General features: G+C 64.3%; 2 protein-coding genes and 1 long non-coding RNA gene across 13 annotated transcripts in view; 2 read left to right on the plus strand and 1 right to left on the minus strand.

The window, feature by feature from the left end:
• Positions 1-26,852: 26,852 nt before the first annotated feature.
• RXRA (retinoid X receptor alpha) lies at positions 26,853-119,957 on the plus strand. 4 transcript variants are annotated; one of them, XM_061434152.1, is made up of 10 exons: positions 26,853-26,975; positions 92,096-92,361; positions 98,791-98,941; positions 99,364-99,543; positions 106,284-106,453; positions 109,714-109,843; positions 111,103-111,235; positions 113,222-113,313; positions 114,775-114,880; positions 116,520-119,957. In XM_061434152.1, exons 1-10 carry the CDS (start codon positions 26,948-26,950, stop codon positions 116,665-116,667), a joined length of 1,404 nt encoding a protein of 467 aa, XP_061290136.1. In that variant the 5' UTR covers positions 26,853-26,947; the 3' UTR covers positions 116,668-119,957. The 4 variants fall into 4 exon arrangements, with proteins under 4 accessions (XP_061290136.1, XP_061290138.1, XP_061290137.1 ...); XM_061434154.1 differs by lacking the exon at positions 26,853-26,975 and adding an exon at positions 66,426-66,537; XM_061434153.1 differs by lacking the exon at positions 26,853-26,975 and adding an exon at positions 67,162-67,283.
• LOC133257767 (uncharacterized) lies at positions 92,397-98,077 on the plus strand. Of its 5 annotated transcripts, none has more exons than XR_009739694.1 (3): positions 92,397-97,365; positions 97,422-97,483; positions 97,563-98,077. It is a non-coding gene; the product is annotated as an uncharacterized LOC133257767 (long non-coding RNA). The 5 variants fall into 5 exon arrangements; XR_009739695.1 differs by having other exon boundaries at positions 92,397-97,082; positions 97,120-97,483; XR_009739696.1 differs by having other exon boundaries at positions 92,397-97,080; positions 97,198-97,483.
• A 9,572-nt stretch (positions 119,958-129,529) lies between the features above and the next one.
• LOC133257768 (putative uncharacterized protein FLJ46204) overlaps positions 129,530-135,391 on the minus strand; it is a 12,784-nt gene continuing 6,922 nt past the window's right edge. For all 4 annotated transcript variants that reach the window (XM_061434159.1, XM_061434158.1, XM_061434157.1 and 1 more), the window contains one exon: positions 129,530-135,391. This exon is cut by the window's right edge and continues 2,029 nt beyond it. In XM_061434159.1, coding sequence (XP_061290143.1) covers positions 133,896-134,861 — 966 coding nt within the window. In that variant the 5' untranslated portion in view covers positions 134,862-135,391 and the 3' untranslated portion in view covers positions 129,530-133,895.

The raw sequence follows: 135,391 nt of genomic DNA on the forward strand, positions 1-135,391 counted from the left end.
TGCTATTCTTTGGAACTCTGCATTCAGTTGGGTATATCTTTCCTTTTCTCTCTTGCCTTTTATTTCTCTTGTTTTCTCATTTATTTGTAAAATCTAAAATTCTCCAAGCCAGGCTTCAACAGTACGTGAACCGTGAACTTCCAGATGTTCAAGCTGGTTTTAGAAAAGGCAGAGGAAGCAGAGATCAAATTGCCAACATCCGCTGGATCATCGAAAAACAAGAGACTTCCAGAAAAACATCTATTTCTGCTTTACTGACTATGTCAAAGCCTTTGACTATGTGGATCACCACAAACTATGGAAAATTCTGAAAGACAGGGGAATACCAGACCACCTGACCTGCCTCCTGAGAAATCTGTATGCAGGTCAAGATGCAACAGTTAGAACTGGACATGGAACAACAGACTGGTTCCAAATAGGGAAAGGAATACATCAAGGCTGTATATTGTCACCCTGCTTATTTAACTTCTATGCAGAGTACATCATGAGAAACGCTGGGCTGGAAGAAGCACAAGCTGGAATCAAGATTGCCGAGAGAAATATCAATAACCTCAGATATGCAGATGACACCATCCCTTACGGCAGAAAGCAAAGAAGAACTAAAGAGCCTCTTGAAGAAAGTGAAAGAGGAGAGTGAAAAAGCTGGCTTAAAGCTCAACATTCAGAAAACTAAGATCATGGCATCTGGTCCCATCACTTCATGGCAAATAGATGGGGAAACAGTGGAAACAGTGGCAGACTTTATTTTGGGGGGCTCCAAAATCACTGCAGATGGTGACTGCAACCGTGAAATTAAAAGACGCTTACTCCTTGGGAGAAAAGTTATGACCAACCTAGATAGCCTATTCAAAAGCAGAGACATTACTTTACATTACTAGACAACAAAGGTCTGTCTAGTCAAGGCTATGGTTTTTCCAGTGGTCCTGTATGGATGTGAGAGTTGGACTATAAAGAAAGTTGAACGCTGAAGAATTGATGGTTTTGAACTGTGGTGTTGGAGAAGACTCTTGAGAGTCCCTTGAACTGCAAGGAGATCCAACCAGTCCTTCCTAAAGGAAATAAGTCCTGAATATTCATTGGAAGGACTGATATTGAAGCTAAAACTCCAATACTTTGGCCACCTGATGTGATGAACTGACTCATTGGAAGAGACCTTGATGCTGGGAAAGATTGAAGGCGGGAGGAGAAGGGGACGACAGAGGATGAGATGGTTGGATGGCATCACAGATTCAGTGGGCCTGAGTTTGAGTGAACTCTGGGAGTTGGTGATGGACAGGGATGCCTGGTGTGCTGCAGTCCATGGGGTTGCAAAGAGTCGGACACGACTGAGCGACTGGACTGAACTGAACTGTAAAGCCTCCTCAGACAACCACTCTGCCTCCTTGCATTTGTTTGCTTTGGGATGGTTCTGGTCAGCGCCTCCTGTACAGTGCTACAAACCCCCATCCACAGTCCTTCAGGCGCTCTGTCTACCAGATCTAGTCCTTGAACCTATTCGTCACTTCTACTATATAATCATGAAGGATTTGGTTTAAGTAGCACCTGAATAGTCTAGTGGTTTTTACTTTCTTCAATTTAAGCCTGGATTTTGCAATAAGAAGTTCATGATCTGAGCCACAGTCAGCTCCCAGTCTTGTTTTTGCTGACTGTATAGAGCTTCTTTAGCTGCAAAGAATATAATCCATCTGATTTCAATATTGACCATCTGGTGATGTCCATGTGTAGAATCTTCTCTTGTGTTGTTGGAAGAGGGTGCTTGCTATGAGCAGTGCGTTCTCTTGACAAGACTCTGTTAGCCTTTGCCCTGCTTCATTCTGTACTCCAAAGCCAAATTTGCCTATTAATCCAGGTATCTCTTGATTTTCTAATTTTCCATTCCAGTCCTCTATGATGAAAAGGACATCTTTTTTGGGTGCTATTTCTAGAAGGTCTTGTAGGTCATCATAGAACCATTCAACTTCAGCTTATTCGGCCTTAGTGGTGGGGCATAGACTTGGATTACCGTGATATTGAATGGTTTCCCTCGGAAACAAGCTGAGATCATTCTGTCGATTTTGAGATTGTAGCCAAGTTCTGCATTTCAGACTCTGTTGTTGGCTATGAGGGCTACTCCGTACCTTCTAAGGGATTCTTGCCCACAGTAGTATATGTAATGGTCATCTGAGTTAAGTTCCCCCTTTCCAGACCATCTTAGTTGACTGGTTCCTAAAGTGTTGACGTTCACTCTTGCCATCTCCTGCTTGACCACCTTCAATTTGCCTTGATTCATGGACCTGACATTCCAGGTTCCCAGGCAGTATTGCTCTTTACAGTCTGGACTTCACCTTCATTGCCAGATGCACCCACAGCTGAGCCTCATTTCTGCATAGGCCCAGTCTCTTCATTCTTTCTGGGGCTATTTCTTCACTTTCCCCATCTCCTCGCTACTCTCTATGAATCCCCTTGGTCATGGTCACCTGCTCCCCAGCATGGCCTCTGACTTCTCCCGGGGCCCTTACAGGTGGATGGCGGGGTCCCTGCTTCACAGATGAGGAGGCTGGGCCTCTGGGCACGGTGGTCATGGCTGAGTGGCAAGGTCACGAGTAACTTTCTCCTGGCGAGGGCCTCCCTGCCCCATGAGTTCATGGGGAGACTGAGGCCCAGCCTCACCCTTTGAGCATCCGGGAAACAGGACTTGGAACTGGGGTCTCGGGTGTTGGGCAGGCCCGTCTCTGCTCAGGTAAAGAAGGCGTACAGTCTCCCTCCCAGAGATCGAGTCACAAACTGAGCTTACACAGTAAATGGAGGGATTGGCGTTTCCCTTAACAGGAGGATTGGTCAGCTTCTTTGACTGGTTTCTCCTTCCTAGGGGGTGGGGGCAGCTCTATCCATGGCAGCCAAGAGATGGAAACAGCCCACGTGTCCATCTCGTGTGGATGAACGGATAACCACACGTCCGTCCATAGAGTGGAATGCTACTCAGCCACGAAAAGGGAGTCCTGACGCATGCTACAGCGCGAATGAACGTCAGAAACATCACGCTCTCTACACGAAGGAGGCCGGATGCAAAGTGTCCTGTGCTGTATATCCTCACTTAGTCCAGAATAGGCCGATCCACAGAGACGGTAAGTAAGTGGTTGCCAGGGGCTGGGGGAGGGATAGCTGGGCAGAGCAGGGCTCCTCCTTAAGGTGATGGACTACGGAATTAGTGATGACGGATGTGCGATGCTATGAAAATATCAAGAATCACTGAGTTGTACACTTCAAAAGGATGACTTTTATGGTTTGTGACATATCTCAGCTTTAAAAATACACACACACACACAAAGCCATACAGGGGAGCTCTGCATGGCCACGGGCAACGCCCCCCTCTCTGGCTAAACAAGTAGCAGAGTGGGGCCTGTTTCTGGTGCTTTTGGAATTGGGGCACAGGTGTAGCCCAGGCTCTGCTCAAGGAAGGGAGACTGGGGTCAGGACTTGGGTGGGGTCTGTGCATGCTGACCGCAGAGTCTCAGGGGGTCTGGGCCTCTCTGCCCAGCTTCTGCATTAGACGGATGGGGAGACTGAGGCTCGGAGACAGACAATGGCTCCACGGGGAGCACTCAGTCTCGAGCTCTCTTCCCTGAGGTCTGCTCCAGCAGCCCTTGTGTCGTCGGGGGCTTCCCAGGGGTCACCTGCAGACCCGGAACTGGGACTCCTCCCTTTGGTCTCCGGCTGTCCCCTAGGTCTGCAGTGAACTCCTGGGCTTGTGTGCATCGCTGTCTCAGAAATGACGCTCCATGCAGCAGGTTCAGCGATGGTAAGCATTTATGGTCATGGGCGGTTTCTGTGCCTTTGGGAGCAGCTTTGCTGGGCAGGTCTGGTTTGGAGTCTCTTGAGAGGTTGCCGTCAAGGTGCCAGGGGGCTGAATCGACTTGCTTGGGCTGAAAGGTCCACTTCCAAGGGCCTGGCACACCCTGGCACACATCACTGGCAAGTCGGTGCCCGCGGTGGCCAGGAGGCCTCAGGTCCTGCCCACGTGGGTGCTCCGCGGGGCGTCCTCACAGCACGGTCAGGGGGCGTCCCCATAGCACGCTGGCAGCTTCCCCAGAGCTGGTGGTCTGAGAGCAAGCCGGGCAGAAGCCAGGGGTCTTAGGACTCAGAAGCCACTCTCCATCAGGACCACACGATGCCCACCTCTGCTCCCCACGGGAGAGCACCACCTGAGGGCTAGAGGTGGGGTCACTGGGGCCGACAAGGGGACTGATTGCCCGAACTTGTGAAGTTCACACTGAAAATCAAAACCTTTCTGGAGCTGGTGCTTGCAGCCTCGCCAACCCTTTGATCTTGCTGTTTTTAGTCCTTCCAAATAAATTGACGATAATTCACTGTGATTGCCCCTGCTGCACGGAGCCCCGGGACCATCTCTTGGCTGAGGTGATATTTTAAAAGCTGCCTGACACAGTCTCTTTAGCAGGCAGGAAGACCGGCAGACCTGAGCCCTGATGGTGAAAACACCCCCAGGCGTGTCCCGTCCTGTGCGTGGCGGCCAACACTGGGCAGGGAAGACAAAGTGGACTGTGCCACGGAAGCTCTGTGTTGGGGGAAGTGCCAACAGCACGATATCAGGAGGGTCCACAGATCAGTGAGAAATGCCGGGACTTCCCCGGCAGCCCAGTGGACTCTGCGCTTCCACTGCTGGGGCCCTGGGCTCCAGCCCTGGTCGGGGAACGAATCCTGCAGCCAAAAAATTAGTCAATAAAAGTGAAAAGGGCTTCCCTTTTCACGTGCAGTGGTATAGGATCCACCTGCAAACGCAGGAGACGCGGGAGACGTGGGTTCGATCCCTGGGTCCAGAAGATCCCTTGGAGTAGGAAATGGCAACCCATTCCAGTAGTCTTGCCTAGGAAATCCAATGGACAGTGGAGCCTGGTGGGCTACAGTCTATGGGGTCCCAGAGAGTCAGACACGACTAAAGCCACTAAACAACAGCAGCAATAATCAGAAGGAAGAGAGAAATGCTGCTCCCGGGGAGCCCTGTTCTTTTATTTCCAGGTGGCTCTGTGTTCTCAGAGGCTGACCCTACTGATGGAATCCAGGCCTCCCCCTCCTCCAGCTTTAGACGGTGGTGGCTGTCACTAAGCTGTGTCCAGCTCTTGTGACCCCACGGACTGAAGCCCTCCAGGCTCCTCTATCCATGGAATTCTCCAGGCAAGAATCCTGGAGTGGGTTGCCATTCCCTTCTCCAGGGGATCTTCCCAACCCAGGGATCGAACCCTGGTCTCCTGCACTGCAGGCAGATTCTTCACAACCTCGGCTACCAGGGTAAACCAGCTTCAGAGGGGTGTAGCAATTCTGATCAGGGTGTTGATTTCTCTCCAGGAGGCCAGTGCCTGCCAGGTGCCCCCATCCCAAACCCTCTCTGCCTCTGGGTTCAGGTCACCACCCCCACCCGTCCCCCTTGCTTCTCCAAGCCTAGGGAGGGGACAGTCCCTGCTTCCAGCCCTGGCTCTTGGGGCCAGCCTCTTGCAGTTTCTCTCGCCTTTGCAAACTCTCTGGTTTGTAAGCAGTCCTCAAATTCCTCTGCCTGAGAGCAGCAACAAGAGGCCCCCCAGCTGACGTGCCTCTGAAGGGGAGAATGGGCAAAGGACAGCCAGCAAGCTCCTCCCGCTCTTCCGGGAAAGTCCATCTCTTCGCAAGGGGAGGCAGAGTTCCCATCAGTACTGCTGGGGTTCAGTCACTCAGTCACATCTGACTTATTGCAACCCCATGGACTGCAGTGTGCCAGGCTTCCCTGTCCTTCACCGTCTCCCGGGCCTGCTCGCACTCATGTCCACTGAGTCGGTGCTCAGTACTGTAGACACTGAGGCCAGGAGGCAGTGTTCGCACGCCTTTCATTAAAACTCCAAGAAGACACAAACATTTTCTAAGAACATAGTGGGTGCTGGTCCCTCCCTGGCTCAGCAGGCTGCGTGGCCACAGCTGGACCAGGGGCCAGGGCTGGATTCATGGCCACTGGGCGGCAGGCGTCCAGCCTGGCAGTGAGTGCTCCTCCAGGGGGCGGGGAGTTGGGAACAACTGACGATGTCGAGAAGCTCCCCTGGAGGAGGGCACGGCCACCCACTCCAGTCTTCTTGCCTGGAGAATCCCATGCACAGGGGGGCCTGGCGGGCTGCGGTCCGTGGGGTTGCACAGAGCCTGACTGAAGTGACTTAACATGCACACAGGTACAGAGGACATTCACCAGATGCCCTCGATTCTAGAAAGAGTTGAATAAATTAATCTAAATTTGCCTGCCAGACCCCGATGTCACCATTATAAATGATAACTTGAGTATTGAATAAGACAAGAAAATGTCTATGATATAATTTTAATAGAAAAACAAGAGCACAAAATGGTAAATATAGTATGATCTCTAGGTTTAATGTATATATATTCACAGAAAGTGAAAGAGGAGAGTGAAAAAGTTGGCTTAAAGCTCAACATTCGGAAAACTAAGATCATGGCATCTGGTCCCATCACTTCATGGCAAATAGATGGGGAAACAATGGAAACAGTGACAGACTTTATTTCTTGGGCTCCAAAATCACTGCAGATGGTGACTGCAGCCATGAAATTAAAAGACGCTTACTCCTTGGAAGAAAAGTTATGACCAATGTAGATAGCATATTGAAAAGCAGAGACATTACTTTGCCAACAAGGTCCGTCTAGTCAAGGCTATGGTTTTTCCTGTGGTCATGTATGGATGTGAGAGTTGGACTGTGAAGAAGGCTGAGCACTGAAGAATCGATGCTTTTGGACTGTGGTGTTGGAGAAGACTCTTGAGAGTCCCTTGGACTGCAAGGAGATCCAACCAGTCCTAAAGGAAATCAGTCCTGAATATTCATTGGAAGGACTGATGTTGAGGCTGAAACTCCAATACTTTGGCCACCTGATGTGAAGAACTGACTCACTGGAAAAGACCCTGGTGCTGGGAAAGATTGAAGGCAGATGGAGAAGGGGACGACAGAGGATGAGATGGTTGGATGGCATCACTGACTCGATTGACATGAGTTTGAGTAAACTCTGGGAGTTGGTGATGGACAGGGAGGCCTGACATGCTGCAGTCCATGGGGTTGCAAAGAGTTGGACACAACTGAGCAACTGAACTGAACTGATTCACAGAGAAAAAAAGACTAGTGGGAAAAGCCAAAGTACTAATAATGATTATTTCTTCATGCTGGGATTATTGGTGTTTTAATTTTGTCTCTTATCCTTTAGCTTTCTACATTCTCCAGACTTTCCCAAAGGAATTACTTTTTCATTTGTTTGTTTAGAAAGAGTTACATTAGTCGCTCAGTCATGCCTGCCTCTTTTGCAACCCCATGGACTGTAGCCCACCAGGCTCCCCTGTCCATGGAATCCTCCAGGCAAGAATCCTGGAGTGGGTAGGCTGTTCCCTTCTCCAGGGGATCTTCCCAGCCCAGGGATCGAACCTGGGTCTCCTGCACTGCAGGCAGATTCTTTACCATCTGAGTCACCAAGGAAATGACTTAAAAACGCACACTGAGAAGGACCAGGCATCTCGCCCCTGATCACGTGTGCACTGCGCTCTGTAGTTCCCAGATTCCTCTCCCTGAATCATCGCTGGGGTGGCTTGGGGGGGGGGCTGTGGTCACAGCCGGCTCCAGTCCATCTCTCTGTCAGTTATCCGTCCCCCTCAGACTGGTTCAGAACGCACCACCCCCCGCCCCCCGCACCCACGCCAGCCTGATTCCTTCCAAACGCTCTTCTTGTGAGCTCTGTTGCTCTGCAAGACGACACCGAGGTCTGCTCAAGACAAGGAAGTCACACCTCAGGGTCCTGAGTCCTAAGCTGAGCTGCCATTGGCTGGGGAGCTGATGGGGACACCAGTGGAGCCGCAAGTCCCCAGGAAATGTAAACTCACTGCACACCTAAAGCTGTGGAAGACGGGCTTTCCTGGTGGCACAGCGGTTAGGACTGTGCACCTTCACTGCTGAGGGCGAGGGTTCCCTGGTTGGGAAGCTGAGATCCTGCAAGCCACATGACGCAGCCTAAAAGCCTCAAAAGACAAACCCCAAACCCACAAAACAACAGCAACGAAAGCTCCAAAAGTCACCAAGAACCGAATCAAAATGACGGCACCGGGAGGTGGATGGGCGGCAAAGGGTGGCCGGAGGGTCCTGATAAGGTCAGGGTCAGCTAAGCCTGGTGATTGCAGTCGAGAGGACTACAGGATGGTCGGAAAGGAAATGGGGAAACGTGGGGGAACTGAAGGCGTATCGATGCCAGGGGGGCCAGGGGCTGAGGGTGCATGACTGTCACAGCTGCAGGGTCTGCGCCCGAGCTCTGCACCTGGCTCTGTGTTTGCTTTCTTCAAGAGGCCAGCGATCTGTGCCCGCTCCCTGACGTGCAGAGTCTTGACATGGATGCCTGTCTGAGCCCCCGGAGGTTTCCCGGCTCAGAGAGGGCAGAGGCGGCCCCTGGGCATGACCCCTCCGGCCCAGGGCTCACCCCTCTTACCTGGAGCTGGACCCGGGGAGTCTGGTCCGTTCTTCGGCCTCCCTGGCCCCCTCTCCCGGCTCCTTCAGCCGGAAACATGCTTCCTCTGAGACTTATGTTGCACCCCTAACTTGGGAGCCCCCTGTAGCCCCCTGGGTGGATTAGGCCCGGGTGGTGCCCCACCCCCAGCCCATCACTCCCCTGCCCTTGTCTAACGCTCTCATCTCTCCCTGTATCACCAGACCAGAACCCCGCGGACAGGCTCTGACCTGGTCATCCCTGGATCTCCAGCACTGGGCTGGGTGCCCACTGCTCAGGAGATACTCAACACCTTCTCCCTAAATAAACACCAGAGTCAAGAAAGGACTGGAAGCAGGCCCTGGCCAAGCCGCGTGGCCCTGACAGGAGCCTGGCGCAGGTCTCTGCAGCGCACACGGGGGTCCTGAGCGGGCGGTGTCCTTCCTGCCGGAGGAACCCTCGTCCCAGTCCTCTGGGCCCTTCTGTGCCGAGCGGCGTGGCCCGAGCAGGGCGTGGACTCTGCAGGAAGCCCGCGACTTTCCCAGATCCACTCTCAGCAGAGAGGGCTCCTCCTGCTCACCCAGCGGGACCCCCTCTCGGCCTGTTCGGGGACCTCCAGATAAAAGCCCCTCAAAGGCCGCCGCCGCCCCAGGCCTGGCAGAGAGCTGTGAAACGTGTGCCCCTTTCCAGTGTGTCCTGCCGCCCCCGGCTCCTGGCCGCAGAGACCGCATCCCCAGCACAGCCGCGCCCACGGCCGGTGGCCTGCCAGTCTCCTCTGGCCCTGCCGTCGTCGGGGACACCCTATTAAAAGTTGAACGTGCATTTTCCTCCTGCCGATCTTTTTCCTTTTCACTTAGCAAACACTGATTCCCTCCTGCAGATGGAGCAGAATGAAATCGTACGCGCCTGTTTGGGGGATGTAGCTGTCAGAGCGGGAGGCGCTGGGCAGACGGGGCCTCTCTTGCCACCTCATCCACGGTTGGCTTCGTGACCTCAGACAGTCGTTTAGCCTTTCTTGTCTGCCAGTTCCTCCCCCCAGCCCCAGCGGCTGGAGAAGGAGCCCCCCGGCGCCCCTGGCCTGCAGAGCAGGAGGCTTTATTCACCAGCCAGTGGGGCCTCCCGGAGAGGCTCCGAAGAAACCTTCTGTAAAAAAGCCAAGTTCAAGGTTGTGTCAACACCAAACACCATGAAGTGGCAATTATCCAATTAACTTGATTAGTGTAGACAGAACCGCCAATGTCTGCTCGGCATACCCACTTCCGCCCATTTCCTGAGCTTAGGCAGCTGCGGCAGAGGAGAGAGAATGTTGGGAGCAGGAGACTGGGCCCCTCTGCACTCCGGCTGCCCTGACTCTAGTCTGGGGGTGACAGAGCTTCCCCCACAAGTCTGTGGTGAGGCCGTGTGGGCTGACCTCGGCGGGAGCTCTGGGTAGACGGGGGAGCTGGCTTTACAGGCAGCGCGTGTGGGCGGGGGTGATGCAGACCCACCTGCATCCTGGGGAGCTGCCTTCTTTTCACCCTCCGTGACTTTAGGCGCTTGAAACGTGTGTGTTTCGTGGGGACTCCCTTCCACCGGGTCAGCGTGAGCAAAGTGCTCTGTGCCTGGGTTTCTCCATCTGTTCCACAGGGATCCCAACGGCCTGAGCCTTAGAGAGGCACGAGCACAGGTCTGGAGAGTGATGACGCTGTGAAGACGGTGAAGGGGGGATGACGGCAGTGGTGATGATGGTGGTGGTGGTCGTGTTGATGGCGATGGTGGGGTGAAGAAGATGATGACGCTGACATCCATCGTGGGGATGAAGGTGGTGATGGTGGAGGTGGTCATGATGACGGTGGAATGGAGATGATAAAACACCATTCTCATGGGCTGACTACACAGCCAACCAAGGAAACATTCTTAACCGCAGAGTCCTTTCAAGGTAATCCTTCCCCCAGAGGGAAGTGGAGTCAAATCCTCTTCTCTTGAATCTGGACCCCACAGCTTGCTTAACCAAGAGAGCTCTGGGGAAACGATGCCATGTGACTCCCAAGTCTAGGTCAGACGATGTTTTGCAGCCCTCCGGCCCCGCAGACCTGCTAGGACATTCCGGGAGCCCTCGGCCATGCGTAAGTCTAGCTGCCCTGCGGGCACCCCACTGGAAAGGTGGACTGGGCGGCAGTCCCCCTGAGCCCAGCCCTCCAGCCACGCAGGGAGGGGCCAGACTGCGAATAAAGCCGTGCGGACCAGCCCGCCAGTGTTCCCTGGAGCAGGAGAGCTGCCTGGCTGACCCCCAAAGGGGTTCCTGACCCACACAATCTTCAAACGAAGAGAATGTCACGAGCTGCTCCATGTGGAGGTAGTGCGTAAGGCGGCAGCAGCCGCCTGGGACTGGCTGGTTCCGGTTCTCAGCCACTTCCTGGATGAACATGTGTCCGCGGGCGGCTGCTTGGCTTGGCGCCACACATCTGAGTCCCTGCCGGGGACCTCGCCCTGCTACAGGGTCCACTTCAGACAAAGAAAGTTCAGCTTCACGCTAATTTCTCGGCAAGGGGGAAGGCAGGTGTATTTTGAAGCTAGTGCTTACAGAGCTGTGAAAAGTCCCAGATGGAAGGCCCTGGGTGGGCCTGGACAGAGCCTGGCACAGTGTGAGCCGAGAGCTCCCTGGTGGGGCCCCACCTGCGGCCCCAAGCCTGTCCACCCAAGGGCAGGACAGCCCTGAAGGACAAGCCTGACTGGAGGGGGCCACCCAGGCAGCTCCCGGCGGTTCCCGTGCTGAGCACAGCCTGGCGTGTGCTCCTGCCAGGCCCTGCTTCTAGGGGGCTCGCTGGGGGTCCTGGCCTGTTGACAGGCTGCCCTGAGGGAGAAAGGGGCAGGGAGGGGGGAGGGAGGGGGAGGGGCTGCCAGCAGTGCCAAGCTGGAGGGCAAGGGGTGCCAGCGTCCTGATGCTCTGACTCTGGTTAGTGGTCAACTTCTATCAGAAACCAATGAAATTTTGACTGGGATTGTGTTGAACCATTGCAGGGAAATACATCTTATCCAGTATTCAGCCTTACAATCCATGAACATGGTACATCCTTCCATTTATTTAGATCTTTATTTTCTTCCTTCAGCACTGTTTTGTGATTTTTTAATGTAAAAATCTTGGACAAATGTTGCTAGATTTATTCCTGAGCACTTTCCTTTTTTGTGCTATCCTAAGCGGAATTTTTAAGACTTTATTTTTCCATTATTTGCTGTTAACATGTGAGTATGATGGATGTTTTTATATTAACTTTGTATCCTGTGACTTCACTAAATCCATTGATTGGTTCTCAGGGTTGTTTTGTACATTTCTGGGAGTCTTCTACGTAAATAATCACATCATCTGCAAACGAGCACAGTTTTGCTTCTTTTCTGAGCTTTGTCTTTCCTTTCTTCTATCTTGGCTCATACCAGTGTCAGGCTGCCAGTGCCAGGTTGAACAGGGGCAGGAAGAGAACAGCTTTGTTCCCAGTCCTGGGGAAGCGAGCCAGCTTCTCACTGCTGAGGGTGATGTTGGCTACAAGTGGTCGATTCCCTCCGTTAGTTTAGGGAGGCGTCTGACTATGCCTAGTTTACTGAGAGTTTTTGTAATGAATGAGTAGTGAATTTTGTCAAGTGCTTTTTTTGAATCCTTTGAAGTAATCATATTTTCTTTTGAAATAATATGATTTTCCTCCACTAGCCTGTTAATATCATGAATTCTATTGTTTTTCAAATGTTGAACCAACAATGTATTTCTGAGATAAGTCTCAGGGATTGAGCTATTACCTCAATGAGGTAGTATCCCTTTTTAAATGTGGCTGGATTTAATTTGTTAACATTTTGATATTTGATTAAATCTTTGAAAAATATTTTTATTAAACATTTGATGAAAGATTTGAATAATTGCTAGAATTCATCAACGAAACCCATCTGGGCCAGGAGTTTTGGGGTTATTTCCAAAATCACTGCAGATGGTGACTGCAGCCATGAAATTCAAAGACGCTTACTCCTTGGAAAGAAAGTTATGACCAAGCTAGATAGCATATTCAAAAGCAGAGACATTACTTTGCCAACAAAGGTCCGTCTAGGCAAGGCTATGGTTTTTCCAGTGGTCATGTATGGATGTGAGCATTGGACTGTGAAGAAAGCTGAGCACCGAAGAATTGATGCTTTTGAACTGTGGTGTTGGAGAAGACTCTTGAGAGTCCCTTGGACTGCAAGGAGATCCAACCAGTCCATCCTAAAGGAAATCAGTCCTGGGTGTTCATTGGAAGGAATGATGCTAAAGCTGAAACTCTAGTCCTTTGGCCACCTCATTCGAAGAGTTGACTCATTGGAAAAGCCTCTCATGCTGGGAGGGATTGGGGGCAGGAGGAGAAGGGGACGACAGAGGATAAGATGGCTAGATGGCATCACTGACTCGATGGACGTGAGTCTCAGTGAACTCCGGGAGTTGGTGATGGACAGGGAGGCCTGGTGTGCTGCGATTCATGGGGTCGCAAAGAGTCGGACACGACTGAGTGACTGAACTGAACTGAACTGATCAACTGAATTTCTTTACTAGCTGGAGGATTGATCAGATTTTCTATTCCTTCTGTCAACTTTGGTATGCTGTCTGTTCTAAGAAATATGCCCATTTCCCCTACACTGCCGTATTTTGGGGTATCAAATTGTATACACAAAGTTCTCTTTTATGTTATCAGTATCTGTAGGACCTGTAGTAGTAACTCCCTTTTCACGCGGGTACTGCTGACCTTTTAACACTGGTTATCTTCGTGCGCTCCCTGTTTTCTTGACAATCCTCGGTGGGGCTTGTCAGTCTCTGGATATGTTCAAAGACCCAGTTTTTGGCTTCGTCAGTTTTCTCTGTGCTTTATTTCTATGTTGTGATTTTCTGTTGTTATCTTTCTTTATCCCTCATTCTGTTTACTTTGGATTTAGTCTATCATCCTAAGGGGAAACCTTAGGTCATTGATTTCAGGCCTTCCTTCTTTTCTAATATAATTATTTAAAATCATGAATTCCTCTAAGAACTGCTTTAGTCGCATCCCATGAACTTTGATACATGGGGTCATTGTTAGACAGCAGCTTTGTTCCGGGTATCTGGAGAGAACAGGATGGGTCCAGGAGTCAGACCTATAATTTCATTTCTGGACAGGAGGACAGAAACCAGTCCATGAGGCAGCAGACTCCTTGGCCTGTTGTGGAAAGGGCGGTGGGCTGCCTGGACCCTCCCGAGGGCTCCACCGCCTGCCCATCTCAGACTCACCGCTCTGCCTCTCCCAGCCTTCCCGCCCGCCTCTCCCGGGCCGTCTGTCCATTCCCGCTCTTGCGGTGGCACCGCCTGCCTTGCGTTCCCCTTGTGCCCTTGCTCCAGGTCCAGGTCAAACTGGCATCCGTTCATCTCTCTGGACCTCCGTGTTCATGCTTGGCCCTCGCGGTTGCCAACGGTCCCTCCTTCCATGAACTTAGAAATCTGTCTCTCTCCTTGTCTAGGTGTCGGGTCACTGCTCGAAGCCTGATAATCATGGCAACAGCCCAGCTTGCCATGCTTCCGTCTCCTTGCTGCCATCCCGGCAGAGACTGTTGCCCCATTAAGGATGGAAAGGAGGTTTGGGCGTGCTGGGGTCTCGTCCAGGCTCCAGTCACGGAGCTGATCTTGGGAGGGGCAGGAGATCTGACCCAGGTCCCCTGCTGCCCAGAGAGATGACGGAGCCTGGCCGGCTGCACGCGCTCCGGGCCGGCAGTGGCGCTGTGCTCTCGCGTTCCAGCTGGCAGTGCTGTCAGGGGTGGGGCCAGACCCCCTGCTTCAGCGGGGCCGCCTCCTCCTGAAAACACCCCAGCGAGGATGGCAGGCCAGCCAGATGGTGGAGGTGCTGCTCAAAAGTGTGGGCACACTGCTCACAGGAGAGAACCAGCCATGAGGATAATTTGGGGAGCCTCTGGGAGCCTCTGTTTCTCCTTCCCACAGTCGAGTTTTATTTATTTACTTTTAAAGCAGATGTATTCATCGTGTGCTCTGCCCATTCTTTGACCCCAAGACCCCCCGAGGGGGTGGGGTTGGTGCTATAACTGGTTCCCATTTTACAGCTGAGGAAACTGAGGCTCAGAGAACACAGTCAGAGCCCAGGTCTGCCAGGCTGCACAGGACGTGCCAAAGGTCTTCCCACCCTGGCCGGGAGCGTCCCCGGAGAACGCAGGTTACTGAGACCCTAAGGTCGCTCCTTAGGGCTGAAGCCATCAGCACCCTAAAGGGTGTCCCCTGGGCCAGTCGAGGCCAGTGCAGCCTTGTTGGCCATCCAGATGCTGACCCAGGACTGCTTGGCAGCCCCAGACAGACATCCTAGACTCTTCTGGAGGCAGTTCTAGTGAGTACCTTTCCTCATGGGACCCAGAAAACCCAGTGTCCATCAGAGGACCCACTAGGAAGAGACTCAGCTAACTAGCATCCTGTGTAGGCGTCACGGGTCCAGGCACAGCGGGGACGCTCAGCAGGCATCGCCACCTACTATGGGCCTGACACTCTGCAGGCTGCATCTGACTCTTTCAAGGGCCCACTAGGAAGGTTCTGAGGCCCTTACCTTAGTGAGGATGAAACAGGGACAGAGCAGCCCAGGTGCCGGGCCCCAAGGATGTGTGAGCTGTTACAGCAGGGATCCAACCGCGGGCGGCTTAGAAGGCCCAGTTCTCTCTGCACGCCCACCCCACAGGCTCCCAATAGCTGGGCAGAGGGTGGCCTGGCTCACAAGAGAGCTGTCTGTCCAGGGAGCTGGGCCCACGGGGCCTGAAATCCAGCTTCGCTCTGAGCTTGACTGGGAGATGCAGACACACCAGGAGCAGCTCAGGGCTGGCCGTCCGGGCGGAGGGAGGGGAGTCAACACTAATTCGTCTTCAGATGGCCGAAGGGGGTGATCGCTGGAGTGACAGGGCTGAGAAATCCTGTTAGTCCTCCGCTCAGCTCTGGCTGTCACACGGCGTCCAGACAAAGCCACTCCTGGGGGCTGTGGGCGTGATGAAGAGCTCACATTCAGGGAGGGCAGGCAGCAGGGACCCCAGAGAGGGGCTGACCCCCGAGGCCTGCTGGAGGGTGGAGGGCCGAGCCCCCGCAGCTCCAGAGCCTGCTGGAAGCGTCTGAGGGTCCAAGTCCTGGCAGCCGGCCTTGGGCGAGCCCCTCCCTTCTTCTGGGCCCCAGGGTCCCGTGTGTAAAATTGCGGGAGGGGGAGAAGACCTCCCGGGGATCAGGTGGTCTGGGGGCTTCCTGAATCCTGCCTAGCACACTTGACTTGCCAGTCCTCTGGAGGTGGTCGGGGCAGGGTGAGGCCACAGGCTGTCTTGCCACCAGGGCAGCGGGGGCCCTGCAGCTGGGCTGACCCGGGGTAGACTGGGGGTGGGAGGGGACCCGGGGTGGGGTGGGGGCAGGGGGGACCCAGGGTGGGATGGGGATGGGGGGGACCCGGGGTAGACTGGGGCATGGGGAGGACTCAGAGTGGGATGGGGGGGCACCTGAGGTAGACTGGGGCGGGAGGGGACCTGGGGTGGGATGTGGGGGGACCTGGGGTAGGTGGAGGGGGAGGGGACCTGGGGTAGGTGGGTGTGGGAGCCTGCAACCTGCTCCACCAGCCAGGTTGATCAGCTTCTCCCTCTGGGAATCAGGCTCCAGCTACAGACCAGCCTGGACCACGGCTGGGGAGTTCCCCCTGGGGAGCTGTGATGGAAAGCAAGTCACAGCATCCCGACCTGGCTCCCGTGCAGGACAGGGCCCACCACGGCATTTGTCTCCATGTGAGAATGAGCGTGCTCCTGGAGGAGCTCACAGTCAGCAGGGCGGTCCCTCAGGCCCAGAGCCCCGTCCCTGGGCTCCCACCCACTCTGTCCACAGAGATGGAGGGCCTTTCAAACCCGACTTGCTGGGGCAGAATCACCGCTCCCCGCTTAGCACCGCCGAGCATGCTGAGCCCCACCCACCAGCCCCTGTGGTTGCCCCCGGCCATCCGACCTCCCCAGCAGGAGGCTCTGCCCTCTCCTGTCCCTGCAGAACTGCCCCACATCCAGGCCCCTGTAGACCCGGAGCCCTGACGCCTGGTCAGAGAGCCCAGGAGCCCTGCTGGCTCTCTGAGCCCTCATCTGCGTTTCTCCTGGGCTTCCTGTTGCGTCCGCTCTCTGGTCTGCGTGTCTGGCCCACCTGGGCCTGTGTCACCCATGGTGCCACATGCAGATGGAGGGAAAGGGGGCCCGGACGACCAGCCGTTCCCTTCCTTGCTGCCAGTCCCTTTGACCCTCGACCGCTGACTCCCGGGAGGCGCCACCGAGTGAGGGTGCCGTTTGTGGGGTGCCGGGGCCCAGGGCTCCGTCCTGCAGCTCGGGATGTCTTGGGTGAAGCCAGCCACTCAGCTGTGTTGGCAACAGACAGCCAGGAACAGAAGCCAAGTGGCTTCTGCGTCAGCCTTGAAAACCACTGAAATGATCTCACTTGTCACTCCGTGGTCCAAATATTTTGCCCACTTACACGCAGCCTTCTGTGCTTGTGAAATTAAGTGTGTTATTACTCCCACCTGGCCCAGTGACAAGGCGGGCAGATCAGATGAATAACCTCGCAGCCGATCTGGCGAGTGGGAGCCTATCCTTATCGGCACAACGTGGACGCGGCTGCTTCCGGCTGGATGTGGGTGGAGGAGGGGCCGCCTGGGGTGGGGGCGGGGCGGGGGGTGCGGGTGGCCCGGTGGGGGGCGCTGGGGGGGGTCCCCACAGTGAGGAGGGTAGGAGACAGGTGAGCTTAGAGAGGAGATGAGACCCCTGGCTTCAGGGGCTCAGGAGGCTGTCTCGGAAGTGGGGGGCGGCACAGGGCCGGGGGTGGGCTGGGGTGTTCTGAGCTGGAGACGGGAGCTGGACCAGTGTCACTTCAGCACCAGGAATCAAGTTTCAGATGCATTCAGACAGGCTTTTGTTAACTCTATTTCTTTTTCTTTCTGATTTTAAATGTGATAAAGACTCATAATAGAAAAACGAAGAAAATTACAAAGGAGGGTGGGTAAGCACCTGGCTCCCCACCAGCAGCAAACGGGGCAAGGGGCTTCTTTCCTGATTTTGTGGATGCGTTTATAATCGGAGTTTTTTCCCACCACCAGCATTTTTATTTCCAGCACGTGAGTGTGTTCTTTCGGGGCTGATGCTGTATTATTTAAGAGACGATCGCCGGTGTCTGTCAAGGCTGCCCACCTTCTGGGTGGCCACGGGGCCTCCCTTTCCTCACTCCATCTCCTGAGTTTTGTTTCCTTAGGATGGAGCGCAGCCAGCTCAGCTCCGGGCACCACAGAGGCGCTGGCGGCCGGGGCATGCCCAGGGCAGGGCTTGGGGAATCACTCACCAGCGGGTTGCGGGAGGCAGGCTTATGTTACAGCGGAGGAAGCCGAGGCTGGGGAGAGGATGGCCAGCCGGCACGGAGGATGAGCCGTCAGGGGCACCCCTGAGTCTGAACCCCAGTGAGTGACACCGGTCAGGCTATCAGGGTGACAGTGTCCCCGGGCGGCTAAAGTTTCTCAGAGCCGGGTGAGCCGAGAGGGCCAGCGGGCGGGCTGCTGCGTGCCAGGTACTCACGGGGCCAGCCGGGCCGGCCGGCTCTTGCAGACAGCCTGACACAGACCTGGGCGGTGCTGCGTGGGGACCGCGGCTTCCCCAGGCGCCGTGACTCTTCCTCTCTGCCCGGGGTGGCAGGTGTGCAGCTGGCAAGATGCGAGCTCACCTTTGCTGGTGTCTCTGTGGCCCCCCAGGCAGCTCTGAGCGGCCCTGAGGGCCCACTGGGAGGCCCCTCTGCCCTCCCGAGCGAGCGCTTAAGTCCTGAGACCCAGGGGCCGAGCCAGCAGGGCATAGCTCATGGGGACGGGCCCTCACCCAGCTCAGCTCCAGGGACCCAGCTGTGGCCGACTCCCCAGCTGTGGGCATGGTGTGGGCAGACTCGGCTGAAACGGGCTTGTCCCCACCGAGAGGCCCAGTCCCCTGTGACAACAGAAACCTGCATATAAACGTTGGGACGATCTGGAAACGTCTGGCCACGAGGCTTAAACCGGGCAATGCTGGGACCTCGTCTGGGCAGAGCCCTTGGAGGGACCTGGGGTGTGAGATGACCCTGGCGGTGACCCTGGAGGCTGGGCCGGGTGGGGCTTGATGACCGGGTCACCCCAGTGGTTTCCTCGTGGCTCACCCAGGGTGGGCGATCTGTGACTTGACTCCTTCAGACCATCCTGGGCGCCCAGGATCAGCCCTGTCTTTGCCCCCAGCTGGGGGTCCCCTCCTGACTCGCGGGTCTGTGGCTCTGCAGAGTCGGGCTGGCCTCTCAGGGAAAGGGGACTGAACCAGTGCGTGGGTCGCCCCTGCCTTGCCCCCCTGCCCTCCACAGCGAAGGCCTTGCAGGAAACGGCCTTGCCGCTAAGCCCACTTGCTGCTCCTGGACCTGGGCAGCTATCCAGGCCGTGCGGGGGGCCCGTGACCGCCAGGTTTCCACCCCCCATCCTGCGTCTCCTTCACCCCAGGGAAGGTGGGAACTCCACGCTCATGTCCCAGGGGGAGGTGAGGGCGGAGTGGCCAGGCGAGGTGAGGGCAGCCCATGCATGCAGGGTCTGGGCACTCTGGGGGCGAGGTGGGGCGGTCCAGGACAAAGCAGAGACCCCTGTCCTGGGAATGTGCTGGCAGAGGTGCCCGGCAGGTCCCACATGTGGCCAGCACCGCCTGGAAGCAGGAGGCGGGGAAAGTGGCCAACAGGGGCCCACCAGGAGCGGGTGTCCCCAGGGGCAGTGAGTGGAGGTCCACGCCCGTGGCGAGGAGGAACGCCGTCTCCTTTGGCTCGTCGACAGGGTGTGGGCTGGGGCTCACCTTCCCCTCCTGCCTGCGAGGGTGATGCTGCGCATCCCGGGGAGGCGGGATGCTGAGGCTGGCCCCCTGTAGGCAGATAAGTCTGACTCTCCTCCCGGGCGACCGTGTTTCCAGGGCAGCCCCTTTTCTCTGGGCAGTTTTTGTTTATTTTTTTAAGCTCAGACGTGGCTCCTCTGGGGGCCGTGGACTCTCGTCAGTGGGAGAAACAAACGCCAGCAGTCATCATCGACCTGAGGATGGGGGCGTCCTGAAGGGGCTCTGGGGCTGGTGACCAGCAAGGACGGGGCAGGCTAGGAGTGATGGAGGAGGGAGTTCAAATCCCCTGGAGACTTTCTCAGTGCTGTCTCTGGGTTTTCCCCAAAGCAAACCCTAAAAGGCTTTCTCAGAGAACATACCCGACTCAGGGACTGGAGACCCATTGTACTGATGGGCAAGCTGAGGCCCCGAAAGGGAAAGGGTGTTTTTGTAAGTACAAAAGTTCTGAGATGTAAATAGGGACCCTGAGAGCCCATCCCCAGGCTCAGAGAGGAAGCCAGCCCCGTGAAAACAACACCATACTTCCTTCCTTGCCCCCGCTCCATGAGTATCGTGAGCTCCCACAATGTCCCAGGTAGGGCAATGGAAAGTTGGTGATCCCACGCCCAGGTCCCCAGCCTTGACGGGCTCTCAGGCCGGTGGGGACATCCAGGGAGCAGGACTCCCGGAGGCACCGGGAGGGTGTGGGCTACTGGTGCGACAGAGGAGGCTCACCCGGCTTTGGGGCGTGCGTGTTGGGAGCGGTCAGCCAGCTGCCCACAGGGGCCACGGTGGGGCCGGGCCTTCGGTGGAATGTGGAGTGGCCGGTGTGGACAGCGGTCCAGAGCTGCCGTCTGCCCAGGATCGGGCAGTTTTGTGGGCAGGGCTGGGTGCCGGCAGGAGGGAGATGACTCAGGGCAGGAAGGGAGGGCCTGGCCGGTTTTCTTAGGAGTTTGGACTTTATCCCGAGGGCGATGGGGAGCAGGAAAGGGTTTTTAACCTGCTGGGCGTGGGGTGGCAGGGCTCTGCCCTCCGCTGGGTGGCTGCTTCCTCGGACCCCAAGCTGCAGCCAGGCCCTCCTGGGATGGTGCTGGCTGAGGGCAGCTGTGGCCCGGCTGGCGGGTGGTCTGGGGGTAAGCCAGGTGCGGGGCAATGTCTCCTGGGTCAGCTTCTCTGGACGCAGACACGAGGAGCCCCAGGTGAATTCCGTCGCCACGCTCCCATCCTGCAGCGCACGGCAACTCCCCTTCACGGCTGCCATCAATAATCGCTCCCTTCTCCCGGTTGCTGCAGTGGCCACATATATAATATTTAAACCACATTGGTGGATGACAGAGACGTACGGATATTTTTAATCCCAACAGGCTATTACGGTTCATATCATGTCTGTCAAATAAATATTATGAATCATTTCCCGTTATCTTTATGGGGGCAAGTTGACTACATCAGGGAGATTGCGCACGGCAGCTCTGCCCTGCGTATTTATCCGCCTCTTATGTATATGTATGTGTATAGAGGGAGATTTATGGAGCAATTGTCGATAATAAATGCTCCCGGTAAAACACATTATCTTCTTGCTTGGTGGGCGGCGTCTGGAGAGGGCATGAGGAAGAGGAGTCAGGGAGGGGCGTGCCATCTTCGGAGCCAGGCCTGGGACGGGGTCGGCACCCCAGGATGCGCCTCTCGGCCTGAGCCCTTCTCCTCTGCTCCTGGGATCCGTCAACACTGATTTCCCTGTTGATGGTCTCATTTCATGTTAAAAATAAAAAAAAGTCTCTATGATTAGCTGGCTCTTTTCTTCCATCTTAAAGAAGAAACTGAGGTTCAGAGAGGGCCACGGGAGAGCCGGTGGCTGAGCCAGGCACAGCCTCCCCACTCCTGGTACCCACCCTGGCACCCAGGTTTCCAACTCTGCTGCCTGGCCCTTCTCTGCACCTGGTCTCAGCATCTGCACACCTGTGAGAAGCAGGGAGATGGGGCAGTTCGCTGGAGGCCTGAGTGAGTGGTTGTCTTTAAGTGGGGGTGGGTGTCCGACCATTAACCCTTATTGTGAATCTGTGAATCTGTTGGCCTTGGTGCTGGGGCTGCTGCATGACCTGGAGCCAGTCTCCGCTCCCCTGGGTTTTTGTATCGCCTCTGGTGAACCAGGGGAGCAGGAATCTGTCTTTGGGGCCGGAGTTGGCAGATGGGGTGGCTGGGACTTCGTGACCCCAGGAAACAGCGGCATCTTCCTCTGCTGACTTGGAACTCTCTGGACCCCTGCGAGCTGCCCCTCACTCCTTCTGTCCCCTGCCTGGGCATCTGTGACTCCTTCCAAGTGCCCTTGGGGTTTGGAGGGGCCATCTCTTCGGAGACCTCTGGAAGGATTCCGGGGGTTCCCAGGTGGCGCTACCGGTAAAGAACCCGCCCGCCAATGCAGGAGACGTAGGAGACATGGATTTGATCCCTGGATCAGGAAGATCCCCTGGAGGAGGGCATGGCAACCCACTCCAGTCTTTTTGCCCGGAGAATCCCAGGGACAGAGGAGCCTGGCGGGCTATGGTCCCTGGGGTCGCAGAGTTGGACACGATGGAAGTGACCTAGCATGGAAGGATCCCGCCAGCCCTTGCAGGGAGCTGGCCTGAAACCCCAGTCTTTCTCTACAAAGTTAGCTCCATCCCCTTAGGCCTGTATCACATGGACTGGTTTGGCCAAACCGCCTTTCAGCTCCCAGAGGATTGGGATGAGGCTCCCACACGATGGAGGGGAGCAGCCTGCCTTCAGAGCATCTGATGGGGATGAAGCCTAACCTCTGGCCACGCTTGTCTGGCTGTGCAGGGCTGGCCACTGCTGTGGACGGGAGTGGTCAAGAGCCTGCAGGGAGACAGAGGCTTCTCAGAAGGCGTCTCCTCCTCCACCATGTCCCCCGACCCGGTCCGCTCGCTTCTCCCCACGAAGCAGGACAGGCTGAGTGCAGAGCAGCGGCTTTCCCGAGCTCCCCCACACGATGGAGAGACAGGGCAGGACTCGGAACAGCTCTGTCCGCCTTGTTGGGCGAGCTCGGGTGCCCCTCTGCCCCTCTGGGCTTCCTCCTCACCTGCCAGCTTGAGTCAGCTGTCACCAGCGACAGAGAGGGTCGCCCCCACAGGAGGTGAGAGAGTGCCCTCCAGGCTGGGGGATTTGAGAACAGGCTGGGGTGCCTGAGCCCCTGCCCTGTTTATGGGGGTCAGGGCCCCACCCCGTCTGTGAGATCCTGCTGGTCATCAGCCCAGGATCACATGGACCCTCCTTGGAGGGAAGGCCCCGGAAGCAGCCAAGGTGTGCCCTGGTGCCCCAGGAACTGTCGGGAGCCGTCCACCCAGACGCCAGTCTCTGGGGCCCTGCCTGGCAGACAGTGGCCTTTAAAAATATTATTCACCAAGCGATTCTGGAGACTGTTTATAAGCCTGAGCTGAGACAGGCACCGGGAGTAGGCCAAAGCACCTTAAAAAGCATCCTTCAGGGAGGAAAAAAAAAAAAAGGAAAAAAAAAAACCCAAACAAAAAACAAAACCCTCTCAGATCCCAGGTTGTAAATAGATGGATATTACTATAAAAATACTTTTGGCTGCAGAAACACACGGCGGGAAGGCTGGGGGCGGGTTTTTCCATGGTTAGCTGGGACCTGGAGACTCCAAATGGGGCAGCCACCGTCCCGGGCGGGGCCCTGTGGGATCGTTTGCACCAAAGAGCCCCCGCTAGAGGGGGGAGCGAGGGCCAGAAGTAACAAGGGCAAGCACATTTCCGTCAAGGAGGCTGGTGTTGGCCTCCCTCCGCGGCCGCTGCCCTCCCCTTCCACGCCTGCCAGCTCCTGCAGCACCCCGGCACCCCACCACTCCCGGCCCCCTGCCACGGGCAAGATGAGGCTGGGAGCTGTGTGGCACCTGTGGGGCTCCGGACACGTGCGCACTCCACTGCCCCCGCGGCCTCCCGGGGTCCTGGCTGAGGCTGGGGCTTGGAGACACCGTCGGAGGCCTCTCCTGGGAACAGAGGCCCCGAGGAACCCACGTGGAAGTTCGCCTGTGCCTGTCTCCCTGGCTCCAGGCGCCAATAGTTCCAAACGGAGTCTCTGAGTTTCCTGGGGCAAGGGGCGGGGGAGGACTGGGAAGCCCAGGGTGTCCACCGTCACAGGCAGGCGACTTCAGGTGCTCGAACTCAGGCTTCGAGGCCTCTAGGACCAGCTTGCCTATGAGCGCCCGGCGTGTTCCGACCTGCCTGCCAAGGCTTTTGAAGGCTGTTCCTTCAACAGGCTGGCTACCTCCCCGCCCCGGGCGAGAGCTCGTGCTGGTCCTTCTGCCTGGAGTGCCCTCAGCCCTGCCTCGATCCGATGAAAACCTCCCTTCTTCAAACCCAGCTCAAGAAACAGCCGTGCCCAGAAGCTGTGGGCCCCTGGCCTGACACATCCTGGCCCTTCGGTCACTGTCCTAACACTTCCGGCCTGTCCACCACTTCCCACACCCTTGTGGGTGCCTCTTAGGTTCCCCACCCTGGGCTGGGGCTCCCAGAGTGCCCACTTCATCATCTCATAATCATATTGATAACTGCAGTGGCAGGAACTCTCAGGACTGAGCTCCTTCTCCTGGGGCCAGACTCTCCCTCAGTTCAGTTCAGTCGCTCAGTCGTGCCCGACTCTTTGGGACTGCAGCACGCCAGGCCTCCCTGTCCATCACCAACTCCCGGAGCTTGCTCAAACTCATGTCCATTGAGTCCGTGATGCCATCCAACCAACTCATCCTCTGTTCGTGGGGTTCTTAAGGCAAGAATACTGAAGCGGTTTGCCATTCCCTTCTCCAGTGGACCACGTTTTGTCAGAATTCTCCACCACGACCCATCCATCTTGGGTGGCCCTACACGGCATGGCTCATAGTTTCATTGAGTTAGACAAGGCTGTGGTCCACGTGATTACATGACTCTCCCTGCCTCACCTCATTCAGTCTTCCCGTGACTCAGTGGCACAGGGTGACCGTGCCCACTCTACAGAAGAGGAGACTGAGGCACAGGGAAGGAGGGACCTGGCTAGGTCACACGGCTGGGAATAGGAAGAACTGGGAGCCAGCCCATGCCTGTTGACCTGGGACCACACCTCTGCCTGACTACCTAGACTGGAGCACACGGTCTCGCCCCTTGGCAAGGGCTGAAGAGATGTCTGTCGGATGAATGACCGACCCATGGCAATGGACGCAGGAACAGTTTGCGTTTCCTTGGCACCCCGCCCCCACTCGCAGAGCATGGCTGGCTGTCCGCACGGGATGTGGTGCGAAGGCAGTGCTTCACACAGGCCACTGGGGGCTGGGGGCCTGTGCGGGTCCACACCCTCGCTGACCCAGACGTTCCCAAAATGCTGGCTTCATCCTCGCTGCAGAGTGACGGTGCTCCACGCCGTCATCTCTCCCGGCCTTGGCTGCCCTCCTTAGTCAGGTGGGCTAGCAGTGCCCACTGCCCAGCCAAGAAGTGGGTGCCATGGTACTGGGTGGTCTCCTCTCCCGAGTGGCGAGGGTCTCTTCATCTCCGGTGGCAGTGGCGAGGTCTGACTCAGGTCAGGAGGACAGGCTGGGAGGATGGAGTTCAGACGGGCCACTGATGGTGCACAGAGGGAAGGCCGTGCCAGGGGCAATGGAGACAGGCCCGAAGACGGGGGCTGGCATGAGGCGCGCACCCCAGATGTGTCAGCACCTGCGTTTGCTCCTGCTCATCCTGCATGCTTGCCCGCCCCCAGCCCTGGCGGAAGGAAACAGGCTTTAGAAGTGGGTGGCCAGTGGGGTGAAGAGGGGAGTGGGTTTGCTGGGACGGCAGTGATGAGGACCAGTCTTACACCGGCCACGGCTGGAGGCAGGGGCAGATGGGCAGGGGGCTCAGGAGCCAGCAAAAACCAGACTTTCTCGAGTAGGGGAGAAAGGCAGGCAGGGATCAGACAGGAGCCAGGGGGACAGGGCAAGCCTGGGCCATGGCCTGTGGTTGTGCCAGGGGAGGGAGGGCTCCCCAACCAGAACTTACCTGACACCCCCCCCCCGCCGCCCCGCAGCCCAGGATGCTCCCAGTGGCCCGAGGGCCTCTCTCTGCAGCAGGACAGGTCTCAGTGGCCTTGTGGGATCCAGCCCCTGGCTGTCCATGGGGAGGCGGTCCTGTTGTGTGCCCATTCCACAGAGGGGAAAGTGAAGCCCAGAAGGGGGCTGGGGAGGCAGGCTGGAGATCACATAGGTGGCAATGGTGCCCGAGGCAGGAGGGCCCCCCTGTAGTCCAGGGCTGTGTCTGTCCCTGAGCCGCCGGCTGGGCCCTCCCATCAGTGCCCCTGGCCCAGGGGTCACATGTGCGGCCCGGGTGACGTGGGGAAGCGCCTCAGGAGTGGACCTAGCAGGGCAGCGAGCCTGGGGTGGGGCCGGGGTCAGGAGACCCAGGTCCACACAGGTAACTCACGCAGGAGCCCCAACTCCAGCTGCCCCGAGCTGTCAGGACGGGCATCCGTCCTTTCGCTTTTAAACAAACACGTCATGAATTTAGAAGTCAGGGCAGAGAACTGTCCAAGGCGTAAAAATAGCCACCTGGCCACAGAGTCAGCACCCAGCTTGCCGCGCCTGGTCCCGAGCCTGGTGCTCCCAGAAGCCGGGGCGCCCCCTCCCCAACCAGCCCCCCTTCCCGGGGTGGGGGGAGCCTAGCTAGCCGTCCGTGGGGGCGGGGCTGGGGGCGCCCGGAGTGTGGGAGTGGGGGCCAGATGGGGGCTCCAGAAAATGAAACCCCACACTAGACCCCGGAGCCGAGCCTGTGCCACCCGGGGCCTCAGTTTCCCCAGGCGCCGGGCAGGCTCTGCGCGCCGCGCGGCCGGCCGCTTTGTGTGGCCGCCCAGACAATGGCCCGGCCGCTGTCCGCCTGCTCCGCCCGGTGGTTTTTTTTTTTTGGGGGGGGGGGTGGCAGGCCGGGGAGGGAATTCTGCTCCCGCCCCGCCCGCGCCCCCCGCCCCCGCGCCGCCGCCCCCGAGCGACTCCCGGGAACCCCTGGCGGAGGAAAACTTGCAAGTTTGCACCGCGCTCCCTCGCCTGCAACTCGGCGGCGGGGCGGGCGGCGCGGGGGAAGGGGGCGCGCTCCGGACGGCGGGGCGGGGGGGGGCGGCGCGCAGGGGGCGGGGGGGGCGGAGGGAGGTGCGCTCCGGGCGGGCGGGGCTGGGCGCGCGCGCAGGGGGCGGGGGGCGCGCTCCGGACGGCGCGGGGGCGCAGGGGGTTGCGCTCCGGGAGGGCGGGTTGGGGCGGGGGGCCGGCGAGGGGCGCGCTCCGGGCGGGCGGGGCTGGGCGCGCGCGCAGGCCGGGCGGGCGGGTGGCGGCGCTGCGCCGAGTCCGCGCCCGTCGCGGGCCCCCCGCCGCCCCCCGCCGGCGCCGCCGCGGTCGGAGCGGGGCGCGGGCGCGCGCGGCGGGGGCGCGGGCGGGCGGGCGCGCGCGCGGCGGGGGCGCGCGGCACAAGTAGTTTACATTGTTGGGCGACTTTTGCAACAACTCGCCGCGCCGCGGCCTCCGCGCGCCGCCGCCGCCGCCGCCGCCGCCGGCTCCCGCCGCCCGGGCCCGGCCGGCCGCGCCGGGGGCCGCCGCGAGGTCGCCGCAGACATGGACACCAAACATTTCCTGCCGCTCGGTGAGTGATCGCGGGCGGCGGCGGGGCGCGTCCCCGGCGCGCGCGGGGCCCCCGGCCCGCCCCGCCCGGCCCCGCGCCCCCCGGCCGGCCCGCGCGGAGTTGGGGCGCGGGGCCGGGAGCGGGTGGGCCGGGCAACTTTTCCCCGGGCCGGCTGGGCGCGGAGCGGGCGAGGGCGGCGGGCAGCTCGCGGGCCGCGGCGGGCCGCCGACTTGGAGCGGGCAGCGGGCGGGCAGCGGGGCCGGAGGGGCGGCCGGTCGGCTGGACCGGGGCGGGGGGGACTCCCGGCCCCGCCCGGCGTTAGCTGGCGCCCCCCGCCCGGGCGCCCAGCTCCAGCGGGGCGGCGCAACTTGTGCGCTCCCAGCCTCCGGCCGCCCTGGCATCGGGACGGCCTCTGCGCCGCCGCCCGGGCTGCGGAGTCCAGCAGGCCGCCGGCCCTGGAACGCTCGGGACCCCTCCTCCTCCAGAGCCGCCCGGGCGCCAGTGGGTAGGGTCGCCGAAGGGCCTTAAGACCGGGACCATCAAACCCGGAGAGGCCCCCTTCCAGAAACGGGGACCCTCACTCTGGCGCACGCGAGTGTTCTCCTGGCGTTCCCTGGAGCTGGCCCTGCTCTTGGGGTGGACACCCTGGAGGGTCTGAGGGCCGGCTTCCCCGTCCTTCCGCTGCCATCGCGCCCAGTGGCTCCGTTGCCCTGGACCACTCTCCAGCTCCAGTTCTGGCCCCACAAAGGAGGAGGGGGCATGGCCAGGTGCCCCCAGCCCGCTGTCCTCCCGCGGGTTTGGGAACCAGTGAGAGGCAGGGGAGGGGGAGGGGGTGGGGAGACTTTATAAATGAGCCCGGGAAGGATATTAATTTGGCGGTGGGGCCGGCAGCCGGGCTGTCAGGCTGGGTGAAGGATTTGTGCTGAATGGAAATTAAAACAGCTGATTATGAATGAAACCCGCGGTCTGTTGCCGCTCCTGCCTGCCCACCCCCTGGCAGCCTGGGGTGCAGTTTGGCCACCCGGTTGGCCGCCAGAACGCGGCGCAGCTGCGGGGACGTTTGTTGAGATGGGGAGGTGGAGGGGAGCCGCGTGGAGCCGGCCGGGCTTCCCGGGATGGCTGGGTGAGGGTCTGAGCACTCCTGGCAGCTGCGCAGAGGGGCGTGTGACATGGTGACCGGGGTGGGCTTCTAAGTTCGCCGGGTCCAAGAAGACTCTTTCCGTGACCCTGCGCGGTCCAGGCCTCCGCAGGCGCCAGGCTGGGCGCTCTCCTTCCTTCTCAGAGCCTCCAGGGCGGGCACGCACGTCCATTTTGCGGATGAGACAACTGGTTGAGACCAGCGGCTACAAAGTGATGGTTTGGGGTTTGAAGCCCCAGCCCGTGGTGACGCCGTGTGTATGGATTGAAAGCTGAGTTGATTCTGACTTGCTGCTGCTGGGCCTGGCTGGGGGGCGTCCCTATGTAGGCCAACAACTTCTCCTGTCGCTATTAAAGTCTTACACATATGTGTACACGCACAGAGGCGCCCCCTGGGACAGGAGCGCTCAACTCTGTCTCTGCTCTTCTCCCAGGCCCCCCGATGAGGCAGGGCCCTGCCTGGGTGCCGTGGAGCCGGACGGGTCCCCGTCCCTGACATGCTGGCAGGGTCCTAGGAGTGGGCCCATGGAGGGCCCCTGCCGCAGGCTGGCTGTGCTGGAGTCCCCACAGGGAGGAAAAGTTGTGTCCCAGGAACCTGGACGGGTGTTATGTTCCCCCCAGCCCTCCCATCGCGGCAAGGAGGCTGGGGGTGGGGGCTTCTCTCTGACCCGGCCTGCGGCCTCCCAGGCAGCCCATGCCCCAGGCCTGAGCAGACAGCCCTGGACTCTGATTACACTTTATTTTTTTTCTAAGCTTGTGACCAGCTCTGAAGTCCAGTGGAGTTGAAGGTCCATTTAAGCGGCTACTTGCCTAAGCCCTTTTGTCAACACGGCCTAATCCCTCGTGGGGGGTGAGTGTCGGAAGGCCCTGCCTGTCCAGGCGTGGCTGGCTGCCCGGGGCAGATCTGGAGCAGTTGGGCAGGCGGCATTGCCCCTTAACGGTTGTCCATCCACTTTCGGGGCCTTGGGCAGAGGGCCTGGTCCTTCCAGCACCTACTGCCTGGGGTGTGGCGGGCCTGGGTCCTTGCTCTTACCTGCCCGGGAGTCTCCCAGCTGCCAAGCCTCCCCGTGAGGGCAGGGCAGGGCAGGGACGAGCCCAAGGTACGGATCTGGGCCCAAGAACTTGTCCACGGCAGCCCCTGCTGCCCACGGCTGACCAGCGCCTGTGCCGATTGAGAGAAGGCCTGTGCTGGCACCAGTCTGGCTGGTGGGGCTGCAAGGCTGAGTCTGCAGTCTCGAGGTCTCAGACCCCAGACCCCTGGCTGCTCGTGGCCCGTTTGCCTGGGGATGGGTGGAGGGCGCAGTAACAGCACAGTAGGTCCACTGATCGCCCTCTGGGCAGCTCTTGGGGACCTGGGAGAGCTCGGAGCCCGGATGAGGGGCATCTGGTAACATCAGAGCCCTCGGGACCCAAAATAGAGCACATTCTCGGGCCTCCCGAAATAACAGGGTCACGTGACTCTGCGGAGGCCGGGCTTGGAGGCCGGCCTGCCGAGGCAGTCCCGTCTTGGCCTGGGCCCTGGGACTGTTGGGGCGTTTGTTTTGGTAAACTCCAGAGGGGGCTCTGTGTGTTGATGGGGGAAGTGTCAGGGTGAGAAAAACAGCCCTCGGATGGGCTTGGCCGTGGCTGTGGCCATCGCCTTGCCGGCCTGGACTTGGACGCCTATCCGCTGCGCCTGGGCCCAGTGCGTAGCCCTGACCCACTCTGCCTGGACACGGTGGGACGCGCTGGGGACCCTCGGGAAGGGCCACGGGGGGCGGGCCGGGCGGTTCTGAGCTGGGGCTTGGCAGAGCTGAACGGGCAGCCGTGCGCACACCGGGGCGGCCGCTGGGGGCCGGCTCCAGCTCTACCAGCTCGTCCAGCTGCGCCTGTCCTTCAGGGCCTGCAGGGAGCTGCGCCTCCTCCAGGAGGCCCTCCGCCCGCCCTCCCTGGCCTCCCCCGCCCTGGCCCCCGCCTCCGTGTGGCTCTGGGGCGAGTTTCCGGTGGTGGTCCTCGTCTGTCATCCTGGGAGAGGAGGCCCCAGGGGCTGGTTGTGGAATTAATGTGCGTGCAGAATGGGGCTGGTGTGCGTGGCATCCGGCATCAGGACAGGGCCCTTGGTGAGGCAGGGTGGGGCAGACTTGGGGGGCGGTGTGTGTGTGGGGGGGTGAAGGCCCCGAAGGCCCGCCCAGAGCCTGTGGAAGCTGCCTGCAGAGTTCCACCTTCCCGGCTTGCCTGAGCTCTTTCCACAGTTGGCCTGTTTCCGCAGCGGGTGGTGGGCTCGAGCTTGGCGCGTCCCGTAGGAGCAGAGAGCTCCCGAGCTTGACTCAGCTGCCATGCACAGGCCAGGGCAGAGGCCCGTGAGCTGGCCCAGGACCAGACCTGACCCTCCTTCCCTCTTCCGCCTGCCCCTGGTTTTGTCAGAGTTCATGGCAGCTGGCCCTAGTGGCCAGGGGCTTGAGGTGCCCAACCTACTGGTCTGTTCCCACGGGAGCCGGCTGCTGGCAGGCTCAGGTACGGGCAGGGGCCTGGACCCTCGCGGGCCCCGGTGCCTGGTGGGGCTGGTGTCCGCCGGTGGGCGCCCCTCGAGTCTTTTGCCCTGGCGTACACTGAGCAGATCTGTGTCCTGGATGCTGTGGTCAGGGGGCAGGGCCAGTCCCCTCCCCTCTCCCCGCCTGCCCTGCTCGTGCTGGGACAGCTCCGGTTTCACTCTCCTGTCCGCAGGCCCCTCTGTCCCTTGCTCCCCCGACCTGCACCCTCTCGAGTGACCCGGTGTATCCCGGGGACCCTGGAGCTGCCCCTTCCTGGGGGGCTGTGTCTTCTTGTGGGCTGGTGGCCAGGCCTCTGGGGATCGGGTCCCCTGTCGTTGCAGCCTGTGTGTGTGTCCTGCCTGCCGGCCTATCGGAGCCTCAACTGTTCATCTGTAAAATGGACGCGCGCGCCGGCCTTTGCTGGGTGCAGGGGAAGGCAGTCGATTGTGTCTCCCTGACGGCCTCCTTCAGAGGTGCGGCCTGTGGTCAGAGCCTCCCTGTGTACCCTGTCTGGGTTGATGACGGGGGTCAGGGGGCCCGGATGTCCAGTGATGGAGCAAAACAGGACCATGAAGCAGAGGCGTAGCTGCTGCTGTGGCGGCCGTGCAGCAGACGCGGGAAAGGGGGTGGCCCCACCCTGTCCTCCACGCTCGGAGCACAGATGAGGCGCCTGGTCTGGGCTCCCGCAGCCCAGCTGGGGCCCTGCTCCGCGGCCCCTGGGAGGGGGCGGGCGAGGGCCTGGCTTGCACGCCCACCGAGAGCCTGGTGCGGGATGTTCGAGCAGTCGTGCCCCAGCGCCTCACAGACTGGGAAATTGCACCCTAGAGTTACAGAGCAATTGTCTAGCTCAGCAGCGGAATGAGCGTGAAATGGAGCAGAAAGCAGCTAAATAAAATCGGCCCGGGCCGACGCAGGGGAGAGTGGGGACGCACGTGCGCGCCGCGGCCCTGTGTGCCGCGCTCCGGCCGCCTGGCCCGCCCGCCGCCGGCTGTCCCGCGTCCCTCCATCTGTGTGTCCCCGCGTCCCTGCGTGAGCGGGGCAGGTGAGCCTGGTGCCTGCGCAGGGCCCCCTTTCATCCGTAGCCCCCGTCTATCCCGTGTCTCTGAATGCCTCTTACGACACATCCAGGGCCCTGTGCTGCCCACCCGAGGACACAGTGGTGCCATCCCCTGGGTGCCTGCTGTGTCCCTGGGCCTGGGTTTCTAGCCCCGTGACATCCTCGCAGGGACGGGCCCGTGGAGCTGTGGGGGCCTTCGGGCTGGGCTCGCCTCTGGGCAGTTCCGCCTGCCTTTTCTCAGCTCCGGTTGGGCCCCGTGTCCAGGGACGGGCCGCGACCGCCTGATCCTCAGGGGGCGTCTTCAGAAACCACCTGCCTGGTGGGCCCTGCGTCTGTGCCCTGTCCTGCCTCCCCGGGGCCTGTTAGGTGTCCCGGGCCCTCGGGTGAGCGTTCTGTTCTGGGAGACCTGACGGGGCTTGAAGCTTCACTGCCCTCCTTCTCTCCCGTTCTCCCTGGAAGGTCCTCATCCCGGGTCGTCCCTGGCTGGGGGTAGGGCCAGAGCCGAGGGTGGAGAACCACGGGCTGGGTCACAGCTCAAGGCGCAGCCTCAGGACCCCTGTGGCCTGGGGTCCCCTCCCTCACCCCCCAGGGCGGAGCTGTCCGCAGCAAATCCCTGAGGGCCCCGGTGGGTGCTGGGGGGCGGGCAGCCACACCTGGTCCCCAGAGCAGGGCGGGGCCTCGCTTTTCGCCGTGTTCCCCACCCCGAACACACACACACACGTGCTCGTGACTGCACGCCCCACGCGTCTGTGCACACAGGTGCAGAGGCGTACACACATCCGTGTATACGAACAGCTGCACACGCATGCGCACACGCGCACCCAGGCCCGGCCTTCCCAGCTGGTTCTAGCACAGTCCCCACGAGGTCTTCCTTAGAAGGCCTCAGGCCTGCTGGCTGGCTCTGGTCCACTCAGCACCCGGGGAGCACCTGCCCGGTGCTGGACGGGCCCCGCCGCCCCGCAGAGCTGGGCGTGAGCGGTGGGGGTGGCCAGGCTTCCTGCTGGAGCCGGTTCTGGCGCGGACTCTGGCGGAGAGGCGGGCTTGCAACAGGTGTGGGGGTGGGCCCTCCGGAGCAGGGTCAGCTGAGACCAGCGCCCAGAGGCCTGGCCCCCGGGCCTGCGTGGCCTAAGCTGGGAGAGGCGCTACTGTGTGAGAGGCAGCTGGTTGACACTGGGACAGGGAGGGGCCCCGGGCCGTCGGGGATCGGGGTTAGGCCGCCAGCTCTGCGCAGAGGGTGAGCCGGCAGCAGGCAGGGGCTGGAGTGGGGAGGGTCCTGGGTGGGCTTGAAGCCCGACGTGGCCGGTGCCCCTGTGAGTGGGCCCAAGCCTGGGCCGGGGTTGGGGACCCCACGTGGCTTCCTAGGGGCTCAGGCTGGGTCCCTGGGCTGGAGTTAGCTGTGCCTTCCTTGCGCATGGGCCCAGGAGAGGACCCAGCCCCTCGTGTGGGCTCATCCGAGCTGCATGGTTTCTGGCTGGGCGCGGGGCACGGGGCTGCTGTGACGGGTCCTCGTGGAGGCTGCGGCTGTCTTGAGTCTGGAGCCTCTGGCACGGAAGGGAGGGGATGGAGAGGGGAGCGAGCTGGGCCTGGGCCAGCCGCGAGTAAACCCTGCAGCAGCCACGGACCCGCCCCCGCGGAGTTCAAAGCTGGCCCCAGGCGTGGCTGCGGGGCTGTAATGAGGTTACTGATTCAACCAGCTTCCTGGTGCTGCCGTGCTGAGCAGAGGGAGGCCGGGAGCCCCGGGACGGGTCTAAGTGGCCCGTAATTGACCAATTTAGCTTAAGTGTCCGCGCTGGCCCCGGGCAGAGGTCAGGTGGTGACAGCCCAGGTGGCCGGAGTCGCTGTGCTCACGCGCCCTTGACGGACGGCTGCCTTCTGCTCCGGCCTCGGGAGCGGGCACCAGTTGGGCAGCTGGCCCCGAGCCCCCACCTGGGGGTCCCTGTCCCAGTCCCTTCGGTGCCCGTCTGTGGGCCCGTGTCCTCCAGAAGCTGCGTGCTGTCCCCGGCCAGCTCCAGCCAGGCCGTCCCCAGTCGCCCCCTCGTGTGTGTGTGTGCAGGACGCGGGGCGGTGGGCTCTGGGATGGGGTGCTGGGCTTGGGCGTCGGGTGACAGCGTTGCCTTGAAGAAGCAGCGGAGGGCTGGCCGGGAGCACGCACGGCCCCAGCCGTCCAGGAACGCGCTGGGGGTTGAGGAGTGGGTGGAGGTCACCAGTGGCTGCTGTCGTGGCAGCTCACCCCGCACCATGGAGGGCGCGCCCAGGGCCTTCTCCAGGGGCTGGTGGGCCAGCCTGGCCCCCGCTCTCCGGAGAATCCCGGCCTCTTGTCCAGAGCACCCACCTTGCCGGCCGTTGGGCCCTGAGAGGCCGGGCCGGGTGTTGGGGTTACTGGGCAGCAGTGGTCACATGGTGGTGACCTGGCTGAGCCGCCCCTCAAGTGGAGGGGCCCTGCGGTCCACGTTTGGGGGTGGGGCTTTTAGACTTGGGGAGCTTGAGGGATGTGCCCAAGGTGCCCTGGCGGATGAGGGCCCAGAAGAAGGTCAACGCTGGGGTCCGAGTGGTGGTGGGCCTCCTTCTTGGAGACACACCTGCTGTGCGTCCCCGTGACCCAGCTTTGTCTGGAGCAGCTTTGGGGTGCCCTCAGCAGAGGTTGTCACTTCCTGGAGATGCCTGATTGAGCTCTCGGGGATCCCCTAAGCCCCTCTGTGGTTGCCACACCTGGGCGGGCAGGTGGTCGCCCCCACCCCACCTGCATGGGTCAGGAGAGCCTGTGTCTCGCAGGGCTGCAGCCCAGGCCGGGTGGACAGTCCAGTTTGCTCCCTGGCCAGCTCGCTGCGTGTCTGGGCAGATCCCGTCTCCCCTGCCGTGGTTTCCCTGGGGCCCTCTGGCTGCTGGAAGTGTCGGCCTCTCGCCCTTGGCCTCCTTCCCCTGAGCTGGGGACCGCTCCTCAGGAAATGGCTCCTTGTCCTCTCCCTGCTGAGGGGGCAGGCCCGGGGCTGTGGGAGCTGGGAAGTCGGCTGAGGGTTGGCCGGACGGTCAGTCCCGGCGGGCCCACCTGCCCAGCTCTGGTTCTCACCTGGGGTGTGATGGTGAGGCAGTTTGGGGGTGAGCAGCGTGAGGGGGAGTCTGGAGCGTTGCAGATGGAGGTTGGGCGGGGCTTGCGGGTGCTCCGAGGCCAGTTCGTACCCTGTGCCCTGGGATTCTCCGTAGGGCCGGTGCATCCATGGGATGCGCATTCTCCGTGGGATGCCCCAGCGTGGCCCTCGGGCCACTGCTCAGGATCCTGTGACCCTCACCCCCTTCCCATGCATTCAGCGCCGCTCATTCTGCTTTCTGGCTTTTTTGTGTTCAGAGCTGATCGGTGAGAATGAGTGTCAGCTCTGAGCGGGGAGGCCGGGTGTCTCTGGGCTGGCCAGTCACTTTTCCAGGTCTCAGTTGCCTCACCTCTCACTGCCTGGGGAAGTCAGGGAGGCTGCAAAGAGGAGGTGATGTTGTTAGGCTTTAAGGGATAAGCTAGAGTTTGCTGGGTGGGCGGTGGGTCAGGACCCACCCTGACAGGTTTCAGAAGGATCTGGCGGCACAGCCAGGCTCCTCCGCTGGCCTCTGGCTGGGTGGCCCGTCTGCTGGTGAGGCGCCAGGTGAGCACGGGGGGTGTGGTCAGCTGCTCTAGGAATAATTAACCTTGGAAGGAGGGGAGGCCGGGAATGGGCCTGGCCGGCACCTGGCGGCAGGCAGCTCCTCTGGGCCCGTTCCTGCTGACCTGACGTCTCCTCTGCTGCCTGGGCCTGGGACGTGCTGGTCTGGAACGTGACCACGCTGGCCCTCCTCGTGAGCTTACACCAGCTCCGCTCCTGGGGAAGGGGGTGGCCAGAGCTGGGCCCCTCTCCACGTGGAGCAGCTGGGGTCCTTCCTCCGTCGCCCGTCTGTCCCCATCCCTGGTCCACCGCCAAGGTGCCCCCGCCCCCCACACGGAGCCTCCTGCGGGAGCGCTGGTCTGCCTGATGGCTCCTCACTTACCCCCTCCTCGCCTGGATTGAGGAAAAAGAGCTCTGATTGGGGCCAGAGTCCACGGGAGGTGGCAGAGCCGCCCCTGCCCCACCCCTGCTCCCGGACTTTCTGCCCAGGATCAAGGTCGGGGGGTGGGCAGGAGGTGGGGGCCTTGGGTGCCGAGTGCCAGGCCACTCTGGGCTCAGACGGAGGCTAGGTGGGCCACGACCTTCCAGGGTCCAGCTGGAGGGTCTCGGACGTGGGGAGGAGAGCCAGGGCCTCCCCGCTTCCCTCGTCTGTGTCCCTGGACAGAAGGTGGGTGCCAGCGACGGCCAGGGGGTTGCTCAGAGCCCTGTGGCCTGCCCGTCCCGGCCTTGCCGCGTGAACTTTGTGACTTGGAGTGTGTTACTTCCTCCCTGTTTATCTCGGTTTCCTCGTTGGTGAAATGGAAGGAAGGATGTTGGGCCGCGTCGGAGATGGAAGTGCTGCTCCCCGCTGGGACCCTTGGCCGACACCGCCGGTCGGGTGGGCTCTTGCTCCTAGGGCAGGGGGACCCAGGAGCAAGACCTCGGTGGGCTTGGCTGGAGGCCTCGTTTGCTGCTAAACGCAGAGCAGCAGGCACCGCTGTGGCCTCGGAAAGTGTTTGTGGGCTGAGTTAGTGTTTTCCGAAAACACATCTATCTGCCTGCTCCCTGCACTTGAGACTCAGAGTCGTCCTTGTTGGATGCCCCTCTGGGGGTCCGTCCCGACTCCCAGGGGAGGGGAGCCCTGCTGTGCGTGTCTGTCCACCCCGGGGCCTACTCCTGGGCGTGGAGCAGCCCTCGAGGGAGCCTGAGGCCAGGCCGGGGCGGTGTGTGTTCCTGTCCCCCCACGTCCGCTCTGAGTGCCGCAGAGGCCGCCGCCTCCCACTGCTGGACAGAACCCGGGTTTCCTTTGGACCCAGTGCCTGGCTGCAGCGTGGGGGGGCCCTCAGCCCCAGGCGATGCCCTGTGTTGAGACCTGGTTCCTTCCTCTGCAGCTGAGGCTGTCTTGTTGAAACCTGGCCGGTGGGGCGAGAGGTTCAGAGCTAATCTCCCTCCTGCCTGCCGTCGTCTGTCCGTCCCTCCGTCCGTCTGACTGGCTGTCTGTCTGCGGACGCTTGGCTCCTGCTGGTCGCTGGCGTGGCAGGGTTGTGTGAGGCCCAGCCCCCGGGCTGGAGAGTGGTGCTTGGGGTCCGAGGGACTGGGTGGACCACCGTCTGTGTCACTTTAGACCAGAGTCTTGAATCCCCTCTGGGCCTTCTCCGTAAAGTGGTGCTGATAAAGCGTGGCAGGGTCGGTCACTCATGGTTGACAGGCGTGGTCACGCCTGCCTGTGCTGTCAGCGAGGGGATGGCGTGAGTGGGGTGTGGGGGGCTGTCAGGGAGGGGATGGCGTGAGTGGGGTGTGGGGGGGCTGTCAGGGAGGGGATGGCGTGAGTGGGGTGTGGGGGGGCTGTCAGGGAGGGGATGGCGTGAGTGGGGTGTGGGGGCCGCAGGAGGCAGCGGGGGCGCAGCAGAAGCACCACTGGTTTGCTCTGGCGTCACTGGGTTGGGCTCTCTAGAGGGGGTCGTGAAGGATGCACGGGAGTTTGCCTGGGAGACGTCAGCTTCTGCATGCTCAGGTTTGCATCTTAGTTCTGTCTGACTAACGTGTCTGAGGCCTCCCCCCAGAGCTGCTCGCATCTCCTGTGTGGCTGGAGCTGAACCAGCCAGGGGAAAGGGTAGAGATGGAATCAGAGAGCCCAGAGAAGCCTCTGAACTTTTGTCCCAGGAGGTGGAGCCGTTGGAGGGTCCTGGGCCAGGGGGGTGGCGTCTGGGTTGTGTGTGAGGAGGGGCCGGGCCTGGTGACCTAGGCAGAAGCGGTCCGGGGCTTTGGCCCTGAGCGTAAGAGGGCCTGGGGCTGTGCCTTTTACCCAGTAAGGAGATCATAGTGGTGGCGGATTTGGGGGCATTAGGACTTTGGTGTGGGTGCAGCTTGGCACCTGGCCGCTACTGCCTGGACCCAGGCAGCTGGGCAGGCTGGAGCTCGTGCCATGGGCCACCATTGCAAATGGGCGCCCAGGGGGACGGGAGAATCCGCAGGCCAAGTGCACCGCAGAGCCCGGGGTGTCCGAGAGCATCCGAGGCCCTGCTGGGCCTCCCTCGCAGGCTGGAAGGGTGGGCAGGTGTCCGGGCACAGCCCCCGGCCTGAGCTGGGCTCCCATGGGGCGTTCGGTGCCTGCTGACTTCCTCCCAGCTCTGTGGCTAGCTCGGGGCACAGGCCTCCTCTGCCCAGGCGCGGTCTGAGTGCAGGACCGCGGGCAGTTCTGGTTCTTGGTTGGCCGGCCCCCAGTCCAGGTGCCGCCCCTCTGACCCCGGCTGGCACCCTTCCCGCCCGCAGTCCCAGGGTCACGGGGCAAGGTCACACCTCCCAGGCCCTCGCTGGCTGCGGTCCTTGGGAGGCAGGCCGGCTCCTGTGTGTCCCTGTGCTGCCCTGCCCGCAGCTCATTGCTGCAGGCTGCGTGCTTGTGGACAGTCCCCGCGTCTCCCCTTCGGGCAGTGGGGCACTCTCACGGCCAGCTGACGGGGGGATGGAATGGCTCTCGCGCCCACGCTGGTCCTGGAAGGGGCTGATAAGCTACAGAGTCGTTATCGCGGGGGCAGCTAGGGACCCCCAGGCCCCTGGGGCCGGACATGGGGCAGGCAGATCATGGCCTTGGGGGAGCGAGTGGGTCTCATAGGGAGACCCTCCGGGGTTCTGGAGGTGGCCTGCCTGGGCCTCCCTCCCCCGCTTACCCTCGGCCCCTCCTGGTGCAGGCCCCACACACACATGTGTGCACATGGGTGCTCCCCTCCCTGCTGTCACTGCCGGTGTGTCCCAGCCGTCTGTACGCCCTGCTTGGAGCCTGGTGGCCCTCGGCTCACGTGCCCGTATTGGGTGGGTCCCTGCTGGCCGTGGGTCCCTTGGACTTGGCCCTCAGGACCGAGAGGCCAGGGGGCCCCAGGGTCTGCCCCGTCATCCTCTGTTCCAACTCACGGGACCCCTGCCTTGCGTGCTCCGGCCGGCTCAGGGGTCTGTGAGCCAGTGGCTGCTGGACAGAGAGGCCAGGACTGTGAGTGGTGTGTGTTTGGGCCCCCCGTCCTCAGGGACCCCCATCCTGCCCAGACCCTCCTTGGGGACTTGGAGCCAGGACCCCGTGGGGGCGCAGAGACGGGGTCGGGTCATCCCTGTGGCCGGGTTCCGGGGCCAGAGCGCACGTGTGAGCCTCTGTGTGCCTGAATGGATCGCGTGTGCCCACACGTGTGAGCCTCTGTGTGCCTGAATGGATCGCGTGTGCCCACATGGGCATGTCCTCTGTGTGCCTGAGTGGATCGCGTGTGCCCACATGGGCATGTCCTCTGTGTGCCTGAGTGGATCGCGTGTGCCCACGTGGGCACGTCCGGCCTGGAGATGCACCCACAGTCCTTGTGGGCCCTGAGGGCTGGGAGCCCAGCTGAGCGGCAGGCGTGGGCAGTGCCCGGGGTGTGTGCGGCAAGACCCGGCCGGTCTGAGGGGCAGGGGTCCTGAGGGACAAGCGCGCCGTGCAGGATACTGGGGTTTCTCCCAAGGGCTGAGGGATGGGGAGGCCCTGATGGGGAGGACTGGGGGACGGGGGCCTGCGGGCAGATGTATGCTGGAGAAGGACCGCGGGGCTGTGCAGAGGGGTGTCTGGGGTCAGCGGGTCCTGGGTCAGACCGCCAATGTCACCCCCAGTCTCCCTGGCCAGTCCCCTGGAGCTCCCCCTGGTTCCAGGCCTGGGAGAGGGGTCAGATGAAGGTTAGATCCAGGGGTGGGGGCGAAAGGGACCCCAGGAGGGACGAGGATGCTCTGAAAAGGCCTGCGGTGGGCGGGGCCTCCTCCGTGGCCCCTGTCCCGCTGCCCCGGGCCCGCGCTGTGGCGACCATGGTCAGCAGCGCTCACCCGCCCTTTCAGCGGGCGCCCCGGGCAGGCTCAGACGGTCGATGAGCCTGACCCAGCAAGGGAGGGCCTCCCTGGACGAGGCGGGTGGGGAGGGTCCCCGCCCTGCCAGAGTTGGGGGGCGGTGAGATGAGGGAGCCCCAGCCCCCATCTGGTGCTCTCTGGCTGGGCTGTCTTCTGTTCCGAGCGATCCTGCACCCTGGGAGAACGGGCCGGCCTTGAAGCCAGGGTCAGTCAGTTTAGTGCGAGTGAGCCTGACGCCAGCCCTGCAGGCGCCGCAGGGAAGGAGGGCGTGGAAGCCTTCCTCGCGTCGTGCACACGAGGACACAGGTCTGAGCCGCTCCGAGAGCCGGGCCGTCCCCTCGCATCCTGACCGCCTGCCTCGGACGGAGCGCTCTGCTGATGGTGAGGGTCCCGGGGGGGGAGAATCCCGGCAGAGGGAGGTGGTGGGCCGGAGCCATGGGCGGGGCGGGGGTCTGTGTCCGAGGCCCACAGGGCCTCAGCCCCTCGCCCAGGGTCACCTGGCTGGTCAGCGGCAGCGCTGAGATCCGAACCTGGGTCTCGCGACCCCTCTTGGGCCTTCCCTGCGCAGGGCGCAGAGCTGGCCTCCTGGGGTGGCTGGAGGCTGGGTGGGGGGAGACATTCCTAGTCCGGGAGGGGCGCAGCGTGGACGCCCTGCTGGGCCGGGAGATGCCTTGTTTCCTACACAAACAACCAGGGCTGGCTGGAGCAATTTTATTTTTATTTCCTATTTTTACTTCCCCGTTGGCTCTTTTTAGCAACTCTGGGTTAGATAGGCCCCCGCCCTCCAGTCTCCACCCGGCTTCCTGGCGCGGTCCTGGGGCCTCGGGGAAGCCAAGTGCGTGTGTGCGAGACCCTGGCTCAGCTGCGTGGCTTGCACACGCCTGGTGGCGGGGAGCTCGTTTCTCCCCAGGTAGTCCTGCGAGGAGGCCTCTTCCCATCCCCGGGGGCCCATCGTGGGGAGTGGGCGGTGGCCATGGGTGTGCCCCTGGGCTCACGGGCCCATGTCTTGACGCCCTGCCCTGGTTCTCTGCTGGAAGTTGAGGTTGGGGGTGGGCGTGACGGAGGAGGAAGGGTGATCAGCGTGGGCGTGTCTGCTGGGAGGAGTGGGCTGGGGACACCCAGGTGAGCAGTGTGTCTGCCTCGGACTTGGCTGGGCAGGGTGTGCTGAGGGCAGCCTGGACTTGGCTTCCTGCAGACCACATCTGCTGGGCCCAGGCCCGACTCACTGAGGGAGCAGCCTGCTGCGGGGTGGCGGGGGAGGCGTTAGAGGTTCTGGCCAGCGAGGTCTTTCTGTGATGGGTGTGGGGACGTGGGAACCCTGGGTTGGGGGGCTTACCACCCAGCCTGGGGGAGGGGGCCCTGGCCCGCCTACGTGGGTGCAGCCGGGCCTTGTGCTGGCATCTGGCATTCAGGGGTGGGTCCTGGCCTCCCGGGTCAGGCCTGGGTGGGCCTGGGGCTCAGGTGGAGAGCTTATGGGCTGCAGTCCAGCCCGTGGCCTGGGGCCGGCCTGTGCCCAGCCTGCTGCACCCCTGTCTGCGGGTGCGGGCGGGCTCGGAGGGCCCTTGAGGCCTCTCGGGTTGCAGGTGTGGGGCCACCAGTCCCAAGCGTTCTGCACAGCAGGAGACTGAGGTGCCGGGCTGGGCACCCTGCATCGTGCTGTCGGCCCCAGGCCTTCCGTGTGGAGGGGAGGGCGGGACAGGCCAGGGTGGCAGGGTTTATCCAGGGCTCGCTGTGGGACTGGTATGGGGCCGTGGGGTCAGAACGGAAGGCCGGGATGGGGTCACAGAGGCACGTCCATCTCACCAGCCCTCCAGTGTCCACGTCAGAGATGGACCAGCAAGTCTGGGCGAGACCCCAGCACACCGCGGGTGCCTGAGGACGCAGGGTGGTGTGGTCAGGAAGGGCTGTGAGTGGGATGGACGGAGGACACTCGGGCCCAGCCCCGTCCCGCTCTGTGCCCAGGGAGGCCCGCTCCATGCCCGCCGCTCCATCTGTTGGCAGTAACGCAGGTGCCAAGCGGCTGGTTGAGCCTGGGCTCGCTCCTGCTGAGCCCACTCATGCCCGGACCCTCTGCCACTCCGTAGGTGCTGGGTGGGCTTCCTGGGTGGGCTTGGGCAGCAGTGCCCAGACCCACCTGGTAGGTCTGGGATTCTGACCCAAGGGGCCTGTGGAGGCTCCCGAGGAGGAGCCGGCCCGGCCTTGTCCTGGCCCGCCGTGCTCTGGCTGGCTCAGCTGGCCTCCCTGGTGGCTGCTGTCCTGCAGGAGGCGGCCTTCCTTCCGGCTGAGGGATGTGCTGGCCCCGTCCAGGAGGTGCCCCCTGCTGCTGGCAGGTGGGTGCCGAGACCGTGGGAGTCCCTTCGTCAGAGGCCAGAACATTGCATCCTGTGGCTGAGGCGGGTGGGGGACACCTCCTCCTTGGAGAACATGAGATTTCTACGCACCCCGCCCTGCAGAGGCGGCGTGGGCAGAGGGTATCTGGCTGGCGGGGCTGCCTTGTCACTGCTGGGAGGAGGGACTCCTCCCAGGAGCCTGGGGAAGCCGCGTGCGGGCTGGGTGGCCCTGCGGGGGCAGTCCTCCTGAGCCTCTTCTGGGTGCCCATTCGGCCCTTCGCAGCTGAGTGACCTGGGGCAGTGTGTCTGTCTGAGCCTGGGCTTTGTCCTCTATGGAGGGGGCTGGTGACACTTCCAGGGTGGTCGTGGGGGTGAGCCTGCAGTTCTGGGGGCTGCTCTGACCCTCAGAGTCCTCGTCTGCAGGCTGGGGAGAGGAGTCCTCACTGTGGAGGCCTGCCCCCCAGTGCCCGCGGCACCCAGCGGCCGGCTGGGCTGTAGGGGAGACGTGGGAATTCGCCCCCCTAGGAGGGAAGAGTTTCCCTGGAAGGGGCGGTTGCAGACTCTCCTGGGGCCCAGGAACCCCCCAGGACCAGGAAGGGAGCCGCCTTGCCGGGTGCCACCTTGATGCGGACGTGGGGGGGCGCACTTCGTGCCTTGTCCCGTCCTCACTGGCCTTGCCCCCTAGCGGCCTGGGCAGGGGCGTGTGTTCTGGTGGGCGGCTCCCTGGTGGCCGGGCTCGGGGGACCCGCCGCGCCCCGCAACCCGCGCCCCCAGTGAGCACGGCCCAGGCCGTGGAATGGTGTGATTCTGGGTGCCTCTCTTCCTTCAAGCAAAGAGGATCTTTCGAAACTGTGGGAAAGAGCATTTCCTCCCCAAACGCGGGTGGGGGGGCGGGGGCTCGGTCAGCAGATGTGACGTCCCTGGCGCCCTCTCGCCCTTCTGTACTCGCGCCCGTGACACTCAGGGGCCCGTGGCCGGAAGGGTGAGTGGGTGGTCAGGCCTGGTCAGGGAGGTGCCCCCTGCAGAGCAGAGCCCTGAGGGGTCCTTGCTGGCCGTGTGCGCTGTACATCTGCACCTCTGAGCCTTCGCTCTCGCCGTTCTCGCTGCCGGGAGGGCCTGCCCTGCCCTCCCCCAGTTCTTCGTCCCTGCAGCCTGATTCCCGCATCCCTCCACCTCAAAACCGTCCCCAGGCCCAAGCCCGCGTCTGCTCTGTGCCCCAGGTGGGGATCTGGCCAACCACACATGCACCCGGCCTGTCCTGCCCCAGGCCTCAGTGTCCCCAGCCCCAAGTGGGTCCCTTCCTGTGCTGATGGGCAGAGAGGATGCTGTGGTCCCGTGGCGGGGGTGCTGGTCCCGCGGGCCGGGCCAGGCCCGGGGGCGGGAGCTGGGCTTCAGCGATCTTGCTTCCTGCCCACGCTGCTGCTGGAAGGGGCTGTGATTTGGCCCCCCCTCCCCCGCCCCGGGCTCCTGACTCAGCAGCCGCAGGGTCGGGTGGTGGGGGGGGAGACCGGATTTCTCGACAAAAAAACCCCAGCCTGGGGCACCCATGGCCCAGATTTCTTTTGCGAAGGTGGGAAGTCGAGCCCCGGGTTCCTGTCTGGGTTCCCAGCAGGAGGATGGGGTGGGGCTGGAGTCGGCTCTGGGCCCTGGGGCTGTGTGCTGCCGCCCCTCCCCCCCTGGCTGGACTGCCCTTCCCCTGGGCACCACCCTCTGTGGCTCCCCAGTGCCCGCAGCACGTGGCTCTGCTGCCGCCTGGCCCTGCTCTCCTGTGACCCCCCACCCGCCCCCGCCCCGGGTCCCTTGGTCCTCAGGAGCCATGCCTGCCCCGTCCTCCGGGTCCTGCCCACCTTCCTGCTCCGTCAGGTGTCTGCAGGTGTGTCCTTCCTCCAGGAAGCTCCCCTGGGTTAGGTCCTCTCTCCTCACTGTCACGATGCCAGAGTCTCATCCCCTGGAAGGAGTGGTGGGCGTGGCCTCGGAGCCCCCCCACCAGTGCTGGCCGATGGTCAGACGGCGAGTGCGGGGTCGGGGCCACCTCCCGGGGCCCTGGCCACGTGGAGGGCCGGGGTCTAGTGTTCAGAGCCTGTTGCTTCGGCTGCTTCCACCTCCCGGGGCCCTGGCCGCGTGGAGGGCCGGGGTCTAGTGTTCAGAGCCTGTTGCTTCGGCTGCTTGAACGGGAGGGCCCTTTGCCTGATGGTGTTCGGGGGCCCCTCTGCCTGGAAAACGGGAGTGGGTGACCCCAGGGGCCATCGTGAGCGCCCAGGCTCAGGGCCTCGGGCAGCGTCTCCTTGCCTGTTGGGGGCACAGCCACTCCCCCTGGGGTGTCTCAGAGCCGATGTCGGCACGACCTGAGCGTGTGCCCAGGGAAGGAGCCAGGCGTGCAGATAGAGGCTTCATGTCCCCTGGGCCAGCAGCAGTGGGGGCACCTGGTGGGCTCGGGGCCCTTCCTGCCCAGCCCTGGGGCCAGAATGGACACGGCCCTTCGTGGGGGTTGTTAATCGCGGGCCGTGCTCCCCTCTGTTCCCGCTCCCTTCCACCTCTGTGTACCACTGGGAAGTGGAGAAGCATTGGAGGCTCACCCCCAGCCCCGTTCATTCGTGACTAGATCTGGGATACCTCCTGGAGCAGAGGCGGGCCGGCCACGGTGCTGCTGCACCTGCTTTGCAGGCGGCGCCCGGACGCCCCTTCCTACGGGAAGCCCTCCTAGATGACCCCCCCCCCACCCCGGGAGGGCCCCCTCCACACCCACGGCCCTTGCCTTGTGCATCTGGCGTGTCTTCCCCCCGCCTGCTGCTAGGGACTGTGTGGGGAGCAGGAGGTGGCGGCAGGTGGGTGTGGGTCGCGGGGCTGGTGCTTGCTTGCAGTGCTCACTCACCCATCCCGGAACGCCTGACCAGTCTGCTGTCCCTCCCCCGCTGCGCGTGGTCCTCGGGGCGAAGCCGCAGCTCCAGGGCTGGCACGCGTCCATACTCCCGCGGGACCAGCCTTCCCGCTCCGCTTCCTGCTGCTGGAACGTTGGAGCACGTGCTGTGCCTGCCCTGAAACCTCCCTCCCCGACGGCCCCTCCCTGCCCCGCACGGGGGTTGCCCCCGCAGACCCTGGGCGGTCGCCACAGTCCTGGCTGCCCCCACCGTCACCCTCTGCCCCCTAAGTCTGCCCTTTCTTCTGAGGCTCTGCGTCCACATGTGGTTTGCTGGAGGGGCCCCCGTCCCGACCCTCGACTGGGGCCCGAGTTCTGCATCTGCGGGGGTCCCAGGGGCTGTGCCCCCTCAACTCTGTGCAGGTCTTCACACAGGGAGTGCGGGAGGATCGTGACTGAGGGCGGGGGTGGGGCTTCTGGGGGTGGCCACCCCCCTCCCCGCGTCCTCCCCGGGTGACCTTGCAGAGCTGGGGTGGTGGGAGCTTGGGGGGCCTCCCACGTGGGCACGGGGTGGGGGGTGGTGACAGCTGGGCCTGGCCGAGACCCCAGGTCACAGGATGGCAGGACCGGGCCTGGAGGAGGTGCTCTGCCCGACGCAGCGCTGGGGGGCAGCGGAGACGCTGCCCCTGGACTGCACTGGCCAGAACCAGGGCCCTGCAAGAGGACCTTGGCCGTGGGAGAGGCTCTGTGCTTTGAGGGGATCCCTGCGAGCTGGGGGGGACTGGGGCTGGCACTGGGAGGCGACGGGCAGGTGGAGCTGGGGTGGGGGCCGGGGTGTCCCCCAGAAACGGACTGTGCTGCTGCAGGGAGGAGAAAGAGTTAAGGGCCGAGGGAAGTAATAATGTTTCTAATTTTCCCGTGTAATTTGATAAAAATGTAAATCGCTGGGTGGAGGACGCCCCGGCCGGCTGTGGTGTTGACCGAGGTGAACCGTGGGCTTGGGGTGGCCGGCCTGCCTTTGTCTGCGCCCCCCGCGCAGAGCCCGGTGCCTCCGCCCCGATGGACGGGCACTGGGGGGCGGGGGGCGGCCCTCGCGGTGTTGGGGTGTCCACCAAACGCAGGGCCCCCGGGGGGGCGGCTCGGAGCTGGGCTCCCCTCTGACTGCCCCACCCCGACGTCCAGAGGAGTGCGGGGCCTGCGGTGACGATGGTCGCGTCCTGGGTACGTGGGGTGACGCTGGAGACGCGCTGTTGGATGAGACAGGTGGCCAGGAGGCGCTGGTGGGGGCTCGGGGCAGCCGTCCAGGGGCCCCAGGGTGGGGGCGAGGCTGGCCCGGGGAGGGGATCAGCGCAGGGGCATGGGTTGATGGCAGTGTGGTGGGCAGGGGGGCAGCCATGGGAATCCCTGCTGCTGCAGAGATGGGGCCTGGGGTCAGGGTGGGGTCCCGAGCCCCCGAGGGGTGGTGGTCTTAGGGGTGGGGGCGCAGTGGGGCTAGGCTGCGGTTAGAGCCATATCCCACAGGCCAGGACTGGGGGCGCTGGGAACCGGGGTGCACTCTGGGAATTGGGGTGCCTTGAGGTTTGCATCTGAGAGGTGGTGCTGTTTGTGGGGTCGTGGTGGGGGGAGGCTGGAGTCGCGGGCAGTCGGTTGGGCCACGCGGGGTCTCATGGAGGCAGGAGGGCCTGGGAGCACAGGCACCCGAGCTGGGGACGGAGCCTGGGAACCTGGGGTCTGCGGTCAGAGCCTGGGGTGTCCTCAGGGCGGCGTTTGGTCAGCACAACCCCGGGGCTTGAGGGTGGGAGCAGGCGGCGGGGCGTTGGCGCGGCCTTGGCAGATGCAGGGAGCTCGGCATCGGCCGGTGGGCGGGTGCTGGGCAGCGCGCTCCCCGAGGGGGCGGGGGTGTTCGCTGAGCATAGGGCACTCTAGGGGTCCCCGCCGCAGGTCAGTGGGTCAAGGGCTGGGGGAGCCCGGTGCTGTTGGCTGGCCCCGTCTTGGCTGTGGGCCTGCCTTCCTGCGAGGGGGGCGCTTCTGCACGTCTGTACCCCTGCCCTGTCCCAGAGTCCATCCCTGGGAGGTGTCCTGCTGGTCCTGGACGCTTGATGGCCGGGCTGGGGGGCAGCTGGGACCTGGGTGGGGAGAGCGGAATCCCGAGAGTGGCCCTGAAATGCCTGCCAACCCCCAGCCTTGGGGACCTCAGCCCGGCCTCGCCCCGGACTCCGTCTTCGCCCCAGACTCCGGCTCCGCCAGCGTCCCTGGGAGCCGCCGTTTTGCGCCCGCGGGCAGAGCGTCTCCGGGCAGGGGCCGGCATGTCAGCCGAGCCCCGGTTCTGTCACGAGCGGTGCAGGCAGTGCCCATGCTGAGGGGGGCTGACGAGGGGGCTCGCGTCGGCCCTGGGCTCACGGCGGGGATGGGGGTCCCCTGAGCCCTGCTCCGGTCCCGGAGGGCCCGCGTGGAGGCTCTCCCAGGAGAGGGGTCTGGACCTGGGGCTGCCCCCCTGCCGATGTGGCTGTGCCTGCACACCTGGGCAGGGCGGCTCTGGGCAGGGGGTGACCCTGCCTGGGGGAGGGCTCGGTGGGCTTGGGGCTGGGGTGCACGCCTGGTGGAGGAGGAGCCAGCAGACAGGGACTTGCGGCCTTCTGGGGGCTCTGGGAAGGGCGCTGAGGCTGGCTCCGTGGATTGGGGGGAATTCACGCCAGCATCCTGCCGAGAATGCTTGCTCCCTCCTGCCCTGCTCAAAATCTGGTGTATAAATGATCATACTCTCCATTCTCTCCTATTTTCTTGTTGGCAGGGACCCTGCTGCCCTCCCCGGGCACATGCCTCCGCCCAGGGTACGTACGGGCCCGGGGTCAGGAGGGGTGGGTGTCCAGATGGCCAGGCGGGTGTGCCTGCCCAGCGATACCAGGAGATGCCGCGCTGATCGTGGGCTGTGATTAAACGACCTGTCCGGGCTGGCTGGGCAGCTGGTCAGTGTCAGCTCGCACGGCAGGATGTGTGGACGCTGCTCGCTGCGGCGGGGGTGGGGTGGTGGATGGCGGGGGGAGAGCAGGGGCCGCCGGGAGCCTTGGGGGCAGGCTCTGTGGGGTGGAGAGTCAGACATGCCGCTGGAGTCAGACACCCCGGCCTGCCCCACCTGCCCGCCCTGGCGCTGGCCCCTGGCCCCTCTGAGCCTCAGGCCCCTCGTCTGTGGAGGTGGCTGCCCGTCATGCCCTCGCACCTGGGCGGAGCAGAGGCCCCTGGTGGCTGGTGGGTGGCCTAGGCCTCCGGGGGCGCCTGCCGTGGGCTCCTGCTCCTTGGAGGCCGGCAGTTTCCACGCAGGGTCTTCCTCCTTGGAGGCCCAGCGGGCACGCAGCTCATGGACGCTTCCAGACTTGCAGCCGGGGTCGTCATGTGGGCGCCTGGCTGGCTGTGTGGGGCCTCGTGGACTGTCCCTCCCACCCCGGGCAGCGGCTCACCCCGGATGTTTTCCTCCTGGGTCGGGAGGCAGGCGGGAGGGAGGTGGGCCAGGCTCCGCGCCCGCCCCACAGCACCCAGGGCCGTGTTGCAGGGGGGCTGAGGGTCCCGGGTCCCCTCTGTCCTCATCCGTGTTCTCAGCGGGCCTTTCTCTGCTCCCGGGTCAGGGTGGGCAGACGCCCTGCGAGGGCCGGCAGGGCCTCCTGCCTCAGCGTCCCCGCCTGTAAAGCGGGGGCAGCCGATGCAGCCGTCGGGAGGAGCGTCTGCCCCGTGAGGTCCGCCTGCCGGCTCGTGAGCAGATGCTGGCGGCGGAGGCTGCTCTCTGTGGTCCCCTTAGGAAGCGATGGCTCTGGGGATGGTGCTGACTCTTCTGGGGGCGGGCCGGCCGTGGAGATCCAGACAAGGCAGGGCTGGAAACAGGAGGTCGGGGAAGCTGCTGGTGGCCTCGGGTCTGTCGCTCCCCTCCAGGGGCTCACCCCTTGTTGGGGTCTGTGGGCCCAGGGCAGGGCACCGGGCAGGGAGGCGCGTGTGGCCAGGCGATGGGACGGAGCTGGCTGTGCGTGGGCAGGTGTCCAGCCCCTGCCCTGACCTGACCGCGTCACCCCAAACTTGGCTCCCTCCCAGCACAGGAGCCCCCGGTGGGGCAAGGATCCGACGCCCCGGGAAACGTGATCCCCTCCCTGGCCTGTGAATATTTCATCAGTGGATTAAAAATTGAAGCCGAACCATCATCCCCCACCCCAGGAGGGTGGAGGAGGGGAGCTGGCTCTGTTTCAGGCCCGTTTGAGTCTTTCTCTCGATAATGGAGCCTTGTCAATTAGAAAGTGACATTGCTGTTTAAAATGCCGCTGTGCGGCCCTCTTTAATTAAGGCCGAGATGTAATAACCAATCTGCTGCCGTGAATGAATTTTTAACCATCCGAATGAGGGGTGACCGGTGCCCAGCGGGGTTTGTCAGGGTGGGTGTGCCGGGGGGCCTCAGGAATTCGTGGGGGCTGTGGCGCTGGCCGGGCGGGGCATCTGGCCTGTGTTGGTGATGGCGTGTGTGTGTTTGGCGTGTGTTGGTGGTGGGGTGTGTGTCTCTGGCATGTGTTTGTGGGGTGTGTGTGTGTCTGGTGTGTGTTGGTGGGGGCGTGTGCCTGGTGTGTTTTGGTGGGGGTGTGTGTGTGTTTGGTGTGTGTTGGTGGGAGGGTGTGTGTCTAGTGTGTGTTGGTGAGGGTGTGTGTTTGGTGTGTGTTGGTCGGGGGTGTGTGTGTTTGGTGTGTGTTGGTGAGGGGGTGTTTGTTGGTGTGTTTGTGTGTGTGTGGGTGAGGGTGTGTGTCTGGAGTGTGTTGGTGGGGGGTGTGTGTTCGGTGTGTGTTGATGAGGGTGTGTGTGTCTGGCGTGTGTTGGTGGAGGTGTGTGTGTTTGTTTGACGTGTGTTGGTGGGGGATGTGTGTGTTTGGTGTGTGTTGGTGGGGAGTGTCGGTGGGGGTGTGTCTGGCTTGTGTTGGTGGAGGTGTGTGTGTTTGGCGCGTGTTGGTGGGGGGTGTGAGTCTGGTGTGTGTTGGTGGAGGTGTGTGTGTTTGGCATGTGTTGGTGGGGGGGGTGTGTTTGGTGTGTGTTGATGAGGGGGCGTGTGTCTGGCGTGTGTTGGTGGGGTATGTGTGTGTGTGCGTGTCTGGCATGTGTTGGTGGGGGGTGTGTGTCTGGTGTGTGTTGGTGGTGGGATGTGTGTGTCTGGCGTGTGTTGGTCAGGGGTGTGTGTTTGGTGTGTGTTGGTGAGGGGGTGTGTGGTGTGTGTGTGGGGCGTGTGTGTTTGGTGTGTTGGTTTGTATGTGTGTGGTGTGTGTGTGTGTGTGTGTGTGTGACACGTGTTGGTGGGGTCCGTGGCTGCCATGTGTTGGTGGGGGGTGTGTGTTTGGTGTGTGTTGAGGGGGTGTGTGTCTGGCGTGTGCTGGTGGGGTCGTCCTAGTCTGTGTGTGAGGCCAGAGGATGCAGACTCTGGTCTGTGTGTGGGGCTGGGGGATGCAGACTCTGGCTCCGTGTGTTTGCGGGTCAGGATGGGCACGACCGGGGGCTGAGGTCAGGCCTGACATGGGGGCGGGGGGAGCCCCGGCGGTCCCGAGGGTCCCGTGAGTGACGCGAGGGGCTTTGGTGCGGTGGGGACAGCTCTGGGCTTGGGTCTGCCCAGGCGTGTGCTGGGTGCTTGGCGAGCCAGGATCGATGAGCCCCCAGGCCTCCCGGGCTGTCAGGGAGCCTGGACGTGGGTGGACAGTGCCGCTCCAGGTGGGCAGGGGCTGGGCTGGAGGGTCCAGCCAGGTGGTCACTCACCGGGACCCACGGGTCTGTGGGGCTGCGTCGGGGCCCGCGGGTGTGTCTCAGGCCCGAGGGTGGCAGCAGGGGTCCCTTCCAGGCCCACGGATGGAGGCCCGGCACTGGGCGGCGCTGCCCGGCTCCTCCCCACTGCACCCGCCCACTGGCGGGCAGAGGTGGCCGCCCGCCAGGAGCAGACCGTGAGGGGCGGCGTGTCTGGACCACCCAGCCTCCAGCCTCCCTCTGCCGGGCCTCCGTGTTTTCCTTTGGCGGGGCTGGCGCTGATCCCTGGCTGCCGGCGGGCGCTGGGTGCCGCGTGCCCTGGCCGCGTCGGTGGCTCCCGCCCGGCTCAGCAGCAGTTACCCCGGCGAGACAGAGTTGGGGTGTGGGTGTTGTGGGGTTGTCCAAGGGGCTGAGGGAGGGGCCGGCTCGGGGCGGCTCCCCGTCGGTCCTCAGCCTTGCCTGCACGCCGTGGTGGGGTGGACTGGGCCCTTGCATCAGGCACGGTCCTCCTGGAGAGCAGGGTGCCTGCCGCCTTGGGGGATGTCTCTTGGGGGGTGCGGCGGGCTGCACCTGGAGTTTTGGGGCCCCAGGAAGCGAGCTCAGCTGGGGAGGAGCTGTGTTTATTTTCTTAGATGATTTAAAGGCTGCTGGAACGGTGCTCGTGAATGTCCCCACAAGGCGGAATTTCTGACGGCTCTGGGTGTGGGAGGCCCGGCCGGGCGGACCGAGCTGGAGGGGGCCTGGTGTGTGTGTGTGTGTGCCTCTGGGCACGCATGGCGGCGTCAGGGTGGCGACCGTTCACGTGGCTGCCCAGGTCACTGCCCGCCCTCAGCAGTCCTTCCCCTGTGCGCGGAAGGGCTCTGATGCCAGGGGGCTCCATCTGCTTCTGGGAGGCTGTGTGCCCCAGTGTGTCCGTGTACTGGTCCTCCCGAAGGCGTGCGCTGGACACTGCCCGCCTCCTCCGGACCAGAGGGTCGTCTGCCCTGTCCCCCTGCCCCTCCCCAGGGCGGGAGGGTTGAGGTGCCGTCTGTCTGGCAGTGATGCCTGGCGTCAGGCAGGGAAGGGCCTTTTGTCCCAGAAGCCTCCTGGTGCCTTCGGAGGGCCGTTGGTGTCCAGGGCTGGGTGAGCCGAGCTGTCTGTAACCTGGGCTTCCTGACCTCTCCCTGACGGCGCTGGCAGGACTCAGGGGCAGCGCCAGACGCTGCTCCAAGCCTCACCGGTGACACCCTGAGAAAGCTTCATGTGCAGCAGGCGGACGGTCCCCAAGGGACCACGGGGGGCGGGTTGGGGCCTGCCGTTCGGGGAGCAGAGATCTCGAGGCCCTGGAGCAGGGACTCAGGCCGGCCTTGTCCGCAGGCCTCCCTGGTCGGCTGCCGTGGCCGCCTGGGGTCTCCGGAAGGTGCGGCCCTGGGGGCTGGGGGCCTCGGGCAGCTGTGGCCGTGGGGGGCGGGGGACCGTGGGGTGGAGGCGCATGCCGGGCCGTTCTGACCTGGGCTCTGCCATTGTCCGCAACTAGTGGAACTGAGCTCTGTCTCCAGGAGCTGAGTGACAAGGCCGTGTCGTTTGTCACTTCTGCAGAATTTGCAGCCAGGTGCTGCCACGGGTTACTGTGTCTGTCCTCCTGAGCTGTTGGCCTGGCGTGAGAAGGCCTGTGGGCTCTGTGAAGCGTGGGGCTGAGTTAGCTATAGCTCTGACCCAGTTAGGGTGTCCCCCCTGGGCTGCCCACCTTTGAAAGAGGGGAGCTTTCAGAACCGTGGTGTCCAGACCAAGGAGGTCGGCAGCCTTGACGCTGGGCTCCCCGGTGGGCCCTGGTGACCCTGATGTGCAGCTGGGCCAGGAGCTCCCAGTGCCCTTCCTGTAGCAGTGTGTGTGCGTGAGTGCATGTGCGTGTGTGTGCGTGCGTGCGTGTGTGTGTGTGCGCATGTGTGTGTGTGTGTGTGCGTGTGTGTGGCGGGGGCGGGTATGTGTGGTTCCCAGGAGATCTGAATCTTTGGGAGCTCTGCTGTTGCTGAAAGTCTCAGATCTGGGTCAGGCCACGCCCCGCGCCCCGGGCCCTCCTGGCTCCTCAGGCGATGCTTATCTGAGTCCCTGATCTTGGCTCCCGTCCCCCGGGCCTGTGCACTCCGACTCCCCTGCCAGCGCCCATGGGCCTCCCAGGCTGGCGATGAGCATGGGCCTGCCCCAGCGCTGCGGGGTGTCCGGACCAGGGGGACTCCTGGGGCTGGCTCCCCTGCCCGCAGGGAGCTCAAGAGCTGGGTCTGTGTTCCAGAAGCGCCGGTACCTGTGATTGCAGGAGGGGTGTGCGTCCTCTCTCGGCCTCTGGGGTTCCGGGTGGCTGGGGCCGCGCTCCCTGCAGGCATGACCCCCCCCACACCGTGCCTGGCTCCCCCCTGCCTGTCTCTGCCCCGGGGCTCTTCCTCACCTAGGAAACTGCAGGCCCAGGTCCCCAGGGTCAGTGGGAGCAGTGGTCAGGGGGCTGGGCCAGGCGGGTGCTGGGAACCCTGTCAACCAAAGGACAGATGATGAAGGCAAGTGGGACCCTCACTGTGGGTCAGGGAGATGTCGGGCACCCCCACCCGTTTCCTGATCTGGCCTTGGGAGGCGGGGGAGACAAGGGGCTCTCACGGTCAGCCAGCCGCGGGCCCTGCTGCGTGTCAGTTTAGGTTTTGATCTCTGCTTGTTTGGGCTTCTCCTCTCCGGCGGGGTGGGGAGGGGAGGCCCAGAGTGCAGGGGCCAGCAGAGCCCGAGAGAGAAGGGACGGGTGGTGGCTGCCCCGGGGAAGTTTGCACAGGGTCCTCTGTGGCCGGGGCGAGTGCCCGGGGTCGGGGAGGCCTGGACCCCTGCCCACTGCCCGGGCCGCCTCCGCCCTCGCCCTGTTGCCCAGCCTGAAGGGCGGCGGGTCCTTGCAACACAGCAGAGGCAGGTAGGGGCCTGGCCCGTTGTGCAACCTGCAGCTGTGCGGGGAATTCCTCCCAGCGCCCTGCCTCTGCTCTGCCCCGGAGTCTGCATTTTTTGGAAAGCTTGGCTGCGATCTAGTCCCAGAGGGGCAGAGGCTGGGCTGCTCCCCGGCGTCAGATAAGCCCTTGGCGGTGGGGGGGGCGGGGCGGGGGTTGACCACAGTTAGGTTGGGGGGGGCGAGGTCTGGGATGGCTGCTGGGCTTTGATGTCCCTGAAGAGGGGCAGGGTCGTGTGTCCACGGGGAGCCAGAGCGGGGTCCCCCAGAGCTGTCACTGGCTCAGGCCGTCTCCTTTCCCCGCTGACCGGAAGCGTGGACCCGCTGGCTTTTGCTCCTTCCCCGGCCTCCCCCGGAGGGCTGGGGGCCTTCTAGGAGGGGCCTGTCTTCACCCAGCTTCCCCATCCCAGCTCTGTGGGGCTGGCTAGACTTGTCCCGAGGTGGGGGCAGTGTCAGGCTTCTGTGGGTCACCCCACTCAGGAGCAGGGGGCCTGTGGGCAAGCTTCTTAACCCCCCGTCCCGCTCCGAGCCTCGGCTGCCTGGCCGCTGAAGTGGGCAGGATAAAGTACTGCTGTGTTGCTGGTTCTCTGTGCGGCGCTGGGATCGGCCTGGCTCACGTGGGAAGTCAGCGCGGCAGCGGGGCCTGGGGTCCCTGGACCTGGCCTTGGGCTGGACTCACGGTACTGGGTATGGGAAGACTCCCTGGAGGTCGGTCCAAGGGGAGGAGAGGGTGCCAGGCACACAGCCCTGCCAGGAGGGTGGCCCTGTGCAGAGTGGGGGCCTGCGGGGCGGGGTTGGGGCCTCCCTGCCCCCGACTGCCCGGTGCGGGGGCACAAGCTCCTGCTCAATGGTTATTGGACCAGACCCCGGGGGCTTCAGACGGGAAGGGTGGAGTCTACCAGGGTCCTGCTGGGGTGCGGTCACAGCTTGGGCGGCCGCACCTGTGCCCACGCGGCTGGGAGAGGCCTCCCCTCACCTGCCCCCCTCCCCGCCCTGCAGGCGGCCCCAAACCTCAGGAAGCCCCAGGAAGCCCCGGGGAGGGTTGGGGCACGGAGAGGGTGCAGCGGGGGCAGAAATAAGACACAACAAAGCAAAGCAAAAGTCTGCCCCCAGCCCCCAGCCCGCACCCCACGCCTCCTTATCTGGTCCCCGGGCCTGCCTGTCGCAATTGCTCGCTCGGGGCTGGGTTGAGAAATGCGATCGAGAGATAGTCGTCTGGGGCGGTCGGACGGGTTTGGATCCTGCCCCTGGTGGAGGGCCTGCTCCCTCCCCCCGCCGAGGAGAAACTGGCCTGCACCCTCCTGCCTGCGTTCTGGCCCTGTTCCGGGGAGAGGGGGCTCTGGGGGCCGGGCGGGGAGCCTGCCTGGGGAGGACCTCCCCACCGCCTTCGTCTCGCAGCTGTGTGACGTCAGTACCCCCCGCCCCCCGGGCTCAGTTTCCTCCTCGGCCCCTGGGGTGGGGTTGGAAGTGGTGGCTCTGTGTGCAGGGGTCGTGCAGGCCAGGCCCCGCGAGCTCAGGGTGCTGTGGGGGACGCAGCCCTGAGCAGGGTGGAGGGAAGGAGTGCTTCTCCCCAGCAGACCTCGGGTTTCTGTTAGCTGGGACCTTCCAGGACGCAGACATGTGCCAGAAGTAAGCAGTGAGGGCCACGCTCGGGGCGGAGCGCGCGTTCCTAGAAAATGGACCGAAAACGGTGCTTTTGTCTGGACAATGATCAGTTTTGCCCCTGCAGCCTGTGACCTGAGTTATCAGAGGACGAGACGTGGGGCAGCTTGGGGCAGGGAGCGGTCAGTGGGAGAAGTGCCGGCCGAGGAGGAGCCCGGGGTGGCCACAGGTGTCCACGATACTGGGGAACACAGGGAGGTGGGCTCGAGTGGGGGGCCTGGAGTGTGGGGGGCGTGAGATCCTTTGGGTGCGTGACGGGAGGGAAGTGTGACCCCCACATGTATTTCTGTGGACAGACTCTGGTCGCCTGCCCACCCAAGGATCGTGTCCTTCAGAGGGGTCCCCGTGGGAGGCCGTGTGTCACTTATAAGAGTGGCCCCGGCCGAGGAAGGAGCCAGCTGTAACCCCGTTCCCAGGTCAGAGCCCAGGCCGCCAGGTTCTGTCTGGCCCAGCCTGCGTGTCCTCGCCTGGGAGTGTCCCGGCCTGCTGGGCTCTGGGCTGGACAGGAGGCTCATCACGCTGTCAGCGGCCGCTTTCAAGCAGGAGGTTGGTGAGGGCTTAGGGCTGACTTGGGGCGAGGGGCAGGACGTGGGCAGCTGCTGTCCAGGGTGAAAGGGCCTCCATCTGCCTGGGCTGGGGTGGAGCTTGGGGGAAGCCTTCCTGGAGGAGGCAGCAACCTGCAGTCGAGATGAGGCAGTGGGTAGAGGCCGAGAGACGGAAGAGGAGTTCTGGGTTCTTGCGGGGAGGCCAGACCTGAGGGCCAGGCGGGTCATGGCGGGCCCCACAGGGCTGTGTGGGGTCTGACTCGAGCTCCTGGGCGCCCAGGCCGTGTCCTCTGCAGGAGGCGGCCTTGCAGGTGCTGTTTGCCCCGAGTATCCCTGCCCCGCCCTGCTGTGCGCAGGATGGGGCGGTGGGGCCGGGGCCGGGGTGTCCGCAAGGCTGCGGGCTGGCCTTGGCGCGTCGGCAGGTCTGCGCTTGGTCTTCGTGTGAGTGTGATGTGCACGTGGGCAGGAGACCAGGAGCCCTGCATTCACCGTTCACCTCCATGGGCTCAGGAAGTGGCCCCAGGATCCTCTGGAGCCCAGGAAGCCACAAGGAAATAAGGGGTGCAGGGGGAGCCCCCGGGGGGCCACACTGGAATGGCCAGATGGCTCACACTTCAGTGGGAGCAGGCTTGGGTGCAGAGGGCGTGTGAGCAGCTCCTGGTAAAGAGAGGCCCCAGGTGAGGCCAGGAGGCTGCGGGGCCAGCAGCGGAGACCGGGGGGCTGGGCAGGGGCGCCCTGTCCGTCCTCGGGACAGGGAGGCAGGCTGCGGTGATGCTGTTGGGTCCAGACTGGGGGTCCCCAGCCCTCCCGAGCGAGAGTGTCTTGGAACCGGACTTGGAAGCCACCGTTCCACTATGTCCCTGCGGAAACTGAGGCCTGGCAGTGGGTGCCTGAGGCCGTTCAGAGCCTGGGAGGGCTGCGGGGCCCGGCGGCTTCGGTGGGCTCCGTGTCGGGGTGCCCGTGGGCTCCGTGTGGTGAGGGCACCCTGTGGTCAGTGTTCACTAGCAGCCAGCTGCTGAGCCGAGGGGCAGCTGGCCACCGAGCCCCCAGCCCCAGTGCCCTTCTCCTCGGGCTTCGCTCCTCTCCCCCTCATCCTTCTTAGCTCCCTGGTGCTCCTGCCTGGCACCCACTTACCTGGCCCCGCCTCGCCGCGCTTCTGGCCCCCAGCCCCTGGCTCCCGGCCCCCCAGCACCCGGCCCCCAGCCCCCCAGCACCCAGCCCCCGGCCCCCCAGCCCCAGCCCCCAGCCACCGGCCCCCCAGCCCCCCAGCCCCAGCCCCCAGCCCCTGGCCCCCCGGCCCCCAGCCCCCCAGCCCCAGCCCCCCAGCCCCCCAGCCCCCCAGCCCCCGGCCCCCAGCCCCAGCCCCCGGCCCCCCGGCCCCATGGAAAATGACTTCCCTGAGTCTGCGTCCTCGTTCTCCTCCCGGCTCCACGCCTCCTCGGGGGACGCAGTGCAGCTGTGTCTGGAGGGTGCCGGGCTGGGGAGGGTGGTCCCTTTCCCTGGCCTTCCCACCCCCTTAGTGGGCCTGGATTTGAGTTCTCCTGAGGACTGGTTGGTTAAGACAGACTCCTCGCTCCCTCTGCTATAAATAATAATAATAATAATAATAATAATAAACCCAGTCAGCATTTGTGGCTGGATTCCCACGGGCGACAGGTACATGTGGCCGGGGGTTGGACGGGCCACGGTGGGGCCCTCGTGGGGGTGGGAGGCAGGTGGACCCTCCTCCGTGTCCACCTGTCCAAACACACGGCCGAGGCTCAGGAGGGCCTGCATCCTGTCCGTTTCCCTCGTGGGCTGCCTCTGGCTGGATGTCTGGCTGAGCAGGGCTGCCTGGGGGCTCTGGTGGGCCTGGCCTGTGAAGGGAAGGGGCTCACGCTCTGAGATGCCTTGTTGCCCCCACCGGGGGACAGGCGGAAGGTCTGGGGACCCTGGGATCCCGGGCTGGAGAGGGGTGTGGAGGCGGAGCTGAGGAGGGGGCGGGCGCCTGGCGGGGCGGCGTGCTCTGTCCTTCAGCCCCGCCATCTGGGCTGGAGCCCCCAGCTCTGGCCCAAAGCCCCTGCTTTCGTCGTCTTGCCTGGGGGGGCGGGTCCAGGGTTGCTGGCTGGGCTGACAGCCACTTGCCGCCCTCGGTGGCCTTGCCCAGGCCGTGGGGCGCAGGGTCGGCATCCGGCCACTGCCCGAGCCGCTGACAGCCTGCAGACTCCCTGTCGTCGGGCCCGGGGCGGAGTTGGCAGGAAGCAGCTGTTCCTTCCCCTCCCTGCCTTCTGGTCACGGGACCGCGCTGCGACCGTGAGCCCGGCTCGGCCCTGGCCTTGCAGAAGTCCCAAGTTCAAGTCTGCATCCATGCGTCTGCTTCCTTCCCCAGGGGCCTGGCGGTGGGGCCGCGCGGTGCAGCGCCCGCCCCGGGCCCCAGTCTGAGCCGCTCTCAAACCCACCGAGGGTCTCTCTCCACCCTGCAGACAGAGGCGCCTCAGCCACAGGGCTGCCTTGTCTGGGGGGCAGCCTGGGATCTGGGACCACCCGGGGCAGGGGGAGTTCTGACCAGCACCTCCTGGAAGGAATATCCCCATCAAAGGCCTGGGGATCCTGGGTGTGGGGGCTGCCCCTGGCCTGACCAAGACCTGGGACCTCGGCCTCGGGGGACGGTGGTCACACGCACTGAGGTGGACGCTGAGCTGTGCTGTTGGGCGGCTGGGGGATGGGGTCCTGGGCTGGGAGTCGGCCCGTCTCCAGGGGCCATCAGAGCCCCACGCAAGCCCCATGCTGGCCCTGGTCTGGGGCTGGGGAGACACCTCGGGGTGGGGGGGTCTGGGAAGGCCTGGCTCCCTTCGAGCCCGCCGTGGCTAGTGCCTCTCGCCTGGACTCTGCTGGGGTTTTGTCTGATGGGAGCCAGTGGCCTCGTGGTGTTGGGCTTGACTTTCCCACATGCCTTGCCATCTGACTCATCAGGGTAATGTAGTGACCGTGCTGCTAATTCATTCGACTGATTACTTCTGGAGCTTTCTCTGGGCCTGGCACGTGGTCTCGGAGCCAAGAGGGAACTTGGAGAGCTCAGGGACCAGGCTGGGAAGGCGCAGGCCTCCCTCGAGGCGGGGCGGCTGCCCCCGGGCCTGTGATGCGCTGGGGTGCAGGCCCTTGTGTACCGAGGCCCGTTTCAGGGCCTGGCCTGTGGCATCCGGCACTGGGGTCCCTCCCCGCATGGCCACCCACTGTTCCTCACTCTCCCCACCCCGAGTCCACCCTGGCGGGCCTGGGACAGCCGTGGCCAAGAGGCCACGGGGCTGAGACGCTTCTAGCCCACGCGGTGCGCCGGGAGCCGGGAGCCGCCGGGTCTGCCTCCATCTGTCGGTGATGAGCTTCTGGGGCTGTAACTTGAGTCCTGCCCAGCGTGCTGCGGTCCTTGGGGTTGCAAAGAGCCGGACACGACTGAGCGACTGAATTGCTGAGCAAGTGCCTGATGGATCTGGTTAAAATCTGGGGCACGGTGGAGGTTCTTGGTTTGGGAGCAGGCCCATAGGCTCTCAGGGTTGATCCACCGACTGCCCACATGGCCAGGTGGAGATGGAAGGTTCCAGAACAAGCTCTCAGCCCAAGGGCCTTGGGCTTCCTCCTGGTCTGACACGTGCAGGGGCCTCCCCACCTCCCCCGGCCCTGCCCGGCTGGGCTTGAGAGGGTGGCCGTGGAGCTGGCCATGTCTCCAGGGTGCGCCCAGCGCCAGCTGGAGCTGGCCTCCGCGGGTGTGCTGACTGAGATTCACCTTTCGTCCCTGGCGTGGAGCGTGGGGGGCGCCCTACACAAGCCTGGGTGTGGGGCTGGGCCTGGGGTCACGCGAGTCGTCCCCGAGCAGGAGAGATGGGAGGTCTCCAGGGCTGAGCCTCAGGGTCTGTGTTGAGCCTCTTGTCTCTGGCATGGCTGTGGCTGGCTCCTGGGTTCCAAGCGGGAGGTGGGGGCGGGAGGTCTCCTCCGCCAGCAGCCCTGGCCCCCGCTGCAGCCTGGCTTTCCCACACCGTGTTTGGGGGGGCCTGAGGTGTCTATGGCTGGGAGCTGTCTTTAGAGGAGGAGGGGCGGCCGCAGAGCTGGCACGCACCCCCTTCTTCATGGCGGGTCGGGGACGGATGGTCAGCCCCCGGGGTGCTGGGCGCTTGTTTTCTGAAGGGCTCTGTCTGCGGTGGGGAGCCTCCTGGGGTGATGATGTTCTGAGAGAGGTGGCTGCGGGCAAATGGGCGGCAGGACCTTGCTGCCCCTCAGCCCCCGCACAGCCTAGGGGTGACCTCAGAGGGGCCCCTCACCGGGAGACACACGGTAGGCCCCGGAGACCCCGGCCTCGTCTGCCCACTCTCCTCCCTGCCGGAGGGGAGAGGTGGAAGGTGTCCACTTAGGTGATCAGCCAATTTCACAGCTCACTGGTTTCCCATCTAAGCGCCGGCCCCAGTGGGCCTGGGGTGGGCCCCGCGGCCGCTCTGCTGGGTGCTTGTCAGCGGGCTCCTCGCTCCTCGCCCTGTGGGGGCGCCTGTGGCCGCGGTCTGGCGTCTGTGACTCGCTGGCACTACATCCAGGAAGATGTGGACGGTGGGTGTGCACAGAGGGTCGTGTGGCGAGGCAGCGGCAAGCACACCTCTGGGAGCCCATGTCCTGGGCCGCGCCAGGCACGGTTCCGCTCGGCCAGGCGCATTCCCTGGGGGCTCAGCAGGAGAGAGCCCGCCTGCAATGCAGGAGGCGCAGGTTCAATCCCTGGGTTAGGAAGACACCCTGGAGAGGGGAATGGCAACCTGCCCCAGTGTTCCTGCCGGGAAATCCCTTGGACAGAGGAGCCTAGCGGGCTGCAGTCCATGGGGTCGCAAAGAGGCAGACACAACCGCGCGTCCGAACGACACCGACGCCCAGCTGACTCGGCACAGCCCCGTCCACCTTGGCCCGGCCCTCGGAGGCGTGAGGACGCCAGGTCCTGGGGGCCCCTGGCCGCCTGGTACCGGGGCGACGCCCGCTGCCAGCAGATGCGGGGAGTGGGCAGGGCCCCGGCTTTCGGGCAGACGCAGGTGGTGTGCGTTTTGGGTAAACATAGTCATGCCGCCCTTAGCGGAAACCTCGGGCGATGACGCCCTGCCACTTCCACTTACTTTAGCAGTTTAGGGGGAGAAGCCTTTCCTGAGAACTTGGCGGCCTGAGAAGAGAACAGCACATCCCCGGAAAGCGGGCAGGTGGCGAGGCGGGGGTGGCTGCTGGGCGCACTCCGGCCCCAGTGGGCCTTCTCCGCCCCTCCTCCCCCGGCCCCCTCCTCCCACTTTCTAGATTCTTCTACCAGGATGGCATGACAAGTCTTTCCCCCTAAATCTCGAGCTGAGCTGAGTTTCCGAGGCGCACAGCATCTTGCCCAGACTCTGGTGCGGACGCTGTGGGGCAGGAACCCGTGTGTCCTGGCGGGGACGTCTGCTCCGGGCTCACCGCCCCGGTTTGTGGACATTACAGATGAGGGTCTCCGATTCCTTTCCTCCTTCCGCCCCATCCCCTTACACAGGAGGAGGCTGAGACTGGAGAGGGCTGTGCCCGTCTGTTGTCACCCCGTGGGGGGGCGGGCCGCCCTCAGCATCGGGGGGCACTTCCCACGGTAAAGGCTGTGAGCGTCGGGTGGGCCGTGTAGCCAGACTCGGGGTGCAGAGATGGAGGAGGCGGGGTGGCCCCTATGACAGCCAGCTGCACGCAGGCCGTGGGAACGTCCCCCACTGCGTGTGCCGTCTCCCAGGGTCCTTTCGGGGACCTCTGCTGTAAAGACGGGGCGGGGACTCAGGGTCACACACAGGAGCCTGCTGGCCCCCGGCCGACAGCCCCCGGGGCAGGGGCACCTGGGCGGTGAGGGGCACGTGGGTCCCCGGCCCTGAGTGCGCTCAGGGTGGGCCAACCTGGTCTCCAAGGACGGGCTTTGGCTGGTGTGTCAGCCCCAGGGTGAGGCCGGGCGTCCCGGCCCCTCTGCGGGCCTCACGCTGCCCCGGTGTGGACGGTGGGCCCTGTGCTGAGCGTGGCGGGTCCCTCTTCCCCTTGCTGGGGACTCTGCTTTGGGGACACGGCCGTGGCTTTGCTGGACGTGTGGACGCGGGCCCTGCTGTCCCTCAGAGGGCCTGGGGCAGGGCAGGTGAGCCGGTTTCACATCTGCTCTTGGTGCTCCCGGGGTGGGGGGTCGAGGGGCTAGCGCGGTCTTGGGGAGGGGTCAGCAGGCTCCGTGGATGGAAGGGAAGGTGCTTAGGGCGGAACTCACTGCTCTGTTCACAGGCCCCCCCACCCATCATGCCTCTGTCAGGCCCACGCTGGAGGAGGGGTCCCATGCCGGGGGTGGGTGGGGGGCTTGTCTGGTGGGGGAGGTGCACACAAACGCCCAGCCTTGATGAAGCTGGACCCTCTGCGTGAGCCTGAGGGGTGGCCTGGAGGTGGCAGGTCAGGGGTCAGGGGTCAGGTGAGCGACTTCTAGGAGCGTGATTCCATCTTGGCCTGAGTCTTAACGTCTGGGGTTTTGTCTGATCCGTCTGGTGCCTGCTTCTGGCACCACTTCCTCGCTGGCGGGGCCAGCGGGCTGGCACTGGGTCACTGTCTTTCGGGCTGGGCCTCGGGGGCCGTGTGGTGACCAGTCGCACAGGGAGACTGAGGCTGCGAGGTGCCAGGCCCCGGGGGGAGGTGGCCGGGGAGGGTCCGTGGTCCTGGTGGGGAGTCTCCAGAGCCGGCACCGCCTGGGTGGTCCCCGGCGCACATCCACATGCACGGGGCGGGTGCGGGCTCTTCTCTGCAGGGCCGGCCACCCCCCGGGTGCAGAGGCTTGGCCGGGGCTCAGAAATCCGCCTTATCTCGGACCTTCGGGCTTCCTCAGCAGGCTGTCCCCGCTCCCGCCCCTGCCCCGGCCCATCTGGAACTCGTTACCTCTGGTGTCAGCAGCAGAGCAGCCCCTACGGCCGGCTCCCAGGACGGGGACGCCGACCCTCCTCCAGCCTGAGCCCCCTAGGGCAGCACGAGGCCTGTGGCCTGCCTGGGGCCAGTGCTGCAGGGCCGGCTGTGGGTGGGCCGTCGAGTGTCCCCCACGGGGGGGCTGGGCAGGGCTGGTCTTCCTGCTCCAGAATCAGTGCCTGGGAGGAGATGTGGTCTTGGGGTCTGGAGGGCAGGGGGTCCCTGTGTGGACGTGGGGGCGGCTGAGGCTGGAGCGGATAGTCGCTCGCCCGGCCCCGGGACTAAGGTCTGCCCCCTGCCTCGGTGCCTTGGAGGGGTGGCCGGATGGTGGTTTCGGGTGTCCAGGGCGGGGGGCTCAGAGCAGCCACGTGTGGGCGGTTTGAGTCTCTGCCCAGCTGTGGGCCACCAGCGGGGCTGGGTGTGGTGGGCTTCCCCCGGCAGGCCTTCCTGGTGTTCCCTGGACTGTTGAGCTTGCCCGAGGGCGGCCTTCCAGGCCTCGGGTGCCAGCCTGCGCGGTGGGCCCGTGGGAGCCCGTGTGCTGCCTCTGGGCTCCTCTCCCTTGCCAGATGCCGCTCGGGGAGTGGGCTCCGGCAGCCACGCCGGCTCCGGGCCCTGCTCAGCCAGCCCTGCTGATCTGCAGGAATTGCTGATTCAGCTAATGGTGCTCCAGCTCCCCGACATCAGCCGCGGGCCCACCCTGCCGGAGCGCCTCCGCACCAAGCCTCCCTGCCGGCTGGTGTCTTCTGTCGGTCACCAGCCCGGCTCGCTCTCACTGCGGAGGTGCCAGTGTGTGGGCTGGGCTCCACGCCCTGGCCGCCCAAGTGCAGCTGCAGTGGGGGTGGGCTGGGGTCTCCGCCGCCCTCTCGGGACTCTTCCTGCCGTCTGAGGGGCAGTGGCAGGAGCTTCACTGGCCTGAGTCACGGGTTCGCGGTTGTAGGAAGCGCAGGCCTTCAGCCTGGGAGCAGCCGCCGTCTCACCTGGTTCTCAGTCCTTCAGTCACGGAGGCTCCTTCTCCTTCGTCGCTTACACGACGTGGGGGTGGGAGAGGCCTGAAATGGAAACCCTCTCTCCCAGCCGTGTCTCCAGGAGCCCCTGTCCCCACAGCGGCTGCCTCCCCGTGGAGGAGGACCCATCAGTGTGGCCCTGCTCAGTCTGGGCTCTTGATTCCCAGTTTCCGGTGCCCCCGCCCCGGGCTCAGCAGACGGTCAGCGGGGGGCTCGACAGAGGCACGATCAGGCTCCCGGAGGAGGTGAGTCCCCTTTGGGGACGGGGGCACAGCTGTCACTCTGTCTCAGGGCTCTGATGGGTTTGCCTGCAAGGTCCAGGGGCTCCCCCCACCCCGAGGCCAGTCGGCCCCTGCCTGGGGGACCGCCGGGTACTGGGGTGCGCTAGACGAGCACCTCTCGGTGTCAGGGCCTGGTGGCAGAAGGTACGGAGGGCTGGTTGTTTCACCGAGTGAAACGGGGCTCCGTCCTGTGGGTGGTGCACACATGTGGGCACCTGGGAGACCGTGGTGTCTGGGGCCCTGTTGTCCTGTCCCTGTGAGGTCCCCACTCCCACTGCTGAGCACCCCCGACCCCTCAGGGGCTGCAGAGGTTTCGGGGCTCCAGGCCTGGCTCCGAGGTCCAGTCGGGGGCGGCTGAGTGACCTCAGGAAGTCCCGTCCCTTCTTGTGCTGGACGGGCCCCGTCTCCTGCAGCCTCGCGGTTCAGAGGTGGGAAGGGAGGCAGAGGCCAGGCGCGAGGCCCGTTTAACCTGGAGGCTTGCCCTTGCCTCTTATGACAGTCGTGCGTGCGTGCAGGCCTGTGCAGACAGCCACGTCTGCCCATGCGGCGAACGCGGTGTCCACAGCGCTGCGTCCTGCCAAAGGTGGCACGTCCCTCGTCCCTCTCGGTGTCTGGATCCTGCTGGTCTGAAGTGGGGTGCTGGGTGGGGCTCCCGGCCACCTGGGGAGGGCGTCCCGGTCATCTCGCCTGGGGACAGGGAGGGAATGTCTGCAGGGACTTCCGAGGGCACGTGGGGTGTATCCATCCTCTGCGGGCCCTGGGGGAGCCTCAGGCCTGAGTGAGCCCTGGCCGGCCCCGCACTCCCCGGCAGGAGAGCCCTTTGGCTGGCGTTCCCGCTCCTTGGGGCGTGGGGCCTCCTCCGGGCCTTGCCCGCCACTGCGTCCAGACCGGGCGTCCCCCGATTACCATCCTTGTTTCTGTGTGGGTTCGTGCTCCGTACCCCCAGTGGGCGATCTGCCGTGTCCCCGGATCTAGAGCAGCACCCCGTGTTGAGAAGGTGCCTGGGTCCCTCCTGATGAGGGGCGCAGCGTTTGAAACTCTGTGTCTCTGTGGGTGCCTCCGGCCACGTTGAGCCTTTGGGGATTTCAGAGCCATCCTTCCTGGTTGCCCCTGAGCTGTCTCTGAGAGCCGGCTGGGTGTCATGCTGGCCGCTGGTGGGGGCACCTGGGTGGACGTGCTGGCCTGTGGAGCCCCCTGTCTGGCGAGTCTGCAGGGCGGGCACAGTTGAGACCCCGGAGGGCGTGCTGTGCAGAAGGAGTCTGGCGGCTGCTGGGCCACATGTGCTGAGAGGCAGGGCTGCCCAGGGGCACTGCCAGACTGGGTGGCCGGGTGAGGGTGGAGTCACTGTGGGGGGAGCGCTGCCGTGTCCCCCCCACCCCCGCCTGGTCCTGGATGTGTCCTGAGGGCCCAGGGAGAGGCCGTGCCAGGCCTGCACCGTGGGGGCTGTGCTGGGGCTCTCAGTCCCTGGCGCTGGGGGGTGGACAGGCTCCTGGGGTCTGCAGGGGCTGGGCCCCTGGGCATGTGGGCAGAGTGCCCGCTCAGCCCCGGAGGCACAGGGCACAGGGAGAGGGATTTTCCCCCGATGCTGACCCCCACCCCAACTCACAGCCTCCCCTCCCGCTGGCCAGGTGGAGGCCCGCGGGGGGGTACCCGCTGCACTGCTCCTTCGGGTGCGGCCTGGGTCCCTTGCCCTCGCTGGGGCTCGGTGTCCTCTGAGGTGGACTCAGCAGGTCCCTTCTGGGCAGCAGGGGTGCCCTTGGGTGGCAGCTGCTGTCCTGGGCTTCTCTCGTTTTCCCTCGACGTTCAGCCAAGGGATGTGGGCCGCATGCAGGCTCGGCCGGACCCCATGCTGATTGTGAGGACTGGGTGGGCCAGGCCACGTCCTCCCGACCTGGCTTTGCGCCCCAGGCCTGCTGGGTGGCCCCAGCCGAGGGGTGCGCTCGCTCTCCGGGACATGCTCTCCCCGAGCGCCAGGTCGGTGTGGGCTGCGCGAAGCTCGGGGCGGAGCGGACCTGCGAGGGCCTGTGGCGGCCCAGGGCCGGGGCGGCGGCCTCTGTACCTTCACGATGGCCCAGCCGGTCCATGTGCCCCGAGGACGAGCAGGCCGAGGCCTCCCGGGCGCCGCTGCGTGTCGAAACCGGCCGCTGACGTGGCCGCGGTGTCGAAACAAGTGTTTGCGGGTTTCCCAACATCCTGCCGCCCTCACAGGACCGAGTGTCAGGAGCCGGGTTCCAGGCCCGGCTGGACCCTTCTCTTGGGGTGCCCTGCGCCCCGTTCTCTCCCCCTGGGAGACCGGGAGAGACCGCCACTCCCCCACCTCCACCCGGGGCAGGGCAGAGGGCGTGAGCTCTCGTCGTCCTGGTGACCTGCCTGTTGTATGGAAGTCAGGAGGCGTTGGAGTGGAGGGCAGGATTCGAATCCAGAACTCGAGTCTGCGCTGAGGCTGTGTGCTGGGCAGGAGGCGGGGGCGGGCATCTGCCCTCCTGGGAGGCACACGCCTGTCTAGTGGCAGTGGGTGGTGGCCAAGGGCCCAAGCCCCCGTGTCCCCCGAGAGGCTGCCCCGGGTGGGGCTGTGAGCCCTTTACTGAGCGGCCCACCTCGGGAACGGGTAGGAGGGGGGAGCCTTAGGTTCGGCCAGATGGCCCCCTTTTCCTTCTGCTGACCTCAGGCTTGAGTCCGGGGCTGCCCTGTGAGGACCACAGATTGATTGACCCTCCGCTGTGCAGCAGGCACTAGGCTTCCGGGAGTCACGGAGCCGTGCCTGTGACCTCCCCGGGTGGGCTTTCTTACGCTCACTGCTTATGGAGGAAGCTGGGGCCCAGAGAGGCCAAGTGACCTGCTGGGGGGCACACAGCAGTGGGCAGGGAGTTGGTGTCCAGGCTGCCCAATTTTTCCAGGATTCTGCTGGGTCCATCTAGGAGGAGATGATGCAGTGGGAAAGTCCAGCCCCAGCCCAGCGGCAGGTCCAGGCCCGGCCATGCTGAGCTGTGCAGCCTCGGGCACACAGTCCAGACTCCCTGATCCCCCGAGGGGACCCTGCAGGCTCTGGGTGAAGGGGAGGAGGAGAGGGTCTCGGGCCCGCCTTCCCGGCCGGGCGCCACCACAGACCCCAGCCCTGACCCCCGCGGGGTGGGGCTGGGGCCCTGGGACCTGTGGTCAGGCCTCTCCCTGGCTGTGTTGTTGGCCTGCTGCCTGCCAGCAGGGGCGGGGCCCTGGAGACACTCTCTTTTGGATGAGGAAGTGGACGCTCAGAGAGGGTGTGGGGCCGAGCTGGGGCCACACAGCGAGGCGGGTGCTGAGCCAGGGGCCTGTGGAGACGGGTCATCAGGAGACCCATGCCCGAGACCTTTCCTGGTAAGGTGGGCATTTTAGAGGCGGCGGGGAGGACTCTGTGGGCTCTGTCCCGTGGCGCTCAGCGCTTTCTCTGGGGCTGGGAGGGATAGCGATGGAGGTGCCGGGACCCCCGAGGGCCTGCTGTGTCCCGGAACTGCGGTTGACGCCTGCTCCGTGCACCAGCACGGCATCGATGTCCTCAGACAACCCCGTCTGGACAGATCATTAGCCCATTTTGCAGACGAGAACATTGGAGCCGAGTGGCCACGTGGTGTGCTGTGGTGCTCGGTCAGGAGGTGGGGTGGACTTGACCCCTGGCTGCACACCTGGCACCAGGGGTCCGCTGCGTGACTCTGTAGCCCTCCCTGGGACTCTGGCTGGGCTGGCGGTCCTCACAGTGGGCGTGCACGCAGGTGGGTCCCGTCCTCCCAGCTGTGTGTGGGGAGCCCAGGGCTTGGTGTGCGGCGGGAGCTGGGGGCGTCCTGTAAGTTACAGCTGGAGGGAGGCGGGTGGTGCCTCCCACAGGAAGCCCTCCTCGATGCCTGTGCCCAGACAGCGCCCTCCCTCCCGCCACATCCCTGACCGGCTGGGCCCCAGGGCCTGGCCTGGATTATCCACCTGTTCCCAGCACAGTGGAGGCTGTGCGGGTAGGCCACCCACTCGGGAGGGCTCTGTGATACATACCCAGAGGGGGCCTCTCTGAGGACGAGGATGCTTAGACCCAGCGGGGTAGGGCCGGCCGTGGGTCGTGTGGGCAGGCCTCAAGCCCAGGTCCACAGGTTGTGTGCACACCTGCGCTCACCTCGTCACCTCGGGGATGGCCAGGGACAGGCCAGCCTCGTGGTCATGGCCTCCTGGCCGCTTTCTTCTTAAGTGACGTCTCTTTGCAGAAGAGGAAATAAAGGCTCAGAGCGGTGGTTCAGCCTGCTGGGGTTTGCACAGCTTGTTAGCGCCTCAGGGTCTCTTTGAAACTTGGTCCTTACTCAGCCGGTTCTTAAGGACCACGGTGAGTCACGCAGCTTCTATCAGCCCATTCCTAGCTCCCTCATCCTCACTCCACTTATCCATTTAGCCTTTATTTGTGCCGGCTGTATACCAGGGTAAGGCCAGGCCCCAGGGCTGCCTGATGAGCCGGCTGCGGCTCCCGCCCTCGGACCTCCCGGACTTTGGGGGCTGGGGGCACCCTGTGGTGGGGAGTGCCCTGTTGAGAGTCTGTCGTAGAAGGCACCACTGCCCTGATTGGGAGAAATCAGGAGGGCTTCCTAGAGGCGGGTTTTATTTAAACTGGATTGGAGCGAGCCGAGAGAGGTGCAGGCGGAGTTTCAGGCCCAGGGAACAGCATGTTCTCAAGGCGAGAAAGCTGATGTGTTCCTGGAAATGACCTGGTTCCCATGACTGGGGTAGACCCAGATTGGGGCGGGCCAGGGTGCCCTGAGGGCTGGCAAGGAGCAGGGCTAGAGGTGGGTGCTGGGTGCCCAGGTGAGCGTCCTTCTCCCGGATCACGGCGGCAGCCGGGGCTCACCTGGCTCAGTCCTGATCTGGGGGGTGGCAGGCTTCTTAAAGGGAGGCCGAGGGGTCCCCAGGCTCCCTAGGCGGCTCAGCGGTGAGGAGTCCTCCCGCCAGTGCAGGGGCGCCAGGGGTCTTGGGTTCAGTTCCTGGGTCGGAAAAGCCCCTGAAGGGAGTGACAACCCCCTGCAGTGTTCTTGCCTGAGAAATCCCACAGAGAGGGGAGCCTGGCAGGCTGCAGTCCATGGGGTCATGAAAGAGCTGGACATAACTGAGCGACCGAGCTCCAACGTGAAGGGTCTGCGGGTGCGCCTCAGCCCTTTCTGGAGCCCTGGGGTTGGGGTGCTGAGGCGAGCTGACTCTAGGCGGCTGGGGGCCCTTCAGGCAGGTCCCAGCCCAGAGGAAAGCCTGGCTCATCTCGGGGTCAGCACAGGGACCACCGGATGGGCTGGCGTTAAGGCTCGGGCCTGAGCGAGGCGGGTCAGCTGTCTCATCTTTTGGCCCAGGACATGCTGGGACGGCGAGTGGGTGCGGGGCTGCGCAGGGAGTCCCCTGCCCTCCCGGGCCCCTTGAAGGGCTCAGGGGTGGGCGGTGTTGTGAGAAAATGGAATCTGCATTTGGCTTGGAGAGCGCTTTCTGTGGGAGAGTTTGTGCACGTGGCTGATGAAGGGAACTGCTAAGATTCTGTAAAGCACCCCCTCACCCCGCCCTGGCCCCACCAAAGAGAATAAACTAGCTGCCCTGCAACTCTGTTACCAAAGCCAAGCAGAGAGAGTGGAAACCAGCCAGAGTCCCGCTCGCCCAAGGTTAGTGCGCCGGCCGCCTTTGCCCTGCGCCTGCAGACAGATAACGGCCTCTCTCGGCCTTTGTTATTTTCTAAGTAAAAGCAGAATACAGATTTTCAACAGGCCTCTGGTGACGAGGAGGAGGAGGAGGAGGCCTTTGCGGGAGGCCGGCCCTCCCTCGACCGGTGGAGGAGAGAGCATTTTCTAGGAGATTCTGGACCCAGAGCCCAGGGTTCTGCACCGGGCACAGCACCCCGCACCCCCGCCCCCCCACCCCCGCCGCCCAGCGGTGCTGACGGCCTTGAGGGCATTGCTGGGGGTCAGAGGGCCTTCAGGGGCTTCTGGGCCCCCAGCAGGGCGTGTGTCTGCGGGTGTGTGCACACGCCTTGATGTGTGTGTGTGTGTGTGTATGTGACACCCGTCTCTGTGTCTCCATCCCGTGTGGGACAGAGGATCCCACCTTCGCCCCTTGACTGTCCCTCTGCTGACCGGCTCTGCTCGCCTCCCTCACCCCTGTGCCATGTGCCCAAGCGGCCTCGGGTCCCTGTTGCCCCTGCGCTGACCAGTGGGTGGCCGCGGGCAGGTTGAGCTTGGTGTCCAAGCCTCGCTTCCCCTTCTGCAAGAAGACAGCGACGCCTGCAGGGTTTCTGAACGTGTGGGATGAGACGCACGTTCCGAAGTGCGCAGGGCAGGCTCCCGGGCACGAGCACTAGGGAAACGCCAGTTGTGCCCCTGCCTGGTTGGCGTGTGCGGGTGGGTCATGGGGGCCAGACAGCTTGCCGGGGGTCCCGGGCTCCCTGTGCTTGAGACCAGTGAGGGGTTTGGGTGCTGAGCCCCCAGGGGTCCCTGGTGGGGGCAGGTGTGGGATGCTCGCACCCCTGAGGCTGGCTGCTGGGTGGACAGCCATGCGCATCTCTGAGTTCAGGGCGGCCTGTGCGTGCTCGCCTCATGCCCCCTGTCCGCCCCAGGAAGGCCCTCTGCTGCTTTCCCCAACCTGAACCGCGGGGTCCTTGTGGCGGCCTCGCGGACCCTGGCCTAGGATGAGCCCAGCGAGTGGCAGGGGCCCGGCCTGACTTGACCTGGTTGAGGACAGAAGCCCAGACTGGCTGCTTCTGAGCTGCGGGACCAGGGAGTCCTGCCCAGTTCCCTGGGGCCCCGAGCAGGGTCGGCACTCAGCTCTCCGCTGGCCTGGGAGGTCAGCCGCTGGGCCTCGATGGGCTAACTGGCCACCCTCCCTGTGTTCCCCAGCGCAGGGGTCACGGCCTGTCCTAGAGACACCGGGCCAGTGAACAGGTGAGAACGAGGGTAGCCCAGCCCCTCTGCCTGCAGGGCCATCGGTGGAGGCCCAGAGCGGGGCCGGGTCCCTGGGCGGGCCCCTCCGTGGGGCAGGCAGGCCTCGCTTGGAGCTTGCCTCGAGCTCTGGGGTCCATGCACTCTCAGTGAGACACACGCACTGCTCTTGTTCAGGGGCCCAGAGTGAGAGCTTACCAACCCGTGCTGGATTTGGGGGTGTGAGGAGCACCCCGTTCTCCTGAGATTTAAAAAGTTCACCCTGGAGTCTGAGTCCCTCCTTTTTCTGACCCTGTGCATGTGTGTGTCTTCAGGGTCACAGGCCCTGATTCCCAGACCCATCCGTGTCCCAGCCCCTTGGGTGGGGGTGCGCCGTGTGGCTGGGCTGCCTCAGGACTGCAGGGGCCCCGGCCATCCGGGGCTTAAGGCCTGCGGCCCTCCCCCGCCTGCGTTCCTCCCCACATGCGGCCCTCCCCCGCCCCCGCACGCGGCTCTTCCTGCACGTGGCCCTCGCAGCCGCCCTGGGTGCTGAGCAGGCCTTACACCGACTGCGGGTTCGGAGCCGCTGGCAGGAAGTTGGCAGCTGCCATGCCTTCTGGGCGAGGCTGGGAGGGGCCGAGGGTGTGGGCGAGCAAGGCCCTGAGTTTGGGGGGGCGGCGGGGTGCGGGCCCCCTGGGGCTGCTTCAGGGGCGCCTTCTGCATGGGGAGGGGCTGGGGTCGCAGGGGGCAGGGTGGGGAGCCAGACCACCTGGGGCTTGGCTGTGTTGGGGGCAGTCTAGCCCCTGAGCAGTCTCTCTCTTGCCTCCTGAGGGGCTGCCCACTCCAGTCTCCAGAAGGTGGACGAGGGAGAGGTGGCACTCCCTGGGGGGACCTTGGCCTGGGGGGAGAATCATGGCCTTGCGGGGACCGTGGTCGGGGGTCCTGTGGCCCTGGGGGACCGTGGCCTGCGGGGATCGTGGCCAGGTGGGGACTGTGGCCGGGGGGACCATGGCCTGAGGGGAGGATCATGGCCTTGGGGGGACCGTGGCCTGAGGGGAGGATCATGGCCTTGGGGGGACCGTGGCCTGGGGGGAGGATCATGGCCTGGGGGGGACTGTGGTCAGGGGTCCTGTGGCCCTGGGGGACCGTGGCCGAGGGGAGGACCGTGGCTTGGGCAGGGACTGTGGCCTGTCGGGGGATCATGGTGGTGGGGAGCCGTGGCCGGGGGAGGGCACACAAGGCGCTCTCCGGGGACGGCAGCCCGTGCCCTCCCGGCCGGGGCAGGCGGGGCGCTGCGGCTCTCCCTGTCTTCCTGCGGCTCAGCCGTGGCTCACGGGCCCATGGGGAGCTGTGCTGCACCTGGAGGTGGGGTGCTCCGACCCCCTCGTGCTCACCCCGCTCCGCTCTGTGGGGAGGCCCGGAGCCGGCTTCGCTGAGGGAGGCGGGTTCCGGCACAGCCAGGGCTCTGGACCCCAGGGGACCGCAGCCTGACGGTGCGTCGTCAGCCCGCAGGCGTCCGTGCGGGCCCGGCCACGCTGCCCTGGAGCCTCCTTGGCGCGTGCAGGGTGAGAGCCAGGCCTGCCGTGCCTGTGGCTGTGCTTTGTTCCCTTGAGTCAGGTTGTCCAGCGCCGTCCTGTGCCCGGCGGCGGGTCTGCCTCTGCTGTGGGCGGGGCAGCCGCGCTGGGGTCTGCCTCTGCTGTGGCTAGTGGCAGCCGCACCCGGCGCCTTCCCTCTGGCAGGGCCCGTGCCAACATTGCCCGTCCAGCAGTCGGTCAGCGAATGCGGGCAGTGCCGGCCACTATCCCGTCGCCAGGGGGGAACTGGCTCCTAGGACTGGGTCCCAGGCCTCCCGCCCACCCCACACAGCAGGGCCCCCTTCGCGCTGTCCCGTGGGCCCTCTCTCTTAGTCTCCCCAGCAGACCCCGCCCCGCTCACCTGCACTGGCTGGGCCCTGGGCCTCGGGGCTTCCTGCCTCCTGTGCAGGAGCGCTGACCCTTGCCTGGGGGCCGTGGGGGTGCAGCAGGGAAGCCTGAGGGGGCCCTGCTGGGGTGGGGGATGGGCGTGGGTGGACACTGCCCTTCTGCGTCGGAGGCCTGCTCTGGCCCCTGCAGTTGCTGTGTGGCCGCCCTCTTGGAGGCCTTTGCCGCGCTCCCCTGACAGCTGGCAGGGCCTTGGCTCCCTGCTGTCATGGCCCCTTCTTGGCCCCTCTGGTTTCTGGGAGGTTACAGGACAGCCCTGATCGGTGTTTGAGACCTCGGGCCTGGCCTCAACAGAAGTAAGGCCCCGGCTCAGACGCCCCCATGGATGTGAGCTGGACCACAAAGAGGGCTAAATGCTGAAGAACTGACGCTTTCGAACTGCTGTTCTGGAAGACTCTTGAGACTCCCTCAGACTGCAAAGAGGTCCGACCAGTCCATCCTAAAGGAAATCAGTCTTGAATATTCATTGGAAAGACTGGTGCTGAAGCTGAAACTCCCAATACTTTGGCCACCTGATGCGAAGAGCTGATTCATTGGAAAAGACCCTGATGCTGGGAAAGATTGAGGGCAGGAGGAGAAGGGGACGACAGAGGATGAGATGGTTGGATGGCATCACCGACTTGATGGACAAGTTTGAGCAAGCCCCGGGGGTTGGTGATGGACAGGGAGGCCTAGTGTGCTGCAGTCCAAAGAGTCGGACACGACTGAGCGACTGAACTGAAGCCCATCCTTGTGGTGGGCTTCCCCAAGTGCCACCTGCCAGAGCCTGAGATCCGTGGCCTGTCAGGGCCCATTGGCCTGCCCGGCCTCCAGGGTGATGCTTGGCCTCACGGAGGGAGGGTGGTGGTCTGGGCCTGGATTTGCAGGGCTTGGCGCCCTCCCTGGTCAGTCGGTTGGCATGCCGGCATCTGGGCTGCTGATGTGGGGTGGGCAGGAGTGCAGCTCCCAGGCCCTTCCCCGAACCGCTCCCCTGGGCTCGTGGGGTCTCTGGGGTCGGGCTGCGGTTCCTGGGCCCGTGGGGTCTCTGGAGTTGGGCTGTGGTTCCTGGGCCCGTGGGGTCTCTGGGGTCAGGCTGCAGTTCCTGGGCCCGTGGGGTCTCTGGAGTCGGGCTGCAGTTCCTGGCCGTCTGCCTGAGTGCAGCTTTCCCGGGCCCCTCCCGGGGGCCCCTCGTGGCCCAGAGCCCGGTTGGCCCCGCCCGCAGTTCCCAGGCCCCTCCGCCGGCCTGCGGCATCAAGTCCGGACAGGTGTGTGTGTGTGTTCAGGGCGGCCGCCCGCAGGGGGGTGCCGGAGGCGGCGTGCCAGCCCCGTGAGTCACCCCGCGCCTGGGCGTGGGGGTGGTGGGGGCCGGGCTGCGGGCTGGCGTGACGGGGCACGCTGCCGGCCAGGCCTGGGAACCGGTTGCGGCCCTGGGGCGGTGGGGGGCTGGGGGCTGCGTGTGGCCTCCTGGAGGGGCCGGGACAGGCCCAGGCCTGGGCGTGGGGTCTCTGCGCGCCTAGGGGGCAGCGCTTTCCTGCCTGTGGACCAGGCCACGCCTCACAGGGACCCTGTGGCCCCCACCCCCCTGTGCCCACCTTCAGCGTGGGCCTAGAACCTGCTGGGGGAGGGTAGGTGGGGAGGCAGACGGACATGGTGTTCAGGCCCGAGGTCCAGGGGTTCCGTGTCCAGAGCACCTCCAGGCCAGGACCTGGTCCTCTGTGCCAGGGATGTCCCGTCCTGTCTGGCGGGGGTTGCCGCGTCCTGCTGAGCGCCTGCGGGCCCCCGGCTCCCGGGTCTTGGGGGTCAGAGGCCAGAGGAGGGCCCTCCACTGCTTCAGTCGGGGCGGGGGCACTTAGAGCCGCACGGGTTCCCGTCCTCCTGAGGGTCAGCACCCTTCTTTTCTGCTTGGCGGCAGAGCCAGCAGAGCCCTGGAGGAGTGAGAGTCGGGGGCCCCATGGTGGGGTGGGGTGCTGGCTGTGCAGGCTGGAGAAGGAGCCAGGTCTGGGCCTGGAGAAGTCCCGCCTTCCAGGGCCGGTGTGGGCACCACTGTGAGGGGTGGCTGGTGGGCTGGGCTGGTCTCCCAGGTCTTGGGGGTGGTGGGGCGCGGGGCTGGAGCAGGGCAGAGCTGGCAGGGGCCTGAGAAGGCAGTACGCCTGGGGTGGGGACCCTGCCCGTCCTCCGGGGCGGGGGCTTAGACCTGAGCTGGCATCCACAGGGCTGGGCCCCTGTCCTGAGCTCCCTGCACTGGTGTGAGGAGGGCTTCCAGGAGTGGGTGTCCCTGGCAGGAACACGCAAGGGGAATGAATGATTGTGTCTACTCCGAGGGCCAGGGCTGGGACCGAGAGGGGCGGAGGGCCACACCAACTGGAGGGGGCTGGGGTGCTGGGCGCTGAGGCCTGTGTGGGGCAGGCTGGGTCTGCGGGAGGGAGGTGGGGCTGGGCTTGCTGGCAGTGACGGGTGGAGACCTCTGGTGAATCTTTTCCAAGATAACGGTCAGCAGAGGGCTGGGGGCCCTGTTCTGGGCTGTGGGGTGGCTTCCCTGCGCACCAAGCCCCTGCCTTCCGTGGTGTTCCGCGGTGTTTCCTGGGAGTGGGGACAGGAACAGTCAAGTGCTCCTGTGGGGCAGGGGGCGCGCAGGTGGAGAGACCCAGCCTCAGTGTGCCCACCGCCGGGTGTGGCAGCTGGGGGTCCTCTGCCCCTGCCCCCCACCCCCAGGCTGGGCCCGGAGGGCCTTGGTCTCTGCGCTGCACCCCTGCGTGCCCTCCCCCACCAGGATGTGAGCGAGAGGGAGGGGCCGCGGGCTGGGCCCAGGGCAGCTGGGGGCTCCGCGTGGCCCTGGCGCGGCCGCCTCCGCCCACCCCGGCCCTCGCCTGCTGTTCTCACCACTGGCCGTGCGGGGAGGAAGGAAGCTGAGGGCTGGGTGGTGTGTGTGTGTGTGTGTTTGTTTTTGCCTGGGCTCTGGGGCCCCTGGGCAGGGCCCGTCCTATGGCTGCCAGCACCTTGACTGCCAGGGTGAGAGGCCTGGGAGAGGCAGGGGTCTGCAGTGGGGCTGGGGGGCCTCCTGGAGGCCGGGAGGCGGGCATCGAGGCAGGTCTAGGACAGCTGGTGGGAGCGAGAGGCTGCCCCCGGGGCGAGCCCCACACCCACGTCCTCACTGTTGCTGGACCAGCTGGGCCCAGAAGCGAGGTCAGGACCGGGCCCCGGTGCTGGGAGGGAACAGCAGGTCTCGGGTGAGGGGTGCTGGGGGCGAGGGGAGGGGCCTTTCAGGCCCCCTGCTGACCCCCTCCAGCTACATCTGGGTGGACGCCGAGGCTGAGCAGGGGGCAGCCTGGGGCTCGGGGCTGGGGGCCTGCGGTCTGTGGCTTGCTCTGCTCTCTGGGGGGCAGACTCTGCCGCTGTGGCCGGCCTAGGCCGCAGATGCGATGTTGATGAGCGTGGCTGGGGAAGAGACGTGAGTGCCATGGGCTGCTCCCGGCTGGTTCAGCCTCTGTGGGTCGGCTCCCCGGGGCCCCTCCTTTTCTGCCCACCCAGAGGCACTGCAGCTCAGGGTTGGGCTCAGCCCCGGCACACTCTGGGCGCCTTTGGCCGGGCCTGGCCAGGGGCAGGGCCTGGTTGGTGGGACTCTCAGGGCCTGCTCGGACTTGCAGGCTGAGGGGACCCACAGATGTGGCTCGTGTGTGCGCACGGAGGTGAGGTGGCCAGAGTCGAGCCCTCTGAACACCCAGTCCTGCGAGAGCCTGCAGGGCATCTCTGCACAGGTGGGTCACGTGTGTGGGGAGCCTCACGGCCGAGGCCACCAGCCGGTGGGGCAGGCCCAGCGCCTGGCCAGCTCCACTTGCTCTGAGGGTGCAGAGGGTGGATGGACTGGGTTGGGGCAGGCCAGGAGCAGGGACTGTCCACGTGCAGGCTGATGCTGGGGTCTGGGGCTGAGGGGACGTGGCGGGTGGGGGCCAGCTGCCAGCCAGACGGTGCCCTGGGCTCGACTGGCACTGCTGGGAGTGAGTCTGTGGTGACTCTGAGAGGCGGCCCCGCCTGCCACCTGTGGGGCTGAGCGTGAGCGGGCCTGGGGGTGGTGGCTGGAGGTAGTTCACATGACGGGGCTTGTTGGCTGCAAATGAACTGAGTCAGTTGGGCGAGGGCCCGGTGGACGTCACGGGCGCCTCCCGGCCGTGTCCTGGGTGTCCCGGACCCCGGCTGCCCGGCCGGGCCCTCAGGCAGCTGGGGGGGAGCCGGGCGTCACGGTTGACCACCAGCCACAGCTGAGTTGGCCTGGCCTGCCCCTAGACTGGGCTGGGCTGGGATCCTCGCCGCAGGCAGGCAGGCCCCCGCCACACCCCCGTCCACCTGGCGAGTTTAGTCCAGCGCGCTCCCAGGTCCAGAACTGGAGGAGCAGGGAGCCGCAAGGAGGAGCGAAGCGGGGAATCCCGGCCCATGCGGAGGAGGGGCAGCCACAGCCTCGGGCCCGTCGGGCCAGGATCCTGCTAAAACCAGGCCTCCGCAGAGGCTGTTTGTGTCCTTATCGTGAAAACCACACCACGTGCGCTTGGCAGACGCCCAAGCCAGGCGAGGTAGGAAGGGACGCCCCACCTCCCACCCCAGAGCCGAGCGACCTGGAGTCTCCACTTGCCCCTGTGACCCCGGGGAGTCCCCTCTTCCTCGCCGAGCCCCCAACTGGCTGGGTTTCCGCGAGCATGGACCTTTTCGGGCAGGGTGGGGTGGGATGGGGATGGACCCCCTCACCTCCCGCCCGGTCCCACAGTAGGTTGGGTTTCAGGTGGAGACTACAGTCGGGGCCAACGTGTGCCCGGGGGTGTGGGGTGCGCGGGAGACGCGGGCAGGGGGCTGCGGCTGGGTCTGTCTGCCGGGTCAGCCTGGGCAGGGGTACCCCGGCCCTTCTGGAGGAGTCCTGGGAGAGGAGGGAGGCTGCCTGGGCCCCACGTGGGCAGCAGGGTCTCCATGTGCCCAAGGGCAGGCAGGGCTGCCAACGTGTCTGCCAGCCGCCGTGGAGCAGGCAGTGTGCACGCAGCGTGCGCAGCCAGAGCCGCCGGGGCAGCCGGCCTGTGTGGCCGGATGTGTACAGCTGTCTGGACCTCGGGCCTCCGGGGGCGGGGGGCCGGGACTGAGGACCCTGCACTTGCCTGTGCAGGAGCAGCAGGGGGCCCTGTGATGCATCCCCCACGCCCCCCGCCCCTTCCCGCCACTGCCGGCCCCGGGGCTGGGCCGCTGGCCGCTGGCCTACAAAAGGCATTCTGTGCCCCGGAAGAATGACCCCGTTGTGTGGCTGGAGGGTGGCCGGGAGCCACGACGGCTTCCTTCCTTCCCAACTTCCTGCTTGCCCTCCTCTTGGGGGCAGAGCCCCACCTGGGGCCCAGCTGCTCCTGCCAGGGCTCTGCTTTCCGGGCCGGGGGCGCCTCGTGGCTCCCCCCTGCCACCCGGCAGTCAGAGCCCTGCTGTCCACCCACCTCCCTCTCCAGGCCCGCTGGCCCGTCCTGGGCTCAGCCTGGGCCTCTGCTGCCCCTCCTGCACGACCTTTGCTGCCGGCGAGCAGAGGGGCCAGGTGGAGACCTGAGGCTCGGTGGCCGGGGGTCTGTGGCCCCCATGAAGGCTGTGTCGGCTTGCTCCAGCGCCCCAGCTGGGTCAGTGCACCCGGGGGGTTGAGTGTCTGGGGGCAACGGCCAGCCCCGCATCCGGAGCTGTCGCCCCATCCCTGCATCCTCACGCCAGCCTGCAGCTGGGGCGCTGGGCTCAGCCAGCCCGCTTGGCCGGCCCACACCCCGGCAGCTGGCAGCCGTGAGCGGGTTTGAACTGCGGCCCGGGCCTTGCCCTCGGCCTCTGCTGGCCCCTGGCTGGGCCCGGGTCCCATGCACGGTGCTGTGTGCAGGCCGAGGCTGAGCTCAGATTGAGGAAACGAGGCTGGGGTCCCCGTCCTCCTCTAAGCAGCCTGTGCTTCGGCCGATGGGAGTGGCCTGTGGTCACAGGTGTCTGGGCGAGGGTGGGGGGCCGGGCGGTCCTGGGAAAGGGGAACTTGGCCACTCTGGCGAGTTCCCAGCTGCCTGGCGGAGACGCTGGCCTCCTGGGCCCCTTCCCAGGCTTCCGCGGCCAGCTCGCCTGCCACACTGCAGCGCCAGGGGCCGCGGGACCCCAGGCCGGCCGGCCGGGGGCCGGTGCGGCTGCCCCCGTGGTGGGACCTCTCGCCCACCCTGGCTATGAGGCTGCACCTGCTGGCCTCTCTTTCTGGAGGCGGCCTGGCCTGGTGGGCGGGGGACCGCAGGTGGCTGGCAGGTAGGGCCAGGCTGGGGTGGGAGAGGGGCGCTGGGGGCCTGGGAGGGGCCAGGGTCTCCCCTGAGGGGTGTGGCGTTCCTGGCGGGTGTCTGGGCCAGGCAAGGGCAGGTGAGGACAGCTGGGTGGGGGCCAGGCGTGTCCCCGCAGCCCGTGACCTTCCCGGGCCCCGTCGTGGTCATCCAGCACGTGCCCGGAGCTGGGCGTGCTCAGGGCTTCTCGTCGGGTCCTGAGTCTTCCCCTGGTGTCTGCACAGCAGGTGTTGGGTGGGAGAGGAGGAGGACTGCCTCTTGTGTCTCCTCGCCCCGAGGGTCCCTGGATGAAGGCCTCTTCGGGTCTGGCTTGGCCCTTCTTCACACGAGGAAACTGAGGCCGTGGCGGGCAGAGCTTGTCTAGCTGCGGGAGGCCCTGGACCTGCCGAGGAAGCTCCGTGGGGTTTGGGCTGCCCAGGGCCGGCCTGGGAAGGACAGCCGGCCCTGGCCCTGGCTCCGCCCTGCGTCTTGGCTCCCGTGGGGCGGGCAGGGAGGCCTGGAGGAGGCTGGAATCCCAGGGGGTCCCAGCCCCTGCATTGTGCAGGGGGCAGCGCCCGTCTCCGCCTGGCTGTGAGGCGCTCGGTGCCGTCACACCACCCCCATGCCAGGGTCACTCGTCCGCTTTGCCAGTGCTCCTGTAAGGACGCGCTCCTCTGTGCCCGGTTTTGAGGGGACGCCAAGGTCCAGAGACATGATGTGACTGTCCCAGAGCCACACGGCGGTTCAGGGAAGGGACTTGGCGGCACGCGGGGGAGCCAGGAGCACTTTGCCTGTCCAGGCCTCCTGAGTCCCTGCTGTTGTGATTGGCCAGGGTCCTGCCCCCACGTCTAGGGTGCGTCGCTGGCCTGGCCGTGGGGTGGGGGCTGGCCCGGCTTTCCTTCCGCCGCGTGGATGGTGGTGGGCGCCAGGCGAGGCTGCTCCAGGCAGGTGTTAAGTGGGCATCTGAAACGAGAGCCTGCTGGAGAGCGGGGCTCCGGGCTGCCTTGGCTGGGGGCTGCCTGCCCTCCCCTGCCCTTTACAAGCCTTGCCTGTGTTCTGCGCAGTCAGGACCTCAGGGGCGGGCACCCAGGCGTGCTGGTGCCACGCACGCGTCCCGGGGCTGGTGTCGCCCACCCTTGCTGAGTGACCCCGAAGGCTGCTCCATGTCCAGGTCTCCGAGCCCAAGGTTTCTCGAAGGCCGCGTCCTGCAGCGTAGAGCCCTGCACAGCGGGGGCTCTGCCTTCCTGATCTGGAGGCGTTGGTGGGGGTCTGTGTCCACACCTCTCCAGCAGCTGTCCCTCGAGGGCAAGCACTGGGCAGCCCGACAGGCCTCTTCAGCGCTGCTGTGGTTTTCTCGTCCGTAAAGGTGGGTGCAGGGAAGAGAATTTTCCAAGTCGGTTTGTTTCTTGACACGACAGAACATTCAAAGTCACGTGAAGCGACCTTCACACGGAAAACGTCCTGGGCTGGCCTGGGCGGCTGTGTGCTCGTAGAGGGTGTGGGATGTGCTGGCCCTGAGTCCGGAGTTCTTACATAGAAGCAGTGAGTGTGTGTGTGTGGCGGGCACTTCGGTTGCAGCCCTCGTGTGACAAGGTGTCATCGTGTTTGGTGGCTGGGCCGGACATTCTGAGCCTCCGGCAGGCACGCCGCTCGTCACCCTGGCGGAGGGGACCCTTGTTCAGGCCGCACACAGGAGGCGCGCGCGAGGTCTGGGGACCTGCCGGCGTAGAGCATGCACGTGGCTGCTAGGCATTTGGTCGATTTTTTTTCCCCATCGTCTCCTGCCTGGCTTCTCTCGGTACCGCCTCCAGCCTTTTCCAGTCACTCATGGTCTGGGAAGTCCTCCAGAGCAGCCCGTTAGTGTTGCGGGTAGCATCGAGTCACTAGGCCCCAAGCAAGGACGGCTCCCTGAGTCAAACGTGTGCCACGTCTGAGCGTCTGCCGTTGGTGGCTGCTGTCTGAGCGCACCAGGCCTTCCTGCTCATCTCCGGGGTCTTCCCGCACCCGCATGTGCAGCCCGCTCGGCTCTGGGCAGGTGCGGATGCTGTGCTCAAGGCCTCTGACGGAGCGAGGTTGTGCTTTGCTGTCTTTCTGAAGGTGCAGGTGGCAGCCGATTGCTCGCGGGCCCAGGTGCCAAGGGTTGCCCAGAGGTCCAGCGGGCTGCGAGTGCCCAGGAGGGACCGAGCCCCGCTGCCCACAAAGCTCTGTGGACGACGTGTGGGTTTGGGGAATCAGGATGGGTTTGGAGCCTCGAGAGGCATGGTTCTGGGTCCCTGCTACTCTGTGTCACGTGCCGGGGGGGCGGGCAGCTGTGAGAGCTGGAGACCCCTGCCTGCCTGGCTTGCGTCCCCTGGCCTTGGTATGGCCCCGCCCCGGAAGCTGGGCCTCCTGGAGTCCAGCTGCCCTGGGCCAGGGTCTGGTCACTGCAGCCCCTCAGCGTGATGCTGCCCTGGGGGTGCGTGTCAGCCATCTGGCTGGATGGTGATTGGCAGCGCCGGCCCCCACCTCCCGTCCAGAGCTGCCTGGGGCTCGCAGCTCGTGGAGGCTATCTGCCCGTGTCCCGAGGGCAGGCACCAGCCGTGGAAACGTACAGTCCCCAGGTCCCCCTCGCACACCGTCAACCCTGGTCTTGGCCCCTCCTGGAGGCTGTTTGTGGTTGTTGGCGAGGCCAAGAAGGCCAGGAAGGGGCAGCGGGTGTAGGGCCAGAGGCCCCGGCCCCAGGGCCCCAGAGCAAGGCAGGGGTGCTGGGGAGGCAAGGAGAGGGTGGGCTTTGGGATTGAGGGGCATGGTGGGGATCATGGGAGGCTCTGGTGGTGGCCGAGGGCACGGGGGTCCTACTCCCAAGTGACCAGTGCAGGGGCTGCCACGGGGTGGGGAGGGCACGCTGAGCCAGCCACTGTGGCCTGGCTGTGGCCAGATCCGAGCGTGGCCTCTTGAGGCTCCGTCTGTACAGAGGGCCTGATGGGGCCCTCACGGAGGTCACGGTCATCCAGGCCCAGGGAGGCTTTCCAGCTGCCAGCCGGTCCGTCGCCCCTGCCTGGAGCCCCGTGGGCTGGACGTTGCTGCGGGAGGTTGCCGAGGCTCGTGGGGTGCGGGTGCAGCCTGTCCCTGTGTCTCTTGCGTACCCCCACTGCAGGTGGCTTCCGCCGGCTTCTCCCCTCTACTGCCGCGGCGGCCCCTGAAAAGTGCCCGCTAGGGGTTGTGGAGGGTCTCAGCCTCCTGGCCGCTGGCCCGCGAGGTGCATCAGGAGCGAGGCCTTAGGGCAAGGTGCTCTGTGAGGTCAGGGTACATGATGCTCTGTGAGGACGGGATGAGGTTCTAGGGCCTCCCGGGCTTCGGTCCCCCGCCGCAGAGTGGGGACCCCCTGTCCTGTCCCTGCACTTGCTGGGGGCCTGGGGCGGGGACTGGAGAAACAGCCTGGCATCAGCAGGTCCCCAAGGGGTGGCCGGGGTGGGGGTCAGATCTGGGGGACAGATCTGCTTGGGGACAGTCCTGCCAGCTCGTGAGCCCCCAGGTGGGCCGGCTCGGTGGGACGTAGCCCGAAGGGGTGCCGAGGTGCAGTCCGCGCGAGCCTCCCACCCAGGCTTTTAGCAGGGGAGAGTGGGGGTGACGAGCTGGACTGCGTGGGGGCCACCGTGCTGGCCCAGGCGGGAGGTGCCCCCGCCGCGGTGGAGACGGGGAAGCCCCGCTCCAGTTCTCGGTCTGTCTCACGGGAGCAGCCCTGCCTCCGTCTGCAGAGGCCCTGCCGCCTGCGCCTCCGCTCATGACAAGCACTGGCCTGGTGACTCCGGCTGAGTCAGTGTCGGGGGTGGGGTTGAGCCTCTGCCCCGGGAGGACACCGAGGGGCCAGGCTCGAAGCACATTGCGGTGGTGGGGTCTCCAGAAGCCCCCCAGGAGCCCCTTGGGTGCCGGGCTGGCTCTCTGCACCCCCAGGTCTCAAGCTTGGCCCTGCCGCACCCCTCGCGTGGCTCTGGAGGTGCCGAGCGTCTGTGCCCACATCTGAGAAATGGCGATGCTTGAGGGCAGTGGGAGGGCTGGGGATGTCCCGTAGAGGCCAGCCCACGTCGGGCCCTGAGGAGCCGCCCTGCTCCCTGACCGCCCGGCATCCTGGGGCGGGAGGGCCCCTGGGATGGCTGCCCCCATATCCAGCACAGGAGGCCTGAGTATCTGCTGGGTGTCCCCCATGCCGCGGGGCTGCGGGAAACGCAGAGCAGCAGACAGGCCGGGGGTGGAGGCACCCGCGTTCCACGACAGAGCTGGGTGGCGGCCCCTGAGCCTGCGGAGCGGCGTGGCTCAAAATGAAACAAGCATCACTTCTTTTCCTGTTGAAGAGAAACCGCCTCGCCAGCCCGCGGGCTTGGGGGGCCCCCTTGCCCCCCAGACAGCCGTGGGGCAGGCGGGGTTTCATCAGGAATTCCCCCACTCCCCGTGTCCCCTCCTCCGCCACCTGGGCTGGCGCCCCGGAGGTGCTGGGGAAGGTTCAGGGGTGCTGCCTGGACGAGAGGCTGTGGTGCCCGGGAGCCCCTGCCGGGCCCCAGAGAGGTGAGCGTGCTCCCAGATGCCCGCGCTCGTCGTCCCCACGGTGGGCATCCCTGCCGGCAGCAGGTCCGGCCTGAAACTTGGGGCGGGCCTCCCGGGCTGGCCTGGGGTCTCTGCGTGAGAGTGAGGGGTGCTGGGCGTCCGGGGGAGAGCCGGCTCTGGCGCTAGGAGGGGAGCACCCTGCCCTCCCAGCCCCTTCTTCACCCGTGGGTGGGACAACGGGCTGCTCGAGTCCCCAGGCTCCCAAAGGGCAGGGCGGCCACCGCGGCTGTTCCCCAGACTTGAGCTTTGCCTTGAGGATGCTCTGATTTCAGGCGGGGGCGGGGGCAGGGGCGGGAGGTGCACAGGCTACCTTCTGCCAGCAGGCCCTGTGTTTGGGGATCTCCGCTTTGCAGAGGCCGCGGCGGTGACGGCGTCGCACGCAGGTTCAATGGTGCTCGTGGTAAAGAATCCGCCTGCCAATGCAGGAGACGCGGGTTTGGTTCCTGCATCAGGAAGATCCCCTGGAGAAGGAAATGGCAGCCCACTCCAGTATTCTGGCCCAGGAATCCCCATGGACAGACGAACCTGGCGGGCTACAGTCCTCGGGGTCGTCAAGAGTCGGACAGACTGAGGGGCTGAGCACAGCCTCAGCTACCCCGTGGCCCCCTCCCTATGGCCCCCCGCCCCCCTTCTGTGCTTCCTGCCGGGGATTCCAGCAGGCCTGGGGGTTTGGGTTTGGCCCCTCCCTGGCCTCCCCCCGGGGCAGCTCCTGTCTGGCCACTGAGCAGGAGGAATGACCCCGGGGTGGGTACGGGGCCCTGTCACTGAGGTCGCCTGATCCTCGTCGTCCCCAGCCGTCTCTGGAGTGGGACCCAGCTGGTGGTTCTGTGGCCTGTGCCGTGGGGTGGGCACCTTGCTGGGCGGATGGAGAAATGGTACCCAGGTAGGAGCCTGGCCCTGGGGTTGGTCTCCGAATGCCATGGCCACCGTCCAGTCATTGCCAGTCCTGACCCTAAACGCCCCCAACCCCCAACTTCACCAAAGGCTCTGGGGACAGGCCCACCTGCTGGGCTGACCTAGGGATTGGTCCATCTGGGGTCACCTGGCTGAAGAACCGGCCGAGCCCCGAGGTCCAGGAGGCCCTGGAGTCATGGGGGCAGGGGACAGGAGGGTGGCGAGCTGGCATTTCGGGAGCCAGCCTTCAGGGCACCTGCAGTGTGCAGGAGGGGCGAGGGGTGGTATCCGTGCAGCAGGACCCGTTATTCCGAGGCTCCGAGCAGCCTGTGTGGTGGTCTTAGCACCCTGGCAGAGGGGGCGTCTTGCAGCCAGGGGCCCAGGCCAGAGCTGCAGGGCTCCGCTGTGGTCTGGCCCCAGCGTCCTGGGGGTCTGGCCAGGTGTGTTCCCTGCGCTGGTGAGCCTGGCTCCCCGAGCCATGGAAAGTCAGGATGAACGGAGCTCTGGGACTCGGCTGGAGCAGTGGCCCCTCTAGCTTCAGTGTGCCCCTCAGCCCCGAGGGTGCCCCCAGGGAGTGCCCTCCGTGGGTGCCTCTCTGGGTGCTGCAGGAACTGGGGGGAAGCTGGTGCAGACACGCCGGGTTGCTGCTCTTGCTTGGCCTGGCATGCAGGCTGGACCCCAGCCCCCTGGGACTGTGAGCTTCCGGGGGTGGGGCTGGGGGCAGCCTCCTGCCAAGACCCCGGCCCGAGCGCCCCACCTAGGGCCCTGGCACCGTTGCGCCTGAGCTCTCTTGTGGACCTGGAGGTCCAGGCGCCAGCTGGCCAGCCCCGGGAGCCCCGTCTGCCGCACCCCCGCCTCCCGCTTGCGCTCCCCACTTCCACCATGGCGGCCGGGCTCCAGCCACATCTGCCACCGCGGGGCCCAACCGCAGTGCCCCCAGACTGTGCCAGTGTGCCGACGAGGGCGGGCCCACCACTTCCCCTTCCTCCCCTGCCCCTGGCCAGCCCCGGCCGGCTCAGGACTGCCGTCAGAACCCCGAAGTGTCTCCCCATGTCCCTCGTGGCAGAAGCCACCCAGGGTCACCATCCGCCGCCTCGGGGGGCAGGGCAAGCGTCCCTTGGGTGGTGGTGCTGATGGTGGGGATGCTGGCCTCGGTGGTGGTGGTGGTGAGGCTGATGGTGGTGATGATGCTGGAGCTTCCGTCCACCGAGTCCACAGCCCCTGGTCCCTCTGGGCCCTGGTGTAGCCTTGACACCGGTGGAGTCATGCTGTCTGCTCCTCACTCAGCAGCGTCCTGCTGGCCTCTCAGCGTCCACTCTGCCTGCCCTCTCCTCCCCCTCCCCCAGGTGTCACAGAGGCTGGGAAGGGCAGTGCCAGGAAGCAACAGTTGGCAGCTGCCTGCCTTCCACGCAGCCTGCTAGGGTGGAGCCCTGTCGGGTGTCGGGGTGTCTGAGTGGTGGGCGAGGGGTGAAGGAGACGCGTGTCTTGGATCACTGTGTTCCCGCTCCTGTCTCCTCCGGGGTCTGGAGAGTCGGGGCTGCCCTGGGCTCTGATGTGGCCCCTGACGTCAATGGCCTCCTGGGCCTGGGACCCTTCTGGCCGGTGGGGAGGCCCCTCCCTAGGGCCCCTGAGGCCGCCTGCCTGCTGGGCTCGACCCTCCTCTGAGGCTCCGAGGTGGAGGCCGAGCTGACCCGTGTCCTCCACGCTGGAGCTGAGGTTTGGGGCGTTGTTGGGGAAGGGGCCATGTTACCCCAGAGGAGCCGCAGTCCAGGCCACCTGAGCCCCGGCGTGGAGGCCATGGGCTGGCCGTGTTTCCTGGCCCACCCTTTGCAGGCCCCTGGCTCGGACTGGAACCCGGCCCTGCCGGGGCTCTCTGCACAGCAGGTGCGCCCACTTAGAGAAGGGGCGCTGCCCCCGTTCCTGAGGGCCCCATCCCCATGGGGCCTGGGGACCTTCCTGCCTCCCCACCCCCCACCCCCTCCAAACCCCGGCGCGCCGTGGTCCTGCCGCAGGCCCCACGGCTGCCACTTCTGCCTCCCGCGGGTGCCAGGGGAAGCAGTCCTTCCGGAAGGCGGGGGCTGGGGGTGGGCGTCCCAGGAAGCTCTGGAGGGCCTGCCAGCTCCCCGACGAGGGTTTCGGTTCCGGGGGTCTGGGGGAGGGTGGTCCTCGGGCAGGGTGGGGGGAGCGGACGCCTGTGCTCAGAGCCTGGCTTGGTCCTGGTTGGGTTGGGGGCTGGCTCCCTGGGGCTCTTCTCGCTCCCCCCACCCCCCGTGCCCGTCTCTTTCTGCCCCCTGCCCAGCTCCTGCCTGGGGCCCCTCCCCACGCTCCCTTGCCTCTGCTGGGCTTCCTGCTTGGCCGGGCCTGGTGCCCTCCTGGCCCCCAGGATGTGCAGCCTGGGCTCTGGACCCCAGCTTGGGGCCTGCTTGGACCCCGCCCTGCTGGGTCCTGCAGGTTCGGGAGAGTGGTGGAGCCCCCCAGCTCTGCTTTCCGAGGGTTGGGGGTCCGCTGGCCGCGAGGCTGTGAGGCTCACCTTGGGCTGGCATTTCCTGTCGCCTCCCCCGCCTTCCCTGGCAGAGGCCGGAAGGGAGTTGGTGGGGGTTCCCCGGCTTCCTTCTGGAGGGCCCGGGCGGGGAGGGAGGCAGGAGGGTCCTGGAGGGCTTTCTGGAGGAGGGAGCCTATGCAGTTGGGGGCTGTTGGCTGGGGGAATGCCCCCCGGCCCCCAGAGGGAGCCCAGGGCCTCCTGCTTGGCCATGCCCGAGCTTGCATACAGCTCCACGGGGAGCTCACCATCTCAAGAAGCAGCCTGTGCTTGTACCGTGGGAACAGTCTCTGACTTTGCTGAGTGTGACCTTGCACCCCTGCCCCGGGGCCCTGTGGGCACTGCTGTGCTCTGGGCGCTGAGCCTTCTGGGCATTTCGTCTCTGCCCCGTGGCATCTGTTTCTGGCCCCCAGATGTTTGCGTTTATAGCGTCAGTTTTACGGCCTGAAACGCTTTCTGTGCCAAGAAGGAGGTCAGTCCCTCACCCTGCCAGGCAGGCCTTCCTGACCCAAGCCTGGCAGCTCTTCTGCCCCTCTGCCCAGGTCGGGGCTGCCTGCCTCTTCTTGGAGTTCCCTGTGTACTCCCGGCCCGGCCTCCGTCTGAGGCCGGGTCTCACGGATTGCTGCTGGTCCCCAGGGGCCGGGAGGGCGTCAGCGGAGGGCGGTCCTGGGCCCGGCCCAGGTTCTGGGCAGGGAGATTCGGAAGTTGGGCTTTGCCCCTCCCCCGGAGCGGCCTGGGTCCTCGTGGGTGGGAGGGTTGGGCGTCAGCAGCTCCCAGGGTGGGGTCTGGGCCTGAGCCTTGAGCCCTGCAGCCCAGGATCAGATAGACATGTAGTGACCGCTGGTGGCAAGGCCCCTGTGAGTCCAAAGTGTGACTTCAAGAAGAGCCCTTATCGTAGCCACTGCTTATCGGAGGGTGGGACACGTACTGGCCCGGAAGAAGCAGGCTCCGTACACGTGGAGCAGGGGGTGTTCAGGCACTTTTCTTTCTAATGTTCCCTGCCTGGCCAGACTCCAGGAGACTCCAGAAGATACACCCAGGGCATTGTCACCCAGGCTCCAGGAAAGTGTCCACTGTGGCGTTGTGTGCCAACAGGAAGGGCCCTAAGTGGGAGTCTGGGGGCCTTGGGGGTCGCCGAGGTGGGCCTGGGCTAGGGGGGTCGCCGAGGTGGGCCTGGGCTGGGGTGGCCCCTCCCCGGGGCCCGTAGCCCCCTGGTCTGGAGCGGTTGGTATACATGTGAGCCTGGGAGCCGGCCTGGGGAACCAGGCCCTCCCTTCACATCTGGAGGGTGGGCTGTACCCAGGACCGCTGCCCCCCCCCGTCTCCTCTTTCTCCCAGTGCCCCCCTTCCTGGTGCCAGGCTCTCCCGCCCAGTTTTCCAGCGCCTGGCTCCCCCTCCTCGCGGTTCTCATACTTGGGGTGCCGCCTGGCAGCTGGCAGCCAAACAGGCCACTTCCCTCCTTCCTTCCGGCCAGAGCTTTCTCCTGCCTCTCCCGCCCCTTCCTGCCAGGGAGCAGCAAACAAACAAGCAGGCCAGCAGTCAGGCCCCGCAGGCCCAGCTCACACCCGCGAGTGTCTGCAGCTGTGGGAGTGGGGAGCTCTGCGGCCCTGCCCCGCGGGTATGGCCAGCCAGCAGCAGGGGACCCCCCGACCCTGCCATCTGCACTCCACCCCTTACAGGCAGCCGCCTCCGAGAAGCCCCTTTGTCTTCTCCTCCAATATGAAACTCTCCAGTGCCCCAGGCTGGCCAAGTGGAGGTGGGGAAACTGCAGGAACCCTAGGGTGACGTCTCCCTCTTGGCTTCAGACCCCAGTCTCGTTTCCAGAGGAGAACAGTGGGCGGCTCCCCTCAGGAGGCCAGGCCCTCGGGCTTCTGGATGCGGAGGTCGGAACGCTCACGTGATCTGTGGCCCCAGCGGTAGCTGCTGTGCTCTCTGGGGACGATGCCTGCAAAATGGATGTTGTAATGTCCATCTTGCTCCCCCTGCCCCTGTCCCCTGGAGGTTAGAAAGGTGCTTCTCGGGACTCAGTGACAGGGAGGGGCCTGTGCTAGCCTGCACCTTGCAGCGTGGGCTGAGGCAGGGTTCCTCACGCAGGGAGGGGGCGGCGAGGGCCGGTGAAGTGGGCATCCCAGGGGCCGTGGGGAAAGAGCAGTGACCGTGGGCCTGGGGGCAGCTGCAGGTTTGGGTGAGTGTGCCTGCTGCGCGTTTCCTTGTCCATCACAGGTGGGTGGACAAGGTCACGGGCCTTCACTGAGGTCAAGGGTGTGCAGCCAGACCTCGTGTCTGCTTCCCTTCCTGCATCCTGCCTGCTCTCGCCAACCCCTGGGGAAGATCTCTGGACACACAGGTTACAGGCATCCTCTTGTGGGTCATGTGTGAAAGTCGCTCCATCGTGTCCAACTCTTTGTGACCCCATGGACTGTACAGTCCATGGAATTCTCCAGGCCAGGATACTGGAGTGGGTAGTGAAGTCGTTCAGTCGTGTCTGACTCTTTGTGACCCCATGGACTGTAGCCTACCAGGCTCTTCTGTCCCTGGGATTCTCCTGGCAATAGTACTGGAGTGGATTGCCATTTCCTTCTCCAGGGGAATCTTCCCAACCCAGGGATCAAACCCAGGTCTCCCTCATTGTAGACAGACGCTTTACCGCCTGAGCCACCAGGGAAGTCCTGCTGGAGTGGGTAGCCTATCCCTTATCCAGGGGATCTTCCTGACTCGGAAATCGAACCCAGGTCTCCTGCATTGTGGGCAGATTCTTTACCAGCTGAGCCACAAGGGAAGCCCAGGAATACTGGAGTAGGGTAACCTTTCCCTTCTCCAGGGGATCTTCCCGATCCAGGAATGGAAGCAGGATCTCCCGCATTGCAGGTGGATTCTTTACCAGCTGAGGTGTCAGAGAAGCCCCCTGATGTGGGTGCTATGCTATGCTAAGTCACTTCAGTCGTGTCCGACTCTGTGTGGCCCCATAGATGGCAGCCCACCTGGCTCCCCTGTCCCTGGGATTCTCCAGGCAAGAACACTGGAGTGGGCTGCCATTTCCTTCTCCAGTGCATGAAAGTGAAAAGTGAAAGTGAAGTCGCTCAGTCATGTCCGACTCTTAGCGACCCCATGGACTGCAGCCTAACAGGCTCCTCTGTCCATGGGATTTTCCAAGCAAGAGTACTGGAGTGGGATGCCATTGTTTTCTCCCCTGATGCGGGTGCCGGAAGCCTAATGGCTCATAGGGCTGGATTGCAGTTCCCATCTATGCCAGCAGGTGCCGCCATCTGGACCTAGACTCCATAAGCTCTTACTTTCAGTGAAACGGTTTATGCTCCTTTCTGTGAATGGCGAGGGTTTTCAATGAGGCTGTCTTGCTGGTGCAGTGGCAGATGGGCCCTACTCCTTGGCGTGGAATTCAAGGCCCCCTTGTCATGCCCCTCCTCCCTCAGAGGGCAAGTGAGGGACGGGGTGCCCAGCAAGCTGGGGGCTGCAGGAAGGAAATGGGTAATAGCTCCCAGAGAAGGGGGTCCTCAGGGTTGGCAGAGCCTCCTGTGTGCCTGGGGGGGGGACCACCCCACTCTGTGGGCTGCCCAGCACCTCCATGGACAAGTTCAGAAGGCCCTGGGTGAGAGCTCGGCTCTGGCCAAAGTCGGGCCTGCCTGGCCGTGCCTGGAGGTGGTAGTGTCCTGCAGCGTGTCCCCAGGACTGTTGGTACTGGTGACCGATGTGGGGGGGAGGACTTGGGGGTGATGCCCAGACAAGGCTTCTTCCTGTTCTGAGCCTGGCGCTCTGGGCACGGCTGCTGTCAGGTTCGGGCACGCGAAATCCTCCTGGGGTTGTTGGGTGGTCAGGCAGAGTGTCCCCCCAACCTGGGGGTGCCTGGAGAGGGTCACTGCATTGCACCCCTGGCCTGCTCGACTTGTCAGAAGCTTGTGTGATCACCGCAGGCCTGGCTGGAAGACCCAGAGACCGTTTTTCAGATGGGAAGGCTGAGGCCCCGGGCGGGGTGGGGGGTGGGGTCCTGGTATGCTCAGGGCACCCTGCCAGACAGAGGCAGGGTTTGCTGTGGCCTGCAGCTCTGGCTCCAGCGGCCGTGTTTGGGCCTCTTTGAGTTCCCGTGGTCTGCTCAGGCCCTCGGGCGGCAGTTTCACCCCAGAGAGCCTTCCTCCTGTAGAAGCTTCTCGCTGAGCCCTCGGGGTGGGGAAGGGAGGCCCAATTAGTGCTTGACGGGACTTGGAAAACCCTGGGATGAAAGACCGGTGTGTGGGAGGTCCGGGCCTCTCACCGCAGCCTCTGTAGGCTGCCTGTCTCCAGGCCTGGCGCACGCCCGGGCCCCTCCACCAGGCCCACTAGGAAGCTCTCCGCCCCCGGGCCACAGGCCACCAGGCCCCGGGCACACAGGAAGTGTACCTCTCCAGGGCCCCGTGTGTTAGAGGGCCTGGGGGTGTGGTGTCTCGGCCACCGCTGCTTGGGCCCCTGAGCAGGCCTGTGCGGTGTGCGGGGCCCACCGTGCGTGCGTGGTTGGAAGGACGCGGGGCCTCAGTTCCCCGTCTGTAAAATGGGGTCAGGGGACCTGCCGTTTACCTCGCAACTTCACTCGCTCATCCACACTGAGCAGAGGACACGGACTGTTCTGCACGGTGGGTGTGGTGGAAACGTCAGCTTTCACCTTGACCCCCTGAGTAGATGGGCAGAGAGGCTGGCAACTCGGGGCCACCACGCATTCCAGGTGGATGGGCTTGGGGTGCTGTGGGTTCGAGGGGCAGCCATCTGGCCTCCCTGCCCGGGTAGGCTGTCAGCCTGCCCTTCCTACGTCTGCCTCGGGCCCAGCCTGAACCTCAGAGTTGGGCCAGGTGGGGCTGGTGCCCGGAGGGGAGCTCTGGGTGTGCCTGGCCGGGCCTCCCAGGCCAGCGGGGCCCTGTCCAGGGCAGTCCCTTGCCATTCACGACCTGGCGTGGTCGCTGTGGCCCAGGGGGTAGTGGGTCGCCGGTGTGGGCTCCTGACCAGCCTCCTGTGGCTTCTTGTCTTGCAGACTTCTCCACGCAGGTGAACTCCTCCTCCCTCAGCTCCCCCACGGCACGCAGCTCCATGGCCGCCCCCTCGCTGCACCCCTCCCTGGGGCCCAGCATCGGCTCCTCGCTCGGCTCTCCGGGACAGCTGCACTCACCCATCAGCACCCTCAGCTCGCCCATCAACGGCATGGGCCCACCCTTCTCGGTCATCAGTTCCCCCATGGGCCCGCACTCTATGTCGGTGCCCACCACACCCACCCTGGGCTTTGGCACCGGCAGCCCCCAGGTAAGTGCGGGGAGGAGCCTGGGCCAGGGGTAGGGCCTGGACTAAGGGGTGAGGCCAGTGCCAGGGGGCGGGGCCTGATTTTACCTGCACCTTCTATGTTGGCTCAGATAGTAAAACGTCTGTCTACAATGCAGGAGACCTGGGTTCGATCCCTGGGTCGGGAAGATTCCCTGGAGAAGGAAATGGCAACCCACTCCAGTACTCTTGCCTAGAAAATCCCATGGATGGAGGAGCCTAGTGCAGGCTACTGTCCGTGGGGTCGCAAAGAGTCAGACACTACTGAGCGACTTCACTTTCGCTTTCACTTTCTATGGCCCCTGGGAAGCAGGTGCCATCACTTAAACCTTCTGTCTCTGGAAGCAGTCTCAGAGATGACCTCCTGGGCTTGGTGGTCTCCATGGTCGAGTTTGCTCAGATGCTTCTCGAAACAGTCTGTCTTTTGGGGTTGTGTCCAGATCAGGAGGCAGCTGGCGCCTGGCAGAGCCAGCTCTTGTCTGGGGGACCCCTGAGGCCTGGTCCACCACCCACCCCCACCAACCCGCCCAGTGTGGGTGCTTCTTGTCTGAACACCGACAGAGCTGCCCGGGGTGCCCAGGGCCCCAGCTGCTCATCTTGTCTCCTGGCTCTGATGGTCTCCTGGTGGGATTTTTTGCTGAATGCCTGGGAGTTCTGCTTGAATCCCAAGGGTTCTCCTTGTTTCTGGGGCTCAAACTGTCCTTCCTGACAGAGCTGAGGTCCCCTTTGCTGCATGTCATTCATGTCTGGGATCAGCTGTCATCTTTGTGGAGGAAGGTCCCAGTAGAGAAAGGCCAACCCCACAGGGGGAGGCCCCCCATAAAGGAAGGCACCCCCACCCCAGTAGAGGAGGCCCCCATAGAGGGAGGATCCCCATAGAGAGAGGCCTCCCATAGAGAAAGCACTGCCCCCATAGAGGGAGGCCCCCATAGAGGAAAGCCACTCCTATCAAGGAGGCCCCAGTAGAGGAGGCCCCCATAGAGGAGGCCCCCGTAGAGCAAGGCCTGTCCATCAAGGAGGCCCCAGTAGAGGAGGGCCCTATGACAGGAGCTCTGGGAGCTGTCTCCCTGAGGGGGGCAGGACAGCCGTCTCGAGAGGGACTCCAGCACAGGCCCCCCTGCCCAGAGACGTGTGGCTAACGGTGTCAGCATGTCCCATGGGCTCCCTGCTGCCCGGGAGCGGCTGCCTCCAGGACTCTCCACTCCTGGGATGCCTTGAGGTCTGGAGCCTGCCCCCTGCCTGTCAGCTAGGCCTGTCCGGAGCTGGTCTCGGTGGAGCCCCCCTCTGGCTCTCCAGGCCCCTCATCAGCCCCTTTGTTCCTGGCGAGCCCATGCTCCCTTGTGTCCGGGCCTTCCAGAAGCAGACAGAAGGCTGGAGGGTTGGTGCGAGGGGTCTCAGCTGCCTTCCTGGGCCTGACCGTGTTCTTTGTAGCGTAGCCACCACACCCCGATCCTCGCTGGCTGTAGAGTGCCTGCTGCTCAGCGAGAGACAGACGAGGCCCGACCTGCACCTGTCCCCTGGGAACCGGGCCAGAGGCAGCACCTGCTGGCTCTCAGGCCTGCGAAGCTCCTTGCTGCCCCCTGGCCTGGTACCTGCCCTGCACGCCTCCAGGGCTCATGTGCGGAGGAGCCTGGGTGCGAGTCTGGAGTGGGGGCTCTGCGGGGTAGGGCCCGAGGGTGTCAGTGATGCCCCCAAGCTTTGGGGTTAGCCTTTCTGGGGGGGGCGGTGCTGGGGGGTGCAGTGGTGCCCCCAGGCCTTGGGGTTAGCCTGTCTTGGGGGGGCGGTGCTGGGGGTGGGGGTTCGGGGCCTGGTCTGTCCCGGTCTGTTGCCGCCGGCACGCGATGGGTGCTTGTTGAGTGCAGGTGCTTGTGAGCGAGGAGCCGCAGGTCCCGAGCCTGATGCCGGGGCTCAGGGAGTGGAGGGGGCGGGTGTGTCCCCGGACGTTCGCCGCGACCCACCGCTCAGCTGTCCGCCTGTCCTTCTGTAGGTCAGTTGGGCCGCAGGTGGCTTAGCTGCGGTCCGAGCCCTGGGATCAGCCTCTGGCCACCATTCCTGGGAAGGCCTTAGTCCCCACCACCCTGCCCCCCATAACTCCTTCCCTGGGAGCCGAGTTCAGCTTCTAAGCTTCAGCAGTTTGTCTTAAAAACTTGGGGTTCCCCATATTCATGGAAGTGTGGGTGGAGTTCAGGGGGGCATCCCCCCACCTCCGCCTCAAAACCACAACCGCGGAGTCATGGGGCCGGAACCAGTGAGGCAGTCTGACTCCTGCTGCTGGCGGGGATGGCCCCCGACTCGACCGCGCCCTGCAGGGAAGTGGATGTGGGCGGTGCTGGGGGCTCTGGGCAGAAATGGGCCGGGCCGCAGGCACCGTGGGCTGAGCTGCCCCTCCTCTCCCCTGGTTCAGGGGCTCCATCAGCCCAGGGGGCGTTCCCCACCTCGGCCCAGAGCTCGCCTGCAGTGCTAGGCACGTGTGGGCACCTTGGCACCCTGGCCTCACCACCCTGATCAGCCTCCCTGGGCAGGACCCGCATGGGCCCTGCCTGTCCTTGCTGTGGGCACCACGGCCATGAAGCTGCGTCCACCAGGCCATGTGTAGGGGTTTGCCCCCAGCCTTGATGGGCAGGCAGAGGCCGGTGGGGTCCAGGGGCCTCCCACCCCATGCTGACGGGGGTGATCGGCTTCACCCGCGAGGGCTGGAAAGGAAGGGTGTGGTGGGCGTGGACGAGGGGCGGCGAGAGACAGGAGGAGATCACTGAAGGCTCCGCGGGAACTGAGGTGAATGCCAAGGATGTGAAAGGGGAAATGGGATGGGCCCCCACCCTGGGCATACCGCGGAGCCGCCACTGATGCTGACCATACCTGAGGGCTCCGTCCCTGGTGCTAAGGCCCGCCTCAGGTTATGGAGGGCGGACACCGGTCCCGAGGGTCTGCCTGTGGTGGCCTGGGGGACAGGACAGGTGGCCCCTACTCACCCAGCATGGTTTGGACAGCCACAGAGGAAGTGCCCGAGTTCCTTTCCGGGGTGCTGCCCAGCGGATCCAGCTGTTCAGTGTTGCAGCCGGGCTCCCACAGCCCGCGCGAGGCCTCGGGCCCAGCCTCTGGCCCACACAGTGTCCTCAGGGCCCCTGGGGGCCTCCCTTGGCCTCTGCTGCTGACTGGCCACCCCAGCCACCCCAGTCTCCTGCCCTTTTCCCAGCAGTCCTTTGGTGTGCCCTTCTCCAAGCATGTGCTTGGCGGCCCCCTCTGGCTGGGAGCTGCCTTCCGTCCTCTGCGGCCCAGCCGGCCTGGGGCTGGCCCCCGGAGGCCCCAGAAGTCCTGCAGAGGCTGCTTGCTGTGCCCTGAGCTGGGTTCAGGAGCTCTGCTGTCAGCGCGGCCCCCAGATTGCTCTGTCATCCCAACGGCGACTTTCGGATGGAGACACTCCTGTTTATCCGGTTTTTACACAAGAAGCCTCAGGCCCAGGGCGGTTAGATAATTCCCCCAAAGTCACTCAGGGAACGGAGGAGGCAGAACCCTCATGGTCAGCTGTGGCCGACCCCCCCACCTCCTGGCGAGCCCCACGGGCTGGGCAGGGGGTGTTCTCCGTGGCCTTGGGTGCCTGGCCGGGTGCTCGGTGGATGGTCTTGCGGCTCTGGGCTGGCCTGTTCCTGGGGCCCTGGACACCCTTTCTGCAGCATGCAGGGAGTCCCTCAGACTCCCAGAGGCCCGAGCTCACACCTGCGTCACCCCTTAAAGCTGTGTGCCCCTGGCTGGCCGCTGTATCCACTCTGGAGGTGGGTGGGCGGCTCTCCCCGCTCACTCAGGGCTTCCCATGGGGTGCAGCCCGATGGCACTCGGCAAATAGCCGAGGCCCCCGCTGAGTTGACCGTCTTCTGGGAGATGCTCCTGAAGCCTGCAGACTGTGCTGGGGGGTGGGGGGTATTCTTGGAGGCAGTGGGGTTCTCTGGACACCCCTCACCCCTCCCCTTGGGTCCTGACAGCCCCACATGGCCGGAGCTGGCCTCCCGGCCTCCCTGCAGCCCCCTGAGTCCCATGGGCTTCAGCGTCCTCAAGGAACCAGGTGGCCACCTGGGCAGGCGAGCCCAGACGTCCAGGGCTGGAAGAGCCCCTGCAGGTGCTCAGCGAGTGCTCTGTGCACGCTGAGCACCAGCTCCTCCTGTCCTGGGAGGAGGGGGATGGGAATCGGGGCCCACAGGGAGGGAAGGGGGTGAGGCTCCCATGTGCAGGAGGAGCCCAGCCCGGGGAGACCCGGGGGCAGCGCGGCGGCTGCGGTCCGTCCAGAAGAGCTGCAGGACCTGACTTCCGCCTCGGTCAGGGCTTTGCAGAAGTGAGGGTGCTGGGGGGCTGCCGGCTGGCGCCCTGGCGCCTGTGGGGTGCGGCTGGCTTGCAGGGTGTGGTGGGAAGCACCCCTGGGCCCTGGGCGCTGAGGGGAGAGCTGGGGTGGGCGCAGCGGAACCAAAACTGCTGTGTCACTGCCGCGGCAGCTGTTGCCACGGTGACCGGTGAGTTTCCCACGCTTCCTCCTGGCGCAGCGTCAGGATGGCGGGAGGGGCGGAGGGGGTGTGTGTGTGGGTGAGGATGTGTGTGTGTGTGTGTAAGGATTGTGTGTGTGTGTGTGCGTGATGGCGGGAGGGGCGGAGGGTGTGTGTGTGTGTGATGGAGGATGTGTGTGTGTGAGAGGTGTGTGTGTGTGAGGATATGTGTGTGTGTGTGTGTGTGATGGAGGATGTGTGTGTGTGAGAGGTGTGTGTGTGAGGATATGTGTGTGTGTGTGAGGATTGTGTGTGTGTGTGTGTGATGGAGGATGTGTGTGTGTGAGAGGTGTGTGTGTGTGTGAGGATTGTGTGTGTGTGTGTGTGTGATGGAGGATGTGTGTGTGTGAGAGGTGTCTGTGTGGTTGTGTGTGTGAGGTGTGTGTGAGGATTTGTGTGTGTGTGTGTGTGATGGAGGATGTGTGTGTGTGAGAGGTGTGTGTGTGAGGATATGTGTGTGTGTGTGAGGATTGTGTGTGTGTGTGTGTGATGGAGGATGTGTGTGTGTGACAGGTGTGTGTGTGTGTGAGGATTGTGTGTGTGTGTGTGTGATGGAGGAGGTGTGTGTGTGAGAGGTGTGTGTGTGGTTGTGTGTGTGAGGTGTGTGTGAGGATTTGTGTGTGTGTGTGTGATGGCGGAGGATGTGTGTGTGAGGTGTGTGTGTGAGGATATGTGTGTGTGTGAGGATTGTGTGTGTGTGTGTGTGTGTGTGTGTATGATGGAGGATGTGTGTGTGTGAGAGGTGTGTGTGAAAGGTGTGTGTGTGAGGTGTGAGGTGTGTGTGAGGTGTGTGTGTGTGAGGATTGTGTGTGTGTGTGTGTGATGGCAGAGGATGTGTGTGTGAGGTGTGTGTGTGAGGATACGTGTGTGTGTGAGGATTGTGTGTGTGTGTGTGTGTGATGGAGGATGTGTGTGTGTGAGAGGTGTGTGTGTGAGGTGTGTGTGAGGTGTGTGTGTGAGGATTGTGTGTGTGTGTGTGTGATGGCGGAGGATGTATGTGTGAGGTGTGTGTGTGAGGATTGTGTGTGTGTGTGTGTGTGTGATGGAGGATGTGTGTGTGTGAGAGGTGTGTGTGAGGTGTGTGTGTGTGAGATGGCGGAGGATGTGTTTGCGAGGATTGTGTGTGTGATGGTGGAGGTTGTGTATGTGTGTGTGAGGTGTGTGTGAGGATGTGTGATGGCGGAGGATGTGTGTGTGTGTAGGGGTGCTGTTTCCTCCCTCTCTCCTCGGGTTGCAGGATCTGAGTCCACCACCATGCCGTGTGTGTGTGTGTGTGTGTCCGTGTGTGTGTGTGTGTGTGTTTGAGGATTGTGTGTGTGTGTGTGAGAATGTGTGTGTGTATGTTAGAATGTGTGTGTGTGTGTGAGGTTTGTGTGTGTCTGTGTGTGTATTTGGTGTGTCTTTGTGTGTGTGTGTGTGTGTCTGTGTGTGTGTGTAGGGGTCCTGTCTCCTCCCTCTCCCCTCCCTCCTCTCTGGGGTCAGGCTTCCGTGCCCATCCATGGGTTGGGGTCCCTAAAGCGCCCGCCACAACAGCGGGTCCCAGAGCTCTGGCTGACCGCTGGGGGCAGCACCCGGGGGTGGCAGGCAGTTCTCACTTAGGCGGACGAGGGGCAGGGGTGGGAGCCGGGTCCTCCGAGCCTGGGGTTCCTTGGGAGCTGGGGCTCTGGGGGCAGGACGGCCTCCTCCAGCCTGGCCAGGCCGATGGGGTGGACATCCTGCCGGGCTCCGTGGGGCTGGGCCTGCCGGGCCACAGGGCTGGGGGTGGGCGAGGCCCCTTCCGAGCCCCGGTTTCTCTCTCCGTGGAGGGGGGCGTGGCAGCGCCTTCTTTGCCCCGCGGATGCCCCGCAGCGCCTGCCAGGGCCGACCCGCTTTCCCTCCGCAGCTCAGCTCGCCCATGAACCCCGTGAGCAGCAGCGAGGACATCAAGCCCCCACTGGGCCTCAATGGTGTCCTCAAAGTGCCGGCCCACCCCTCAGGGAACATGGCGTCCTTCACCAAGCACATCTGTGCCATCTGCGGGGACCGCTCCTCAGGTGGGCCTCCGAGGGCGGGGCGGAGCGGGGCGGGGCTGCAGGACCACCCCGGGTGGGGCGGGGCTGCAGGACCCGAGCTGGTGCTGGGGTGGGGGGTGGCAGGAGCCCGGCCTTGCCAGCGAGGGGCCACCGGAGCTCCCAGCCGCTCACCCTGGACATCTTAGCTCTTCCAAGTCCAGGAGATGGTGGCCGGGGAGCAGGGCGGGTGGCTCCAGTGGAGACGCCGGCCAGGGAGCCGCTGTGCTGTGCCCGGGGCCAAGGGCCCCTCGCACGCCTCCCCCCGAACCCAGCAGCCCCGCTGGCAGGCCAGCTGAGCCCTTCGGGGCGCCGGCTCGGACCTGGAGAGGGCGAGGGCCCTGTGTCCGAGTCCGCGCGCCCCTCATCCAGGCCGCGCATGGCGCTCACGGCCGCCCCGCCCGCAGGCAAGCACTACGGAGTGTACAGCTGCGAGGGCTGCAAGGGCTTCTTCAAGCGGACGGTGCGCAAGGACCTGACCTACACCTGCCGGGACAACAAGGACTGCCTGATTGACAAGCGGCAGCGCAACCGCTGCCAGTACTGCCGCTACCAGAAGTGCCTGGCCATGGGCATGAAGCGCGAAGGTAGGCGTGCGGGTGCGAGGCCCTCCCTGCTCACAGCTCCTTTGCATACTTCTGATGATGGGGCTCTCACTCCCTCTAGAGGCCTCCACTGCTGCTGCGTTGGCACACATCCCTGGGGGCTGGGGTCTCTCACTCACTGACTTGTCTGAGCACCAGCTTCGCGCCAGGCTCTGGGGTTACAGGAGGGACACCTTTGATCCTGCCTGCTGGCAGCTCCCAGCCCCACTGGCGACAGGCATCCATCAGAACCTCTCCAAGGTCCTGGTGGGCCCTGCTGATCATGTGGGCTCTCGGAGGGCTGTGGGGCTCCACCTGGAACGAACCCCAGGGAGTGTACAGGCCAGTCCTGGGGCCTGCTTGTTGCTGCTCAGTAGGACGGTCCAGGAGACCTGGGGCTGAGGGGCATGGGTAAGGAGCTCTGGAGACCATCAGGACAACGGAAGCATTCTGGGCGCTGGGTTGTCCTGGGCTCTGCTTCCTCCCGCAGATGGGGCGGGGGTGCCTCGCGACCCAGATCCTCACAGTAGAGAGACTTGGGCTGCAGGCCTCTCGGCCTTGGGACTGGGTCCGGGTTTCGTTGACAGCAGGTGTGTGTCGGGCGGTGGGGCAGGGAACGTGGAAGGCTGCTCCCAGGGGGTCGCTGAAACTGTCCCGCGGTCCCGCTGGCCAGGGCCTGGGCCTGGGGCAGGCTCCTCACAGCCCCTTGCTCTCTGTGGGCCTTGGTTTCCCTGGCCCAGGCTTGGGGGCTCCTGGCTGGGAGGGTCTGTCTCTGGGCTGAGGGTCTGCGTGTCCCTCCCGCACTGTTTCTGCTCCACGGTCCCCACAGGCTGGTGTGTGTGCACCTTCCCCGACACCGTCCCATGGGGGAGCCGGGCGGCTGTCTCGTCACTGGGGACTGCCCTCTTGTGGAGTCTGCAATCTCCATCTCCTTCGTTTATCTCCTGGGCCCCAGGCCTTCTTGCTGACAACCCGAGACCTCAGCTGGGCCAGTGGTCCTGCAGGATCTGTGCCTTGAGGCTGAGAGGCAGTGATGGGCTGGGAGTCTCGGCGCTGGCGAGGGGCAGTGTGCCCATGGACCCTGTAGAGCAGCGCCTCCTGGGCTCCAGCGTGAGCTGGGGGGCCGGCCTGGGCCTTGGTCTGCCCACCCAGCCTTCCTGATGAGGGCGCATGTTCCATAGAGACATTGGCCCCCCTTTCTGTGTGCGGGTGGAGAGGCTGAGGCCCAGAGGGTCTGGGGCTCGGCCATGGTCACATGTTGGGCTGGAACCGGGCCCTGGCTTCCAGTGCTGACCTTCTTCCTCAAGGCCAGCAGGAGGCCAGAGGAAGCATGTGCCTGGTGTGGGGAGGCCTGTGTCCGGCCCCAGTTCCTCTGGCTGCCCCATGTAGTCAGGGTGGGCTTCCTGGAGGTGGTGAGTGCAGTGTTGTTCCTGAAGGATGGAAACTTGGGCAGGGGGCAAGCACGTGGTGGGCAGATCCCTCTGCACTTTGGTTTGGGTCAGCGAGCCGTGGTCATCTGTCCATTGAAAGTAACCATCACACAGCCAGGAAGGGCCCCCTGGGAGTGGTCAGTGTGACCTTCAGGGAAGCCTGGGGCCTGTGGGAACCCAGAGGAGGCCCCGGCCCTGCTGTGGGCATTGGGCAGCACTTGGTGGACAGGTGTCCAGCTGACCCCTGAAGAGTGGAGGGGTGTTCAGCAGACCACGTGTCTGGATGGCGGGGACAGCACGTGCAGAGGCTGAGACCTGGGGGCCCCACAGAGTGACCGAACATAGTTCCCAGAGCTGTCCAGTCCAGTAAACACTGACCCTCTCCTAAGGCCCTCTCAAGCTTTCCACTTGTGGGCCTGGGGGACACCCCAGTGAACTGTCGCCCCAAGGTCTGGGGAGAGTGGAGACAGCGTCTCCTGTCCCAGTGGAGCTGCAGTCTCGGGTCTGGGGGGTCAGCGGCTCTGACCCCCCTGTGCTTGCCCACTAGTGGCTGTTAGGGGCGCCTGCTGTGCCCGGAGCCTCTCTGGGGTCCCTGCTGGTCACATACACTCACCCACCCATGGTGCCATGACTGTCCACACACATCCCCCCCCCCCGGGAGGGAGGAGGCCTCGGGGGTAGGGAGCGGGCCTGGTGGCCAGGGGAGCGGGGCTCGGGGGCAGGGAAGAGGCCTTGGGGGCCGAGCCTGCAAGGCCGTATGCCCGCGCTCTCCATCTGATGCATGAGTCTGGAGCGTTGGGCGCCGTCCTGAGGCACCGCGGCCCTCGAGGCCTGATTTATGGGCCGTTAGATAAATACCTGATTCCATCAGGACCCACCTCCCCTTGCTTCCTGCTGGATTTATAAGTCACGAGCAGGCAGTAAAAACCCTCCTACATGGCCCCCTCGTGCTCCCAGCACAACGTTAAACTCTTCGCTGGCCCGAGAGCCGCGGGGCGGTGGGAGGCGGCTCCGTCTGCCCGCCGGTGCAGCGCTGTCTGGCCCCCCGCGGCTGCAGGGGCAGCCCCACCGCCTTGCCCTCCAGAGGGGTGAGTGGTAGACCCCGCGTGGCCACGGTGCCGGCCCTGCAGAGGGCTCTGTGGGTCAGCAAGGTGCACACCAGGCTCCTTCCTCTCTGCCCCCACCCCGGGGTGTGAGCCCTGCCAGGAGGGCTCCCCAGCGGGGGTAGGGCTTTGGCAGCATGACTTGGGGCAGTGCAGTGCCCTGCGATGGGGGCCCAGCGTGCCACCCTAGCCTTGTCCAGGAGCGTGTAGGCTGTAGGCCCCCAGGGCCAGCCCGAGCCCTCCTAGGTGCTGCCCCGTGGTGGGCAGCCATGCCAGCCGGCCCCGCACAACACGACCCATGTGAGAGGCTTCTGGTTGCTTCTGGTGCAGTGAGGACGCAGGCTCGAGGCTGGCACCTGACTGGCTGACCGCAGGGAGGGCTGGCTAGCAAGTGACGTGGGAGGTGACGGCTGCGTGTCGGGCCCGCGGGGCCGGGGCCCTGGGTGGGAAGTGCCCGCGGGCTAGGCCTCCCCGGCTGGGCCGGGCCTGTCCGCTGGGCGTGCGGCCGCCCTCGGGGGCCTGTGGGCGCTCCCGTCTGAAGAGGGCACAGGCCAGTGCGCGGGGCTTCGCGGCCTGAGAGGGCGACGTGGCCCCCGTCTGGGGTGAGAGCGCCAGGCTGCAGGGGCCGTCCCGCTGTCCCGCCCCCCTGCTCGCCCCTCCCTCGGGAAGGCCTCTCCCCGCTTCCTGCCTGTGTCCGTCTGCTGGCTCCGAGCAACGGGTGTGGACACGGTCCTGGTGTGTGTGTGCACACGTGTGTGTGCAGGCGGGCCCCCACCCCCCTGTCCCCGGGGCGCGTGGCCTCGCTTCTCCCAGCCTCGGTGTCCTCACCTGTGCATGGGGGTGTTGGCAGGCTCCCCCAAGGGAGGGATGTGGTGGGGGGCATGGGGGTCGGGCGAGCGACTGGTGGCCACAAGATGGGTGCGTGTGTGTGTGCGTCTGTGTGTGCCTGTGTGTCTGTGTGTGAGTGTACGTGAGTCTGTGTGAATGCTGGTGTGCATGTGTGGGTGTGAGTGTGTGCATCTGTGTGTGCACATGTGTGCTGGTGTGCATGTGAGCCTGTGTGCACGTGTGGGTGTGTCTGCGAGTGTGCATGTGAGTCTGTGAGTGCTGGTGTGGGTGCGTGGGTGTAGGCCTGTGTGCATGTGTGTGCGCGTCTGTGTGTGAGCCTGTGTGCACATGTGTGTGTGTGTGCATGTGTGTATGTATGCGTGTGAGTCTGTGTGAGTGCTGGTGTGCATGTGTGGGTGTGAGCCTGTGTGCATGTGTGATTGTATGCACATAACCGTTCTCGTGTGCAGACTGAGGGGACGGAGGGCCGGGTCCTCTGAGCTGGAGGCACCTAACTTGCCCTGTGGCCTCTGGCAGGGACGCCCCCTCTGCCCTTGAGAAGGGGCAGCCGGGCCAGGGCCGCTGGTGAAATCCCGTCCTTCCTGCCCCTCGGGTCCTGCAAGGGACAGGGGAAGTGCCCAAAGCAAAGGAGGCAGCAGGCCTGAGTTCCCCTACCCGGACGCCCCCTCCCACCTCTCAGCTCCCCAGGGGGCCGGCAGCAAGCACCATGCCAGAGAGGGGTCCCAGGCCGGAGTCGCTGACTGCGGGGACCCTGGCCGTGTTGGGGTGTTTAGTGCCCCTCCAGGCGCTGGCTTGACTGCTGGGGAGCGCTGGCCCCGGGGTTTTCCTGGGGATCCCAGCAGCGGGCCTGCCAGCTCTGCTCTCATGGCAACGTCCCCCCACCCTCCGCCGTGCAGCCTCCCGCCCCCACCCTGGGCTGGGAGGAGGACAAGGCCTTGTCTTGGCCGCCCCTCCTGCCTGAGGCCTCCCGCCAGCTAGATGTCAGTCACATACGACCACGTGCAAATGACGGCTGACCTAGTCCAGCAAGAATCCTAGCCACCCCGCTCCCGCCACTGTCTATAAGTAAAACCGTAATATTTATAGTGAGGGTGCTCACAGAGCTTTGCTACTTAATTCTGCCCCCCCGCCCCACACCCAAGGCCCCCCGGTCGGCACCCCTGCGCCCAGGGCCGTCTTGAGTGCGGGCATCCCTGTAACTGGGCCATGGCGTGGGGGGCGTGGGGGTGGGAGTCACGAGCAGACGGAGGACAGTGCCTGTGGACGCCCGGGAGGCGGGTGTCGTCAGTCTCACTGCAGGTGGGGGGCGGTGCTGGGGCCTAGAGAGGCTTGGGGCTCACCCGGGGCAGAGCAGGTCTGACTCCTGAGCTGCCTGCTTTCCTGAGGGCTCAGCCATGAGGGGTGCTCTGGGCCTCAGTTTCCCCACTTGGTAAAACGGGCCTCTCAGCTCTGTCTAGAGCACAGACCCCAGGGACCCCACTCTCAGGGTCTCAGGGACACTGCTCGCCAGGGTTCTGCGTTCCCATCACTTGGCTGTGGTCCAGATGGGCCCGTGTGGCTGCCTCGCTCTGGGTCCACCCTTCTGGCCTGTGACCCAGTCTCCTGCACAGATGGTGACCTGAGGAGGTGCCCGGCCCAGCCCAGCATCCGCTGTGGGTGGGGGTAGCGGGGACCAGGCCAGCCAGCTTGAGCTTCCCACCCAGCCCCACCAGCTGTCAGACTTTGCAGAAGCGCCAGGCTTGCAAAAGCTCTGGCCCGAAGCCTTCTGCCTGGCTCCGTGGCCCAGCTGGTGCGGTCCGCAGCGTCGGCCGGCCTGTCTGGAGTCCGGCTGCACCAACGGAAAGTCCCTCACTTGAGTCAACATTTGGGCTCGGAGAGCGAAGCCCCTGGCGGGGGGCAGCTGTGAGCAGCCGTCTATGGAGGCAGGAAGGAGGTCGGGCTGGCCCTCAGGACGCCCCATGGCCCAGAGAAGGGCACTGCTGGGTCCCGGCGTCTCCGAACGGTCGTTGGTGGGGCCGGCGTGGTGGAGAGGGGTTGACGTGGGCTGTTATGAAGCTGTGTGGAGCCCGGGGACCCCAGGGAGCCCCAGAGCGGAGCCCTCACGCCCCCAGGCTCGGAGAACGGAGGCTCCCCTGGCCCCTGGGTTGAGGGGCTGCAAGCGGGCCCTTCCGCACAGCACGGCGGCCGTGTGTGCACCACGGCCCCCGGGAGTGGGCTTGCACAAGCTCCCCTCTGTGCTGGGGTCCCCAGGGGCCCTGCGAAGCTCTGTCTGAGGTGGGCGCTGAGGGCACCTGGGGTGTCGAGGGGATGCCTGGACCTGCTCTGGCTCAGCAGGGCAGGACCACGGGATGGTGGGCCTGGGGGGCTTGGCGGGCGGGGGGTGCCGCCCCATCCTGGTGCCGCTGCTGTCTCTCAGGGGTGTCTGGCCGTCCGTGGGGCTCTGCCCAATACGCCCGGGGCTCCGCTGCGAGGGTGCTGGGCTCTGTGGCAGCCCCTCGGGCCTTGGACTAGGCTTCTGCCCGCTGTGGACTCCCCCTGCTGCTCTGGCCCGGGGTCCTTGCTGTCCCCAGTAGAGGTGGGGTGGTGGGGTCAGCCCAGGACACGGCAGGAGCCCCTTGGGGCTTTGCAGGGTTCTGGGTGGGGTCCACAGCTGGGCTGTGGCTCAGTGTCCCACTGGCCTGCGGGGTGACCTCAGGGAGGTCTCAGCGCCTCTTAGGAGAGGGCAGCCTGAGCTACGTGGGCTCTGAGATCGAGGGTCTGTGAACGCCCAGCGTGGGGTGCCTAGTCCCCTCGGCCTTCCTCCGCGTGGGTCTCCTTGGTGCGTGTTGAAATAAACCCTTCCCTCTCTTCCTGGTTCCCAGAGACTAGGCTGCCCCCGTCTGCCCAGTCCTCCAGCCTCATGCTGGACACCCCCTCTGCCTCGGCGCATGCCCCGCCCCTGCCTGAGCTGCCGTCCCTGCCTTTCTGTCTCTTCAACTGTGTTGCCGCTTCTTCCGGGAAGCCATCCTGGCTGTGCCTGCGTCCATAGCCCATGAAAGCCCTTCTCACTCCACTTCGGGATCCCTGCTGAGCTGTTGGCTTCCTGAGAGCCGGGCCCTGTCTGCCTTGGCCCTGGGTGGTCCTGGTGTGAACCGTGGTTGAATGAATTAGCGAGAGGCGGCGCGCTCTGTTCTCAGAGTGCACAGTCCCCCCGGGAGCGGGAGGCCGGGCTTGGGGCAGAGACGGGGCTGCGGTCTGGCCGGCCCCGAGCAGCCTCACTCTCCCTGGCCCTGGCTGGCTGGCGGACGCGCTGCTTGGGCCCCGGGGGCAGAGGCTGCCGCGGGAGCTGCGGGCTGACCAGTGACCCCCTACCCCGCCTCAGCCGTGCAGGAGGAGCGGCAGCGGGGCAAGGACCGGGGCGAGAGCGAGGTGGAGTCCAGCAGCAGCGCCAACGAGGACATGCCAGTGGAGAAGATCCTGGAGGCCGAGCTGGCCGTCGAGCCCAAGACCGAGACCTACGTGGAGGCGAACGTGGGGCTGAACCCCAGCTCGGTGAGCGCCCCCGCCCACGTCCATCTGCTCTGCTCTGGGGACGGAGGCCCTGGGAGCACGCCTGGGAGGGGGCCCTGTCATCACACCCCCGCCTGGAGGGGGACCCTGTCACCCCCCGTGCCCCTGCCCCTCCGTGAGGCTCTGCTGCCAGTCAGGTGGGCGAGTTTTCTGTTGTTGGGCTCAAAGCCCAGGACTTTACAGCTCCCTTCCAGCTTCCTGTTACCTCTGGCCCATCGTGCAGCCAGGCCTGTGGGCAGCACTGGGTGTCAGCATGATCTGTGTCTCCCGTGTGGGTTCAGGGCGGCCCTGGGGTCCCCCTGGCTTCTCCCCCTCCGTTCTGTCCCTGCCTCACGTGGCCCGGACGCCCCGCCCACTCCTGCCCCAGGGTCCTTGCTCGTGTGGTCTCCACCGTTCCTCCTCCGGCTTCAGCCTTGCCAAGTGTGCCTTCCTTGGGGAGCCCTTTCCCTCTCGACTGCCTTGTTCCCCCTTCATGGGGGCTCGGCGCCCTTGATGCTTGGGGGTCACGGCGCGGCGAGTGTGGTGGTTCGTTCTCCATCCTGGCCGTCGGACGGTCCCCCGTGCCCGGCTGCGGTCAGGGACAGGACCCTGCCGTCCCGTAGGTGCTTGTTCACGGCCCCCCAGTCTCAGAGCGTGGGGGTCGCATCCTGCCTGCAGTCTCAGGACACCCTGCTTCCTTGTCCCCCTGCGACGGAGCGCCCCAGGCTGCAGCCCCTCTCAGACCCCTACGCTGGCTGCCCCGCCGTGTTGCCTCTTGTGTGCAGTGACCACCCCACCCGCCGCCGGTTTGACTCTCGACAGTCCCTCTGGTCTGTGGCCCGACCCCACCCGATGGCTTCTCTAGTCCCAGTGGGGAGCCAGGGTGGCCGCAAGGGCCTCACGATTGAGCAGAAACCCTGAAGGAAAAGTCAGGGATCTACAGCCGTCTGCCAGGTTTTACTCTTGTCCAGTGAGGACACCATCTGGGAGGAAACGAGTCTGCCCTCTGCGCGCTCCGGGAATGCAGAACAGGCGGGCGATTTAGGGGACAGGTCGGTGGGCTGGCTGGTGGGGGCTCTGCCCTCCTGTGGCCGCTCCTGGTGGATTGGCCTGGGTCCCCCTCTGGGGCTGGCTCGTTCAGCCCCTTCCCCCAGACCAGGGACACCTGTCGGCCCCGGGGGAGCCTCAGGTCCCAGCCTGGGGGCCCCGCGGTCCCCTCCTAGGACAGGGAAGGCTCCGCCCTCTCCGGCAAGGGGCCAGAGCTCAGGAAACTGCTGTTGAATGAGGCCTGTTTTGTCTTTTTGTGGGAATGAGGCTCAGAGGATGGAGCCTGGTAGAGTTCAAGCTCCTCCCCCAGGGGAACCCGCTCCCTCCAGGCCAGCCCCGCGCCTCTGGTGCAGGTAACCTTTGCCCCCAGCTTATTAGATATGACCCGGCACCTGCCTCCGAGGCCCTGGCCTACTCCACTGGGCCTGCTCTGGGCCCCTTGGGGGCTCAGGGGGGGCTCCCGCTAGTGATTAGAGAAGGCCCGGCCTCTGGGGCTTCAGCCCAGGACTTGTTGGTCTTCCCCACGCCTTCTGCCCCGCTCAGTGCATCTCCCCGGACCCCCCGCCGTCAAGCTTGGCCTCCCAGCCATAGGCTGGAAGGGCTCGGAGCAAGGTCCCTGAGGACTGGAGCCTGGCCCCAGGCTCTGGCTCACTAGGTGCTGGGTGTGTCGCTTGGGTGAGCCAGGTTCCCGGTGCAGGCTAGCTCTGCTCGTGGCTGTGGTCATCTGGCGGCCGGGATGGGTGTGCAATGCCCAGAGGGTGTGCTGGGCTTGGGCACGTGGCGTCTGGGCGCCCCGAGTGCTGGGCTTCTGGTCAGTGCTCCTGGGTGGAGGCGGGAATGCTGTGGGGCTGGCCCCCTGGGGCCTCGGTGTGACGGTGACTCTGGGGGCGTCTGGGCGCTGGCACCTTCCACCCCCTTCCCCTGACTGGCCGTATGGCCTGGAAGCCGCTTCTCCCGCGGCCCCAGGTACTCCTTCTGCACGCCGGCCTCCGTGCCCCTCTGTCACAGGCCTCCCAAGAGAGCCCTCAGCAGGCCTTTCACGGCCGGATTGTTTAGACTGTGCGCCACGGGAGGGCACATGGTTTCTATCAGGGAAGCTCCTCCAGGCTCCCCACGCCGTCGGGGGTGGGGGGGGATGCCTGGCCCACGTGGTTCCTGGAATGAAGCGCTTACGCTTCCGCTGCCTGGGCCCCACCCCCCAGGGCCTGGCGAGTTCTCCGTCGGAGCCCCGTGGGCTGGAGCCTGCAGCCACTGACGCTGCCCGGGTTCCCCCGTTTGTGAGGATGACTGGGCGTCCCCTTCTGGCTAGGGGCTTCCCAGGTGGCTTAGTGGTAATGAATCCGCCTGCACTGCAGAAGACACGGGTTCGATCCCTGGGTCAGAAAGATGCCCTGGAGGAGGAAATGGCAACCCACTCCAGTGTTCTTGCCTGGAGATCCCACGGACAGAAGAGCCTGGTGGGCTACAGCCCATGGGGTCTCAAGAGTCAGACACGACTACATGACTGAGCACGCACGCACGCCCCTTCTGACCAGAACTTTCCGGAAGGGCTTCGGGTGCACCCTTGTGTGTTGCCACGTCCAAATTTGGGAGGAAGAACCACCACCAGAGGGGCTGGCACTGCCCATGCCCTCCCCATGCCTGGTCCGCAACACGAGGTCACCTGGCATCGGCCCAAGGACCGCGGTGGAGACCGAATGGGTCATGGCACGGTGACCTTTCTGTGGCTGCTGGACAAGTGACAGCAAACTGAGGGCCTAAAGCAGCACAGATCTCACTGCCTCACGCCCCTCGAGGCAAAGCCTGAGACCTGCGCCCTGGGCCAAGTCAGGGCGCTGGCAGGGCTGGCCCTCGCAGGCGTGCGGGTGGGGGCCGCGCCCGGCCTCCGCTCTGGAGGCGCCCCGGGCCCCGGCTCCGGCCCTTCTTCCGCGTCTGCCGGCAGCTCTTCCCTCCTTGACCTTGGCCTCGGCCCTCGTGTCCTCCCCCCCAGCAGGGGCTCTGTGATGACCCCGGGCCCACCCACACCTTCCAGGGTCACCTCCCATCAGAACCCTTCACTCTGCCGTGCTCGCCGATTCCTTTGTGCTGGGGTTCGGGGGCTGAGGTCGTGGGGGTCGTGGGGGCGTCGGTCAGCCCCCGCTGCTGCGTCGGGCGTGTGGGGGCCTGATCAGGGGCTCTGTTCAATGCACGGTGCTCACCACGGTGCCCCTCCCCAGCCCAACGACCCCGTCACCAACATCTGCCAAGCGGCTGACAAGCAGCTCTTCACACTGGTGGAGTGGGCCAAGCGGATCCCGCACTTCTCCGAGCTGCCCCTGGACGACCAGGTCATCCTGCTGCGAGCAGGTGAGCGGCCGGCCGGGTGGGGGCGGGGCGAGGGGTGGGCAGGGGCGGTGGGCGGGGCCTGAGGGGGCGGGCCTTGTGGGGGGCGGGGCGAGGGGCGGGGCCCTGCTCATGCTCAGTGGGGTCCTAGAGGCACGGGGCACGGGGCATAGGGAGCGGGGTGGGGGGCTCTGCTGGGGAAGGGCCGGGGGGCGGCTGGGGATGGGGCCTCAGAGGAGGGCAGTCTTGCTGGGGGCCCGGTTCTGCCCCTTGATGAGGTCTCCTCCTCAGCCTCCTGAGCCCTGGTGTCTGGCCGGCGGGTGTCGGTCCACGATGGCCCAGGGGTGGGGGAGACGGTCCCTGGAAGAGCTTTCACTCTGACTGGGGCACAAACTCCAACCCCAGAGCCGACAGGAAAAGATGCCGACCTGCGGGGTGGGGCGGGGCCCTGGGTCCTCATGCTGAGCGGGCAGCCCCTTTGTCTCCCGGGCTCTCAGTTTTCCTCTGTGTTAAGTGAGGCCGATACTAGCTTCGTGGGGTTGAGTCATGATTGAACAGGATCACCGTTGTGACACGGTCACAGCCACCAGCCCGGAGCCTTTGGGGCACCGGTGACGGTCACAGCCACCACTGCCGAGTGCTCTGTGGGCTCCGGGCTGGGGTCTGAGACGGTCGCTAGCGACGCTCCAGAGACGGCTCGCGCGGCCGGTTTGCAGGAGCGCATGCGCACGGGGTCTTTTCTCTGCCCTCCCCCAGCCCTGCGCCCACGCCGCGTGTGCCAGGGACTCTCAGAGAGAGAGTGGCAGTCCCCCTTTGGCTCCAACACTCCTGGGTTCCATCATTTACTGTTTTGTGGCACCCCCAAAACGTCAGCTCTGGGAGTCTGCGTTGGGGGCTGCCCAAGAGGGTCTGGGGGCTCCCTCGCACTCTTTGGCAGCAGCGGCGTACAGAGAGGGACTTCCCGGGCACCTGAGTATGGAGGGCCCGGGTGAAGTAGCTGCAGGAGCTGCTCTGTGCGGGACTTTAGGGTCAGTGCTCGGGAACCGCCCTTCTGTGGCAGGGTCATGGGCTCGGGGTTCCATGGAGGCCCTGCCTCGAGAGGGTGCGAGCTGCCTCCGGGGGGCCCGGTGGGGGCCGGGGCGGGGCGGGGTGGGGTGGGGCAGGGCCCCGGAGCCCTGCAGGTGGACGAGTCCCTGCTCCTGCTCAGTGGGGGGGGTGGTCCTAGGGGCGAGGAGGTGGGCGGGGCCTGGAGACCACGGTGACCCTGTGCCCCGCCCCTGCAGGCTGGAACGAGCTGCTCATCGCCTCCTTCTCGCACCGCTCCATCGCCGTGAAGGACGGCATCCTCCTGGCCACCGGGCTGCACGTACATCGCAACAGCGCCCACAGCGCAGGCGTGGGCGCCATTTTCGACAGGTGGGGGCCCCGCGTGGCCTTGTGCTGTGCACGGAGGTTACGCTTGTGGAGACAGCAGAAGGGCCCCAGGACTAAGTCCCGGGTGGCTCAGAGGGTAAAGTGTATGCCCGCAGCACGGGAGACCCGGGTTCGATCCCTGGGTCGGTAAGATCCCCTGGAGAAGGGAATGGCAACCCACTGCAGTATTCTTGCCTGGAGAATCCCATGGACGGAGGAGCCTGGTGGGCTACAGTCCATGGGGTCGCTAAGAGTCGGACACAACTAAGCAACTTCCCTAAGATTAAAATCCCCGGGGCCACCCGTGTACCCCAGCTCCCACTGTGGTGTCCTTCCCTCCACATCCGCGTGTGTGAAGGAAAGCGGCCCCATCTTTAAAGCAGAAGTAGTCGGTGGTACTGTTCTGTGGGAGCCGGCGAGGACTCCTCTGACGTGTTGTGGTTCCATGAACCTGCGTGTGGCCTGGCCCTGGGCACATGGCCACGTCCCAGCACCACTCTGGGCCTGTCCCCGGCAGGGACACTGCTCTCTGCTCCCGCCTCTCTCGGCACACACCCAGGCGGCCGGTGCTGGGCGGTGGTCAGGCGACTTTTCTCAGGCTCCCAAATCACGACTCATCCCGTCTCCACCTGCAGGGTCACTGGGATGCCTGTTCCCATCCCTGGCTGGCTTTGCCTGTGAGCCCAGGTCAGAGACCTGGGCCTTCTGGGGACTGGGGTGTCAGGTCAGCCAGCCAGAGCTGAAGGGGCTGGGGAGGGCCGTGGAGGGGGGGTCCCTTGGGCAGGGGGAGCTTCAGCACAGGGTGAGTGGACCCCAGGGAGGGGAGGCAATGGGCGGGGTCCCAGGTGAGCCCCTGAGTGAAGAGAGTCGCTCAGTCGTGTCTGACTCTGTGACTCCATGGACTGTATATGGTCTATGGAATTCTCCAGGCCAGAATACTGGAGTGGGGAGCCTTTCTCTTCTCCAGGAATCTTCCCAGCCCAGGGATTGAACCCAGGTCTCCCACGTTGCAGGTGGATTCTTTTCCAACTGAGCCACTGGGGAAGCCTGAGTCCCTGAGTACAAGAGCCTTACAGTGGGCGGGGGGGAGCAGCAGAGACCCCTACTGTAGCCCCCTGGGGATAAATGCGGGAGCGTGCTGCCACGTGGGACGGCGCAGGAAGAACGGGGGCGGCTCCTGACTGCTCCACCCCACCCGCCTGCACCAGGCGCCCTGGGCAGGCCCTGATGCAGACAGTGTAGGCCGTGTCTTTGTTCAGTAAACTCGGAGAGGGGGCTGTGGGGTGCTGGGTTTATTGCTTATATGCTTAGCTGCTCAGCTGTGTCCGACTCTGTGCAACCCCATGGACTGTAGCCCACCAGGCTCCCCTGTCTGTGGGGTTCTCCAGGCAGGAATACTGGAGTGGGTTGCCATTTCCTTCTCCAGAGGATCGTATTGCTCACAGATGGCTTCTTTAGCAAGCCCGTCCCTCCCCGGCCTTGTGCCCAGCTGACAGCTCCGGGGGCCCAGGTGCTCAGGAGGTGCCTGGTGATGGGAAGTGGCACGGAGCCCCCTCTGGCAGCGAGCCAGGAGCAGGGAAGCCAGGAGCTGGGGAGGTGCCTTTGCGCAGATGTAGGGAGTAGCAGGGGTGTGCGTCCGGGCCTTGGCCTGCTCTGCAGCCAAGCGGGGACGTGTGCCAGTGGACTTCGTCCCCGACGTCCAGAACCCTGGCTCACCCTGCTGTCACGCGGTGCCCCTCTAGTCTCCGGGTTCCTGGAATAAAATCCCACAACACTGAGCTCCTGGAGCTGGAGGAGAGGAGCCCCCCTCCCCGCTCGGGGCCGGAGGGGACTGGCTGGGCGCAGGGACTGTCCTACCCGGTCTGAATCGCCTTACCCTTCTCAGCTGCCCTCCAGGCCTGCACGGAGTTGTTTCTGGGGGGCCCCGGGAAGGGCACGGTCTGGCTTGGATGTTGATGTTTGCCTGCCCTCCTCCCCCCACGCACACAGGGTGCTGACGGAGCTGGTGTCCAAGATGCGGGACATGCAGATGGACAAGACAGAGCTGGGCTGCCTGCGCGCCATCGTCCTCTTCAACCCCGGTACTGCCTGCCATCCAGGCCTGGTGTCCGTCCCCCCAGGGGCCAAGGCCTCGGGGCGCCCACCGCAGCCCCACAGCCCACTGATAGGGCGGTGTCGGCCCCCTGCCCCTCCTCTGAGCCTGCCTGTCTCCCTTGCGATGGGCTCTGCTGCCAGAGCTGCCAGAGATTTGGAGCCCCGCTGCTCTGGGGGTGCTGGGGGATACCGGGGCAGGGGTGGGTTCTGAGGGCTTCTTGGGGAAGTGCTGGCGGTGGGAGGGCGGGGCAGCGGCAGGGCTTATGAGTCCTTACCCTCCGTCGGCTCCAGTGCTGAGGGTCAGGCTGGGGTGAAGATGGGGTCCCCTAGTGGGGACAGCCCATTTCCAGGGGCATTTGTCCCCAGGCCTGTGCGTGAGCCCACGACCCTGGCAACACAGCCCTGCCCAGCAGGGTCCCCCTTGAAGTCGAGCGTGACTTGGCTGCCAGCACTGCTTTACCTGCTGGGGCCCAGACTTGGGATTGCCAGGGGCAGGAGGGAGGTGGCCAGAGCTGGCACAGGCCCAGGTGTAGGGGGACCGGGGGCCCAGCTGCAGAGGAGTCTGCATTTCCCGAGGTGCCCAGGACCCCAGGCCACTGTGGCATTCACGCTGGGCACGGTGCCCCTGCTGGCATGTCAGACAGCCGGGGCAGGGCTGGTGTAGGGGCCCCTGGCCTAGGGCTCAGAGGCCACCCAAGAGCAGGCCTGTCCCCAGGGCTTCCCTGGCTTCAGATGGGCAGCAGGGGGGCTCCAGCCTCTGCCCCCTAAACCATCAGGGTGGACCATGCCTGTCTGGGGCCGCACTCAGGGCGGGGACCCGAATCCCAGTGCCCAAAGGGGGCTGCTGTTGGGGGTCAGTGGGGAGAGGCTTGTCGGGTGTCAGTTTGCGGGGTGACTTTGGAGACGAAGGAGCAGAGAGGGGCTTAGCTTTGCCCGACTGGGGAGCTCTCACTGCCTCAGGGAGGCCTGTGACTGCTGCCCAGATGACCCAGGGCAGCCCGTGCGCCTCAGTCCTCACCCCTGGGCCCTGGGGTTTTGGTGGCCCTGGTCCCAGGCATCTCTGTCCACAGGCAGAGCCCCTTCCAGACCAGGCTCCTGCTGCCAGGGTCCCAGGGCTCAGGGTGGCTTCAGCCCCCACAGCGTGGGTTTGGCTGTTTCAGACAGGAGGAGGTCTGGAGCCTACATTGGCTCAGAGGGGCTGAGACCCAGTGCACTGAGGCCTCTGGAGGTGACGCGGTTGCTGTGGTAACCAGGGGTGGGGGAAGCAGGCCTGTCCCACCCTCCTGATGAGGTAGTGGGGTGGCGAGAGGTTAGGGGATGGGCCCAAGGTCGAGTGGCCAGCATGCAGCAGGCAGGGTGCATGCACGGGGCCGCCTCATCCAGGCCGGGGCTCTGGGTCCCCGCTTCCCGGGGCCGGGCTCTGACCTGTGGCCCCTTCTCCCCTGCAGACTCCAAGGGGCTCTCAAACCCAGCCGAGGTGGAGGCGCTTCGCGAGAAGGTCTATGCGTCCCTGGAGGCGTACTGCAAACACAAGTACCCCGAGCAGCCAGGAAGGTGGGCCTTGGGGGCTGCGGCAGGCCCGCCCCAGCCCTTCAGACACTCCTGTGGGTTAGAGGGCAGCTGCCCTCCCCCACCCAGGGCAGCGGGGGACCCAGGCACTCTTCCGCCCCAGCAGGCGCGCACTCACCGTTCCCTGTAGCCCCACCAGACAGATGGGCCCTGTGCTGGCACACAGTAGGCACGCGTGGCTCTAGAGCGGGTAAACCAAGGCGGTGCTTTCCTCTGCCGGCCAGAGGAAACCACTCGAGGCAGGGCTCTGCTGTGCTCGCCCCGGCAGGGACGAAAGCCAGCACATAGTAGGTGCTTTACAAACGTGTGTGGAACAGATGGCTGTGATCTGAGCGCAGTCTGCCTGGCTCTCTCCCTGCTGACTGTGGGCCTGGGAGGGCTGGCCTTGCCTCCTTGCCGGGTCCCCCGAGCCGGGCGCGCAGTGGGTTTCTGGGAGAAGGTGCCTGCAGACCAGCTGTCCAGGTTCCTGCCTCCTCTCTTCCTGGACCGGCCTCTGTCTGCCCGGAGCGGGTGGGGCCCCAGGGCCCCAGGCCTGGCTCTGCCCTCGCCCGCCCCGCCAGCCGGCACACACACGGTTAAGTGTCTGACCAGCCTCATCTGGTTTAAAGTGAAACTTCCCGGAGGAGGGGTGGCAGGCCCGCCTGTTTTTCCTGGCTCCCCGCCCTGGCCCATCTCGCCAGCTCAGCAGAAAACAGCGCGTTCTTTGGCCCCGCTCCAGCCTCTGAGCTGCGTTTTTGCCTTTAAAATGTGGGTTGTGTTGCAGCCAAGCCCGGGGCTTTCCCCCTGAAATAAGACATTGTTAATAATTAGTGAGGTCCCAGGGTCCCCCGAGGGTCGTGTGGAGAAGGCCTGGAAGCACCCGGGGTGGGGACTGGGGTCCGGGGAGGGGTGGATGTGGATGTCCGGGTGGGGCATTGGGCCCTGTCCCCACACAGCAGCTGTCCTTGGCACAGAGTGCAGGAGCCTGGCGTCCCTGATCCAGGCGCCCCCCCCCCCCCACCAAAGTCTCCCCTGCTCCTCCGCTGCCCAGTGTCCTTCCCAGAGACTCTGCAGTGGGGCAGGCGCAGCCCGAGGAGCCCCTCCCCCTCCCTGCACCCGCCCTGTTCGAGGTCGGGCTGCTGTGCTGCAGCTCTTTCCGGGCGAGGTGGGTGCTGGCGTGAGTCCCCCTGGAGGCCTCTTGGAGTTCAGACTTGACCCCCAGCTCAGGAGCAACTTCATCCCGAGAGGGGGTTGCCCGGCGGCCAGGGGCTTTGCTGGTGCTCAGATCTGCCGTCAGAGCCCTTCTTCCCGTGTAAAATCCTGCTGCGACTCCTGCTGCCCTTGGAGAAAGCCTGCCGCGCCTTTTAACGTCCCCCTCGAAGCCCTGATCACCCCGCCCCTGCCCGGCCACTGGCCCTTTATCCTGAATCTCTGCCCTGGGGGTGTCCTCTTGGGGGTCTTCTGCCCCTGGGCCCTGGCCCCACTCTGCGTCCATCCTCTGCCTGAGAGACCCCTCCCCGTTCAAGGGCCCCGGCTCAGGCAGGTCCCCTGCCGTGGCAGCCTCGGGGGCTGGGGCGGTGAGACGGTCAGGCCACGGGGCCCGGGTGGGGGAGCGCGGCGGGCGCTCACGCGGCTTCATCCGCAGGTTCGCCAAGCTGCTGCTGCGCCTGCCCGCTCTGCGCTCCATTGGCCTCAAGTGCCTGGAGCACCTCTTCTTCTTCAAGCTCATCGGGGACACGCCCATCGACACCTTCCTCATGGAGATGCTGGAGGCCCCGCACCAGATGACTTAGGCCCGCGGTTCCGGCCCGCCCCGCCCTCTGCCCGCGGGCCCTGGGGGCGTGGCCCGCCTGGCCCTGGGGGCGTGGCCCGCCGCTGCTGAGCCTGTGCTGCAGGCCGCCCTCCTCGTTTTCCACACGACTCGTCTGGACCCGGCAGCGGGCATCCCGGGGCGGCCGCCGGAGCGGCAGGAGCCGGTGTGAGCCCCGGGAGGGGGGAACCCGGGCGGGCTCACGGGGTACACGCCTCCGCCCCTGGAGCCGCAGCGTTCAGAGGGCGGCTGGGCTCCCGTCACGCTCTGTGGTCGCTGGGTTTGGAAGTCTCCCGTGCGAGGTCTTCTGTTTGCAAGGATCCCTCTGCCTCCGGTGTTGGCTGGCGCCCTGCCTGCCCAGCTTCACCCGCGACTGGGAGGAGGGGACAGGTGGGGGAGCTGCCAAAGACCCCCCCCAACCCGCCTCCCGGGAGGACGGGAGGGGCTCTGGTCCCTTAGAGTGAAGGGTGAGCAGCCCCTTTTTCCAAAGATGGCCTTCAACCTGCTCCCCAGGCCGGTCAGATTGGGAGCCGACCTCTGCCCTGGGTTTGGGGGTGACTTAAGGCTGCAGGGACACCCGCGCACCCCACCCCACCTGCGTGCTGTCTTTGCATTGTCCTGGTTTCAGCTCCTGTCCCATGTGGTCCTGTCCAGGCCGCCTCCAAACCTTCCAGCCTGTGCAGAGGGCTGAGGCTGGCCCCCACTCCTGCAGGGCGCGCCTGATCTCTAGTGGACCGGAGGCCTGCTGCCCACCCAGGAGGCCCACGGTGACGGGCGGGGAAGAGGGTCCTCGGTCGGCCGTGCACACTGAGGGAGACCAGCGGGGTCCAGAAGCTGGCGGGACCTGTGGGCACTCCGCTGCGGGGAGCGGACAGCTGGCCGGGGCCTGCAGCACTCTGGGCAGGGAGGCCCCTTGGGTGGCAGGCGTCTCATGGGCCCCTGAGGTGGGGAGCGGCCGAGTGTCAGCACCCTGGGATGGGGCTGTCGTCGTGTGTCCGTCCGCACCCTCTCTGGTCAGGGTCCCGCCCGGCCCGGCAGGCCCAGCGTCCTGGGCTGGGTCTCTCAGGGTGAAGGCCTCTGCACCGTCGTGCGCTCCCTCCGGTCCGTTTTTCTGTCTCACGCCCCGAAACCCAGCGTTTGTCGGCTGGGGGAGCCGGAACTGGGTGCGTGGGGTCCTGCTGCCCCCGTCAGCGGCCCCGGAGCAGGAGTGGGGGTCGGCGTTGTGGCTGCTCCCCCAAGCCTGTCTCCCCGTGGGGGGGTGCGGGGGTGCCCCCGAGGCTGGGTGAGGACAGGCCGGCCTCCCGGCCTCTGTGGGGAAGAGGGTGTCCATTCTTTGCCCTCCAGGGTCCAGCCCAGGCTGAGCGTGAGGCATCTGGGCCAACTGTGTGGAGGACGCCACCGACATCTCCTTTCTCTGGGGCCCCCCCCATTCCCGCCCCCAGGAGATGCGTCCCCAGCCACCGCGGCACCTGCCCCATCCGCCCTCTGCGGCAGAGGTGGGGCGAGCCGGGGCCTGCCCAGTGCCCCCGGAAGTCTTGGCCGCCTTTGGGGGCGTGGTGGTGTCAGCAGAGTGAAGCAGGCACCCTGGTGGTCCTCCCTCTGGGGTACCCCTGGTGGTGGGTTTGTAGGTCTGCCCCCCACCCCACACCCAGTGCCTTCTGCAGCTGGACACACCCCGTCCACGCCCAGCCCGCCCCGCTGCCCTGGACCACTCTGGAGCCCAGGAGGGGGCCCTGTGGGGTCTGGCCTCGGGGTCCCCCGGCTGCCCTACCCCAAGCCAGAAGCCCCCGGCATCCCCTCCCCCGGCCTGCTGCGTCACCAGGCCCATGGCGTACTGGGGCCGAGCCCCCCTTCTTCTCCTCGGGCGCTGTCATCGTAACGTCCTTGCTGTGTTTGAAAAGGTGATGGTGGGGAAATGGCACATTATTCAGTAGGTAGACATTTTCTTTAACCAGACCTTCAGTAGACCAATCTGGTTCAATTAAGGTGATTTTTTTGGTAATTATTATTTTGGTGGGACAGTCTTTAATTTTCTAAAGATAGCACTAACGTCAGCTCGTTGGCCATCCTGTGCCGTCCCCACTCACTGGATGCTTCCGGCACGCCCCCCCTTGCCCAGCATCACCTCCCCCTCGGTCATCAGGCGGGGCTCCCGAGGCCGAGGAATGAAGACGACTGTGTCTCAGGTTCGGAAGTTGTTGGCCAGGCCAGCCTCTGGCTTGTCCCCCACTGGGCGTTTCCTTGGAAGCTGGCCTGCTCGGGGACGTCCGTGCAGAGGGCACCCGCGTCAGCCGCTGGCCCTCATCCCCCCGGGGGGAGGACGGCCCCCGGCCCTGGGCGTCCCAGGAGGGTTTGGGCTGGCAGACCCCCCCCGGGGCAAGTGCTGGAGACCACGCCGCACTCCCTGCTCCGCGGAGGCCCTGGTTGGGCCCAGCCGGAACGTCCAGCCAGAGCGTGATGGGCTGATGTTGCTCCCGCCGTGGAATTTGGTCCCTGCCCACGCAGGTGTGTGTGGACAACACCCGCGCTGTAGAGACCCCGTGTGCACAGACCTGCTCTCCATCCACAGACACACAGACCAGTTACCAGCGTTTTCTGTTTATTTTTAATCAAGACTCCCCCCGACCCCATTTTCCTATAAATTTGCTTGTTGTAAGCAAGTATGTAAGGACCCCTTCTTTGGTGAAATCCGGGTTCGAATGAATACCTTGAGGCAAGGAGACGCATCTATTTTAAGATGCCCTGGAGCAAACAGCTTTAGCCGTTGCCAGTCCTTAGCAATGCCTTAGCCGGGACGTGTAGCTCACAGAGATGACATACAGAGAAAAAGAGGAGACATTTAAAGCATCGGGAAAGGTAGAAAAAAAATCTATTTTTGTACAAATGTAATTTTATCCCTCATGTATAACTCGGAGGATGTGGCGGGGAGGGGGGCTTGTGTTTCTGCTTCTAGAGGTGGAGGCTCTCTGAGTCGACGTCGGGACTTCAGAGGGGCGTGCGGGCCTCGGACAGCACTGCTGCAGGCGGGAAGCTGGGCCCGGAACTCTCGAGGGTTCTCCTCCCCTTCCGAGTAACGCTCACGCCTCGCTCTGCGCCCTCCCCGTGGCCAGCTGGCCTTCCCGGGACTGACTGTGAAATTACTTCCCCACACGGACTGTTCTCAAAACATCGCAGCCGCAGGTGCCGGGCGAACAATGGTGTCAGAATTGTGGAGAAGAGACTCGGAGCAAAACGTGAGAGGAGAAACAAGCAAAACATGAGCGTTTAAAAACACCCCCTCAGCTTGCCTTTGTTCGGGGGGCTTTCCTGTCCGGGGCTGGAAGCCAACCGCGCGGGGGGCTTCGGTTGCCCTGGAGGGGGCGGGCCTGCTGCCTTCACCCCGCCCCCCGAGGGCCACAGCAGGCGCCCCAGCTGCCCTCCGACTGTGGCGGCCAGGTGCCGGCAGCAGGACCCTGACCTGGGGCTGCTGGGCCTGTCCTCCTCCTGGGTCTGCTCTGCATCTCAGGGCTCTTGGGTGACTCACCCCCTCCGTGCCTGGGCTCCGTCCAGAAGCCCCCCAAGATGGGCGCCCTCGGCCCTCTCGGGGCTTGGCGTGGGCTGAGCTCGGCCCTTGGGTCCGCATCAGCCCGGACGGGGGGGAGGTTCGCATGGCCCCAGGATGAGTGATGTCATCCGGCTTCCCCATTAACGAGCAGGTAGTGGTACCCACCTGCTCCCACTTGTCTCCATGCCGTCTGGGGGCTAGACGGGGCCTGGCCGCAGCGTGCCTGCGGTGCCCGAACCCTCTCCTGCACCTCCGTCCAGCCGGCACCGTTTTGGGGCCCAGGGCATCCTGGGGCTGGAAGCCCTGAGGCCCACAGCCCTGCCCGGTGGCACCGGACACGTTGTACTGAGGACCGAGGTGGCTCCCGGGGGCGGGCGTGAACCTGATGATGAGTCCTGAGGCCCGAGAGCCAGGCCCCCCAGAAGACTCGCTGTACGTGGGCGTACAGTGCGCGTGGGACTTGCATGTTTACACACATACAAACATGCCCCTGCACGTGTGACGTGCACGGCCTCACCAGAACTCAGCTGTCCCGGCCCTGGCTGGCTGCAGGCGGTGCCCGAGGTGCTGACACCCAGCCCCCACGGCCTGCTGCCCGCGACAGCCTCCCGGGAGTCAGGCGTGGCCTTGCCCACGAAGCTCAGCCTGTACCTCCTGGAAGGGTGGGCACAGGAGACAGACCCCCACGAACCTCTGCGACCAGCCCATTCTGGTTTCCTGTCATAAAAATTCAAACATAACCACTGTGGGGACCCCTTCTGGTCTAGGAAGTGTAGTCAGCCCCAGGGGCCTGGAGAACCAGACGGTCGCCTCGCCAGTGAGGGACCCTGGCCCAGGGGATCCCTGGCCGTTGACCCCAGCCTCAGCAGGCCCTGGCCCAGCTCTGGACACAGTCTCCATGCGCAGACCCTGCAGGGGCGTCTGGCAGGAGTAAGTGGACCCCGAGGAGGGCTGCCTCTGATGGCTGCACGGCCTGAGGGGCTGTTGGAGTCTCTGGGGAAGACCAGGGCAGGGCCATGGCTGAGACGACCTCCCCAGGCTGAGGGACCCCCGCACATTGTCCAGGATGCAGGCCTGAGGGAGCACCCCTCGGCTGGAGCGCCGATCCTGGAAGAGCAGAGCAGAGGAGCCAGTGGGCAGGGGTCCGAGAGGAGGAGTCTGGGGCGCAGGGCTCACACCCGACCTCTTGCCAAGCGCTGTGCCCCTGGAGGGCCCCAGTCACGCGGAGGCCCTGAGCTGCCACGGCCACTGCCGGGCGATCTGGCTCCTGGCCCCCCTGCTGCCTCAGTTGCCATGGTGACCCCGGCCCAGGGCAGTCCCCCTGGACCACAGATGCTGGGCTTGATAAGTTTATCTGCCTCAGGATCCGGTGGTGACAGGCTGAGTGAGCAGAGCTAGGGAACCTCAGAGGCGAGGTTGGGCGTTTGGACGGGACTGTGCAAGGCATCCCCGTATGGCAGGTTCCAAGCTGGGTGCTGGGGCCCGGTGACAGGAGAGAGCCGGCCCTGCTGTCGCCAGGCAAGCAGTGTGGTTGGAGAAAGGGCCTGTGTGGGAAGTGGAGGGAGTCCTAGGAAGATGGGGTGAGCCCCCAGAGAGGCCCCGACACCCAGCAGGGGACGCAGAGGACAGAAGAAGTGGGGGGTCATCACTGGGCCTGAGCCCGGCAGCAGCAAGTGATGAGAACCGAGCAGAGGCAGTCAGCGGGGCTGAGACCTCAGGCAGGAAGGGGCCGGAGCATGGTGGGCGTCAGGAAATGGAGCACAGGGCAATTCTCGTCCTCTGCCCCCTGATACCCACGCGGTCTCCTCTGCTGTGCCGAGGGCTGACCCCCAGCTGAAACGCGGGCTGCTGCTTCCCGCTGGCCTGGCTGGGCGCTGACTTCCCATCCCTCCTGTCCCTGGGTGGGGGCGATCTCGAGGGCTCAGAGAGTTGGAGTGGACTGGCCATTTCACCCAACTGCCCTCCAGCCTCAGAAGCCATCTGAGGATGCGGGGGGCCCCAGAGGAGCTGGGAGGGGCCGCACCTCCAGGGAGGAGTCCTGAGACGGATGGACGGCAGGGCCCGGTGCGAGGCAGCAGTGCCCCCTGCTGGACGCGCAGGGCAGAGGCCGCGCGGGTCCTTCCCGTCCTGCAGGTGCCCCACTCCGGGCCTCTGGAATCACCGGGAGCCTCGGAACTCCGCGGCCCAGGCCACGCCCCCGTCCGATTACGTCAGAGGGTCGGGGTTGGGGCGGAGTGGGGCCACCCCGGTGGGCCGCGGAGCCCACTGCGCGCTGAGCCCGGACTGGGAGTGGGCGGGCCCTGTCCCCTCTGGACCTCAGTTTCCCCGTCCCCCCGGCAGGAACAGACACCCCCACCTCCCAGGGCTGTTGTCCCGAGGTGGGCGAGACCTCGGTCATCCAGAAAAGACCCTGAGGTCGCCGCTTCCTGGGTCATTTTCCTGGGACGACAAGGCCGTCCCCTGGGGAACAGGCCTGGCAGGCGTGGGTCCTGGAGCCCTCCACCTCTAGTCTGGGGCCACATCTGGAGGAGGTCGGGGCTGTGGGCCAGTTCCAGGCCGGGGGATCAGGAGGGTCAACGTTGTCATGCCCTTGACGGTGAAAGTCCCAGGGAGGTCAGAGCCACCAGTGGGGGTGGGAATCCCGGGCTGTGGGGGCCTTGGTTCCTCATTCATTCACGGACACTCACGGACCACACTTACAGGCCAGGCTCCACCCTGAGGGGCTCTCTATCCCACCAGGGCCCCTGGGCCCTGACCTAACCTGGGGGCTGGCTGCAGACTCCGACTCAGCCTGGGAACCGGCGCTCGGCACCCAGCGAGCGAGGCTGGAATAAACCCAGTCCCGCAAGAGGAGTGCTGTTGGTTCTCATGCTTCTGAGACACAGGTGGGTCAGGAGCATCTAGGGAATCCTGGCCCACGGCCCCAAGGGGCTCGTGGCGGAGGCAGGGGCGTGATCACCAGGCTCGGCTTTGCTGGGTCCCCTGCCCCCCGGGTTAGGGCCCACCCAGCTTTGGAAGCCCCCTCTGCCTGGGGGGCCTGAGGTCTCTGAGCCACCCCGCAGGTCGGGCCTCCGTCCTCCTGTTCCTCTCGGTGCAGCGGTTGCCGGGACCATCCGGGAGGCCCGAGGCTCGGGAGGCCGGCCCGGAGTCTGCCCCCAGCTGGACGTGGGTGGACAGAGCGTTTCCCTCCTGGGCCTCAGCCTCACCTCTGCAGACGGGGGACAGCCGCAGTGAGTATGGGCCACGTAGGCGCGGAGCAGAGCCGTGATCACCGACGATGAGCAGCCCCGTTGTTCGGGGAGGAAACAGGCCAGGGGAAGAGGTGGCGGCCCGCCTTCAGCTTCAGCAGTGGGACCCAGGCCCCCGAAGTCTGGGTGGCGCTCCTGCCTGAGCTGGCCAGGGTGCCTGCCGGGGAGGGCCAGATGTGAGCCTGCCCGGACGCCTGCCTGGATTCCAGGCTGCCTGGTAGGACAGGTGGGGCCCCAGGGGCTGGTGGGGACTGGCGGAGGTGCCTGTGGACTTCCATCTGCGGCCAAGCCCTCAGGAGGTGGGGTAGGGCCTGGGCTAGGCGAGGGGCCCACACTCTTCTCTTAGCCGCCAAGGCCCTTGGAGAGTGCAGAATGGGGAGAGGCTGCCGCGACAGGGCTCTCGAGATGGGGGGGCCTCCCTTGCACCCTGAGAGCGGAGGTCGCATGCTCTGGGAAGCAGTTTCTTACAAAGTTCAGCAGCATCTGGTGACCGCAGCTCTAGGTGTTGATACAACCAATTTGAAAATGTCTGTCCGCCCCCAACCTGGCACACGGACCTTTATAGCAGCTTTATTCGTAACTGCTGACAACGGGAAGCAACTGAGATGTCCTTCAGTAACTGAATAGATAAGCAGACTGAGGTTCCTCCAGACAGTGGAACACTCTTAGCAATAAAAAGAAATGAGCTGTCAGCCACGAAAAGACACGGATGAATCACAAATGCATATTGCTAAGTGAAAAAGCCTGAGCGAGAGAAACTACACGATTCCATTTATGCAGCATTCTGGAAAAGGCGTCACTCTGGAGATGGTAAACAAGTCAGCGCTTCCAGTGGGGTGCTAGTGAGGGAGATGCAGGACTTGTAGGGCAGTGAAACTCTTCTGGCAGGAACCTGACGCTGTACTTGTCCAAACCACATGGCCTTTCTGCTCAGTGAGCCTTACTGTCTGCAAAGAGAGTTACTTGGGAGGTCAGGAGAATCCCAGGGTGGCCTGCAGACTGGCAGGGCAACCTTCCTGAGGGAGTGAAGGCAGCAGCGGCTGAGCTAGCAGCTTTGGGGTCCGTAAAACTGGCCGTGAAGGGTGCCGCCATGGGAGCCTGTTCCTGGGGCGATGAAGCTGTTTCTGGGGCTGCAGGCTGACGGCTCTGCTGTCTGGTGCTGCTCTCGTCTTCACTGAGACGACCATGCAGCTGGGTTGGGGGCCCTGGCGTGTCGCTGCTGGGCTGAGAGGGACCTACGTGGTGGTGGATGAGAGCTGGAGACCCAGCGTGCACTCGGGTTTAGCTCAGTACAGACGGCTGCGTGGCAACACCTGTGATCACACGTGACAGCCCGTGTAGCGTGCACACAGTCTCCTTGCTCTGTCAGCCGAGAGACACTGCGAGTGCCGATTGCTCCCTGAGCACCCCGGCACCCAGATCTTGGTTTCTAACACCGTTCTCCAAGGCAAGGACCAGGGGTCCTGCGGGGGACCATGCCAGGGCTGGGCAGACTCGGCCGGAATGAGCCAGGAGCATCTTGTTGTGCTAGAAAGTGAAAGTCAAGGGATGCATTAACCACAGGAGCACGCCAGCAGGTCGTCAGCGGGACACAGGGTGTGACCAGCATGGTCCCCGCGGACGAGGCCGGGACACCCGGGGCTGGGACAGAAACAATAACGTCGGATTGGATTATGACTCCAAGGACAACATGAATACCCGTGAGCCTGTTCTCACATAAACACACGACTGCATAAATAAACATGTAGTGGATGAGAGATGACTCTCCCTGCAGAAGAGTCCCAGAGGGTTTGTGTGCGTGCTCCCCTCCACGAGCTGGAACCTGAGCCCTCATCCTCGAATGCGAGCTGTGCCCAGTGACCGCCTTGTAAAGAAGGCTGCCGGGGGAGGGAGACAGAGAGGAACGCTCCAGGGGAGGGGTGCGGCCCGGCAAACCCGACCTCGGCCAGGGGTCAAGGCCAGCGCCAGCGGTGATGCGTCCTGGTGCCGGCCTGCACCCCTGGCGCAGAGGCGTGAATAGGGCGCCTCCCTCAGGGTCTTCCTCCCAAACCCCCCCATCAAGGCCCACACGAGAAAACCACCAGAGAAATCCCAGCTGAGGGACCTTCCACAGAATCCCTGAGCAATCCTCCTCAGAATTGTCAAGGTCATCAAAGCACAGGAAGTCTGAGAAACTGCGGCCCAGAGGAGCCCACGGAGACGTGACAGCTCAGGGTTGGGTGGGGTCCCGGGTCAGAGGAGGACGTCGGGGGAAAGCAGGATGAGTGGAATAAATCAGGCTTCCCGGTGGCTCAGGTGGTAGAGACACTGCCTGCCATGCGGGAGACCTGGGTTCGATCCCGGAGTCAGGAAGATCCCCTGGAGGAGGAAATGGCAACCCACTCCAGTGTTCTTGCCAGAATCCCACGGACAGAGGAGCCTGGCGGGCTCCAGTCCCTGGGGCTGCAAAGAGCCGGACACGCCTGAGTGACTGACCCTTTCACGTCTCGGACACGAACAGGCAGAGCGCGTTTTATTGTCTTCCCTTTGTTGCCGAAGCTGTGCTTCTCACAAACCGCAGGTCAGTGGCGACCCGAGTCTAGCGAATCTCTTGGTGCCTGTTCCCCAACAGCGGCTGCTCGTTTTGTGTCTCTGGGCTGCATTTTGGGAATTGTCCCAGTGTTTCAAACGTTTTCATTATTGTTAGATCCGTCATGGTGACCTGTGACCTCTGGTGTTACTCTCGTCATGATCTGAGAAGCCACGAGCTGCACCCACGTAAGGCAGCCAACTGAACTGACAAAGGTGTGTGTTCTGACGGCTCCACCCACTGGCCGATCCCCCGCCTCCTCTCTCATCCGGCCTCCCTTTTCCCCGAGACGCAAGAGCAGTGGCATTTGGTCGATTAAGAACCCACCATGACCCCCGAGTGTTCAAGGGAAAGGAAGAGCCGCTCGTCTCTCACTTTAATCAAAGCTAGAAATGGTGGAGCTCAGTGAGGAAGGCATGTCAGAGCTGAGATGGGCCTAGAGCCAGGCCTCTTGCACCAAACAGCTAACCACGGTGTGAAGGCGAAGAGCGCTCTTGAAGGAAATTCAAAGTGCTGCTCCAGGGATCACACGGAGGATAAGAAAGAGAGACAGCCTTCCTGCTGGTACGGAGAAAGTTCGGGTGGTCTGGATAGAGGATCAAACCGGCCCAACACTCCCTTAAGCCAAAGCCTCATCCAGAGGAGGACCCTAATCTCTTCAATTCTGTGAAGGCTGAGCGGGGTGAGGAGGCTGCAGAAGGAAACTCTGAACCCGGCAGGGTCGGCTCACGAGGGTTCGGGGGAGAAGCCGTCTCATAACGAGCAAGTGCAGGCAAAGCAGCGATGCTGATGCAGGAACTGCAGCAGGTCATCGAGAAGACCCGGGTCAGATCATCCGTGGGGGAGGCCACGCTAGACGGCAGACACTCGGTGTAGAGGGAACAGCCTCCACCAGCAAAGAGATGGCATCTCACCAGTGGCTCAGGTGCGGTTCGCATGTTTTCGCAGTGAAATATTTTAAATTGAGGTTTGAACATTGTTTCCTTAGACATAATACTATTGTAGCCAGCAGGGAAGCCCCAATAGACTACAGCGCCGTGTAAACAGAACCGTTATCGCCCTGGGAACCAAAACTCTCCTGTGAGTGGCTTTCCTGTGGTACGTACTGCAGTGGCCTGGAGCCGAACCTGCTGTACCTCTGAACTGTTGCCTTTAATGATGACGTCTTCATACTGGTTCCTTAGTCATGACACGTACCAGATGAATGTAAGATGTTAGCATTGGGGAGAGCCAGCTGAGGGGTCTGTGGGAACTCCCTGTGCTATCTTTGCAAAGCTGGTAAATCTAATATGATTCTGAAATAAAAGAGTTTATGGAGAAAATTAAAGCAGCATGGATATGTAAAAAAAAAAAAATGTCGCAAGCTGTGGCCTGAACACTGACTTTCGGAAACCAGTGTGTTTACTGAAGGCCTCTTGTGAGACGGCCCAGCTGTGGTGAATAGGATGCTCTTTTCTAAAGAGATTGCACAGGCAGCCTGTCTTTAACATCCCGTTTTCAGGAGAGATGGGGGGGAGCGAGGGAGGGTGGGAGGGGAGGGGAGCCTGGCGGGGGCACGGTGGGCCGAGGTGGGGCTGAAGGGCTGGCCTGGCGGCTGACTGTCTCCCACCTCTCCCCCGCCCGCCCCGCCGAGGTGTCTCTCTAGGCCCCCGTTGTACTGCACTGCCTGAGCCCCTTCCCCAGGAATGAGAGCCCCCCGGAGTGGGGCCTGACCCCAGTTACAGAGCCTCATGGGCAGGTTTTCATCCGGTAGCTCAGCTTTTGTATTTTGATTAGAAAGGCCCCAAAGCCAGCTGACAGAGGAGCAGCCTGGGTACCTTGGGTGAGGGCTGGGCCATGGCGGAGGCCAGTCTCGTCTCATAGCCCGTGCTCGCCAGGCGGCTGGTGCCTGGCGTTTGTGGACACATGGGGGATGGCGGGTGCTCAGCTTGGCACCCCCAGGCCCCACTGTGTGTTACCCCTTGTGGGCTGAGCTCCAGGTTTCCAGTAGATCACCCCCACCCCTCCCCGGCAAGTTCTAGGTCAGCAGGACCCAGGCTGGAGGTCTCAGGACCAGAGACTTTCCCAATAGAGAGGCGACGTTTCCTGATATGTCTGGGGCTGGATGGGGCTGGGTGTGAGAGGGGAGCTTGGAGTATCCTTATGGAACCCGTAGTGGGGTCTTCAGAGCCTCTATCAGAGTCACAGCGTGGGGCCAGGGGCCAGGAGACCCGTGCCCTGCTGCTGGTATAGCCCGGGATCTCAGTCTGGGGTCTTATTTTCCCCCCACCCCACCCCTGGGAATACAAATGTGGGCCCTGGAGTCACACACATCAGCTCCCCCTCACCCCCGCCCCCCGAGCAGAATGTCCTGGGGGGCATGGAAGGTGGGGCCCTCCTGGGCTGCAGGTGGCCGTGCAGGGTGTAGAAGTCCAGGATATCGGGTTCTGGAGGAGCCTGAGGTCTTAGAGGGCCTTGGGTAGGACAGGTTGAAGGAAAAGGTCTAGGAATTTGCCAGTGAGCACAGACTCGGTGACCTTTGGGTACAAGAAATAAGTGACACTTTGATTAAAAGAAAAAGAAATTGATTAAAAAAAAGCCAAGACAAAACTGAAAATGAGTTCAGAGCAGATAGAGTGTTGATGGAGGGTCTGTTCTGAGCGGCTCCTCTCCAGGGCCAGCTGTGTCCACTGCAGCCAGTGGTGGACGCTGCCTGGGGCGTGTGCCGAGGATTCAGAGGCCTGAAGCATTGGTTCTGCCGCGGCTTTAGGAGCCTGGAGCCCGTGCAGTCATCAGCCAGGTAGAGCCGCTTCTGTGTAGCTGCATCAGTGGGTCAGTGGAGCGTGTGTGAGTGGGGCTGGCTGGCTGCAGCTGCTCTCCCTCCGACTTTGGTGGCTTCTTTCTGTTAGACCCACCAGGACCTCTTAGGGCTCCAGAAATCCCACCAGTTCCTGGACACCCTCTGCTACTCCTCTAGTCACGCCCGCCAAACCCCTGGCCCTTCTGTTTGAAGAGTTACAACCGCTGGTAAAGCTGGGTTGCAGTTCTCTGGGTCAACAGTAGGTGGCGCTCCCTAATTATTCCAGGTGGTTGAACAGTCGCTGAGCTGTGTAGACTCTGCGACTCCACGCATCACAGCACGCCAGGCTTCGCTGCCCTTCCCTTTCTCCCGGAGCTTGCTCAAACTCATGTCCACTGAATCGGTGATGCCATCCAACCATCTCATCCTCTGCCACCCCCTTCTCCTCCTGCCTTCAATCTTTCCCAGCATCAGGGTCTTTCCCAATGAGTCGGCTCTTTGCATCAGGTGGCCAAAGTATTGGAGCTTCAGCTTCAGCATCAGTCCTTCCAATGAATATTCAGGACTGATTTCCTTTAGGATTGACTGGTTTCATCTCTGCAGTCCAAGGGACTCCCTCGAGTCGTCTCCAACACCAAATCAATTTTTCGGTGCTCAGCATTCTTTACAGTCCAACTCTCACATCCATGCATGACTACTGGAAAAACCACAGCTTTGGCTACGTGGATCTTTGTGGGCAAAATGATGTCTCTGCTTTTTAATATGCTGTCTAGGTTTGTCATAGCTTTCTTTCCAAGGAGCAAGCATCTTTTAATTTCATGGCTGCAGTCACCGTCTGCAGCAATTTTGGAAAGTTCCTCGATTCTGCAACTTGAGCATTTATCAAACCAAAATGACTTACTGATTGATCAAGTTCAGTAAAGCCTTTCTTTGTGCACAGAACTTTGTGGATTGTAACTTTGAATTAAGTCAGAATCAAGGAAAGATGCATTTCATGAAAGGCCTGGGTGCTTCATTTACCTGGAATGAAGGGGAAACATCACCGGTGCCTCCAGCTGGCTTGATGGCAGAGAAGGGGCCGGGCCATCATCTTCCCCATCTACCACCAGAGGGCAGCATTGCCCCACCGAGCGCCCTCCACCGCCAAGCCTGTTGGCCGGGGCTGATTGGCTAAGCCCTGCAGTCTCCCTGGCAACCGTCTCCAGCCCTCCCTCTTTCGGCGCCCATCCGGCAGAGCGCTGCTCTGTGATGGACAGGGGCCGCCCCTCTGCTCTCTGTCCCTGTGCCTGGGCCAGGGGAGCTGCCCGAATGGACTGTGCTGGACGCAGCCGGGGCCCAGTAACAGCATCTCTGATTTCCTCTTGGCCGAGGGGCCCTCATTTCCCCCAAATGCTTGCCTTCCCCACCTCCTGTTCTGGAAAGGGAGAGGGAGATTTCAGAGCCAGGTGCAAAGGCAGCGATCCCCTCACACCCCGTGGAGGGGAGTGGGCTGGGGAGGGGGCATTGGCTGGCGAGGATGGAGGTGCAGAGTGCAGGGACCACGGGCAGAAGATCACGGGTGTTTGGGACCCCAGCTGCTTCCGAACCTTGTCCAGTGGGAGGCCCTCTGTAACCAGACTGTGCAGCGGGAAGTGATGATGAATTTTGACCACCTTGGACCCCAACATGACACCCCAGGCTCGTCCCCGAAGGCCTGTAGAAAGGCTCAGGTGGGCACCTTCCCAGTTCAGAGTGAGTCAGCAGGAGAAGGGAGGCCACGGATACGCAGGAGCCATAGAAGGGGTTGAGCACCTGCGCCGGGTTGGGGGGCAGGGTCATCGGCCTCAGCTGGCTCTGAGGAGTCAGGGTGAGGGGTGGGTGGGGAGCCTGTCTGGACGGCATGGTCAGGGCGGACCTCGGTGAGAAGTTGGGGAAAGACAGCCCGGCCTCCTGCTTCCTTGGCCAGCTTGGCCTGGACGACGCTCACCCTGAGTGGGAGGTGGGCACCCAGCCTTCCCTGTGCCTGCACCACCCGCTGTGCTGCCTGTGAGAATGGCGGAGGGCGAGCTTGCAGACCTCAGATGGGCCTTGCTCCCTGGAGCTCCCCCTCTTCTGCCCGTGGTGCCCCGGGACCCCAGCACAGGGCCGGGCGCCCACTGGGGCCGATCATATGACACGGGGTTGGGTGCAGACTCCAGAGAGGGGAGCTGTGATTCAGTAACCTTCTCACAGCACCTGTATTTCGACAGGGTGGTCATGGCTCATGCTGGAGGAATCTGAGACTCCAGGGCAAAGGCAATGATGGTCAGCCCTGAGTACCCATCCATCTGTTCATTTGTTCAGCAGTCGCTGCCCTGGGCTGGCTTGGAGAGGGCAGCATCTGCCCCATACAATGTAACACGTGGCTGGAAATTTTCTAGTAGTCACATTAAAAACTGTGAATTTTATAAATTTAATATATTTTATTTAACCCAATGTGTCAACCTATTATCATACCAACATGCAAGCCATCTAAAAATTATTAACGAGCTATCTTACACTCATTTACTACTAAGTCCGAGATTCGGTAGGTATTTTACACTTTCAGCACTTCCCCGCTGGTGTAAGGCAGACTTCAAGCTCTCAAAAGCCAGAAGCGGCCAGGCTGGCGTACTGGAGAGTGGAGTCCAGAATACGCTCTGGGGGTGCGTTCAGGGCTGCGTGCAGGCAGCCAGTGTGGGTTGATCTGTGCCAGGAGGGGTCACAGGACTGTGGGAATTCAGAGGGAGGAACAGCCAGTGGGGAGGAGCTTGGAGGACTCCCAGGAGGAGGAGGCATCGGGGCTGGGCATGGGGGATAAAGAGGAGTTCTTCGTGTACAAAGGAGGGAAAGACAATCTTCTAATTTCGTTCCTGGTTCCCAAGACAGGGTCTGAAGGAATCAAGGACTTCCAATGACTTCCCAGCAGGTTCTCCTGAAGGAACCACCGATTTACATCCTCTTGCTTCAGGACTTCCCTGGTGGTCTGGTGGTTAAGTCCGTGTTCCCAGTGCAGGGCGCAGGGTTCAGTCCCTCATCAGGGACTAAGACCCTGCACCGTGCAACTAAGACCCAAATAAATAAACATTAAACAGAAATCCGCTTCTTTCTGCCCCTGGGCCAGTGCTAATATTTTTCCGTATTCTAGTAACAAACCCTGAGGCCTAGAGGTTCAGCTACTAGGAGGCTTGTGCGCTCAGTCGCGTCTGGCCCTTTCCAACCCCATGGGCTGCAGCCCCCAGGCTCGTCTGTCCATGGGATTCTCCAGGCAAGAACACTGGAGTGGGTAGCCATTTCCTCCAGGGGGTCTTCCCCACCCAGGGATCGAACCCGTGTCTCCTGCATGGACAGGCAGTTTCTTCACTATTGCATCATCTGGGAAGCCTGGGTGGTAATAGGCCAGACATCAATCTCATCTAGGTCTTAGACAGCGGTGGCCACTGAGACGGTGTTACCTGGCCCTCCCTCTGCTTTATGGAGCCATGGTGCACATGCCTGTTGCTTCACACAGGGAGGGAGGTGCAGGTGGGGATTCCTCAAACTTGTCTAACCAGGTGCCATCCCTGGGTCCCACTCGGGCAGTCTTCCTTAGGTCTAACTGAAATCTCTCTTGCTGTCTTGGGGTCCCAGGCGAGGCTGCTTTGCAGGACTGCTCTGAGGCCGCCTCTCCCGCGGCTATCCTCAGGGACCAGCCTGGAGAGCTGCCGTGTTCGTGAAAACCTTCAGAAGTGAATCTTCCAAATATGTCTGCAAAGAGTCAAAAGATTGAGCCTTCATGGGGGGATCTCTGGAGAGGTGACCGGTGTGGGGCAGCTCTGTGGGAACAGAGCCACATTCCCCCTGTAGGGAAAGGGGGTCCACTGGGGTGACGCTCTGTTGCTCCACTTGATGGGGGCAGCAGGAAGGCCCCCGTTTCCTGAAGCCTCCCTCCTGTGTTGTCTGGAATCGAGCTTCCGGGCTTCGTCCTGGGGCTTTTGAGCATCACCCTTTGCCCTTACAGAGGCTCACTGCACATTTCGGCACTGAAGCGGTCCCTGTCGTTCTCCTCGGGGGTCCTGGGGTGGTTGGGGCGGGGACCACTGTGAAGGGTGCTCCTGGCACGGGAAGTTGAGGGAAGAACCTGTGGGTGGTCAACCCTGGCCTCTTATGTGGCCCCCGAGACGTGGGCCCGGGCCCTCTGCTGAGAGGTGGGCTGCGTGGGAGCCTGGGTTTGCCTGTCCTGTCACCTGAGTGGCTCAGAGGGTAAAGCGTCTGCCAGCAGTGCGGGAGACCCGAGTTCGATCCCGGGGTTGGGAAGATCCCCTGGAGAAGGAAATGGCAACCCACTCCAGCGCTCTTGCCTGGAAAATTCCATGGATGGAGGAAATTGGTAGCCACAGTCCATGGAATCGCAAAGAGTCGGACGTGACTGAGCGACTTCACTGGTTCATTTTCACCCGGGAGATGAGGTTTCAGCAGCGCATCCTTGCCCTCACACCTGCTGTGTCTGGCGGGTTTTTTCCCTTTCTGCCTCCTCAGCTTGGGCTCATTTGGGCACACTGCCTCCCCGGGTGGCACGTGGTGGGTCAGAGTCGCTGTGCAGTAAAGAGCTGAGACTCAGCAGACTCGGGTTGCCCACACCCTGCATGCCCAAAGGCCAGGCCCTGGCTCAGCTCCCGGGAGGGACCTCTGGACACTCGGGACGTCCTGCTGATAAAAGCATCTTTGTCTACCTGCTCCAGGCCACGCCAGGGAGTCTGTGAAATGATGGGGTTTATGGGGGGTGCCTCAGGGTCCCCGGTATCAACTGGACCTCTGTAGGGGCTGGAAGCTAAAGTCATCTACGTGGACAGCCAGGCTTGTCTTCGTGACCCACCTCCAAGGAGAACCGGGGCACCAAAGTTCAGGGGGGCTTCCCTGGTTTTCACCCCTCCCATGATGTCACACGTCCCCTGGTGCCTGGAGTCCCTGGCACCTGCCCCATGCGGACCCTCCCTGGGCTGGTTTTTCTCTGTCCGTTTGGGCTAATAACCCTTAACCATGAGCATGGCAGCCTGGCTGAGTTCTGCGAGTCCCTCCAGCAGCTCCTGGGAGCCTAGGGTGGTCTGGAGCCCTGGGGGGCAGGGTCAGCCACCCTGTTGACTGGCCCTGAGGCAGGTGGGGCCCCAGTCCCGTCTGGGTCATGTGGGCAGTCTTGTGTCCAGAGGCCCCTGAAGGACGTCTTCAGACGCTGGGGCTCTTCGACCTTTGAATTTGACTTCTCTCTCCTGTCCATGCTCTCAGCTCCACCCACTGGGCATCCACGTGGCATCCTACATTCCCCGGGGAGAACTGAACTCTTTCTGGTGTCGGGGGATCCTCCCTGAGTGGGGCTCCTGCTGACTGGGGTGGGGGCACAGCCTTGGCATCCCCCATCCTGAACCTGAAGGTACCTAGGATGATGGGGGCTGAAGGGAAGACGGGCTCCGTGTGTGTGTGTGCATGTGCATGTGTGTGGGTTTCCGTGTGTGTGTGTGTGCATGTACGCATGTGTGCGGGTTTCCATGTGTGTGTGTGCGAGCGTGTGTGCGGGTTTCCGTGTGTGTGTCCACGTGTGCATGTGTGCGGGTTTCTGTGCGTGTGTATGCACGCACGCGTGTGTGTGGGTTTTCGTGTGTGTGCATGCGCACGTTGTGTGGGTTTCCATGTGTGTGCATGCGCACACGTGTGTGGGTTTCCGTGTGTGTGCATGCATGCGTGCGTGTGGGTTTCCGTGTGTGTGTGTGTGTGCGTGCGCACATGTGTGCGGGTTTCCATGTGTGTTTGCACACGCCATGTGTGCGGGTTTCCATGTGTGTGTGCACGCACACGTGTGTGTGGGTTTCTGTGTGTGTCTGTGTGCGCGTGTGTGCGGGTTTCCGTGTGTGTGTGTGCACGCACGCATGTGTGCGGGTTTCCATGTTTGTGTGTGTGCGCCCGTGTGCGGGTTTCCGTGTGTGTGTGCACACACACGTGTGTGCGGGTTTCTGTGTGTGTCTGTGTGTGCTTGTGCGGGTTTCCGTGTGTGTGTGCGTGCGTGCATGCGTGCGGGTTCTGCCTTGTCTGGGGTGGGAGCTGAGCGGGGCTGCAGCACCTCTGGGTGCCCCCCAGCTTAGGGGAAGCTCCGAGCTGCCCGTGCTAAGGCTCTGATGGCGGCCTGAAGATTAGGGAGGCATGACCTTCCCTCCGGGGGCCCCTGTGCGCCAGTCCCCAGACGCGCCTCAGGCCCCAGTGCTGGATCCGTCCAGGCTGCTGCTCCCATGCTTTTTGGCCTCTGCCTCCGTCGGGAACGGACGCTGCTCTCCTGCCAGGCCCCACCCCCCGCCCCCATGGGCCTGTGCGCCTGTGTTCAGGTGAGCTGGTCCAGGCGCGGCCGGCCCTGATGCCCGACCTGGGAGAGGCTGCTGGGCATGAAGGTCCCCATGCGCCATGGAGACATGGAGCTGGGAGCGCCCCGGGGTCAGCCTCTGCCCAGAGCCTGGTCTCAGCGCCCTGCTCTTTCCCAGGCCGTGGCCTGCACTTGGCCCCCGCCCAGGCCCAGGCCCTACGTCTGGGGATGGGCACTGCCCCCGG

This window comes from Bos javanicus, chromosome 11 (assembly GCF_032452875.1).
Source record: "Bos javanicus breed banteng chromosome 11, ARS-OSU_banteng_1.0, whole genome shotgun sequence".
NCBI classification, from domain to species: domain Eukaryota; kingdom Metazoa; phylum Chordata; class Mammalia; order Artiodactyla; family Bovidae; genus Bos; species Bos javanicus.

Bases quoted from the DNA above. Each gene is read 5' to 3' on its own strand.
- RXRA (XM_061434152.1), top strand. From the start codon at position 26,948: ATGGACACCAAACATTTCCTGCCGCTCG. The intron at 98,942-99,363 runs GTGGGCCTCCGA...CCCCGCCCGCAG, and splicing joins CTGCGGGGACCGCTCCTCAG to GCAAGCACTACGGAGTGTAC. The intron at 109,844-111,102 runs GTGAGCGGCCGG...CCGCCCCTGCAG, and splicing joins GGTCATCCTGCTGCGAGCAG to GCTGGAACGAGCTGCTCATC.